At 43.7% G+C, this 109973-nt stretch overlaps 2 protein-coding genes across 5 annotated transcripts; one reads left to right on the top strand and one right to left on the bottom strand.

Annotated features, from left to right (window-relative positions):
* Window positions 1-15687: 15687 nt before the first annotated feature.
* On the top strand, window positions 15688-81591 carry HOMER2 (homer scaffold protein 2). Of its 2 annotated transcripts, XM_049812557.1 has the most exons (9): window positions 15688-15930; window positions 40948-41104; window positions 58556-58687; window positions 65575-65667; window positions 66992-67131; window positions 68682-68838; window positions 72289-72399; window positions 75240-75320; window positions 76751-81591. In XM_049812557.1, exons 1-9 carry the CDS (start codon window positions 15836-15838, stop codon window positions 76937-76939), a joined length of 1155 nt encoding a protein of 384 aa, XP_049668514.1. In that variant the 5' UTR covers window positions 15688-15835; the 3' UTR covers window positions 76940-81591. The 2 variants fall into 2 exon arrangements, with proteins under 2 accessions (XP_049668514.1, XP_049668515.1); XM_049812558.1 differs by lacking the exons at window positions 15688-15930; window positions 40948-41104 and adding an exon at window positions 42565-42654.
* Window positions 81592-94007: 12416 nt separating this feature from the next.
* WHAMM (WASP homolog associated with actin, golgi membranes and microtubules) lies at window positions 94008-109717 on the bottom strand. 3 transcript variants are annotated; one of them, XR_007507508.1, is made up of 11 exons: window positions 109116-109717; window positions 105505-105678; window positions 103952-104102; window positions 103256-103425; window positions 102387-102552; window positions 101236-101423; window positions 99717-99803; window positions 99536-99631; window positions 98655-99156; window positions 97299-97502; window positions 95262-95373 (listed from the first exon to the last, which is right to left on the bottom strand). XR_007507508.1 is itself a non-coding variant. In XM_049812544.1 (10 exons), exons 1-10 carry the CDS (start codon window positions 109653-109655, stop codon window positions 95087-95089), a joined length of 2361 nt encoding a protein of 786 aa, XP_049668501.1. In that variant the 5' UTR covers window positions 109656-109716; the 3' UTR covers window positions 94008-95086. The 3 variants fall into 3 exon arrangements, 1 of the variants encoding a protein (XP_049668501.1); XR_007507509.1 differs by having other exon boundaries at window positions 95288-95373; window positions 96997-97502; XM_049812544.1 differs by lacking the exon at window positions 97299-97502 and having other exon boundaries at window positions 94008-95373; window positions 109116-109716.
* Between the last annotated feature and the right edge of the window lie 256 nt (window positions 109718-109973).

Genomic DNA, 109973 nt, shown 5'->3' with positions numbered 1-109973 from the left:
ACTTCACAAATTACAGTTTTGCTAAGGTGCTCTCATCAGCATATTCCGCATAGAAAAACACTTGCAGGGAATGGCTAAATCAGAGTGGTACATAATTATATATATATATATATATCATATATATTTATATGTGATGCTTGTGCGTTGGATCTTTTTTCATGACATGTCTTTATGCCTGCTATGGGTTATAACATCATGAAGGAGATCATGATCCAGGTGGCAATACCCTAAGATTTCTCATAGATGTTATACTGAAGTTCAAACTGCATGTAAAAAACCCAAAGTGACAGGTGATTTTTAAAGGAATAAAGGCACTCCGAAGTGAATATTGTCACCGAGTAGGACTTTCAACACCCACTAAATGCCTCGCGTAGCACATAGCTACATAGTAGGTGCCCAAGTACTTAAAAGGTCTAGCTCCAAGTGTTGTCAAGGCTGAGGACTTGATAATCCACTCTAGCAATCTTTCTGCTCACTTCAAGGCTCTCTGGGTAATTAATGTGTTGGTTTTGTACAAACACAATCTCATAATCAGCATCTCTGAAGTCTACTGTAGTGTGATAAAGCCTCAAAGGGTTTGCTTTTTTTTTTCTGGGAATTTCATTATGTTAAATAATGTACTGTTAGATGAAGTCTTATCTTCTAAGTTTTAAACTAAGAGTTGTTCCTTTTAGCCTATTGGAAATTAATGGAGCTTTTGTAGAGGGATCTTCCTGACTGAACAAAGGAATATACACTAAAACTAGCAAAATCTTGTTTGCCTTGAAACAATGGAAAATGATGGTTCTTTTTATAATTATTTAGTCTTCATAACTCTTACTGTTCTGTCACAAGACTTTGTATTTGATGTTTTACATAAATCCGCAGCTTCTGGACTCATGTGTTTTCATTATACTCAACTTTCATTTGAAAATGAATTTCTAGCCCTTGTTATTAATGGTCACTTCTTGGGAAAAGAAGTAAGTCTGCTGTACATGATAACCAGCCTGTACCAACAAGCAAAAGGAAAACATTACTCAAGTTTTATTTGTTTAAAATCTTGGGTGGTTTTTTTTTTTTCAATTTCCCATTTCTTTATTACCAGTTTCGTTGCTTTATCTCAGTAGAGGTTGACAGCTGTGGCATTTTTAATGAAAAGTCAGCATGTATCTCGGTAGCAGGAGAAAGGGAGAACTACATATTTTGTGCATTTCTATATCTTTAAACATGAGGGATCCTTTTACTTCAATGTTAATATCTACCTTGAGAAATCAACTAAGGAACTAACAAACCTTGTAATTGGGGCCTGTCTGATCAAGGGAATATTAATCTATAAAAGAATAAGCAGAGAAACCTCCATAGATTGTTATGGCTCCTGCTGGTTTTTTTTAATAATGAAAAAACGTATCAGATAATATTTTAGTGAAAATGTATTTATCTTCAAAACTCTGATTTTTTTCTTAGCTTGCTGAACCTGCTCAGTGATTTCCTGTCAGCCAATTTTCCTCTCCCCTCATTCGTTTTTTTCAGTGTCTCAGTTACAGTGTAACTGAAAGCCTAGTTTGTTTGTACAACGCAACCCCATTTCCCCAGATAATTTATTCAAGGAAATGGTGATGTCTGGCACTGCTAGAGAGAACAAGACTTTGTGTTCTGGCTAACGGCAGGTACAAAGGGCGAGCGTGGAAGCCTTGTTATTGATTACAGGCTAAAGGAAAGCTGTGTTTCTGTGGGCACAAGAGGCTGTAAGACCACCAGGGGACATCTGAGTAACTAATGACTGCAAAGTATTTGCTAGATCATTCATTGGACCGACAGATAGGTAAGCAGAGGTAGTCTTTAGCCGATCTGCAGAGATGTCGGGAGTTGTGCTCTTCCTCTAGGACCTCCTGTGCTCCAAAGATCAGTTCTCATCGCGGGGTATTTATTATTCCTTTGGCTGGAAAGGATTATTGCCTAGATGAAGCTCACTTAAATAACAAGAAAGACGGAGATGTAACAGCTGTTACTGACAAATGCCTCTGAAGCCCGTGCAGTTATTCTGTCAGATCTCTGCCTTGCCTTTGCCATTATATTGTACAATATTGCCAAGCTTCAGAGTGTCTTTCGCACACTTCCATATGGTATTGTAAAGTGAAGTCCATAAAGGAACAGACTGCACTGTTTCTACCAACTTCACTACACTTAATACAAGAAATGTTTCCTTCCCGTAACAACGACCTTTAAAGGTTAACTGCCTAAAAACCCAACATTGTCCTTTTTTAAAAAGGGGAAAATGCAATTCCTGGTGCTTGATTGTGTTACAGAATACCAGTTTTGGTGCTGTGGGGCCCAATTCCTTTGCATTAAGCTTACAACAGTGTAACACTTAATTAGAAGGAATTTATTCCTAATTTATGCCAGTATGAAAGAAGGCATTTAATTTTCCTCAGAGCTATTTCTGTTATCAGTCTTGTAAAACTCACAGTCATATAAAATGATATTTCTAGCGTATTGTTCTTAAAATTAGTGCAGAGGTGGTGTTACCTGACTGTCATTTATAAATATCTATATACACATATACAAATTAAAAATCACTACATTCTAGCTGCCTTCTTTTATTTTCACCTTTTAAACTGACTAAGCCAGCTGTGCCCTTTGGGGTCTATAAGAATGAATCATTTTTATTATTTTTGCTCTCTTAGACAGTAATTACAGAGTAGTATGCTGTCTCTGTTTTTTAATATTATGGTGCCATTTTAATCCATGGTGCAACACCATTAACTTCAGCAGAGTTACACTAGAAATGAATTTGTCCCCAGGAGGCTTTTCCAAATGTTCAGTTCTTTCCTTGTGATTACCCAGAGGAACGGAGAAGAAGAAGGCAAGACAGAGGGCCCTTTGACAGGAGGAATGTAGTTCAAAGCAAAGTCTTGTTTCTGCCATTCACGGTGCTCCATATGTTTCTCATTTGGGGTAGAGGTGGGTTGGACCCCGTGGAGGCACACATGCTGTGGCTGAAGGGCAGGCAGGAGTTTCTACATAGCACATCTGGTGCACAGGTTACATTCTTTCCTAGACGTAGGTACTGTACAAATGGGGAAAAAAAAAAAAAAAGAAGAAAAAAAAGTGGGAAGAATATTCAGATAGTTAAAGTGTACTTCTGTGGAACTGCTTAAAAGTCAGAAAATGGAGTAGCCAAATGCTAAGATATCAAACTCATCATAATCATCAGGCTGTCTAAACTCCAACTCAGACACTTTTTAGATGTCAAGTAATCCTGGAAGTGGGGATGTATGAATCAGTGCTACCATGGATTGCCTATTGTTAAGATAGTTGCAAAATATAAAGGAGGTACTTGCAGAAGTTTCTAGGACAAGATTTTATTCATACTCAATTTTCTTTTATAGTTGGATATCTCATTTTCGTTTAGTCTTGTGTCCGTACCGTCTCAAACATTCAAATCGGCTGCAGTATGGAAACACCAACTCGTAAGTTAGACACAAATTAGTAGCACCCAGCTGAGTTGAGAAGGGGAATTTAGAGAATTTCCTCTTTGCTGTCAGGGAGCAGGGAGGAACGGGGAGCCGACAGCACGGCCGGTGGGGTAGGGGGCCCATCCCACAGCCCCCGAGCGGGGCTGGCGGGGACGGCAGCTGAGAGCTCAGAGGGCCAGACGAGTTCGTGGGGACGAGACAAGTCCAAGGCAAGTCAGAGTTTCAGTCTGTGGGTCACTGCCCAGATCAACAGGGTCCACGGCCAGGCACGGCACGGCCGGATCTGGAGCCCGGCACGGGCGCAGCAGCACTGGGCAGGGACCAAGGGCCCAGGGCTGAGCTTACATGAGCCCCTGTGCCCCGGGGCAGGGGTGTGGGGGAGGCCCCAGGGGGGCTGGTCCTGGCAATTAAGGCCTGTCAGTGCATTCAGGGCCCTGACGTGCACATCTGGTAACAATTTCTGTTATGCTTAAATCAGAAACTCAGATCCTTGCAAAACCTAGGGTCTGGCAGAAGGAAGTGGTTATGCCTTTTTAGCAAACATCTAGAGTTTCTCCTGGGCTGGATAGTTTATGCAGTTTGCATGTTGCACGCCAGTCAGTTGCCTCGGATACAAAGTCAAATATTCAACCTCTAAAGAGGATACCTAGGTCTCCCATTTTACTGCAGGAGTCTCTCCTCTCTGGATGCTGACATTCCCCAGGCACTGGAGCATCGCCCTGAGGCTCCTTGTGTGGGACCCCTGTGTCCTCTCTGAGGCCCAGGTTTGAAACCTGCCCTTTCCGCCAGCCCTGCAGACAGATGTGCAAAGAAGCCCCGCTCACGCCCGTCCTCCTGCTTCTGTGTGTCAAAGCCGCTGCAGATGTGTAAGCACGTGTTCACGTTCTTCTAAAGGCAACGAAATACAACAGCATTTCAGTGTTTTGTTCCCTCTCTCAAGACTCAGGTCAGTGGAACTGGTCTAAGTAATGCTCCCTCCATTACATACTCAACATGGCTCTCCCCAGATGGCTTTACCAAGAAGCTGTTGGTCTGCACAGAAATTTGTCTCCCTTCTTTCTCTTCTCTTTGAAGGTAAGGAGAGTTCCTGAATGTTCTCTGCACTTCCTCTTAAGCTTAAGGGCCATTAGAGAAAGCAAGGGCTGAAGTATAGGCCCATGTTGTTCTACTTCAAGTCTGGAGTGTCATCTTAATCTAAAGTAATTTTTTAAAAATCGTAAACCAGAATTTTCCAGAGATACCAATCTGTACTGAGACCACACAGTGCTAAAGTGAAGTAAGGTATAAGTGAATTAGCTGAGCTGCAGAGAAGCCTGCAGGATTTTGCAAAGCTGGACTGACCAGTCTGCTCCCTGTTCTGACATTGCCTCGCTACTGGTGTGCGCTCCCCTGTGCATCGCTGCATTGCCCCTTGCCCTATGCAAAATCTGGAAACTCTCTGGGCAGAGACTATCTTTTCATTTTTATGTTTGTGCTGTGCTGGGGCTGGTCCTTGTCTGGTGGTCTAGGTCACCACTACTCCTAGCAGTAATAACTCCCCCTCCTGTTACTAAGTTAGGACTGGTGATCTTTTCTTCCAGCAGACAAGGGTTCCTAATCTTTCAGGAGATCATGCGGTGGCTACCACCCCTCTGTGTCCCCTCCTGCCCTCCCCGAGACCTCTGCCTTGGGTGTCAAGGCACGGCGTCCTCGCCTGCCCTGGCACTACTGTAACTCCTTCCCCACCTTTGCCCAGGACTCCTGCGGCAGTTTCCTTTCCTGGCACATTTCTACAGTGCCGCTGTTCCCATGGCCCTGGTCAGCCTCCCAGTTTCAGGTCTCTCTTCACTGCTTTCTTGAGTTGTGGCTGTTTCTTTCCCATTCCTGCACCGCCTGCAGAAGCCGTGCTGTGGTGGCAACCAGCTGCTTAGTGTGCTAGTGTTCAGTTGAACGCTGCTTTCTAACGTTGGTTGGGAACCAGTACGGAAGAACAGGCTGATTACTTAACAGCCTAAACTTAAAAAAATTTAGAGATGTTATCTTGGAAAATGCAAAGTTCTGATGGAGTCTCATTAAAAACAAGCTCAGAAAATCTCACACGTAGATGAAAACCACACAATAATTTTTGGCGGTACATTGAAAGTCATTGTTTCATATTACGCTATGGCTGCTCACTGTAAGAATAATACAGTTATTTTCTTGGTCTTAAATGCTGGTGTGGGGGTATCACAAACTTCCTGAGTAAAAACTTTAATTAAAAAGCAGACGTTAATCTCCAAGCAGTAGCATCTGCAGCATATTGCAAGATAAGACTTCGCCAACCTGCAAAACTAAGCAAGATTCTAATTAAATCAGGGGAAAAAAATTATGAACTAGATATACATTTTATTTAAGGATGGCAGTTACATAAGATATCAAAGATCTCATGGTTGCTATCTGATGGGAAATGTTGCTGCCAGATCTCTCAGACTATTTCCAGGGAAAGAGATCCTTGTTCCACTGGTTCCAAGTACTGTTGTGATTTTGTCTCCAGCAGGGTCAGGACTTCACTATGGCTCTCCGTTTGACTGGGAAGTCACGTCGGTCCTGTTGAAAGCTGCAGATGATCCAGTAATGAAGTGATGTGTCAGAATGGTATGAGGAAACACCACACTGCGTCTGCTGCCATCTTTCCAGTGTGGCACAAAGTCCTGACTATTTATGGTTATTAAAAGTCCCAGTGCACCTTTTGAAAAGTAAGGCTCTTAATCCCTGTGTGCTGGCCAAAATCTATTTTCAGTGATACCACTCTGGCTATCAGCATTTCCTGTATTGTTCCAGATGGAGATAGTGTTGGCCATTGCATCCTGTTCCAAACCGCGTGCTGGGCTCCTCTCTGTTTTGGAACAGCTGATATTTTCCAGAAACAACCATGCTGCAGTGGTGTGTGAAGTGATCTCTATATATCCCTCACTTGTCTCACAGGAATGGAATGAGGATTAATCAATTATGACCGAATCATGATCCCATTGAAGTCAAAAGAAGGGTTTTTTCCATTGGCATCATGGGGGCCAGGGTGGGCTTCTGTGTGGATATTATTGTTTTGAGGTACCTGCACGTAAAAACAAATGAAAATGCAAAGCATTACTTTGTTGAAGGTGTCTGTGGAGTGAGAATTCCTTTAGCTGGAAAGGAAAATGCATTTTAAAGGCTGTTTCCTCAAGAGTCTAGTTACTTGTCACAATAGGCGTTACTGCGCATGAGGAAATCCTGGTTCGTTGAATGTGGCTTTAAGCATGTGGTGTTGGTCGACTGGCATTCGTGGCTTTGCATGTCCTATGCATCCAAAACATGCTTTGTTACACTTTCAGGGCTGGTTCCTGCTCTTTTCCCAGTGCAGCTGATGGTGTGGAATTGTATCTCAGAAGCCATGTTCTTAAAACCATCAATTATTCAGCTTTAAATATTGGAAGAAAGTTGAATACTGAGTGACAATAGCTGCAGGTTATTCTCATTGACCAAATGTTAATTCTTGTAGGCAAACAAACAGAGAATCTAAAAAAAGAGCAATTCTGGCTAGATTTCTAAGAGACTGCAGAATATTTCCTGCTTAGATCTTCTGTCACATGCCACTTAGGATGTCGCGTTTCAAACTGTAAATCAATTTACAAGTTGGACAAGTGATATCACTGAGAAACATTTTTGCAGGACTGCCTAACTTCTTCCGTGCAAATATAATAATAGTACATCTCTCGTGCAAATATAGTAAAGAGTGGTCATGGACTATTTTGGGAAAAGCATACTCACCAGAAGGACATAGAGACACTATTCAGTCAGCCACTGAGGAGCAGAAGAACAGTAATAAATATTATTAAAGGCAGGTATGGATGAAGATTAACCTATTCCTGCAGGAAAACCATCAAATTAAACTTAGAAAAATGTTGGTTCATTAACAACATAAATCATGTGCTCTTCTGCAAATGAACAGTAAATAAAAAATAGAGGATATATGTCATCCATACTTTACAGTGTTGACTTCTTTTTCTCAAGTATGTAGAAAAGGTTTTGATGTGTGTATATTAATTTCTCTATTGGTTAAAGATAAATTTAAAGCAAAACATAGCTCAAAGCTTTTCTGGAAATAAGTGTTCTGCTCTGTCTTCCACCAAGTCCCATGGAGTTAAACTGAATTCTGTAACTGAGTGCTTGGTGTAATCTCCCATGGTAGTGCACTGTGATCCTTCCCCTGGCTCCAAAGCCCTGACTGAACTATGGCTGAAAAACTTCATATGATATTAATGCATGGCTGCGGCTGCCTGCCATCCTTTCGGTACTTCGTCAAAACCCAGGTAAGCACTCTGGATCTAGAGAGCGCTCCTCCAGGTGCTTGAGCTGCAAACATGTCCCTAAAATGTTTGGGGATTTTTTTTGATATTTGCAAATGATTAAAAATTTTGCTCTGATTTTTCAAAAAATATGGATTTTGTACACCCCTTAAGGACAATGACATTTCCCCAGAAAAGTGGAATCTGTGTTTACCATTAGATATGAGCACTTTTATAACTTCTGTTAACTAGAGTTATTCAAGATTGGATTTAAGAGTGTTGACAGTAAATACTTTCTGAGAAGCAAAATATGGAGCTGAAAAAATCTGATTGTGTTTGTTTAACTGATTGGTAGTGTTTATGTATTTTGTCATCCGAGTACTGTTGTGGAAGAAAGTTATATTAGGTAAAATCAGGAATGCAGAAGCTCCCCTTGAGCTAGTTTGGTCTAGGGAAGACATGCGGCCCAAATTGCCACCCAGTATATTCTTTTAAAATGCATTTTCTCATCAAAGTATTCCTGGCATCTTTGTGGGAGCTGTATTCTCGTTGTTCTTTTGTCAAATAACTATTTTTTACTTTTCCAGATTTTAATTGTTAGTGTAGTAAAAAGAGAACAACTTCTGCATGATTTGTGGCTTTCTGGCTTCCCTTTTATTATTGATTAATTATTGTAGTTTAGCAGGACCTAGACGTAAGGACTGGTATAAGTCAAGGTCTTTAACTTTATTTGAAAATGGTATAAATTAAGTCCAGGAGGGGGTTTTGGTTTTGTTTTTCTCTAATGCATTTTGGAAGCATAAAAATATTAGTCTACTTCTTACATGCATCTTAAATGCTTTCCATAGGACATTCTGCAGGGTAAAAAAACTCAACACTTTTTTCAGAGAATGGTGCAAAATATAGCTTTTGTGGTGACAAACAATTTCTGTCACAAATGAAAGTTATCCCTCTCTGTGAAAGACACCCATAGCTGGTCACTTCCAACTTCATATCTCTGAGCCAGGTCTGGCTTCCCTGAACTCGAGATATTTTCCACAACTGGAGGAGAGAAATCTTGTGCTGTGGTACCACTCGTGCCCTCATGAGCTTTGGGGTGCTCACCACTATACCTCAACCATCAGTTTTTGTAAATAGGCTTGAAATCCCATGTAGCTTCATTCCCACCTGGCACGTTGTCTGTACTGCTCAGTCCTTTGAGAAATTCATCCAGGGGAAGGATCCACATACCTCTGCCCACAAAGAAACAGATAAGCCTTTATCAAGCCATTGGGCATTCCTGTAAATGAATCAGACCTCCTGTGTACCCAGGGAAATATCTTCCTTTTCCAGTAAGGCAAGCAAGGACCTGATTAAGGCACAAAGTCCACCCATGAGTAAGTGCTAAAGGAACACAAAGAATGAGGTATTTTGCACCAGTCTGAAGTACGAATTCCTACAAGCAGTCAAGGCAAGCAGTTCTGGAGAACTAAAACGCTCTGAAAGGTCTGGCCCCAGCCTCTCTTCCTCTGTCCTATTTGATATGGCAATAGTGTTTTTCTGGGAGAGTAAGGGTGGGGATGCAGTGGGGAGTGACCCTTCAGGGAGGGAGCTGGGGGATGGAGACCTGCCTGCTGGCACGTCCAGGACCCTGGGAGAAGGGCAAAGGGGAGGCAGAGTGTCTTGGAGCAGGACAGGCTGCAAAAAGAAAAAACCACGTTTCTCGCTACAGCCCCTAGGAACAGGCCACATTGCCTTCTCATCCCCTCCCCTGGCTCCCACTGCTCTGCCCTCCCTTTCCTTCTGCCATCCCCGTCCCCTGTCCCCACACGTCCCTGATCACACACTGAAAATGTACCCCCTGCTGCAGAAAGTCACGTGTGGGGCAGCAAAATTCGGTTTCGCTTACGCCTCTTGAGCTGGCTCTGGTTTCATGGGCAGGATTAGTTTTACACATGATGCAGGACCACAGCAGAGTCCCAGGCTCAGCAACGGTCCCGCGGCCCCGCAGCCCCCTTGGAGGCCAGACACCCTTTCTGCTGCAGGAGAGCCCGCTGCAGTGATTCTGGGGGGGTCTTCCCCACCTCCCCTCTTCCCTATCCCCCCACCCCTGTGGCAGCATGACCCCCTCACCCGGCTCACCGACCCACACCCACACCAGACATTGTTCGTGCACCGTAGAGCCCGACACAGCCAGTATAGCGGAATGGGCTAATTAAAAAGGCAGCATTTAAAATGCCAGTCCGTGGTTGTTTGGAAATGTAATCCAACTTCGGTATTATTTTCGAGCTTAGATTTTTGAATCCAAAATTCCATGTGACGGAAGAGATGGGTATTTAAACAGATGTCTGCAATTTCTTTAAAAAATAGAGATTGAGTTACAGATGGTAGAAAGGACCTGAGAATTAAAAACTCCTGAGCTACAAGAAAATTTACATGTGAGCAAAATGATTTGCTGAAATGAATGGTTGTGCCATTCTGCATGTTTGAAAATTAAGCTTCTTTCACAAAAAAAAGTGAGTATCTTTTCCCTTCTGTATTATCTGCTTCTCTACTAGTAGCCTTGGCCGTCACCATCATCATCACAGCCAAGCTGCAATATGAGGCTCCTGTTTCTAACAGACAAGGCATATAGTTCTTTCCTTCTCCTATCTCTTGTACAATTTGGCCTGCCAGGACCAAAAATTTTGATGTGGATTAGTTTAAAAGAAAAGTAATCTACCCCATCTGCATAACCGGTGCCTGATTGCTCTAACTTCCATTTTATAAATCACAAATAAATGGAATTCTGTGATGTAAACCTGGAAGGAAACCAGAGTCATCACCTGTACTTGCAGATGAAATGGAATTTTTTTCTTCTTCTTTTGGGGATTTAAAAAGAAAATGACCAAAATAAAGTTTGAAGGAAAAAAGCTGGTAACTTCTAAAGTGACATATGAAATGCAAAGCGCTGCATATTGGAAGGGAAAAACTGAACACATTTGGTACAGTTTTGAGGAGCAATTCAGGATTCAGCTCATCAGCTGTGAGACCTGTGCATTGCTGTCAGTGACTTTATCAAGATCTCCACTCACGCATATGTGCTCAAAATAAAACAGTATTAGGATGTATATGAAACAAGTACATAGACTCAAATACAAGCTGTAAGACTTTTACATGCAGTGCTCCTCATCTGCTCTGCAGAGTCCCAGTCTTCCCATGCAAATCAGCATGATTTCAGAGAAGAGCAGCAAGACCCACTAGGTGCAGAAAAAAGCTGTCATGTGAAGAGTGACCAGCCTTGTTTACTTTACAGTGGAGTGGACATAATCAAAGTGTCTGGGAGTATCTGTTTTTCTCTGTCTTACCTTGTAAGTACAAAGAAATAGGTCTGTTAAGGGGACGAGGCTTGCTCCACGTATGGGACCACCTTTACAAATGTTCAGGTTCAGTGTGCACTCCTGGATGTGTCCCAGGCTGGATGGATTTCTAGTAGACCGAAGTATGGAGGACGCCTAGAGGATCTGTCCCAAATTGTTTATTAATGCTGACAGATGCTCTCTGTCAGAATTATTAGAAATTCATCTGCCTCTTACAATTTTGCAGCCTTCAACACTGTGCTGGATATGCATATTCAGGGCTAGGAGACCTGTGGTGGCTGGTAGGGCATTATTCTGGTTTTGCTGGCCTCCTTTATATGTCTATGTCTTTTCCCTCTAAAATCTTATTTAATATTCTTTTTTGTTAGCTGTGTATTTGTCTTCATTGAGAAGGCAGCGTATACCACAGTGTGATGACGAGACCTCTTTGCATTTACATAAAAATCTGCTTTGAACTGATATTTGCATATTTCACAGGACAACTTTTTGAAAGTGAGGTAGAAACTGCTTGTGTACCTTCTATTACTCCACTTAGACAGGAGCTTCCTGGCACTAAGTAATTATACATGTAAGAATAAACTGCAAAGAACAGTAAAAGTATGTTCAACCTGCTCTTTTAAAGATGATTGACAAAATGCTTTTAAACGGTCTTCTCCTTTTTTACTTTTAAAGACACAGAAAGTAGTCCTACATGATTGTTCTGGGATTATTTTGGTTTATTTCTGGAGGAGAGTGGAGGGGGAAACTGCTTTTACCTTAGAAATCACATGTCTTGCTGGAGGACTTGTTGAAGGGCTCAGATGTTTATCATGAGCTCTGACATTTTAATTGAAAGGACAAGAGTGTTGATTTTTTTAAACAAATAGATCCTTTGTCCAAATTGTTTATTAGTTATTGGATTAAGTAGGTTTTAACAATGAAAGTAGTAAATCACAGCATTTTCAACAGTCTGACTTAAAATCTATTCTTTTCTCAGTTGCTCATCTTTAAAATTTTATATCCAGTGATATTATAATTACATTAATTCTCCATTTGTCAGGGGATTTTGAAAACTAATTCTCTGTTTCAAATTTAAAAATCAAGAATTCCCCAAAGCTTTTTTTGTTAAACTCCTGGATAACATTTAAAGCTTGAAAAAGGTTGGTTATTTATCAAAGAAAAAAAAAAAAAAGAAAGAAAAGAAGGGAAATGGCACAGTTCAGTTGGAGTAAAATAATGCAAATTTCATCAGTCTAGCTGGAAAAAAGAAAATCACTGTATTGAGTATTTTATTTAATACTATCTGCCATGGGAAATAGGGAGAAGACTGTCTTGAAGTATAATAGTTGAAAAAGACTAAACAGCAGGTTTTCTGAAACAAAATTATAGCTAAAATAAAATAAAGTGGCAAAAGCTGACAATAGTGAAAGCCAAACAAAAGGAGAGAACAGAAACAGAGAGAGAGGGAAAGAGACGGGTGAGCTCTTTGCTTTTCAGAATGCAGACTGGGTACATACCCCTGATTGCTAGATCAGTTTTCTGAAAAGATTATTTACCCTGTATCTAGGTATCAAAAAATTATATCTTTAGGAGGCCCGCGGGAATAGGAGAAAATTCTCATCTAAAGAAGTTACATCCATTTACAGAATGTGGATATTTTGATTGCTCAGCTTGAATCATGGCGAGGGTTCCTGTGCCTTCAGTATTTTGAGCCTTCCTAACCGTGCCACAGTAATAAGAGCACACTTGTGAATACTAAATGAGGACTGAATTACCATCATGCACACATCCCGCACCGGAGCCAAATCGGAAGTGAAATATCATGTCATGTATGAAAGCTTCAGAACTATTAATTTTGATAGCATATTTATAGTTCTCATTTACAGGGACCTCAAAATACTTTAAGAAAACGGAATACTAAATTTTACTAAAATAATGTAAATCAATGGGAATTATACATGAATTAGGACTCTTTGTGATGGTGGAGGGGTTCGACATGGAACTGTCTGTAGGGCAATCTCTTCATTCAATATTGATAATGTTAAACGGTTTCCATGAGATCTGGGCCTCATGGGACTTCTACCATTGACTTAGACTGAGGACAGGACTTCATCCTCTTTTTTGCAGAGATAAGAGAACAACAACAGTGTGCCACACTTCAGAAGGAGGAATATCACATCCATTTGGAAGAACAGAGGGAATTTCGGACAAAGGGAGCACACTTACAGAAACCCAAATTTAAGCAGAAAACTGGGTTAACTTGCTGTCTGCCAGACCAAATGTCTCAGGGTCCTTGAGAAATGGGACCACAACCCTGTCTCTCCCAGAAGACACTTCTGAAAAGAGCATAAATCAAATGGGAAGACCTTACGAACAAAAGCAATATACAGAATTTTTTATTATGCGAATTTCACAGACAATTATGCTTCCATAAGCTTAAGCTTTTTTTTATAATTGGGGATAAAAATACACTCCTGAATGCAAGATTGAAAAAGATTAAAACATTAGAAAATGCTAAGGCAACTGCAGTTCCAATTTCCAATTTTCATCTTATCATGACACATGTAGTAAGTGCATTACCCCATTTTGATCCAATTCCATTAGATATTTGTAAGTCACATACAGCACTGGTTCATAAAACACAGCTTTTGGATACTCACTGAAACGAGCTAATTAATCAGGGAGGAGTAAGACAACTCCTCTGTGATGAATGCAGTATGTAATTTAACTAAATGAAGTAAATGGTGTAAAACCAGTGAGATAAAATCGTCCGATTTATGGTGGGAGTTTTTTCCACAAGATTGGTAGGCTGCTATTTTTTCCCCTCAGAGAACGCTACCCCTCGCTGTTTCCCCAAGAAGAGACGAATGGTCATATCAAAGCAATATTCAAGGCTGCAGACCATCGTGAACAGGAAAGGATGGTCACTTTTGCCATGACTATCCCGGAGGAAACAGAACCTCTCCTTCAGCTGGCAGAACGGGACACGGCAGTTCCATAGACATCAGTGATTAGGTAAGGAGTTAAGTCTCCTTCAACAACCACACAGCAACCATCTGACCATGGTAAAGAGAGCAGATACGTTGGAGTGGTATCATCCCACAGCCTTTTGAAAATGTCTATGTAATTCACCCTGCTTTTTTTTTTCCCCATGGCATAGACTTTATTTGAGTGTATAGAATTGAAATTCCTTTTTGGTGTTCCAGACATCAGGAAATAGTTGTCTGTCAGAGCGGGAGACGCTTTCATTGTCCATAGCAGGAAGGCGTTAGGTTGCTGGTTAAGTTTTCCTTTGAGGGTTTCCATGAGGTCCCCAGGTAATACTGGGGACAACCCCAGTTATTACACACAAAGGTAAAGCAAGCCTTTCCCACAACTTCTAAACTTTCTTTGAAAGAAAGGATAAATCAGTGTGAGATAAAAAAAAAAAAAAAAAAAAAAAAGGTGAAAATAATCACTCTTGATGGCTGGGTATTAATTATAACTTTGTGTGGGAGAAGTTAAAATCCTCTCTTACGTGTGAACTGGGCGTCTTTTCCCCACAAAAGAATAACTGTGTCTGCGTAGCACAGTCCTACGAATACCCAAACGAGCAGGCCCGTGGCTTTTCTATGGATTTGTGTCCTGTGATTGCCTGTCAGAGGTCAGTGTCACCCTCGTGGCTGGGCAGCCGTAATAGCGCTCTTCCACACGGGTGCAACGTTGCCTTCCACGGAAAGGAATCGTCCCTCTTTATTTTCGTGAAACCTACAGGGAAATGCCAGCTTTGGGACCACGTCTGGCACAGACTGGGGGCGCTGAGAGTCAGTCCTCCTGATGCAATTTGCACTTCTGGGTTGAGCGGCAGGGTGGGTGGTGGCTGGATGCGAGACCCAGATGATGGGGGCTGTGGGGCTGAGCCTGCCAGGCCCCGTTGCCCAGATGGGGCTGAAATTGCCCAGCGGCTCTAAAGCTCCTTGGGATGGGGGGAAGCACGCACAAACGGTCTTCATTTCCCTGGGAAAACGGGCTCTAAAGCGCGGAGGAGAGGCGGGGAGGGCTTGAGAGCGGGAGAGCGTCGCCTGCTCGTGTTCCGCCAGACAGCCCTCGGCGGCGACATCGCCCCGGGCTCGGCAGGGCGGCCCCGGGATCCGCTCTCGGACCGCAGCCGTGCCCGCGCCGCGGAGACGGGGCTGTCGGCGGGGCGCGCTCCCGCTGCGGGACAAGCCGGGCTGGGGACAGCCGGTCCCGGGAGAGCCGGTCGCGAAGCGGCCGATCTCCCGGGGAATCCGGTCCGGGCAGGAGCATGTCCGGGGCCACCGGTCCGGGCTGCGCCCCCCGCGCCGTCGGGGCTGCACGGCAGCGGCAGCGGGCGGGGCCGCTCGGGGGGCGCCCCCACAACTTCACCCGAAGTTTTCTCGCCGCCTCCCCCCCCCGCCCCGCCCCGCGATGCTGAAGCCTTCCGCCGGGGCTTCCCGGTCCCCCACGCGGGGCACGAACGGCCGCAGGGCGACTTTCGCCGCCGCCTCTTGCCGGGGCCCGGGGCGGGGAGCGGAGGGGCCCCGGGGGCGCGCCCGTCCCGCCCCGCCCCGCCCCGCCCCGCCGCCCCCGCGCTGCCTCCTGGCAGGGCGGCGGGTGCCGCGGGAGGCTGCTCGGTGCCGCCGCCGCCCGGGAGGGAGGTTATGTAAGGGGGGAGGGAGGCGGCGGCGGGAGGAGGAGGAGGAGGAGGAGGAGCAGGACGCCTCGCCGCCGCCGTGCAGCCGCAGCCAGCCGGGGCCGGTGCCGGGGCCGGGGCGGCCGCATGTGCGAAGTGGGGACGCGGCCGCCGCTGGCCGCCGAGCGCGGGGAGCCGCCCGGGGGTGCCGCCGCCGCCGCCGAAAGGTGCCGAGACATGGGGTGAGTCCGCCGGGCCCCGGCCACGTGTGGGCGCCGACCCCCGCGTGGGCGCCGCGTCCCGCCCCGGCCCCGCGTGGGCACCGCCTCCGCCCCGACCCCCCCGCCCCGGCCCCGCGCCCCGACCCACGCGTGGGCGCCGCCTCCCGCCCCGGCCCCGGCCCCGCCGCAGGTGCGCCCGGCCGCCGCGAAGCGCTGCGCTGGGAGAGCCCGGCCGCCCTGCGAGCGCTCCCCAAACCCGGCGTTTTATAACGTAATTAATCATTTACCGCCCGCTCGGCGCGGCGGCGGGGAGGCTCCCGCCCGAGCCACCGGCGGAGCGGGCAGGCAGCGGAGGAAGAACACCCCGGGCGCCTTACCGGTGGCAAAATCCCCGCTGGAATGAGCGGGGAGGAGCTGGGGGCGTCGCGGCCCGGGGGAGGCTGATGCGGGGCCGGGGGTCCGGTCCCTCGCGGGGAAGCGGCGGGATGTGCGCGCCGGTGTGAGCCGCGAGTTCATTGTCAGATGTTCCGTGCTCTGGTTCAGCGAGAGCGCTCGGCTGCTGGAGGCACACAATAAACTTGCCTGAACTGTGCCAGTTGTTCGCTAATTTCTGTAAATATTCACCCCGCCGCCCCCCCCCCCCCCCCCCGCCGTGCTGTGTTTTTTTTAACATGCCAGAAGTCTCTGCTAACATGTGATGGCCTCTTGGGGAATTCATCTTGGTCTTTCCAAAAATCAGTCCTGCATTTTTCCTATCCTCTAACTTTAATGAGGGGACAAAAGCCAAATGCTGGCATTAGAGCGGTTTGTGAACTAAGTGTCAGGAAACAGAGGCTACGGTTGTGCTTTTGTCTTGAACTATATATAGGTTTGAGATCCTCTCGACCAGAATGTCTTGGGGGATTCCAAACCCACACATTTAATTTGCTTTATTTTTATCCTATTATGTTCTCTTACACCTTTTCTCTTCCTTGCTTCTCCTCAGCCCCCTGTGGCAAGGAATCATTCTCCAGTTTCTGAGCTTCCTCATGCTGCTTCCAACTATGCATACTCACACTATAGATTTGTTTATTATTCTTGAAGTTACATAATTTGAGACAACGTGGATAAATAATGAATTAAAATGCCACGCATGTGTCCGAATTTGATACCCAGGAGTACTGAGTAGAAGTACAGGGGCAGAGGGAGGAATAAGAGCTAAGTATCTCCCTGTGTTTCGCTTCGGGATTACGAGGGGCTCGTCTGCTTCTTAATTGTGTGAAGTTCCACTGGAAAGTAAACCAGAACCTGTCCTTGGGGTTGGAGAAAGAAGCATCAAAACCTGGCTGGAGCAGCGCTGCCCCGCTGAGCCCAGGATGGTCAGAAACATCCATCCAAGGGAAAGTTGCCTCTGTCATTTTACCTGGGCATCTCTAAAGGCAAATATTTTTGTTAATATTTTTAACCGTTTCCACACTGGTAGATCAGTTTAGCTGAAAAGCTTAGCTGTGGCTTGAAGAGAACTGAGGGGAAGGTCGCAGTGGTCCCCCACCCCCTTCTGGAAGTCAGTCGTAGCTCTGGGCTTGACGTGGTCCTGCTCTGCCTCCAGAGCTGCTCAAGCTGCGAAGCACTTGAAGGCTTTTTTTTGAGTGCTCTGCTTGTGCTCGTGTCTGTGCTGCTACCTACATATGCTGTGTTGGGTCATGCAGACTTCTACAGGTGTGAGACACGTTCACCGGTCTCATTCAATATCCTGATTTAATGTGTTTCACCTCAAGTTATTTCAGTCTTATGCCAGTGCACGTGAGATCAAACTCCCAGCGTCATTCATTCCCAGGGTTTCGGCGTGGGTGGTATACGCTCGTACACTCTGTACAGAGTGCAGACAAGGTGGTTTTGGATATATGTTTTGCCAGTGTCTCGCTTCCCATTCACCTTTCTGACAGAGAACTTGGTAGTATGTTTGTGACAGTGTTGTTGCAGCCATGGCTTAGCACGTGTGACACAGGAGCAACGCCCCCAGGTTCCTCCCTGTTCCATCTCTGCTGGCAAATCCTTCACCTCTGCATGCTCCAGCTTTTCCTTCTGTGAAATGGCCACCTCTGTACTTACCTGTCTTTGTGAAGCAGGTTGTGGTCAGAGTACAGAGCTCAGTCTTTCTTACTTGAAAGAATATATTTTGTCCCAGGCCTTCCAGTGGGATTTGCTTCCTGGGCACGTTTTTTGTGTCGCGTATGGGGCACGTTCTCACAGAAATTGTGACAATAACTTGATGCTTAGCTCTTAAAATATTTTTTTTCCTTTTTTTTTTTTCTTTTTTTTCCTGGGGGTGACCATTGCTAATGATTGATTTAAATGCCGCCTATGGATTTGGCAGTGACTGATGGTGCTATGAAACCTGATATAGCTACTTGAGCTCAGTAAAGCTATTTAAATTGCTTATTAGCTGTGAACTGAGCTATTTAAACTGTTGTTTTAGTTCAGCTTACTAGGCAGCAAGGTAGTGTAAAGTTTTACAAAAGTAGCTTACATGTTTAATAAAAATTAATGCCTGTAATTCAGGGGATGTGAAAACAATGCTGTAAAAAAAAAAAAAGAAGTGTCCAGACAGAAAAAAAAAAATCTGCTCCAGTGCCCGTTAAAGTCAATGTGAAGGTTCCTGCTGGCTGAAAACCATTGTCTTTGGGTCAACGCACTGTTAAGGATCTTGCTGGATGAATATTTACTTTAAAGGGAACAAATCTTTTCCTAAATCACCACTTTCGTCCACCCAGCCTATCTGATAACTGCTGTTATCTCAATAGTCTCAGAGCTTGAACTTTAGCTATTTGAAAACCATAATGTAACACATTTCCAGCTGTAGAAATCTTTGAAAATACCACCTGATTTGTCTCTTGGCGTTGCAAGCCAAGGGCTAACACAACCAAGAAAGTGGCTCGCTTGTCTGTGGCTCTGATTTTAGTGAGCTGTACCTACTCATCTAATAGCTGTGGTCTGATTCAATTTGACCTCAATTTAAGCAGTCTAAGCTAACTTTCCAGTTATAAAAAAGCTTCGGGTTAAGTTACTAGATGATTTAAGGAGGTATTGGATAGCTGCTTCATCTGTGCTTAAATTCTTCTACTATTTTCATTTCTTTAGTATTGCCTTATCTCTGTTACAAAATATTTCTTGTTATGAGGCATGTGACAAGTATCCAGTTTGGATTAGACCTGTAAATCACTTCACTGCTCCTGAAGCTGTTATTTATATTATCTGTTGGATTAAAACTCAACTAATTTAAATACCCTCTAGCAATAAAATTGAATTTAAAATCTGTTTTATAAATCATATCCAAATGAAAATCAGGCCTCTGAGTGTTAGAAATTATTGCAGAAAGCTGTACAACAATCTAGTAGTGTGTGCTATACAGGTTAATAATGAACCAGCTCATAGCACACACTTCTCTTGGCTGATATGAGATGGCTTCTCTGTGCTGCTTCCACAGGGGCTAATGTGGTATGCTAGTCCTATCTGGCTGGGATCCATCCATACCTCCCCCAGGTGGGCTCTGGGCCCACGCCTTCCTCCAGGAAGGTGGAAAAAGGTGAGTTTTCAAGGCTGGATCAAGCAATGAAGTAACATCATCTTAAGGAGACTGGACTCATGAACAAAACTCTGCCCCTCCTGTAATATTTTCATGAAAAGGTGCAGTTGGGGGCCTATATTTCTGAGAGCAGTCATATGTAATGTTTTTATTATGCAGTGACATTTAAGAGAATCAGGGATGTCTGTCTTGCACTCTTGCCTTCTGCTGTTGGCAATAGTAACATCCATCGGCCAACATACGGCTTTATTTGGGGAGTAGAAGGCAAACAAATGGGAGCACGAGGAAAGAAGAAGGTGAAGAAAGCAGATGATGTGATGAAGCTAGTGTTATAGGAAGACATTAATTTTGGATGGTGTTCAAGCTGGCCTTTCCCGGTACCAGCAGTACTTTAGATACCATGGTGATAAGCTTCGCCTAAGAAGCTCCATAGCGGGGAATTGCATGTTGAGGAGGAAATTCACCTTGGCTGTCGTCCAGCTCCCGCTGAAATCCACGGGAGTCTCGCGCCGGCTCCCTCCAAAGTTTGGCCGAGCCATCTGTCCATGAGGGAAGGGGACATCCTGGGATGCCAGGAGTGGTGGGCAGATAATGGCACCCAGCTTTCGCTGCAAAGCCACTGCCCCTCAAAGCAGGGCTGGTACGAACATACGCCCAAACGCAGCTGGGTTGGTACTGTGAGCTCAGGGACTCTTTTTTGAGGTTTTAAGGTTAGCAGCTTCAGTTCAGTTCCTAGCACAGCTTGGGGGGGGGGGGGGGGGCAGTGTATGTCAGGCATCATCCAACTGGTGATGGTGTTGGTGTTCAAAGAAAGGGACTGAGATTTGATAGATGCTGAGGCTGTTAATCTCATGATTTTTTGAAGCAGCTGGCTGGGGATGCTTGATTCTTCACAGCCTTGGTTCCTTATGTAGGTATTCCCATTTTGCAGAGTGGATATAAACGGCTGCTGTTCTGATTTGGAGAATTTGGTGTCTCTGTGTACAGATAGATACAGGTGTCTGTACAAAACCCAGTGGAAAAGTCAGGTCCAGAGAACTTTGAGTTCTGGAGTAGTATGTTAGGTTCACTGAAATGGATGGAAAACTCTGTTGGCCTCAACAGTATGTATAAAATTTGCTATATGTAGTTCCTTTCTTATATTTAACACAATTTAAGTAAGGTTAGAGAGGGAGGGAGCTTGGTGGGGTGGGAGGAAGAGAAAAAAAAGAGCAAATAGCTAGATCGTCATAAGGATTTGTGTATGCTTAGGATTTTGGTGTGATTGCATTCAAGTGAGTGAACAAACTTGTAATGTTGGAGTGTTTCATCCAAGTCTACCATCAGGTAAGAGACCTTGTCGCCTCTCACACAATTATGAGAGGAGATCATAACAGTGCAGATAGATGCGCGTAACTGAATTTGGGCAAAAATATCCTGTGTGAATAAGCGTCAAGGAAAACCTGGGATTGGGGGAAATTACAAAACAAGCTAATAAAAGAGTAGCAGAAAGAAATGATGGAGTGATTGGCATGAAAGGCACAGTGGGTTATGAAAAAGATCATAGGGTCTGCTAGAGATAAATTCAGCAAATTACAATAGGAAAAATCTGCCAATACCACAACTAGTTTGAGTGCCCTGGTGCAAATTTCACCAAAATTCGCTCACGCAGACAATGCTGTAGAAGGAGTGAACAGAAAGGAAACTTAATGCTAAGAGAGTGATCATAGTCTAGTTGCTCTCAGCTACTAACCTAATTAATTACCACTGTTAATTTGATTATCACTTGAGAAAAAACTTAAAAATAAAATATCCTCCACAAAGTTGGGATGTCCCTCAAGCCCTTCTTTCTTTTTGAAAAGAGGATGGTGAGTAGGTCTCCTGATAACAAAGACATCATTTGAAATGTTAAAATGAATTATTTGATGTTCAGTTCCTTTAAACTGACAGTAGTTTTAACTGATTCAAGATCTGACAAAGTGTCTTAAACTGTTCAAGGATATTCCCAGCATGACTGAAACAGGCAGAGAGGAGCAACGAGTTTGCTGAGAACTCGAGAGCAAGGGCATCAGCCTGGTTTTGCATCTAGATTTTCTGCAGTGCTGTGTATTCATTTGGCTCTATTAATCCAGTGCCTACAATAAATAGCCTCACCCATGAACATATATTCAAGGACGGGTAAGCATTTTGAATCAGCTGTTGGTTGTCCTGTTGACTTTGTGATAGGGTGTGTGCAGAGTGGGAAGGTCCTTGGTCCTGAAGGCTGCTACACAGTCACATCTCGCATCTCTGCCTGCTTTCACCGTGAATGCTGTCCATCATGTCTGTGCACTTTTGTGCACTGCAAATACAGTGTGCGACTTGTTTATACGGTGTTTTTGTTGTGGCTCTTTAGGGTGTAAATGTGCTTAGGGGAACATATTTCAACTATGTTTCTCTGATAATTAAGCTACAAACTGTAAATAGCTGAAAATCCTGTTATTAAATCTCAGAATGTGACAAGGGCACTGTCTTCAAACGAAGACAGAAAGCATTTAAGCTTGTGCATTAAAGAAGGACTTTTAATGGCAAGAGCAATTAGGTAGGGAATAGACCATTAGTATCAGGGAAGGTTACTGCTGTGCCATAGCCACGCATCATTCAGCACAGGTTAGAGATGGTGTGAGTAGGGGTTGTGTAATACATACTCATGCAAAATGTACAAGATGAGACTGGATGATGCAGTTGATCTTTGATTGTATTTTTGATGACACATCCTAGCTGCTCTCTGCCTGTTTGTAAGAGAAATCTGCCCGCTGCTGCTGGCTTGGATGCTCTGTGCTTAGCTCATGTGTGACATGAGTAGCTGGCTGCTTACTCCTCATTGACGCAGCTACTATTAGAGGCTATTGGACCCTCTTGCATCACTTGGAAATGCTTCGTAATGGTAATTTTGCCACTGGGGTCAGGATTAAAATGAAGATAATATTTTAAATAATTGATGCTCAAGGCATTTTAGGATTTGTTTAAAAAAAAAGAAAAAAAAAAAAAGGATATTGCTGGATGACATCACCAAGCGGGACAGCCTGCTTAATGACTCATAGGGGAGCAGGAGGCTCTGCTGTGTAGGTGTTTCAGGATTTGTGGGCTTCATGTTGAAGGCTGGCAAGGCTGGGAGCTTTAGCTGCACAACAACTGTGGCTTTATCATGGAGAAGAGCGAGCAGATTTGACACAGGGGAAAGAGGGCCTGGCAATGGAGGTGTGAGCAGAAGTGACTGCTGGTTACTGTTCAAAGCTTGTTCACTTCAGTGGCAACGCATCCTCCTTTCCTGCCTCCCTTACGCACTAGTCTGATTTTATTTATTTGACGTGGCTTATCAAAATGCAAGATTGTAAGAATTTCTGAAGTGACAACGTGTTTTCTTTCTGTCTGGAAGTTTCACTGCAGCCTACAGGATTTAGAAATGCAAACCCTGCTGCAATTCAAAAAGAAATTTTCTGTAGAAGTTGCACTTTTCTGCCTACGCATCAAGGGGCCTCAGAGAGCCCTCTGGAGCTGCTAGGTGTTGTTCCCCGTTAGCATTTGCATTACAGTAATAGAAGTCCTGCAACTGCATTCTTATCAGGCGAGGTTTCGTACATCAATGCAGCAAGACAGCAAAGGCCTCTATGGAAAATGTTTAAAAACATGTAGCCAGCTTGTACAATATTTTTTCCTAGAGCTGCTTCTAGTTGTACTGAGGATCCTTCCTTGTGGACTGTGAAATGGTGTGTGTCCTGGTTTCAGCTGGGATAGAGTTAACTGTCTTCCTAGTAGCTGGTACAGTGCTGTGTTTTGGGTTCAGTATGCGAAGAATGTTGATAACACTGATGTTTTCAGTTGTTGCTCAGTATTGTTTAGACTAAAGTCAAGGATTTTTCAGCTTCTCATGCCCAGCCAGGGCATAAGAAGTTGGCACAGGACACAGCCGGGGCAGCTGACCCAAACTGGCCAACGGTGTATTCCATACCATGGGACGTCCCATCTAGTTTAGGAACTGGTAAGTGAGGGGGCAGTGAATCGCCACTCGGGGACTGGCGGGGTGTCGGTCGGCGGGTGGTGAGCTATTGCCCTGCGCATCATTTGTACATTCCAATCCTTTTATTACTACTGTTGTCATTTTATTAGTGTTATCATTATCATTATTAGTTTCTTCTCTTCTGTTCTATTAAACCGTTCTTATCTCAACCCAGGAGTTTTGCTTTTTTTTTTCTCCCGATTTCCTCCCCCATCCCACTGGATGGGGGGGAGTGAGTGAGCGGCTGCGTGGTGCTTGGTTGCTGGCTGGGGTTAAACCACGACATGTGTATGAGTACTTACTGTATAAATACTTGTTGTTTGCCTCTGCGTAACACTTTGCAGTAGATTCTCCTCAGATATGGAACACTGTATTTTTTTTGGGGGGGGGTGGGGGGGATTAAATCTTGCATGGCTCTGAAGGCAAATGTTAATTTTATTATGTGGAGGTGTGAGCATCTTATTTTCAGTATTCATTACTTTTTCATCCCTGGAAGAAGGACAGGTAGTGTAGCCAGAGCTGGGAGTATTCAGCAAGGCTTTTCCTTTTGAAAACATAGTACTTCAAGATGCACACTGTCTCTCCTTCATATTAATTGCGTTGCAGTGACTGACTCAAGTTCTTTGCTTTTGGTGAGTTGCTCTGTAAACTGTAACAGCAACGCTTTGTTGTTACCTTTGTTTCATTCCCTGGTTTTATCAAGCTTTTGTATTCTGGCTTCCCGCTATAAATCTGTTGCACACATCTAAAATGTCTCCCTGCAGTTGTTTAAGTGGGAACATGTGATCTTTTTTGTGATACTGAAAATTGTCAATGAGAGCTTTGAAAAAAACGGGAGAAATTCTCTGAGATGAGATGTGCAAAATGTTCCCAACTAGCACTCAGGGCTGCACTGGGGCTCTGGGCTGCTTGGAGGATGCGTGGGAAACGTGGGGAGAGTCTGACACTTTTGTTATTGTTTATTTCAGAGATGGTGATGTCTAAAGACAAGGCAGGAGCTCTCTTCTGGTAGGTAGTTCAGATGCCGGTGCAAAGATGGCAACAGCGTAGTTGTCCCCCTGTCTCTGCCTTGGCATCGCCCCATCTCTAACCAGGATGTACCTATGTACGGACCCACCAGGTAGAGCCCCCACCTCTTACACCTTCACATTGTCCAAACCCCTGGTAGCCCCAAAGCCGAAATACTCTTCCCTGACCTGCCAGGAGGTTTCTGCCCAGACAGGGCAGCCTGGAGGTGCTCACGGGCACGACATACACCCAAGAGCACAACCGTTGCCCTTGAGTATACAAGGAGGACATAAAAGCGTCTTTGGACTCTATTTATGTGCATGTGTAATCCAATGATTGCCATAATAATCCCCTCTCCTCCAGCTGGGATAGGTAGAATTTTTTTCTTCTATGAAACAATAAAGGAGATCTAGTTGCCTAACACTTTATAGCACACAGGTGAATGAGATATCGCTCTTTTCATGATTATTTTATTTTGTGTTTGACAGCTTAGTCCGTTACAGGAGATAGCTAATTTTCTGTTGCCTGTTGTTTATAGAGGTGGTCTTTCTAAACTTGTATTTAAGGTATCTTCTAAAAATGCTAATATGTAAAAAGGAGTCTAATTTGGTTTAAGGTCCTTTTCAAGAGGAACGGAAACTGGCTTGACTGAGAACAGGGATTTGGCACTTCGCTATGCCCACCCAAATTCAATGAAATTCAATTAAAAGCTTGAGTCTCTAATCTCAGTTACAATGAAACACAATAGCTGCGGAGCCAGGGTCGGATCCCGTGTTCCAGAAAGGGAGCTGTTGGTTTGAGAGGTATTTGGGGGGCAGATGGGGAGGCTGCTTACCACCTCCCAGGCGGATCCAGAAGTGTGTGTGAGTCCATGCTTCTTGGGGAAGTTTCCTTTCCCCTCTGTGCCTTTTCCACCTTCCTTTGTGCTTTGGAGCAGGTGAATGGGTGTTTGTGCATAATGTGAAATTCCACTTTGTCTTTTGAGAGATCTGAAGGACAAATAACATCTTTAAAGTTTCCGTGTGATCCTCAAAGTCGTTCCCTGGACAGAAAGTTCTGAGCATCTGTTTTTTGAGACCTTCAAAATTGTATATTATGGAAGATGCATCAGCTTTCAAGGACTTAGTCGTATGCAGCCTGATGCTCCCAGCAATCTCTCTCTCTCCCTGCTTTGCCTCCCCAGAATTCTCTGCAAAGCCTGTGGTTTTGCAGAGGGCTGTAGGGAGGGCTTCCTTCTTCAGCTGGACCGAGCTCCTTGTGAAGCCTAGGGTAAACAGCTCTCCTGTGGTTGTGGTTACCTGCTTTTCCCTCTACAGAGAAGGCCTCTTGTGACTTTTTTAGTCTTGGAGCAGTAATCCTGCATACGTATTGTTCAGATTTTTGCAAAAACTTTTCTCCATTGAGTTAGAAATTAGCATTTCAAATTCTATGGGGGAGAAGTTGCCAAAGTCTTTATATTTTAAGCGTAGAGTTTGGAACAGAATCAAAATATCTAATCCACTTTGCATTCCCTGCTTGGTCTTTCCTCCCTGCCTTATGAATTGGCATCCTTGTCCTTAGGAGGTAGAGCAATATTGTGGAACTCTGTGAGGCTTCTCCCGTGAAATATCAAAGTAACATTGTATTGATTTGCAACACACTTTCCAATAACTGTTAAATTAGCATGAGTGACATGAGGTTGTACTGGAAAGAGCTTATGCTTGTCAACTGCTTTACAGGATGACCTCTGAATTATTGGCCAGAAGAGAAAATAGACACACGACCGCTGGGAACGATTTGGGATGGTTCAGTGCTGCCTGTTATTCCTTAAAAGAACAGCTTATTTCCATGAGTTAAACAGGGTGCTCCAAACCTTGCACCTTGGATCTATGTTACTTTTCCTCCCTTTCTTATCTTTTTCTGTCGCCTTTTGGCACTCCTCCTTCCCTTGCGGTGACGTTGGAGCTGCCGCGGCTCCCTGCGGGGAGGGCAGCCTGGCCGGTGCCCGGGGCGGCAGCAGCTCCGAGCCTGGGTCAAAGCGTTGGCTGGGGAGGCACATGGAAAAACACGGGGCTAGTCTGGGTTGTCTAGGGAGAAATGGGCAACTGAAATGCTCTTTTGCTGCCTTTCAGGGGTAGTGAAGCTTCCTAAAAGAAAACTGTGTTTGGAGAGATCTGTAATAGAGGCCTTACAAGTCAGATGGATTTAATTCTTAGGGTGCTAAAGTGTGAATGTGCAAAAAGCATAGTAAGAATTTCTCACCAGTTGGCACCTTATCCTCAGTGGCTGAGTACTTGATCCATTCTGCATACTAACACCAGGCACTAATTTTAGATCACAGGGACTACGAAGAGTGCAGTTTCTAGCTCTTGGCTTGTTATAATTTACTTATGGCGAATAGGGGAAACTGTGCACAAACTTTTTCCTCCCCCAGCAAGGGAGGTGTCTGCTTCCACTAGCAAAGAATCTCCTACAATGAGAGTGCGCTCAAAACAAATTACTGAGGAATACAAGGCATGATTTTTAATCCTATTTTAAAACAGATAAATCTTGATAATTTTGTTCTGAAAATGAAGCAAAAAAAAATCATTTAAATTGTATAATAGAAGTTATTCTAGCATAAAAATCTGATAGAACGTACAAGCTGATTTTGCTCACATTTGTTTGATATAAATAAGCAGTAACTTAGAGCAGAAGAGGATCGGGTCTCCTGCATATACTCTTCCATTGTTTTGAAGGGTGAATTCACTGCTGCATAAATCTCATAAAAGGTTCGAAGCCCACAGTAAAAGTATTAGTAAAGGACACAGCCATAAGCAGGTTGCGTCATCTGGGATGTGTATCAGCCTGACGTATTATCCATCGAGTGCTTTGTTTGCGTTTGGTAAATACAATGAGCTACCAGCTTTGTGCTGAAGTAGCACTGCAGAACTTATCCAGTCGGCAGTGAGCAGGATGAGCCTCTGATCGCCATCCAGCCAGTTTGTTTTGTTTCACAGGATTGCTGGAGCATAGTTCTGTCCTCTCGCAGTTGATTCCTCTTTCAAGAGCAGACATAGGGACAGCTAAATGTATATACTGCATGTATAGTCCTACTCCAGACCCTACTGTCCATGGTTTGGGCAGTCCTCCACTGTATTTGCATGTGCCAGGTCTGGGTATGTGGCTACCTTTAAAAATAGGACAATAACTTTAGTGTGTTTGCAACCAGAGAGCAGAGAAGGATTTAGAAAAAAAATACCAGAAAAAGAAAGTATATGTATGTAGAGACCAGTGACGAGTGGTGTTCCTCAGGGGTTGGTATAGGGACCAGTGCTGTTTAACATCTTTGTTGGCAGCAGGGACAGCGGGATTGAGCGCACCCTGCAAGTTTGCTGATGACACCGAGCTGTGTGGTGCGGTCGACACGCTTGAGGGAAGGGATGCCATCCAGAGGGACCTTGACAGGCTGGAGAGGTGGGCCCGGGCGAACCTCATGAAGTTCAACAAGGCCAAGTGCAAGGTCCTGCACATGGGTCAGGGCAATCCCAAGCACAAATACAGGCTGGGCAGTGAGTGGATTGAGAGCAGCCCTGCAGAGAGGGACTTGGGAGTGTTGGTTGACAAGAAGGTCAACATGACCCGGCAATGTGCACTTGCAGCCCAGAAAGCCAACCGTATCCTGGGCTGCATCAAAAAAAAAGCATAACTAGCAGGTCAAGGGAGGTGATTCTCCCCCTTTACTCCGTTCTTGTGAGACCGCACCTGGAGTACTGCGTTCAGCTCTGGGGCCCCCAACATAAGAAGGACATGGACCTGTTGGGGCGAGTCCAGAGGAGGGCCACGAAGATGATCAGAGGGCTGGAGCACCTCTGCTATGAAAACAGGCTGAGCGAGTTGGGGCTGTTCAGCCTGGAGAAGAGAAGGCTCTGGGGAGACTTTATAGCAGCCTTCCAGTACCTAGAGGGGGCCTACAGCAAAGCCAGAGAGGGACTTTTTACAAGGGCAGGCAGTGATAGGACAAGGGGTAATGGCTGTAAACTGAAAGAGGGAAGATTTAGATTAAATGTAAGGAAGAAGCTCTTCACTGTGGGGGTGGTGAGGCACTGGAACAGGTTGCCCAGAGAGGTTGGGGATGCCCCATCCCTGGAAGTGTTCAAGGCCAGGTTGGATGGGGCTTTGAGCAACCTGTTCTGGTGGAAGGTGTCCCTGCCCATGGCAGGGGGGTTGGAACTAGATGATCTTTAAGGCCCTTTCCAACCCAACCCATTCCATGATTCTATCAGTGCTGCCAACTCATAGGGTAGCCAGCATATCAAGCAGCAAATAGTGGCAACTAAATAAGGGCAACGCAGAATAGCTAACACAAGGCATGTTATCCCCTGGCTATCACAACAGTGCTGTACTCCAGCTGAGGACCCACTACACAGCCGGTTTCATCAATAACTGTGTGATACCCGCAGGCCCTCGAGCCTGCACCGAATGGGAATCCTGGGAGAGAGCCCAGCCCCAGCGTGCTGGCCCACCCGAGCCCATCATTTTTATCCCAGTTCATGGAAAAATTATTTTAGATCATCTCATCGCTTTAAACATTTTGGTAAGTGTTAATATACTTTCAGCGCAGTGGAAATAATCACCATATGGCTGTAAGATTTGCCATCTGTCTAGAAATGCTGAAATACAATTAGTCCATGTAGTCCATTTATCAATCTATAAGTGACAATATTCACAGTCCTGGCAACTTTGGCTGCTGACAGAATCAGCACTTGTATAGGCCTACCTGTCTGGCCTTATTACAATCAATATATAAATGAGATGGAAAAAATCCCATCATTCAGCTGTGTCCTTCACCCTTGACAGAAAGAAAAAAAAAAAAAAAGGGTCTATATTGGTGTAAATGAGACTGAGGAAATTTTATGCCTTAATTTTTGTAGCACTAATTGGATTTTTATGTCTAGTAGACCTTATTTCATAAGGCAAAGCCAGATTTACTTGCAGTCTTTCCATCAAGAAATACCAGCAGGACAGAGTATGTCACAGGGGAAAAAATTATTATTAAATCCTTTCCTGTTGTATTAACTTCCAAGGCACAAAAAGCTAAATGTTAGAAACATGAGAAATGTGATCATTAGCATCATACAGGTAAGATTTTATTTTTCTAAGGTTTCTTGTTTGACTTCAGAAGTGATAAGGTGGCTTTTCAGCAGAGTGAATATTTTTTTTAAAAAAAAGGTCAAGGCCTTTTTATTTCAAAATTACTAATGTTCTGACACTGTAAGGGGTCTGACTTTTGACCGCTCCTGCAAAGCTAGCCCTGGCTAGCGGGTGTCCTAGCCTGACTGCTCACGAATGTTACTGCCTTAAAATTTGGGTTAGATTTGTAATGGCTAATGCATATCCAGAAAATAACTTGAACTTTTTATTTGGTTTTGCATATTACCTGGACTCATCTTGCATAATAAGTTTATAACAAGAATGTGTGCTGTTTTGTTTATTCTACAGCCAGCCCACACTAATTTTTAAGACTCTGAGTCTGACATGAGTGTCAGATGCTGACATGAGTGTCATTTTTTTTGCATATTTGCATTATAGCCTGTAGTTATGGACCCTGCATTGCATGAAAAATGCTGATACTTGAAATTTAATCTTCCCATAGCCCACAACTCGTATAACCTGTACCTCGCATAACCCACAAAGTTGGAGGTATTGGCATGCAGAAATCGGAAGTGCCAAGGGAGCAGAACTGTGGGGAACCGAAATAGGTGACTGTTGAGGTTCAGGAATTTCTGGGATAAGTTTCTCCCAATATTACCTGCAAATATGCACAGTTTGCGGTATTAGCAAGTTGTAGGGGTTTAGTTTTGTGTTTTTACTGGTATGGGGGGTTTTGTGGCAAGGGGAGTAAAGTTTTTTTTTGTTTGTTTTATAGATACTGTGTTTCTCATGAATAACCTGTTGCTTAAGTTTTTCAGATTTAGTAGTTTTTCTCTCTTGAAGCTCAGGAGATTACCAGAGGATCTTCACTTTTGCACTGGGGTTGCTGACAGCTTTTTATACCAACAAATAAATGTACATATCTGAGATCTGTACTGTAAATCTGATGGCAACAGATGGTGTTATATTTTTAAAGATTAAAGTGAATAATGTTAACTTCTAAATGTTTGAAATTTCCTTTGTATTTTTAACTTGAAGCAGAAGAAATGTGTCATTCCATGATCTTACTGGCTGCTAGTAAATACATTAGTTTCAAGAACCGTGTCCCCCAGTTCCTTAGAGAGGTGCTGCGTGTGTGCTAGCAGCAACCAGAATACTCTGTTGATTCTATTAGTCTATTAAAATAGCCAGAAAATGGAAATCTGCTTTTTTCCAGATAGTCTAATTTAAACTGCGTTGAGTGGGGAATGGCACTGGCTTTAGCCATGCTCATTTGTGCCCAACACCTTGCCCTTTCCCAGCTGCAGCTGTGGGGTTCCTGGCTGCAAGCATGGGGTATATGCTTGTGTGGGAACCTCTCTTTGCTGTTTTTAACACACTGTCTTTGGTGCTCTTCACTACATTTGGTGATTTTTTTTATTATTATTATTTTTTTGTCTTCTACATGGTTTGCTCTAGAAGGAGGCTGGTAGCAACAAATCTATTTAAACATGGCAGTGCTGTTGCCAGCCCAGTGCTGTTCTCAGCATGGGCAAGTTGATACATGTACCAAAACCCCAGTGCGGGCATTGGTTTGCATCTTTCTAATCTCTTACAGAGTAAATTGCTTATTCTTTAATTGCTTTTAATTTTTACATGCTTAAGTTTCATTAAAGGCATGCATCCTTGTATTAAACCATCTGTTGGCACCCTTTTCCTTGCAGTCTATTAAAGCACTCAGACCTGAGTGTTTTATTAGTCCAGGTGCTCTGGCAGCATCTCCGGTCACAGCGTGTACCGGCACAGGGCGTGCACCGTGCCCTGCCTGAGTTGCCTGCAGGTGGTGGGGGCCACTGGGACAAGCAAAGCCCTATCGTTTGCTTCTGACATTATGGTTGGTAGAATTCCTTATTTGATCCTTTAGGCAGTAGATCAAAAAGAGTTATACAACTTGTTCTTTAAATTGAACTCATTGGCTTTTTTTCCCCCTAGTGTAAGTGGAAGAAAAGCCTCAGGGGAGAGCATTTGAATAGGGCATGGGAAAGCATATTGATAATTACATGCATGGATTAGTGCACAAAAGTACTCCACTCCAAGGATCCACTTAGTTCTGTGGCATTTGAAATAATGGAGTGTTTAATCATATTATTTTCCAATATTGAGGCTTTGATTATGCTACTGATTAAAATCAACTTTTCAGATTCCTTTGTGCAGAGATAACCTCATCTGCCATGCAAATTCTTATAGCATGGGAGGAGAAAAAGTCCTAAACATAAAGATGCTGCCCTGGTGGTATCAGTGGGTTTTACCTGCACAAACATACACGTGGTCTTTCACTTCTATCTTCTGTTTGTAGGTACAATGTATTTTGATCATATATCCTCTGATATTTAATCTTTTCATTTTTTAAATAAACACCGAATAGCACACGCAACCTCAAAGTATCCCCAGCCTCCTGCCACACAGAAGATGAGGATTAATAGTAAGATAAAGACTCCACTAGCATGCTAAAGGATTCTCCTGCTGGTTTACAAATGCAAAATAAATTACTCTCTTCCTCCAAAATTGTCTATGTTATTTTCTCTTCTTTGATCACTTCTTACCAATGCTAACTCTAGATGCGTGTGGTGTCTGAGGTAGGCTGAGGAGGCCCGGGAGGGACCGGGGCTGCTGGCACTTCATCTCCCCCAGCAAGGGCAGCGCTTGTGGGGCGATGAGGGCTCTGAGGAGCACGGCCTCTTGGTTTTGGATGGCGCTCGAGGAGCGCGGCGCCGTTCAGATCTGTATACTGGGTCCTTATTTCTCCTATGCAAAACAAACCAGCCAACCCCCGTGGTGCTTCACCTGTGCATGAGAAAATTCACGGTGGCACAGAGCCGTGGTTTTGCCGGGGTTCGGTCGGGCCGCTCTGACGGCAGCGGAGGCCCGCCTGTGCCCTGTGGGGGTGAGCTGAGCCTTCCCTGGGCTGGCTCAGCCCTGCGCAGCCCACCGTAACAACGATCTCCTCTGGGGTCCCTCCTGCCCAGGCCTCCCAGTGCTGCAGCAGAGGGTCTTGCCGAGAGCTTTCCAGAGCAGCTCCTGACGTGTAAAATGCTGCGTGGGGTGTGTTTTGGTGCTTGCACCCAGGCCTGTGCGCCAGAGCCCCCGAGCTGTAAGAAAGGCCGTGTTTCCTGGGCCCAGGGCCGCCGGCGAGGCGCGGAGGGAGGCCGCTCTCCCTCTCGGGCAGACTGGAGCTCCCTGCTCCAAGACGTACACTTTCAATTTATAAGGGCAATCTCTTGCTGAAATATTACAATGCAAATATTGTGCCACAGAGGAGGCTGTGCTAAAAGCATTAACTCTACTGGAGCTGGGGCGAACCCAGAGGATGTAATTTTTAACCGATTCAAAGACATAGGAAGGCTTTGGGGGTCTGTTTATGTGCTGATGCGGCCTCGTTTGTCGACTAGGGTAGGAGGGGTGCCAGGGGTAAACAGAGTGCAAGTGGTTTTTTCAGTTTAATAGGGTTTGAATTTATGCCTATGCAAATGAGAGGCCATGTAAACATTACCGAGGGCGCAAATTTATGGATCCTCTTTCGCTGTCTTCTCAGGAAATATCTCTGAAATAATCAGAGTAACACAACCAGTTTTACACACACACATGCCTCGACTTGTTTTTTTTTCTAATAAATAACCTTACCTGTGGAGGAATAGTTCAGGGTCCTCTCAGTTCCTGTCACTTGTGTATGAGTGTTTATTCACAGTGTCTCTAAAGCTTAATAGCCGTCTGGAGATAGCCCAAAAATAAAGTGTGAAGTTTTTCACTGCCTAAGTTATAAGCCTTTTAATTTGTACATTGACTTCATAAGGGCATAATGGTATTGTGAGACCTCACAGATGTTACAATGATTTTCATACTGAGAGCTTTTGTCCTCAAGATTGATTCTTTTGGACTTATTCAGCTGCAAATCAAAAATTAATTTAATTAATGTCTGTGCTTGTAACAGAAAATTCCTCTTTAGCTAGCTAGGTTTTTTTCTTATTTTTTTTCTGTATAAGTAACTGGAACCATTATGTTTCCTACACATGAGAGAAGCACTTTTGCTAATTATATTCTGTCTGTTGAAATAATAATGCCTGTAAAAGAAGAGAGCCAAAAAGTGGATTTTTTGCATGAATTTCATATATTTCTGCAGGTGAGTTGATATCAAATCTAGTATAAAGTGGCCACCAGAGAATCATGACTGTGGTTATATGAATGAGTTGCACGACCTTGCCCTCGATTAGCACTGCTGCCAAATTCAGCACTTCTTTTCAACCTCATTGTGAGGAGGTTGGTCTGCCTACAAAATAGGAATTTCAGCAGATGAAAGACTGAAAAGAAGGGCTTTGAGTAAATTATATTTCAAAAATAGCTGTTTCTTGTTTTCTCTCTTTTAGGGATGGCGTTATTTCTGTCCTGCTGGTCTGGGTTTTTCAGAAGTTGTTCCCTGTACCCTTCTATGTGCCCACAGTTCCACCCTGCAGCAGGGAACACCGTGCGGGAGTGCAGGGCTTGGCTAGCAGAGTACCGACAAATGCAGTGTAATGGGTGCCTGCCTATTTATTTTTTTTACAGAGAGAAAAAAGAAGAGCAAAAACCGACTGCAGTTGTCCCCTGCTAGCCCAGCCTATCGCTCTGGGCCAGTTCTCCTAACCCTCGTGTACAACAGATAGTAAGGCTTCCCTCTTCTCTCTGCGCTCACCCTTCCTGCCCTGTATTGGTCAGGGTTGCTTCTTGATCCTTCCAAGTAATTTTTGCTGTGAAAGTACCTGCGTGAGGAGGACCGTTTGCACTGCAGGACAAAGGGGAGCAGCCCACGCCTGTGGAGCCAAGCAGCTCTGGGCAGACCCGCATCTAGCCACCAGTGCTTGGCTGCAGGTGGGTGGTTTGCAGGGCTGGCATCCTGTCCCACCTTCTTCCACATCGTGTAGGAGCAGTTGTTAAAACCACCGATAGCTTCTCTGTGGTGTGTAAAGACTGTTAATTTTTACAATAGTCTCTTTTGTTGCGTGGTGAGTATTAAGCTGTTGATTTAGCCTTTTAAATTCACGCAGTCAAAAACTTCCCTGGGTAGAGGATGTGGTATAAAACTGCCCTGCAATGATAGCGATAGCAAAGCTACAGAGAGGAAATGAGGCGATTTAATTTTATTTCCGGCCTTGCTACTGGCTCTGTTATCCTGCAATGCCATCTCACTCTCGATGGCTGTTTCCTCAGGTGTAAAATGGAGCCATTACCCACCTGCTTGCTTCATGCTATGAGTTTTGCACTCTTGCAAGTTGGAACAGGCTCTTCACTTTTGCTGGTTGTGTACATTGGCAGCCGATGCCAGAACCTGCCTGTTGCAGCTGATGAGAACTGAATGATCTGGATTAATTAGCATATGCCAGTCTGGGAAGGGAGCAAGCTGCCTGCTTTCATAATGCCGGTTTGCTGCTACCACATCTGTAAAAGGCGCAGGTTTAGCATTCGCCTCTCCCCAGCTCTGCGTATTGCCCATGCTGAATGGGCCCAGCCTGCCATCCTGCTCCCTGACCCCAGCCATGAACTGGGCAGCGACGGACATTGAGGTTACAGTATCTCAGGGAATTGGGCTGAGGCAGCTAAATTTGCTTTGTTTGTGGCAAATGTAAGGGGGATGCACTTGTCTTGACTGGAGTGCATGCGGTTAGGTGAGGAGGTGTCCTCCAGCTTCATACTTGGTCATCACTGAGAAGCTAATTCATGTGGTTTTCTACTTTCCCCAAAGATTTGATCCAAGGTGGTATAAGCCTTCAATATGTAGAGGTAACAGGCTGGAGGATAGCAGACTCTCTCTTTTGCTTTGAGCAAAGATTAATTTGGTGTATGAACTGAGGAGGAACTGTAACTTCTCCCCACAGCAGTTACGTCCTTCATCAGAGGTCTGCCTTTACTTGGATTTTGGTGTTTCGGGGAGAGGGCTTGGTTGTTTTTTAAAGTTTGAGATGTGCATGTGTGAACAAGTGAGTAGAGTTATGGGTAAATGAAACAGTATTTTCACAGGTAATTTTTAGGCATCACTACTTGCCAGGACTTTCATTGAGATGAGTATTTCAAATAGAAGAAAAATCTCCATTCATGAACTCGGGGGCCATCATGCAACAGTAGAATCTAGAAAGGCAAGGCAGCAGCAGCCTGGCAGGGCAGCTGCAGACCCCAAGGCATGGGACCCCCGGTGCCGGCACTGCTGCCAGCTGAAGGGGGACATTTGGTGACTTCTGGGATCCTGGAGGAGTGACTGGAGAGCTTGCTGCTTTCAAGGGGCAGGATATATTTATTTGGGGTTTTTTTGGGACCAAAGGACCAAAGGCGTGAGTTTGCCTCGCTAACGCGCTCTTAGCCTTTGGAGCTGTGCTTGCATTTTTGGGAAGTCAGAGGCACACACAGGTAGTGCTCCATGGCTTCGGGAGCAGGCATCGTTGCCCTCCTGCTTTTGCAGAGGAGGTGAAGGCAGCTGTCAGGTGGCCCGCTGGGAGAGCCGTGAGTGCACAGCTGGCCACGCCTGGGGAGGGGAGGCGTGGGTGGGAACAGCACTTCTCTTTTTAGCAACGTTGCTTATTTTTGAATTATCATGAATAAATACAAACGGCACTCTGAACTACATTACATGTGAAGATATACATAAAAGATTAATTCTTTTTGTTGCACTGTCAGACAGCAGTAGCGACACTCAATCCAAACAACTATTGACACCAAGTTTATCATGTTGCATTTAGCAAATAAGATTTTTGTATCATGACCAGTGATGGGGGGGTATGTCACAATGTAGGTTTTTGTGTTCATGCCTACTCTTCTTCCTTCTTGAAAGATTCTCATTATCTAATACTTGTTATAGCAAATCACTGTAGATCTGCTGGCGCTGTCAGGCAGTATAAACCTCAGCGCGTGCATGACGCTGGCCTATAGCAGGAAGCACCACATACCAAAAACTCTATGCTGACGCGCTGTCTGCAGGCATGTGATTCCTCCACCAAATGGCAGCTATATGAGGACATGCTCTCTTAAAAAAAATGTATTTTTTTCCAGTTGGTAAATTAGGCATTTAATGCAAAGCTGTCTAGTACTAGTGTGGGGAGAGAACAAATAATCCTGTCCTGTAAACTAGGAATCCTTATCCCAGAAATTTTATGTGATCTGTTAATGGAAGTTTTAGCAAAACATGCAAATAGTGGTTTTGCCTCTGGTGGAGTACAAGAGCTCCTGTCACAAATAGGTTTGATGTTCCAGACCCTACAACAAGTAAAGGAGCTGCTTTGTTCTATTTACTGCTCGGTCAGCGTATCCACCTGATGTGCACTGGACACGTTGCACGTTTACAAAAACTTGGGTGCTGATCCTGCAGGCACCCACATGAGTCACTGTGGTGGTGTATTTACTACCAAAAAGATTGCTCCAATACAGAAGTGTTCATCTCATCAGTGCCTTGTTGGGAGCCGGAGCTGGCTCCACGTGGCCCTGCACGTGGTTGGGGTCCAGGGTCAGGGGCTTGCAGCTAGCTACACACTTGTAAAATTTAGCATTGTTGTATATTAACCAGAAAGTGATACTGTATCTCACACAGCTGTGGGTCCAGTTAGTTAGCTCCAGAGTCTTGGGGTTTGCTTTTTAAATTCTTCAGAAAAAGTTTATGACATATTTCTACATTAATGGAGAATGATTGTTTTTTACTTGAGATTTGTCTCATATGACACAAGGATGGAAATTAAAAGTCAACTAAAATGCACAAAACCATGACTTGAAAATTGCAATCATATTTATAATACATGCTGGCCATATTTAATAATAAAAAAAACTTATCAAAGTGCATTTTCTGTCTTAATCTGCATTATTAAACAAAGAACTTAGGTATAATTTAGGTCTCCATTTGCTACTTTTCCAGCAGCTTTACTCTAAACAGTGGATGTTACTGTCAAATTGATTTTTAAACAGATTTTTTTTTTAAGAGTATTTAATCAATCATTAATAACTTTGGTTAAAATTCATGACATTTTAAACATTCATAAATTCTCTTTGTCTTCTGATTCATGAGTCCGCAGCCTGGCTGGCAGCACCACTGCTCCCTGCCTCCCTGGGCAAACTGGCAGTTTCATGTAACCACCAGCTTACAGTGGCTCAAACGATGCAGGATGCGCTGCGGGAATTTAAAGTTAGCATTGCGGTTGTTTTAAGCATAAAACTCGATAAATCTCTGATAAAATGAAAAGGAAAGAAACCCTGGGAAACTAAGTCATTCCTCTATCGGTAAAGTGCTTTCTTGAAAGTCAAAAGTTGCAAGTGAGTAATGCAGAATAATCCTTCTCAATTTGGAGCTCTGTAAGGCTGTGGTAAGTGTTTTAAAAGTGTCTAATTGAGATTTTCATTTGAAAAGTGAGTGCCACAGTTTTATAGTTGCCTGCTTGTGCTTCACTGGTCAAAGGAGTTTGGGATGCAATGAAGGAGGGTATTTCTCCCCCCATTATAAAGCTGCACCACTGGAGTTTGTCAACGCTGTTGGCTTTGCTGACCCGCCGTGGTGTGCGGGAAATCGTGGTGGCACCAGCTCCCAGTGCCAGCGGTGCCGGCTCATGGGCCCTGCTAGAGGTTGTGTCCTGGAGGGCTTCGTCGGCTCCAGGGGGTCAAAAATTAGTCCTGGGGCTTTGCTGCCTTGTAGAGGCACCTACAGCAGAAAGGTCAAAGGCATACATGGAGAGCAACCAACTAGCCCTTCCAAATTGGAGTCTCAGTGGAAGTTCCAACAGCTCGCTCACCTTGGATGAGTTAAAATGCTTAAACTTACACGTTGCATTTCCTTTTTTTTAATAATTTATCAACTAGGACACTATCACTGTGAGCGATAGGGCTGCTCTTTGCATCCAGGAAGACAAAATGCACTTTTGGGGGGTTTACTAATCATAAGGATTAGAAACATAGTCTTTACTTTTTAATAAAAGCCTCACATGAACGGATAGATGGCTGTCTCAAGTCCTGAGCTTCATTATCCATTAATTTATCCACTTGGGTGCATGTATACAGCTCCTGTTGACAACAGTAGCTGCTACAAGACTCCTGCAAAAATGGAGATAGATAGCTTTTTCCTGTCATTCTACTTTTATTATCTCCAGATTTACTTTATATGCTTACTGCTCCTGCTGCAGAGAGGCCAGGTATAGTTTTAACAGTGTTTTCTGGTATTGTTAAGATGAGTTAACAAAGTTAAAGTTGTTTGTGGAATGGGTTTGCATGAAGGAAACTTCTGAAAGTTTAGACTGCAATATATAGGTCATATTACCATTAGCAAGAACAGTTATTAGTAGAATCCACTAAAAATGTAGAGCTAAGTAAAATGTGAAATAGATTCAAAATTATTCTTCACTCGGGAAAGTATATATTTTTAGAGTAAAAGAGTAAGCAGCTTGGGGGAAACTTCCCTTCCCTGCATTCCTTATGGCAAACAAACTCCATGACCTTTGTGGGCGTTATGCTGGTAATCCTGTGTAATGGATGATGGAAATATTTAAAAAATGTTACAGGGACCTGCCCCTTCTTTCCTCCCAGCTGAGGATGGTATCGATTTTAGTGTGTGAAATGAGAGTCAGGTTCTGTGACCTACTGGTAAGGAAGAGCTGAAGCAAATGTTACTCTTTCACAGCTGTAACATGACAGTCCCATTGTAATTTCAGTTTATCTCATACAAGTATTTTACAGGGTTCAGCACAGCTGTCCATCCAGCAACCTGCCTGGCAGCCCCTGGAAAACTGTAAAACTTTGCGTATGTCTTGCAAGGAGAAAACCATTGTTTCGTTTTCTCCCTCCTGAGGCCTTGCTGGACTTTGCAAGCTCACTCCATTCTAGAGTTAAATCGCTTCATCTGTTTGATATTTGTAAATTTAATCCCTTGATTTTAATTTAACTGCAACAGTCAAGATCATGTGTGATGTTTGATACAGCTCCTATATACAGTACCTGAAGTTGTTCTGTTCTAAAAATGCCCTGGTGGATATACAAGGAGCTGAAGATTATAGAAATCTTAATAAAAAACATAGTTCCAAAACTATGGGACTGAGAATAATAGAATTATTTATACGAATAGGAAAGAATAGCATATGACAGCAAGAGATCTCTCTGGCCTTTCACCTACCTCTTTTCACTTGCTTTGTGCAAAATTCAGCCTGGCAGCCTTTTCAGTTTCCATGTGGTAAACATTTTTGGGCGGTAACTCTATTGTAGTACAATTGCTTTTGAATCCTGTCATAATTCTGCCAAGTGTAACTATTCATGATATAATATTTTGTATGCGATAAGAATATATTGAGAGGTACACTTAAATATAGACTGTTACATGCTGTAGCATTTAAGAACTAAAAGCATAAAAACGTATATAAAAGCACAGTAGAGCTTGATATACAGTTCACTTATATTTCTAAATTTGGATTAAAGGTATAGTTGGAAGTGAATTTAGTTTTATGGCTTTTAAGAAAGTCTTAATTATGATCTGCAACCTAAATGACTTTGTGCGTATCATGTTTTGTTCTTTCGGTCCTGCATCTTCTCTGCTTTTAGATGTGATTTGCACTGTCACGTGTTGAATATTAAACAAAACTCCTCCACTGTGTGCACAATTTTCTTGATGAGAAAAAACATCTGAGGGGGGCTGGTGTTTAGGAATGGGGTGTCAGGGGCAGTACGTCATCCACTGAGAGCTGAACTGAAAGGCAGTATATATCAACACAGGGTTTTCGTTCTGTTTCTTTCCCCCCTCACTCCCCAGGATGATTGACTGGATTTGCATCTGATGAAATTTTCATACACATCCACAGAACAGTGGGATTCTAAGGACAGAGATTAATATTTCAGTAATTATGGTGTGCCTGTAGGTCGCTGGAGTCCTTGGTGTATCTGCAGAGGAACCCTGATTGTAGGTAGTGGTTCACAGGAATGTGCAGCAGCAGGAAATCCAGCCGTGGGGGGCTTGTTGTTGCTTTTGGCAAAATATGTGGATGGGGAAAGGAAGAATGCATGTGAGTGTCCTTTCCTGGAAATAAATGTTTTGAGGAAAGTCAGGTACCGAGTTAGTATATGGGGAGAAATAAGCCGATGCTTCCTGGGCTACGGCAGTAACTTTAGGGTGCTGAATGTCACTTAGCGATGCCAAGGAGAGGTACCCAGGGCTGGATTGTGGCTCGGCAGTGTCACTGCTCTGCCCTTTCACTTGGGGGATTGCCAGGCGCTCTCTGTCGTGTGCTTTCAACATGCCTGGTCAAGGCTGGGCTTCTGGGACATTTCATCTTCCGCAGACTCATGCATCCATTTCTCCTGTCCCTCCCTATTCCAGAGAACAGCCCATCTTCACCACCAGAGCCCATGTCTTCCAAATTGACCCCAGCACGAAGAAGAACTGGGTTCCCGCAAGCAAGCAGGCTGTAACTGTTTCCTACTTCTATGACAGCACGAGAAACAGCTATCGGATTATCAGTGTGGATGGAGCCAAGGTAGGAGGCTGATGGTACCCTGGTGTGTTTACTGTGCGGAGAGGATCGTGACTGTCAGCCTGGGCTGAAGATAGACATAGATGAGCCGCATTAAGCACTTAAGGTCATAAATACTCACTTGTTTTATATAAATCCATAACGGACACTTGTAGGGATAATTGGAAAGACACAGGGCACCTTAAAAGTGATTTTGCCAAACTTAATTGATTTTATCTCTGACTGGTTTGACTTCATGATCTTAATGAGCCAAGAGCTTTAAGTGTCCAAACTGAGTCTGTAGCACAGTATCTAAAACCACCACCTGTGTTACGTAGATAAGGCTGAGGCCTTTTTGGTAAGAAAATGTTCTTTTTAAAGGGAATGAGGAGACAGATTCGTGCAGACTAGAGCTTTTAATGTAAATGCCAACTGCATATTCACTTTTGCCTGGTTGAACTATTTACAGGTTAGCACTTGACTTTCTTCAGCTTTCACACTGGAGTTCATCAGCCTTAGGTGACAAATTAGGCATGAAGACTTCCCTCCCACCCCCTCTTTTTTTCTTACTTTGTTTTGCATTTTTTTTGCATTACCAGATAGTGTGCTGAAGTATTTCCTGTAAGAATCCCAATCGGTCGGATTGAATGGATTGCTCAGACAATGGGTTTTATTACATACTAGATTGATCCCTCTGATTAGTCCCTCCAAAGTAACTTGTAAGGTGACCACTTTCCCCTAGCAGACCCCAGTCAGAGGTATAAGTTAAAACATTTCACTCATGTGCAAAAATCATCAGTCATTTCTGCCAAAGCACAAACCACGGAGTAACGAGACAAGTTTACAGCCTGTTTATCTGTGTTCCTGTTTGGATGAGGGTGTTAAAATATCACTGTCCTGAAAGAGAGAGATCACAGAAATCATCCCTTAATAAAGCTTTTCTATTCGTCATGCCTATTTCACATAAGTGTTTCTCCAAACATCTCCTGTTCTGTATTTGATTATATACTGGCTCATAAATCAGCCATACTGCCTGCTGAAATTGATGGTAATGTGTCATTGACATTGGTACCGCATTAATATATCACCATCCTTATGCTGTTTGTGCTGGTGTGTTCATTTCCAGAAACGCCAGCTAACTGCCCCAGCTGCCTTGGTTTGCAGTTGGCGTGCACAACCCCTGCAACTTGCTGGGGAAAGCTGAGCCCCCCAAAATTTGCTTACACCCCACGGATACTCCTGCTCCTGCTTGGGCAAAGCTGGTGCTGGTGGTAGTGGGCTTTACAAACCCAGGCAAGCGTGACTTCCAAGCCAAAACTGCTGTGCTCTCAGCAGTGGGTTGCTTCATTTGTGGATGTGCATGCATGCATTAAGACCAATTAATGAAAAGAAAGTAATTACTGTATGTGGCAGGGGGAAGCTGCAGGGGCAGCGTATGCCCACAGCCAGAGGTCCTGCCCAGAACTGCAAAGTGTGTGCTGAGAACAAGATGGGCATCCAAGCTTTGCATTGTAATCTGCCCAAAAGACATTCAGAAGGAACGACCCTCCTGGTTTAGCATGTCCCAGAAGAAGGTGAGCTTTCCATGATTAAAATTCTCCCCTGGGGCTTCCCGAGCAAGAATCAATTGCTGGCCACATGAATTATTCCTCTTGTATTGAACCTTTGCTGATGAAGGAACAGGTTGAGAGGAGGTGCTGCCTTCACGCTCACCTCTGGAGAGTCCCCAGTTACCCTGCCTGTCTGCTTTCAGAGTTCTGATTTGGAAAAAGGAGGGTGTTTATACCCAAATAAATTAGAAGTTGCTTTTCTCCCTCAAACAGCTATTGCTTAGTATTTTGACCTACTTTTCTAGCCAAAAATGAAACTGGGTAGGACTGTGAGGAAGAATATAGGCAAAAATGAAACGGGGTAGGACTGTGAGGAAGAATATAGACAGCACTGGTTCGTGTTGTCCTGCATTCTGTACATCTCACTTATTAGAATAAGGTCTTCCGTGTGTTGGCAAATACCAGATGGATTAGCATCACGGCATCACTGCAGGCAGAAGTTATCTCTGTTTTAAAGACAAAAAAGCTGAAGCTCAAGTAAATTAAGGGACTTGGTCCTAGAAGGAAAGTGGTGACGAAGAACATGTTTCTCATAACTCTCCATCCTTGTCTGAGCTGTAAAGGGGCTGTTCTAACAGTTTATTTTAGACAAACTTATACAATGCACATTGGCTTGCAGAGAAATCTCACTTAAATCCAACCTCTGTGCAGCTGTTGGATTAATTCTGGGTTTTTTTTAACCTTATGTTGACATTGCATAGTAACAATAAAAATATTTTAAAGTGATCAGGAATACAGGGCACTTCACTTAACTGTTCTTCGTTACTCGGTTGGATAAGCTTTATTTTACTTTTAGCATTCAATGTATGGCTCTGGGCAGCGTGTTGAATTGCAAGTATGCAGAGTAGCATAGGGCTGCTGAAACCCATTAGTGCTGCTAATGAACATGGGGCGGGCTGCGTAATGTCAACCTGATGAGTATTTATTTTCCTCCTGATGCACCACCAACCGATGGACAGTGATTCTCGCAGGAGTGGCTTCCTCAGGCTGCTACTGCTGTCCCCAAAGGTCTGGACCCTCTGCAGTCCCCTGTCCTTCAGCCCCACGCCCTCTTCTCCCAGCAGGCGTAGCCTGTCCCCTTCTCCTTCTCTGGTCCTGTCCCTCGTCCCCAAACCCCCGGGGCGCAGGAGGGTGGGGAGGGGTGCCGCAGGGCAGAGGGCAGTGGGAGGATTTAGGAGCAGGCTGAAGGAGGGGGTGAGGGGAACCGCTGAGCCCGTGTGTTTAAATGCATAAATATTGGGAACTCATTTTGTGAGCGCGGCTGGCAGGGGAGTTGCCTGGCTCTGCTGCCTGGCACAGTAGGACGCTGCCTTCGGGTCCTTACCTGTTTGCCAAGTGGTGGGCAAGGACAGAAGGGCCCGGCTGGTACACACAGAGGTGGTGAAGATGGACATTGCAGCGAAGAGGAAAATGGGATGGAAAGGGAATAGGGTAAAGGTAGGGAGCAGAGTGAGGTCAAGGGAGCCTAGCTCTTCCCTTTCAGAGGGAGGCTCCTGCTGAAAAGCAGGAGTCCGATATGGTGGAGGGCAGCCAGGCGAGAGCGTACGCCTTCCAGGTGCCAGGTTTCTTCCAGATCCTCCCAGCCCAGCAACAGAAAACCCTCCTGAAATGCCTGGGGAGTCAAGCACTGAAAAGTGGAGACCCTAGATTCAAACCAACTTGCACCGCTTTAATTCCTCATGTTTGCAAAGCTAGAAGAGAACAGGTATCATAATTCCTGCGTCTTGCACAGAAAAACAGGTGCTGGGGACAGTAGCTTACAATTTATAGCAAAAGATTTCATGGATACCATGCAAGTATGCACTGGATGATCTTAACCAAGATACCATTACCAGACAAGGGAATAGATTAGTATATCTTTTAATGACATTATAATTGACTTGTATGTTGTCAAGAAAGTAATTTCATCGTGATGTTTTAAGAAGTTTCTAGCCAGAGGCTGTTTAAACTGCAGCGTAATGAATGCTGGAGGAAATGATACAGTAAAATGCAAGGGCACACACTGATTCAGAGTTAATGAGGCAGCCAAGAGACTTCACCATATGAAAGTGCCCAGCATTATGGGCAAAAGTCAACCCTGTAGAAAAATGACAAAATATGGTGATGATGCAGGGAGAACATGAACTCGTAAATGCCTGGTTGCTGTGTAGTGTGTGGGGAAAGCCACACACAGGGCTCCTCATTAAAAGTGACCTACATTACTCTGCCTTTTAGAGGTGAAAAGAAAGTTTGAAAGCATGAAAATTACTCAGGCCGATATCTTCCGTCATCCTCTGGAATAATGCATGGTAGTGCCCTGGTTGATGGGCTTGTTTATTTTTTTATAAATCAGAAATATGTGTTATCCAAACAATATAGACAATGGGGAAAGGATGAGAAACTTGTTTCTGTGTAGAATTTGAGAAGGAAATATAATCCCTCAGAAACAAGCTTCTGTCCTCATTTTCAAATATTCAGATGTTATATTTCCACAGAACCTGTGATTGCAGCAGCATCTTTTTTTATCTTTTGACAAATAAGTTATTAGTAAGGAATATAAAGCTATCTTAAAAATTAATAGCCAGCAATAATGTGTATAGTGAGACATTCTGAGACGGCAAAGAAAAGTGACACAGCAGGAGTCATCTCAGGTGCCAGTCCTAAGTTGCCTCTGTGAGATGCTTAAACGGATGATTAGAAAAAATTAAAATCAAGGTTAAAAAGATGAATAGATTGCAAGAGTAATTTTGGTAAATACATGATACAAAGACTTTGTGTTTCAGAGAAAAAAAATTGTTGGCTGACACTCATTCCCAGTTGCTAGATCATTTAAAAGAGTTTATTAACTAACAATTACCTTGAATATTGAGGGTCAGCAGCTAAGTTGGGCATAAGTGTGTGAAAGTATTGAAGAGAGAACCAGAAAAATTGCTGTGCTGGGAAAGCAAAATCAGTGGGTCTATTTCTGAAGTAAATTACAATTAGTAAGGATAAGAATATGGGCCATTTTTTGCCAATCAGTATTTACATAATGTTCCCCAAGTGAATACAGTATGTTATATAGTATGATGAAGCTGTTTGATTAAGTAAGTGGCATATATGCCCTTATAATGGGATCTATCAGTGAGTGTCACAGCAAGAACAGATAGTATGATTTCCAGAGCACAATGCAGCTGGCAGGGACAGAGCCCCAGCAGCATGTGGTAGCAGATGTTTAGGGAGGTAAGAAGGGGTGATGTGCAAATCTGCTAATATTTGATGTATTTCTGGCTTTCTCAGTTCCTATACCAGTCCTAATTGCTACCTAATTTAATAGCTGCCCACCTTTTTATGACCATGCTTTTTTTGTTCTCACGACTAGAACCAGGCGTCCTCAGCACATGGAGAGGAAATTCGGAGTTCTTCCAGAGCTGTGTTCAGAGGCTCAAAACAAATCATTTTCTTTGCCCATGGAAATGGAATTATTTTAAGACAGAATTGTTAAAAATATCGTAGAGTATTTTGCCAAAAGGTGACTCTTAGATTCAAGAAGCTTTCCTTTCAGAGGAAAAAAATTGCAGGGTATGGTAACATGGATGAAATTCCTTCATCTGGCTAGTTCTTTATGTTCTTTTTTTTTCTCTCATTGATGTAAATTCAGCCACTGAACCAATAGCAACTCCTTCTCAGGGAAACCTACCAAGTAATTCAGACATTACAAAACTTTTGGCACTGAATTAAAAAAGGCTTCTGGCAATGCGTACATACCTTGCCAGGGGCCTGCGTTGGTGTGGCAGCATTTAACTGTGCGTCTAAGACCTCATGGATCTGATTTGTGGTAACGTGTAGCAGAAATGATCACAGCATCGCCTTCCCTCTTGGCATTCAGAGTATCAGTGTGTGTTCGCCTGACCCTGTGCTCAATAAATGAGGTGATGTACCATGTTTTATATTTTTTAAATACCGAAATCTTTTAAAATACCTATGTTTTTTAACTCCCTAGATTTTCACGTTTAATAGTTTTGTAGTGAAATGATCAGAGGATGTTTTACAGCCTTGGGTAGCCAAAGATAAAGGGATGTAAAAGTACATGTAAAGTGACCTTACGAAGTGGTGTGTTGCCTTTTCTTTTAATGTGTATAGAGAAATCCTGACTTAAATGCTAGGATTTTGAAAGGTGGGGGTGAGCATATATGTGTGTTTTGTCAAAAGGATGAACATTCTTTTATTTCCAGTTTTACCTGCCCTAGTTTTATTTATGGCCACTGCTTGTTGGGAGTGCTGTGTGCGTCCCAGAGGAGCACCGTGCTGCTGGGGTCCGAGCTGGCTGCCCTGTGCCTGCTGAAGTGCCGAGAGGCCAACTCCTTGCCCTGAAGATTATTTGGCTGACGGCAGCACTGGCAGGACTATGATTTCCAGAGAGCCCCTGCTGGTAAAATCTGATTATATTAACAGAAAATATTTTTTATTCCAGCTTCTCAAAGCTTTTTTCACCGATGGTTAACTGAGATGGATATTTCTTTCTTTTTTCAAAACTTTTTCTGCCATGCTGTTTTTTGCCCTTCATGCCCTTTCTTCCAGGTTGGGTGGGAAATCTCGTCTTTCCTGGTCATCCCAGAAAGAGTGCCAGCCATAAAACAGGGCTGTCAGGGCAGCATGAGCTCAATATTACTCATACTTCTGACACTGAGAACCAACACAAAAAGGACCTTTCCTCAAAAAGGCAGTGTATGACACTTGTTACTGTTTGAAGAGCCCAAAAGACATATCCCAGCTTAAGGGTGTTGCCTCATTAGGGTAAGCTGCTGGAAAGGTGACCAGGTTTTGACCTCTGGAGGTCTGAGTTGGCTGATCCAGTATTTCTGCATTCTTGTCCATACCTGTCCACAAAAGACACCTTCATATGCCATAAGAAAAGATTTCCAATACTGGTCTGACTGATTACTGTAATACAGAAATTTAAGCATATTTGATAGACTACTTCTTCTCTTTACCATAGTATGTTAAGTATTTCATGAACTATTGGAGCAGATCTCAACATGTTTATTAGCACTGGAGATGATGCCGGAGCCATAAAAGAGTAATTCCAACAAATTGAACTAATTAGCCCCCCACACACATAAAAGGAAGAATATCTTTTGAAATACAAAACCATGGTATAAAATATAATTTTAATGCATAATCCTATCTTCCAGTGTGCATAGTTTGTGTGTATGTTGTAATAAACATCTCATTGCCTTTATGCTAGCGAGATGAATATTAAGTAAAAACATTAGTTGTGGTTTTATGATCTGTACATATACGCATCATATAATAGATAAGTACTTTACTGTTGAGGCAGAGTAACTATAATATCATCAGCGTATATATACTGTGAATCCATACTAGAGCCTTTAAAGTAATTTGATGCCACTTAGTCACTCTCGTCAGCTGAGTTTGCTTCGTAAGGTGGCTGCAGTGTGGACTTTTCCCAGTTCAGATTTCCCAGTCCCTGCTGGAGAATGATGCTCATCTGCCGCAGACATGTTCTAGTACCCATTGTGCTAAACAAAGTACTTCGTAAAAGATGCCTGAAGAGTCTCTAGCTGCTTTTTGCAGTCCCTTTTGGGCTTGTCATTGCTGTAAATAATGAAGCTGGATCAGGCTGCTCTCCGAGAGGCAGCTGCTCCTTTTGTAGAGAAGTTGTCTTTCATTTTCTATGATGAGTAGATTAAGAGCAGGAGAACATTTGTCCTGCCCTGAGACACAGCACGCCAGTCTAACCTAAGCTGGAACCCCTCTCTCATTCAGACAGTGAAACAACTTGCAGTAAATAATCAATATTTTTAATAGCTATTTCCTGATTTCATTTAAAGGTGTTAGAGCTGTGGTGATGCAACTTCGGGGGTTTTTAGCATCGCTTTGAAGGATTGGGGGGGGAACCCTCAGTTTAAGGAAAACTTGCTGTCAGTGGGTGATGCTGAGGCAGAGGCTGCTGCTCTGGTAAAGGCTGGGGTGCGGGTGCCCTGCAGCCAGGGTGCGGGTGTAGCGGCAGGAGGGCGTCTGCATGGGCTGGCAGGTCGGGCACCTCAAAGGTGCAGCGTGTGCCCAAAGTGTTATGCGCCAAAGGGGTCCCGTGGAGTCATACATCATTCAGCCTGGGGAGTATCAAAGGGAAGTGTGAATGTTGGCGTTAATGGGAGTTAAAGCAGGACAGATGCAAACAGAAAATGAAATGCACATTTTAAAATGAGGATCGGTATCTATGTAGGCTGAGCGCACCGAGGTGTGCACCAGATCCTTCTGCTACATAGAACAGGACTTCACATTCCTCTCAAAGGCAACTTTGAAATAAGAGTGAATGAAATTAAGGAAAATAACAGTCCCCGATGATCTTAAAATATTTGTGTTGTCTATGTTTGTGGTGTACTAGGGTTGAGTGAAGTTACTTGAGTTTTTGTTTCCCTCTAGATGTTACACTAACTTGAGAACATTTTTCTCTGGAATTTGGTGATGAAGAAATGCAGCATAAAGGAGTAGCAGAGCTGTCAGCCAAGGATGAGACTACCCACTTGCATCATCCTTTATTTGCTTAAGGTGATATCAAGTATTCAGAAATTCAGGCTGAGGGGAGGTGCAGGATTTAATAATTGGTAGGATAGTACATTGCCTGGAGTTGTGTCTGCAGGAGAATTTTCAACAGTTGCCAAGACTGGTTTAGATACGTAGAGTTAGTAACATTGGGTGCACTTGTGTGGGCAGGTCCCTGAGTGTTCAGAGGATAAAATAAAAGTACTGTTAGGACTTAACTGCAGTGGTAATTTCAGAATTGCTAATACTGGTGGAGATGAGCTGGGAATGGAAGGAAAAACTAAAAATGTTTGCACAAACAGGACCTGGGACTTCAGGTGAAAGAGAGCTTGTCAAAAGCTGAGAAATGGAGCAGAGTAAATGCCAGGAAATTTGGTGGTTCCCTTGAGACTGCATCAACCAGAAATCATGATAATCTGCTCAGGATGTGTTTTGGTTTAAAAAAAAAATAATAGAAGTCTAGAGCTGTAGAACTTATATCACTTAAATATTTCTATGTTAATCTCTTTCCAAGTTATTAACTTTGAAATGTGAAAAATCCTCTGTTCATTGTCTGGATTATTTCTGGAAGTAAATCCTTCCAAAGCCGGTTAGTAAGCTTAGGAGAAAAGATAACAAAGTGCTGGCAACAGCTGTATCCTTGACAGAAGCACAGAAGCACATCTGCCACTGTTTGATCCTATCTGGCTCATTTTTCTGCTTGTATGTACAGTGTGTGCGTGTGTCACTGGCTCTGGAAAGACCACACACAACTGAATCCAGGAGATTGCAGAACCCTTTCCAGAAACGCAATTCGTTACTCTTTAAAAAGAAAGGGGGAAAAGGAAAAGATAAAAATCCATGCTAGAGGATTTCTTGCTGCACTGCTCAGCAGCCAGTAGGGAAACTTTGGTCTAGATCATTCCATTTTAAAACCTCTCCATAAAATTTCTCGGAAAAGCTCTGTAAAAGAAAATGTTTCAGCACGTAACTGCCTCACGCAGAGTTGCTTCTGATCACCACACTCGAGTATGAATGTGGCATCTGAATGTGCCAGAGAGGTTAATTAAACCACGTAATGTTATTGTAAAGAATCAAGCAAAGGATGGCTGGTTTACGTCATGGTCCTGGAACTTAGCAAAGCTTTTGAAGAATCTTGAACAAATTTTTTGTGAAAATAACCCATGCCTGTAGTTAGATGAAAATTGAGAAAAAATTCAAAGTTTTTAGTAACATCATCAACACAGGCACAACATGGTAGAGTTTACAGATGCTTTCCCTCATCTTTTTGGTTTCATTAGCTGATCAAAGCAAAACCTGTAGGATGAGACTGAAATAGGCAAATTTATAGATGGTAAAAACTTCCATACTTGCTCACCAGACTCCAGGGAGTGCAATGGCACTCAGCTTGCTTGTGGGTTTTGCACTGTGCTGCCGTTTTCTTCCAAAAGAAATTATAAGGGGGCTGAGGAACCTTGTGCCCGAAGGTGAGCTGAGCACATGCTCCATCCCCCTGAGATTTCCACAGCCTCCTCCCAGGGTATTAGGGACTTCCGTCAAGAATTGCAATAAATGCAGTATTGGTTAGCTGTTGGTTTCCTAATCTGAGACTTTTACTCCCTCTTTTTTGAAGTTCAGGTACTGAAACAAATAAAGAGTAATTCCTATAAGCTGTGCTTTGCGAAACTCTAAGGATTGCTTGTCCACTGAAACAGCTATGTAAATTATTTGTTCCCTTCTCTCCCCCTGCTGTAGTGCCAGAGGTATCTAATACTTGGAAATCCCTATTTGGAGAGTTAATGTATCAGACATGCTAATCAAGTCATGCCAGATGGAGTTTATAAATAAACTACACTGCATTGTGTATTCTTAAAATTTGAGCATCAAGCATAATTCAAGGCAATATTTTCCTAGTTTAAAAAAAAAAAAACAACAAACCACCCAAAACCCAGAAAACCTAAACATCACTTCTTTCTTGATTCTGGATTGTGAAGTCGCATCCAATGGCAGAGTGGTTGCTAGATGGAAAATGAGGAATAGTATAAATGACTGTCAACCATTAAATACTAGCTGAAATCCAAAGCTACTTGTCCCTGAGGAGTGAACAGGATGATCACATGAGCCCCAGCTAACCTCCACCTAGCTTTATTTTCTAACAGCAAAATAAGGGATGAGGCATTTCTGAGGATGCAGAAGGATTGCTATTTTATATTATTTCATAGGTACCTTGTATCTTCAGTTATGTCAGTGTATTCCTCCTAAGTGTTGCTAGACCTGATTGCCTTTGATTGTCATCTAACAGTGACCACTTCGAGGTGCTTTAGAAGATGCCGAGTAGATCCTGTCATCTCCCAAAAATAATGTACCTGCCCTTCTTGGCCATTCCTCACGCCAAGGAACAGTTTTTCCAGATTTCAGAGAGGAAGCAGTAAGCTATCCTATTGCTGACCGCTCCTTGGGGCGTCAGCACCAAGAGAGGTAGTAAAGAGTAGCGGAGTCGTTAACGATGCCCCGTGGCCATGCCATTTCTGACCTCTGCAAAGGGACCTTCAGGCTTAAGCGAAGCTGTTGTCATACAGCTTGAAGGTTGCAGAAAATGATCAGTGCTTAAATGATTCATATAGTGATCTGGTTATACTGTACACAAAGAGTATATGCTTTTACTAAATCCTCCAAAGAGTGAATGTGATACAACTATGTTTGGGGTTTTTTTTTCATTGTATCTATTTGTAGATAACACAACCTTTTCCCTCACCCCAAATTTAGTCACTAGGAAAAAATAGTCTCCACTGTATTCTTCTCCCTGTCTCTGATAAGTTAGAAGTCTTATTTCTCACGTGAAAACAACACACAAGCATCTTGGTTTATATATTTTGTAAAATGTTGCATGAAATTCCTGGGTAACAATTTGTTCCAGCATAGAGGGTTTGAAAATCCTTGCTGTAGGTTTTCTTCATGAAACAGCTGCTGGTGCTTTGAATCGTGTGGGTGGGTGGATGTGTGTGCTATGCCTAAAAGGAAAAAAAATATCTAGTCAGATGTCAAAGCAAAAATAGGAGATTTTAGAGATTTAGACTGGGTGGAGGAGGTGGGAAGCCAACTCTGCAGAGATGTTAATTACCTTAGGAAGAGAAAGAGTGCAATGGAGTAGGTGTAGCAGGAGATTTACTTAATAGAATTCACATAATCATGAACCCACTTTCCTTGCATTTAGACATGTTCTCAGTGAGGGCTTTACAACAGAAATATTTTACCAGAGGAAACCCAGTTATTAGTCTTTTTATTGGAGGGGGGGTGGGGAGGCTATTTTTACATCTCTTGTCATGAAGGAGGATAATAACTGTATGGTTTTTGTTGATTTGTTGGCTTTTGGGGTTAAAAATGAACCTCATCATTCATTGAATTACCCTGGGAATGTAAAGCGATGCAAGATTTTTAAAAAAAGCTACGTGCAACTGTAGAAATGGCCTTTTTCTCCGTAAAGCAAGCAGCAGCAGCACTTTACCCATAAGAGGCGAGTCTCCTCTCTGCAGAGGGAGCTCAGGTTGGGAAGTAAATGCTTTGGACTGCAGCAAGTCCTCTGCAGTTTGCAAGGTGTCCTGGCATCTTCCTCTTTGCAGAGTGCGGACGAATCACTGCAGTTCCCTTCCCCTTCCGCCTCCCACAGAAATACATGAGGTAGCTATGGAAGCTTTTGGAGTCCATTGATGGGTGAAATAGCCACTGTCCTGGTTAACTGTGTAGAACAGAAACTCTTGAAAAGCAGTGGCTGGCCCAGCTTACCAGCACTGTGGGGCTAAAATCATGGGTAACCAGAGCCAGAGTGTGGTAGCAGAGGTCCTGCCAACTGTTGCCTACCCTGTGCTCTGCCCGCCCCATCATGCACAAACGATGAAGCAGAGCAGGAGGAACAGCAAAATGGAGAAATCCAATGCTCTTCTTAACACAGGTTTACAGTACTCCCAGTCTAATTAATCGATACCCTCAGCCTGTCCCAGGTGAAGCACCGTGTACGTATCAGGCGCAGCAAATAAAGCGAAGCTAGAACAAGTGCCGTTGCTACTTTCAGTTTTCCCAGGCTTTTTTATTTTTAAAGACCTTCTACAAAGACTTAGCAGGAAGAGTGGGGAGAAAGATTTGATCACATCTGCTGGCCCTGATTTGTAAAACAACTCTAATAAATCCTCCTGCATTACAGGTTCACTGTTTTGGCCAAAGGCTGTTTTTTCTTTCATGCCCAAATTCTTACGCTGCTGTGAGCATGTCTTTGTGCTGCTCCTGCTTTACTCTGCTAGGTGGCCTCAGCAGGGGACTCTTTTTTTTTTCCCCTTTGATAGCACTGTCTTGATTAACAGTGTAGGTTGTATGTGTGCTGGCTTTGTAGGACTAGAAATGATCAGTTTATCACCAGTGACATATTGGTGAAAAGTTGTTACATCTAAGTCTAGAAGCTCTCAGCAGAGGTAGGAAGGATGGTAGGTAGCAAAGGATAGTGCAAATCATGGAAACATAGGTGGGTTAATGCCACAAGGGAGTTGCTGAGTTGCTGAACATTTGGGATAGAAGGAGAATTTCTCTGCAAATCCAACCCTGTCTCCTGATCTTCACATCCAGTGTCACAAGCCCTTGTGATTCATGTCGACTTGATGAGCTGGAAGAACCTGCTGAGCCTGTGATAGCTGTGGCCAGAGGATTAGCAGCTTCTTTCCCTCTTCAATTCTGTTTTTAGGCTGGGATACATCTTTACTGAAGATTAGCAGCCTGGTACATTGGGGAAATTAAATTTCACAAGGGCTGCAAACTGGAAAGCACATATTCAGAGGTGTGAAAATGAAATGGGGAGGTTTTAATGTAGTATCTTCTTAATGAGTAGATCCTATGGCTTCGAGTCTTGGGGCTTTTCTGGAGATGAGGTTACTTCAGAGTAACAGGTGATACGAATTTAAAGGGGATATTCCAGAGTAATTCCTTATCTGGCACTCTTGTCCCAGGATAAGGGGCCCTTTTCTCATTTAATTTAATGCAGTTCCAAAATATATTGGCTAATATATTCATTAGCTATTTCATAGCTGTTATTTTGGTCTTTTCCCATGTAGAGAAGCTTATGACAGGGCTGGATGAACTGGCTTATCATCCCCTTGGTGGGTGTCTCATCAGAGGAAGTGTCCTGGCCGGTTCCTGCCGGCACGTTGGCCCTCCTCCTTGGGGCTGTGCCGGTGGCTCTGCCAGATGCCCACTGTGATCGTTGCTCTCCTCCGCTTGGAGCTGAGCTTGCTCTCGTCTCTGCTTTTCCCTCTTGCAAATCTGGCAAGCTGGGGCCAATGCGACCAGGGCGTCTGCTGTGAGCTGAGCCGGCAAAGCCCCGTGTGCTGTTCCAGCTCCGCTCCCTCTGTACTCCAGCCAGCTGACATGCATGTTCACCTTACGTTAATGAAGCGGTGACATGGGAAAATCTGTTTTCCGGAGCCACACTGGCTTTTCCCCCTTAGTGCACTGTTGTGGTACAGGAGGTGTGCGAGGGGAACCCTTTAAATACTTGAAGCATCACCTAAAAGAAATGGCAGCTGTATATATGGGCACTGCGCATATGTTATGAGCAGCAGGAGCTGCCAATACATTTTTTTTTCCTTCTACGCACTCAGGTTGTCTTGTGACCTCTCCCTGCTTGATTTATTTGGCAGTTTCTCTCCGTGGGAAGGCAATGGGATGGGTGTGTTACAGCCTATGAATGTTCTGCTCTGTGCCAGCTTATTTGCATTCACTTTTATCTGATGAATATACCTGGTGTGTTTCTAAATGTCTGGAGTCGTTTCTGGTTGATGTAGCGCTACCTTGTACTGTGAACATTCTTCTGTGTCATGTTCAAATAAAAATTTAGATCTGTCAGGACTGTTTTTCTCCCAAAGGAAGTGAAATTAGTATGAGATTTTGTTTGGCTTATGTGGATGTATCCGGAATGTTCGCCATCTGATACGTTTGCATGTAGCTGAGAGCAAAGGCAGATTTTTTTTTTTATTTTTTTTTTTAACTGCATGTAGACAACTCAGTCAGTATGATGAATGAGTTTATTATTCTGTAAGGTGCTTATTATATTATGCTCCTCTTTGCCTTTATCTTTAGGGGGAAGTCTTTAACCACTTCAGGGATTGATTGCATTTGATTAGAGAGTAGTTTGTCTTTTGAATCCATTATCCTGGATGAAAGTCTGCAAGTCTATTCCGTTTTCTGATGCAGCCGAAATTGTGCCATGTGTGTATCATACGAATGTTGATCGAATGCACCGTTATTTCATAAGAGCCCCTCTGAATTGATGAGCGGCCTTTTCTCATAGAATTATAATGCTGGATTGCAGGTAGGGGTGGAAAAGAGCCTGTGGGCTCATCCTGCCCGCAGCAGCTTTCAAATAGTGCCATTTCCCTTCTGCGCCCTTCCTCTCAGCTCCTTCTTCCTTTGAAACTTGAAAATTCTGCTTCATCCTTTCATGAAAATAAGAAATTTTTCCTGGTTTGGTCACAAATGCTTCCCCTGTCTTCTGCCCCAGCTAGAGACCTTCTGCCCGGGAGATAGAGGAGTGGTGGGGAGTACTTTCCTTCTGGTCTCACATAACTGAGGGTGAGCCAGCTTTGGGAGGCGGGATAGGCTGGGTTACCTGGCAGGGGTGCTTGCAAGCCTCGCTTTTCATTGTTCTTTGAAATCATAACACCCTTTCTTTCTTCTAAACACAACCAACATGACTGTTCCCTGGCCAATGTAGTGTCTCTGCTCTGAAATGATGACCAGATTTACTTGGGAAGAGAATGTACAGGCTGATGTTCCCAAAGTTTAGTGTTACAGCGTCTTCCTGCAAGAGTGATGAGGTGATGGGGTGAGGATGGGGAGGAAGACCAGGTGGATACGTGCAATGTACCTGCAGCATCCAGCTCCTCTGAACTGTTTCCATGAGCTCTGATTTAATCTCCTAAGCTTCTACTTAGGTTTTCACTTCTCTGTGGGAACGCAGCATTTCTGAAGTGCCTGACTGACAGGGGAGGATTTAAGGAAAAAAAAAAGGCAGAGCCAGCTTCCAGGCAGTCTCACTAATTGCAGCTTATTATAAATTTAACAGATGAACTGTCAGTTTCTTGAAGGTGTGTGATCACCACCACCTTTTCTTCGATTCTGCGCTGGCTATAGAAAAAATTAACCTCTAAGGTGCTAAGCTAACATAGTGCATTTCATTGCTCAATAAGGTGTTCCTTGGTTTACAGTTTGCAGGCTTCCTTATTCCTTTTGTCACATCTTTGATAATATTGGCCTGTGGTCTAAAAGATATGTTTGGTGGGGTTTTTTCCCATCTTTGTATTTATTCAATGATTATTGTAGGAGGTATGCAAGAATTTTATCCTTCTCAGAGTCCGATTCCAGTGAGTGAAGCTTTTGCCTTTCAATAGAGTGGGTCATTTTATTAGCTGTTCCCCACAGATGTATAATTTGATAGGCAAAGTAGGACTGAAATAATACTTTTTATCACTCAAAATTTCTGGGTATTTCATAGCTTCTAAAATAAATTCTGTAACTTGAGAAGCTAAACATTTGTAAGTAGTTCATCTGTCTGATGTAAGATTTTTAAAGAAATATACATATAGCACTTTCTTTAAAGTTTTTGGAAAGCATCCTGATTTTCTGGGTTGGTGGTAGCTTTTCCTCCTGTTCTTGTGATTCGTTGTGTCATGCAATCCTTGTATCATCATAGACCCTTTGCATTGTCAAAACCCTACATAAAATCTCTGCTTCTCTTTTAATTTAAATGTCTGAATCATGCTTAGATTTTATGTTGGCTGTGTTTCTGTTGTGTGACTGAGCTGGAGGAAGGCACGCCTGGGCAGCTTTGCTTAGACCTCTGCCTGTCAACCAGCCGTTCAAAGAGATGTTTTGACCCTGAAAGCTGATGTCTGTATGGTGTGTGCTGGCCAGCACTGGCTGCAGAGTCACCTCTCCCTCTTTCTTGCCCTGTTTATTCCCATGCAAAAAACAATTTCAGGGGTACCAGCCACCTGGCCCACCTCTGGTTTGATCCTTTTGGTGAACTTTCAGCGGCAGGAAATGGAGGAAAATCATATGTCTATTTGAAAGTGATGATGCAAAAAGAGGGAACGACTGAAGCTGAGCAATTTCTAAGAAAGCAAATAAAAGCATCAGCAGAGAGGTCAGAAGCTAGGGAGGGGACAGAGGCAAGTAAAGATCTTTCTCTGGTAAATTTAATTCACACTTTTTGCTAGATGTAAACAATAGCTTAGGAGAAACACTGCTCGGAATACATAGTAAATGATGTTGCCAGGATACTTCCTGATCATGTTAATTAAACTGTCCCACAGATTTGGCTTAATTACTGCATAATTTGCATATTGGAAATGATGGTACGCCTTACTAAAGAAAGCTATTCTGTTAGGAGAAAAAACATTGTACTTGAATTAATTTCCAGGGGAAGGAGTCTCTAGACTCATATAATGACGTATCTGGAAAATAAAGTTAAGATTTTTGATAACGAATTTACATATATCTCATTCCCTTTTGCAAGATTACATTTTATGCTTGTTCCACTAAGTTCCTCAGAGACCTCATCGCAACAGCCTTCCTCTTGTTGGCTATTTCTTTAATTACAAGAACAACTGTTGCTTTCAAGGTTGCTGGTGGTGAAACAGGTATTAGTTGACTTGTGTAAAGTGGCAGAATATTTGTCTTGAGGCCCACATTTGATACTGCATTTGTGGTGGTGGTGGTGACGCACTTCACCACCCTTCCAAGTTAAACTCACTATTAAGCTATTAGTTTCTCCTTGTCTTGTTTTGTGTTGTTTGGGTTTTTTTTTTTAAATTTCTGACATGACTCTGGCATCTTACTTGTGGAGGCCCTAGGCCAAATGGAGAAATGCAGAACTATCTCTTTGCTCTTCCAGTCTGAGGGCAGGTGTTGCTGGTGGACACTCTGCTTGGCGGCCTCGGGCCATCCTGGGTGCCTGGCGGGATGGTGGAAGTAGCCATGTGCCTTTGTAATGCTGAAAAAAGAGGATTTTGCATCTTCATTTCTGCCAGGATAATTTTATAGCTCCTGCCCCTGCTGTTGCTTTGAGTTCAGTGATGTTCCTGCAGCCGTGTTTAAATGCAGGACTGTGATAGTTCTTTGGAAAAAGAAGAGAAAACGTCAAAATTCCTGCATGAAGTAAGACAAGATAGAAACTGTTTTGTATTGGGAAAAATCTTCTGAATACAGCAATTTCCCAATTTAGACTGCTCATTGCTTTGGATGATATTGTTGCTAGGATATGCATTTCCAATGTGGCTTCTACTTTTTAATTATTTTTTGATCTGCTTTTAAACAGGTGATCATAAACAGCACAATCACACCTAATATGACCTTCACTAAAACATCGCAGAAGTTTGGCCAGTGGGCGGACAGCAGAGCAAATACTGTGTTTGGTTTGGGCTTTCCCTCCGAGCAGCAGCTGACAAAGGTAACAGGGCTCACTGAATTTCTGCAAAGGCTGTCTTGTTTCTTGTTAATTTAGAGTTGCATATTCCCATCCAGCCACTTCTGAGCTGCATGCTTCTGCAAGTCCTCTTCACCCATGCAAGCTGCCCATCTCCTGTAATTACCCAATGTCTGTATATACAGAAGCAGGCAGTATTGCAAACGGTAGTCAAAACTACAACTTAAATCTGACTGCTGACGATGGTACTAGTGCGGTGATCTCGATGGTATCATGCCCAACATGGCTGAAAGCATTTGTGTTTTCAGATATTTACAGAAACAACCTGAACTCTGCAGTATTTTTTGGCATCTCCCTGGCCTATGTGCTCATTTCAGCTGACAGTGGCACCGACAGCAAAGGGAACCACTGATATGCCAGGACTGTTGACATTAGGGCTGCCTAATGTGTCTGAAGGAAGAGAGTTGCTGTCCCAGCCTCAGAAATGTGCATTTTGATGGCCTGCTGCCACTGGTAGCTAACCAAGGTAAAGGAGTTGCCAGCCCCCCAGGGCTTGCTGGTGCCCTGGTTTTGCAGATACCACTGCTGGTGGGGCCGTGCTTTCAGGGGGCTCGGTAAACCGATCTGGGTTGAGATAATATTGCATTTTTGGCATTTCAGCTCAGTGGTGTGATTTGCAGAGCTGACCTAAAGCTTCTTTATCACAGACCTGAGGAGGTGGCAGTGAGCAGTGGCAGGGACGGGGGATGAGTAGCCGGGGAGGTCTGATGCCGGGTTTGCTGGCAGAGCTGCCAGAGAGCAAACTTGCTCAGAGAGCAAACTTGGCCGTGGGTTTGGTATTAATGCAACACTTCCCTGGACCAGGGACTGACTGCAACAGCAGGCTTGTAAAGCCTAGAGCTGCCTCTTGTAATGAATAACCAGCAGTTTAAAATACGTCCTCTGTCATTAGACTAGTGGTCTTGTCAAGTGCCCATCAAGCAGCTGAGATGTTTGTTTGTTCATGTAGTAAAAAAACCCCTACTTATCTAACACATAGTTGACACCTGAAGCATGGCTACTTGGCACTGGGTTTTGTCAGTTAAAATTGTGTCCTTGGGCATGGCACAGAGTCTCTCGTGTTGCTGTCCTCTTGTGAGCTTTGATAAGAAAAGAGTCAGGAGAACAAGATGTTTCTTGTAGTGTCTAAAATAGCAATGGCAGACCATTGCAACAGAAGGAGGACTTTTCCATCAACTGGGTTGTTATAGGAATTTATTTTACTAAGTTTGCTTTACTGAGTTTTTACAATTTCCAGAGAACTGCATTTTTTGCAAGTATTTCTTAAAGGTAAAGCATATTTTACCTTTCATGTTAAATTATTTTTTGATTTGGGATGTCCATAAAGGTACCATGGCAATAATCTGCTCTTCTAGGATGCTAAGGCCACCCAATCAATCACATGTAAAACTGTTTTTTAAAAATGAGGCGCTGGTGATGGTTATGTTTTATGATGCTTACTCAAGTGTAGAGGACTGCTCATTTCACTTACGCATATTCTCCACTCCTGCGGCAGAGCTGCTCATAGTAAGTAGTATGGGAATATGGGAGGATTAAGGTGGACCTAGGGCAATGGTTTGTTTTGAGTAACAGATAAGCATGATACAATGCAACCTTTGGACACCAAATAAAAGAATTAGCACCGTTGGATAGTAATTTTTAATCCCGGATTACTGAGGTCACACCGCTGCAACGTGACAGGTGACCCCACAGTACGTCAGTGCTGACTGGGGTTAAACATGCACCATGCGCCGCATGGAGCAGGTGGTGCTGAGGCTGGCTCAGGAGACAAGAGGTATAACAAGGCACAAGGTACATTTGGAGGTCCTTGCACCCTCATCAGAGAGATTTTACCATATTCTCCAAAACTGTCCAAACACGTACTTTGAATAAATTTAATGCTGGTATCAGAAAGCAGCTCTTTAATGTTCGTGTGGCCAGACTACAGCCAACGTGAAAAACATGTTATGTGGGCACAGGGGCCTCCGCATCAGCTGTGTTTCTCTCCAGATCAGTTTGCACATCTGTTTGCACTGCAAGATCTGCTGAAGAACCCACTGCTGATAATACAGCCTTCTACTTGCAGGAAAAGCTTTCCAAAGCAGCAGACTTTTTTCTGGTCAGAATATCAAAGGGGAGCTTAAGGAGAGCACTTCTGAAAATGGTTCGAGATGATCTGCTTAAAAAAAACCCAACTGACAGTTATCTAGCTGGAAAATGTAAGAAAACCTTCTATTACCACCACGCAAAGCAATGGGATGAAGATATCCCTTGTCATCCATGCTCCTCAGTTTAATTATTGAACCCTTAGTAAGAAAGATCAGAGGTGGCACAGAAATTACAGATGTGTAAGTGTATTGGGAACAGTAAAATCAAGTTTCATTTTATGTTAATATCATTATACTCTTATAAAAGATATAAATTAAAGCTTGCCAGTTTTATTGGAAATAACTGAAGCTTTTAGTCAGGAATTTGAAGAACACACTAAAACCCACTAAAGCAGAGATCGATTGCCCTGGCTTAAAATAAATAAATAAATAAATAAAGCTGAAAAATATCTGCTGAAAGCAATGAATAATAATGAGACAGGAGAAGAGGTTAGCACAACTGAAAACATCTGCATTTTTAAGTATATCGGTTGGCCTAATAAAAGGTAATGCCTCCTTCTAATGCCCTGCTTCTCTTGAGATACTTAAGCATTAATGCATACCTATAGGGAAAACCAGTTCAAATTAAACATGAGCCATTAATGAAAACTGCATTCAGTGACCTAGTAACCTAATTACCATTCACAGTGATTGGGAGAATCCCAGGGCTTAAAGTTGATGTCCTACTCAGGGTCCTTCTCCCCTCTTGCAGGACTCATGACCTTCCTTCCCCCCCTTCCTACCCCGTGCCTCAGAAAGGTCTCAAGACATTATTCAAACATTGCTACAGCCAAATCGAAACAGGAATCAAAGGAGAATTAATGGTGTGCCAGGGTGTGATGAAGAGGCAGGGCTGGTGCTGTAAAGGTAGTGACGTATTTTGCACATGAAGCAGTTAAATAAAATGTCTGCTATCATTCAGGATGCTTCCACACAGACATGCTGTCTGAGGAGCTGTAGGTAGTCAAGGGCATAGGGACAACGATTTATACAGGTGAGAAACCCAGTACGCCCAGACTTTGCACATCATAAAGCAACTGCATCCAGCATCTGGGAAGCACTGGACTTTATTTCTATGCATCCGTGCACACATTATGAGTGCTATATTTGCCAGGTGCTGTGTTGCAGGGGAGAAAGCTTGGAGCAGAGCCCCCAGCACACAACGCAGCCGCCCCTGGCCCAACCAGCATCGCATCCGTGCTGGCAGCGCACTGGCGGTACTAGAGCAAATTACCACTTTCTGGAGTAACAGTCTTGTTTGCTGCTGATCTGCCCAGTACTAAGGGCTTATCCATAGAAAACCGTGGGCAAAACAACGTGTGCGTCATGGGTCACGGCACGGCGGTGCTCCCCAACGGGAACGTTGCATCACCCAGCCTTCGGCGAACCAAGAGGGTGATGAAATATTTATGAGACTGCTTTGGGTGGGAGCAGCTGTTTCATCTGATAGTGGTACAATTTGTCAGTAGGAGACGTAAAATGTAGTGCCAGATCAGGAGCTTAAAATTTACACATAGAAAATAATGCTTTTTGATGTATAAAATGCTAAGGTCTATTTAAATATATATATATTTCTCCAGGTGACAAGCTGGCTGCAGAGAATTCGTGCAATGCACAGGAGCATCCTTGAGTCCCCATTAAATTTCACTGGCCAAGACTTGTAATCAAACAGTGCTTGTGGGCTGCAGCAGCCTTAGACTAAAAGGCTTCACAAGTGTTGGTAGCAGCGAATCTTTTCCATATTGCAGCTTAGTCTCACAGCTTCCTGGGGCATGGGAAGACACGTCATATAAACCATGATGGGCTATTGAAGTGGTGTTTAGTTGGCGTTTCTCCTACTCCAGTCTTTATATTGCTAATTTTGGGGAACTTTGTCTGCCTGAGGACGAGGGTGGAGGAAATGGGAGCTGAAGGGAGTAAAGATGGAAGGAGAAGGAGCATGATGATTTTTTGGGGTGGTTTTGGGTATTTATACATGCATTGGCCCTCAAGACCACATTTACCAAGTTTTCATTTACTAAACAGAAGATTATTTCATCTTTTTAACTAGCACTCCCTATTGTTGAAATGTTTTGATATCTCAAAGTCAACTTAGATCCTGGAGGTGGCATATGATTTTGTAGTATCCATTATTTGTGAGTTATTTATGTTTGGGACAAAAGAAATCAAGTACTAGAGAGAAAGCATCTCTCTAATTTCTGCCAGTGATTAGACACTGTGGCCATGCCATCACTCTCAGAGATGGCCTCGGGATCTGGGTAGCTTCAGAAACGCCTGGTCTGCTGCTGTAGCAATTAGCGTTGGTAATGCTACACAAGTCTGGGCTGTCACCACCATGTTGCTGCGCTCAGAAGAGTAATCAAGTGAAAGGCTTTAATTTCATAACAAGCCAAGTGATCCTCCGTAGCTTTCAAAAATAGACTGTTAATAAAATCTAGCAGGTATTAATTAGCTAAGAATGAAAAAGAAGTGGCAGCAGAACACTACGGACTGACTGTTTCCAAGTGTATGGCGTAAACAAAAACCAGAGACAGTCTTTCACCACCGTTACACCGTTACAGCTGTCTTAACGTTTGTAACAGCAACAAGAATGAAGGGTAATATTTTGACTCTTAAAGCAGAAGATCTGTCACTGAGATGGTGACAGGTTCAGTTATTTGTGTTTGTTTCTAAAAGCAAATGTGTTAAATACATATGTTGGTAAACTAGAGACATGACTGAAATCTATTGTGCAATGAGATCATTATTGGTTTTATAAAGAAGATTAGCTTTTGCCAGTCGTATACAATTTTTTATTATGGAAATGTGGAAAAATGCCCTTTTCTTCTCAGTTCACAATTTTTCACAGCAGTCTCCTGTGTGGTTTATGAAGATAGCTGCAAAAAAAAAATAATTGATAGATCACTTCCAATTCTTTTTGTCTTTTCATATTTCATATAGTCCATGAAGAACCTTCATAAATTTTTCATACTTGCCCATAAAGATTTATTGTAAAAGAGAGACTCAAAACAGCCCTTTACTATTTGCAAGAAACCCAAGTGTAGAACTTACTGTTGGTACAATATTTTAGAAATAATCAGTTTCTTATAGCTGTTTTGTCACAGCAGGAGGTACATTTTGTGTAAAGCTGGAGTTAAATCACTTAAGGCGAAAATGTAATGTAGTTATTCCTAATGATCTTTATAGTGCTACAAAGGTAATCAAGTCATTTGTGTGTGTGTAGTGACTGCACATGTCATCAGATAGCAACTACTGCCATCCAAGAGCACGTACTTTGCATACGCAATTTCAGCTGTTGTATAGACAACAGCTGGATTCGAGAGTTCAATCTTCATTCATAAGCATCGTCACAATTCATAGTCCACGCCTGAAATTTCACCCAGCTTTGAGAATGTGCTCATCCATCTGATTTAAGAATCATGTATGTGTGTTTGGTGGAAATTTCCATTTGTGTGTTATACAAAACACAGGTGCCTCCACATATAAATCCAGATTTCTCTTACACCAGTTGGAGACGATTTATCAGTCTTTACAGTCCCAGTATTTTACTGAGAGAGGGCATGCTAAATACCTGCTGTAAATCTGAAAGTTAGAAGATTAATAAGTGGATAATGATTCTTCCCACTCCTTGACTATAAAATGTGATGGGTTTTTCATGCTTTTATTTACAGTTTTGTCATAAGTGTTCTGAATTATCCAAGGATATAATGGCAATCCTCTCATTCACAAACTGTGCAATAAAAAACATCTGTTTATATTTTTACTTTTAATATGTCTTTCCTTTCTAGCATTTCAAGTTTCTCAAAACGCAGGCAAGCAAGACCAAGCTGCTTTAGCAGAAAGACAGAGTTATCCATTCTTATAGTGGATACATCTTAATTAAAAAAATAAATTATGTATTATGCCTTTTCTTCTATCTTTGCAATCCTTCTTTTAAAACTTGAAACACTGTTTAAAGTGTTTAAAGCCCTGCAACCCTGACTGGATGTGATAATACTCGTATTTCAAAAGTGCCAGACTAGCTTAGGAGTAGCTGTCCTACAGCAACTTGTAGAGATTGGGATCATTATTTTTCATCTTTATCTTTCCTTTCCCCTGGCTCCCTCAGTTTGATATAACCATCTTACAGGAAGCATTCCAGCCTTTCCCTGAAGTCTTCTACATTTATTTTTGCCAGTAATAAGAAAATTAGACCAGAAAAGCTCTTTTTTTCATATGGCTCCATCATACATTCTGAGCTACCTTCTTCTCATTTTTTCTATATCTTGATAATCCCTTGCTTGCATTCTGCAGATGAGCTCATTTGCATTCTTTAATTTAATTGACTGGCTCTTAGGAATAGAAGCCATTGATAATTTTTTTATCCAAACATATGTCTTTTATGCTTTCAACTTTAATAGACTGTCAACACCAAGTAAGACAGAGGAGGGGGAGGAAATAAACAAAACCAACTCAAACCAGGAGACACTAATAGCTCCTTTTTCTCCATGGGTTTTTACTGTGATTGGCCAGAACTACAGAGATGTCCCTCTTTTAGAAACACCCCCGTTCCTTTTGAAAGAACCTCCCTGCCAAAGACTTTAAATGTTTTTTCTTGCCAAAATTTTTAAATTATCAAAATCAGTTGTTCAGTTTTGGAGACCTATGAACCATATAAAGACAGTAATCTGAACAGTTTAATAGATGATATATCATTTTAATAAATATCTTTCATGCTTTTTCCAGTTTGCAGAGAAATTCCAAGAAGTAAAAGAAGCTGCCAAACTAGCGAGAGACAGATCTCAAGAGAAAATTGAGACCTCAAGCAATCATTCCCAGGTTTGTAATTTAGCTTTAATACCTGTACGTATACAGGATAAATAATTTGAAGTTAAATTTTCTAATGGACTGTACCAGCTTCCGGCAGCAAGCTTAAACTATATAAAATGAAGATTGCTGAAGGTAATTGTCAGCTGCTGGACATTAGCATTGTCAGAGGAATATTTTTCATCCATCCATGCTCTTTGCCTTCATTTAAATCTAATTTTTTTCAGCAGTTCTTGAGCTGTTATATAATAACAGGGAAGGCTATACATCTCTTGATTTGTACTGTTACACATAGTTTGGGTCACTGGAAAGTAAGCCGGTGTAGTGCTTCAGCAGACAGTAAATGAGATTCATTGGGGTACTTCTTTTTGTCATCTGCCTAAAATACTTTTGTAGGAGTTTGGTTTGCCAATGGAGAGAGTGACTTTGTGGCCGCAGTGTTTCATTGCCTAGGTGTGACTACGGACAGCTGTGGTGTGGGAACAGAGACAGTGCTTTAGTGAGTCGTTGGAAGAAGCTTGTTTTGGATATTTGCACAGTACGCTTTTCTAGGCAGCACACCCTGATATAGCCAAGTGCCTCTCTGTCCAGGGAGATCTGGGTTTCTTACAAAATGAAGAAGTTGAATGTTGTCCCAACCTCTCCGTATGTTTGACTGTAATTTCCTATGGATTGCGTTAGGTAAGAATGAACCCTGTTCAGTGGGTGTTCTTGGCCTGGGCTAATGTTCGGAGGAAAGTTAGATGAATTTTGATAAGAGAGGAATTCAGATGCATGATCAGAAAAAAGCTGCTGAATGCTCTTAGTCTTGCAACTAACCCCTTTTGTGGGGTTCACAAATATCGGTCTGAGAGGCTGACTTTGGATACTCATTTTTTAAAGACTTTCGTCATGGCCTTTATGGTTCACTTTGTTCTCTGTTGGTGATCAGCACCAAGCAGTGTATGAATGGCATCTCTCTGGAGGAGCAGTATCTTCTTTTTTTTATTTTTGGTTCGGATTTTGTGTGCTTCCAGGTGCGCTGTATTGTTTCATTATCTTGAAAAAACCTAAACAACCTTTAGAAAACATAAGCCTTGTCCGTTAAAACACTTTAAAAAAATTTTTTGGACACTTTAAACTTCCATTTTGTGTATGATTATAATTTTTTCATTCTTTTTAAACAGACCAGCTTTGCAGCCAAGATGTAAAGAGTATGTGGTTGCTACCACTGTTCTGCCAGCTCAGCATACGTAGCCTAGGTCTCAGCAGGGAGGTGTGGGATCAAGATTACAAAGAAATTGGTGTTGTGGTGTTGCAGGAGATATCCAGTGTTCATTTCTGTGTTGTGCTGCAGGAATCTGGACGTGAAACACCATCTTCCACTCGAGCATCTAGTGTGAACGGGACAGATGATGAGAAGGCATCACACAGTGGTCCTGCTGAGGCACACCTCAAGTCTGAGAATGATAAATTAAAAATTGCTCTAGCCCAAAGGTGAAGTTCCTTTAATACCTGAAATGCACTGGAATAGCATGCTGTAATTATCTGATGGCTAATGAAATTATTCAAATGTAACTGCATTAATTTAAAATGATGCAGCAGAATGGGTGAATGAGCAGATTTTAGCAAGTACCTTCTGGTATCCAGTTGAGAGATATTTACCATGTAGGTTTTTTCCTGGTGTAGTTCATGATGAAGTAAGATCTCTTTTATTCTGCTGATGCCAACTCTTATAACCACCTTCGTTTGTGAAGTTTTAGAGCTACAGAAATAACATTAAAGCCATGGGGGAGCAATTGCTACTGATAACATGTGAAACCAATCTCTCTTCCTCTTTGAGTTTGCTACATTTACTTTGATGAAAATAGATATGGATATTTAAAATTATAAAAGGGAATGAACTCAACCATGAAAAGTTGAAGTGAGAAATATAATTTCACTGGGCTGCTTTGAAGTCTTAGGGGGATGTTTCTAAAGCTGTGGACAATGCCCCTTGAAGTCACATTTTTTGCTATGATAAATTATTTGAAAATGCTGAGAAGAGTAATTTGCAGCCTTAGTGAAAATACAGGCGCTGGAATATGCAAAGTTACAACATTAAAATAGAATAATTCTCTACTGGGATCTTGCCTTGTCTGCCTCTTGCATGTGAATGTATCTGTGAATGGAAAGAAAATCCAACAGGATCAAGCCACTCTTAAAAAGCTATTTAAAAAATAAGGCAGCAGCACCATAAGCAGTGTTACCCAGTGAGCAATTCTAAGGTTGCATATATTGTATTTGAAGTACATCATCTCTCTTTATTGACATTTCAATAGCGTAACCTATTTCAAATCATAACGTTTGCTCATTCCTCCTGCTGAAGACACCTCCACAGGCAAGTAGCAACAAGCACGTAGGGAGTTTCAAAGCCTTCCTTCCATTCACTCTCTAATCTTGGGCTCTACGCTGCCGCTTGAAGCTTTGGGGAATGAGTAGTTTCATTCTTCAGCATTATGTAACACTTTTATATTGAAGGCTGAGCATTAAAAAAAAAATCAACTGTAGATGGTGTCAGCCCCCTGGCATCTTCTGTTCGGAAATATCGTACCATCTGCAAATGTGTAGAGTCGCTCTGCTGCACGGGTCCCACGTCCGCAGGCCCGCACTGCAGCGGGTGCTCAGCGAGGCACAGCCCCGCAGCTCTGCAGGTGAGCGCAGGCCGTGCGCAGTGCCGGAGTAAAACCCCTGTCTGCAGATGGTGGGGATCCGAGCTGTCAGCTTAACCCTACAGCCTGCTTTGACAGCAGGACTTTTGTTCCAGACACACAGGTCACCGTCGCTGGAGTTGATAGATCCCTTTGTTTTGGCAGAGACAGTCAAATTAAGGCTTACGTTCTCCTTGGCCGGGCAATAGCTAAAGGCAATTACGTACATCTGAGTATTCCAGATCTTATAACAACAAATTATTGGTAAACGCACCCCATGAGTTTGCAGTCAGGTAAAGAATAATGAGCTGCAGGATTATAAGGTGAAGCCACCTAATGGTGCCCTGTTTTTCTCAGTTCATCCAATGTGAAGAAGTGGGAGACGGAGCTGCAGACACTGCGAGAGAGCAACGCCCGGCTGACCACGGCGCTGCAGGAGTCCGCAGCCAGCATCGAGCACTGGAAGAAGCAGTTCTCAGCCTGCAAGGAGGAAAACGACCAGCTCAGGAGCAAGGTAGCAGAGCGTACGCACAGGAGAGCCGTCTCTTCCAGCCTGCTCCTCCCGCCATTGCTCTTTCTCTTGGGTTTCTGCTGCTTTATCTTTGATTTTATCTTTGAAAGGGAGGTGGACGGGGAGAGGGGGTTAAGGCAGCCGCTTCCCTCTGCACACAGCGGGCAGGGAAGTTCAAAGGGCCGCGGATCAGCGGGAGGACTGGTGCTGCCACATCACGTGAAGCTCCCTGCCTCTTGATTTGGGAGACTTGGTGTCAGCAGGGGTTGCTGGCTGCAGTGGTGAAGCGGAAAGGTTTTAAAAGCGGGATTACTATTGCGTATCTCTTTCAAAGCTCACTTAAACACTGCCAAATGATGACTGAGCAGAAGGCGCGGCTATGGCCTGGTTATCCACAGGAAACCAAGCTGGGAACCGCTCAGTATTAGAAGCAAATCCCAAGGGTGGGCAGGGGAATGAGGACATGAGTTATGCCCTCAGCACTGCGGGCTGTGAGCTGGGGGGTCCTCTGGTGCTATTGGCGGGCGCATCTCATCCAGAAACCTGCCAAGAGACATTGTCAAAAGCCTTTTCCCCTCCGTTACTGAGCACAGCGTTTCTCAGTAGCGTAAGACTGAGGGTGAGTAGTCACTACAGCGGAGAACAATTCAGAAGTTTAAATTTTTAAAGCCTCGGGTTAGAGTAGTCATTTGTACTGTCCCTCAAGTAATACTGTGCTGTCTGTTACAGCCCCACATGGGGTTGGCACCGACCTGGGCACGGGGAGCCTGGTTTCCGTGAGCACTGCTTGCAGGGATAATTTCACTCTATTCATTTTAAATGTCTTTGGAAAAGCTGTATACTTTTCCTGCTCACTTAGATGGAATACTGGGACATTTGGAGTAGAGATCAGATTGTATCAGTCTAGATTGGTTTTGTGTGGCAAGGTTTTGGTAGCGGGGGGGGGGGTGGGGGGTGGGGGTGGGTGTGTGTTACAGGGGTGGCTTCTGTAAGAAGCTGCTGGAAGCTTCCCCTGTGTTTGAGAGAGAGAGAGCCCATACCAGCCGGCTCTAAGACGGACCCGCTGCTGGCCAAGGCCGAGCCCATCAGCGGTAGTGGTAACGCCTCTGTGATAATATTTTTAAGAAGGAAAAAAAAAGTTGGGACGGAGAAAAACAGCGGCTGGAGTGAGGAGTGAGAACATGTAAGAGAAACAAGCCTGCAGACACCAAGGTCAGTGCAGAAGGAGGGGGAGGAGATGCTCCAGGCGCCAGAGCAGAGATTCCCCTGCAGCCCGTGGTGAAGACCCTGGTGAGGCAGGCTGTCCCCCTGCAGCCCAGGGAGGTCCATGGTGGAGCAGATTTCCACCTGCAGCCCGGGGAGGACCCCATGCTGGAGCAGGTGGGTTCCCGAAGGAGGCTGTGACCCTGTGGGAAGCCCGCGCTGGAGCAGGTTCCTGGCAGGACCTGCGGATCTGTGGAGAGAGGAGCCCACGGAGCAGGTTTTCTGGCAGGACTTGTGACCCCGTGGGGGACCCACGCTGGAGCAGTGTGCTCCTGAAGGACTGCACACCGTGGAAAGGACCCACGCTGGAGCAGTTCATGAAGAACTGCAGCCCGTGGGAAGGACCCACATTGGAGGAGTTCGTGGAGGACTGTCTCCCGTGGGTAGGACCCCACGCTGGAGCAGGGGAAGAGTGTGATGAGCCCTCGCCCTGAGGAGGATGAAGCAGCAGAAAATAACGTGTGATGACCATAAACCCCATCCCTGTCCCCCTGTGCCGCTGGGGGGGTTTGGTGGTGAAATCCAGGAGTGAAGTTGTACCCGGGAAGAAAGGAGGGGTGGTGGGAAGGTGTTCTGCGATTTCGTTTTATTTCTCATTACCTTGCTCTGGTTGATTTATAATAAATTGAGTTAATTTTCCCAAATTGAGTCTGTTTTGCCCGTGACGGTAATTAGTGAATGATCTCTCCTGTCCTTATCTCGACCCGCAAGCTCTTTGTTGTATTTTTCTCTCCTCTGTCCAGCTGAGGATGGGGTAGTGATAGAAACGGCTTTGGTGGGCACCTGGTGTTCAGTCAGGGTCAACCCATCACACAGTCTCATGAGGATTTTTTTTTGGTTTAGTGTTTGCTTTCAAAGAGGGAAAGAATTTTGTATCTTTTTGTATGTCAGTAGGCTGCAAATAGTATTTCAGCGTTGGAGGTGGCCTGGCTTGTCTGTCAGCACTGAAGATCTACATGGAGCAAGCTTTTTCCCAAGGCAGATACTGTCTATCTATTCGCGTGTATTTTAGGTGTGCACAACGATAATTCAGAGATCAAACCAGAGCTGTATTAACTGATGTTACATTAACAAACTGGTATTAGTTGTTATATGATTTGGGTTCCTATATCCAGTCTCTGTTGGATAGGGGAGAAGTGAGAGACTGGAACAGTATGTGTTAAGAAAATATCATCATTTGCAGTGTAATTTTTTACTTTTCTATACAGTTGCAGAGAAAAGTTGTTCTCATTAACTGATGAAACATGCCACATCTCAGCAGCTGTAGCCTCGATATGAAGAGATTATCAAAACACTGCCTTACTACAGCTGCAAAGTCATCATATTGGTGACTAGCCAGCCTGTGCAGCAACACAGTCTCTATAATGTGCTGCTTTTTTCTATACAGAGAGGTTTTCTGAGCTTTTCCCCCAGGTATGTTCCTTGCTCGGTGCTCAGGCTGCACCACTGCAGCGCCCTGGGAAGTTCCTTCTCCTTTATTAATTGGGTCAGAATTTTTTGCATGTTGCTCTACCTTCAAACGAGGGAAGTTATAAACCCAAAGCAACACAAAGCTGAGAATTAAAGTACATACTTCAATGAGCTGGCCCGTCGGCCAGTGGGAAGTACATCTCCTGGGAGCTAAGTCCAGAGCTGGCAGGAGGAGGTATGGAGAGAGCAAAGCACATCCCTGGGCGAGATAACAAAGCAGCATATGTTGCTCTGAACTGGTTCTTCCCCCAAAGTTTTGATGTTTTGTACTCTAGCTAGAATAACAGCAACCCCTGAGGAGGCAAAGCTGGGAGCGCTGGAGAGATTTCTTCCCCTTGCTGCGTTAAGAAAACCCATGCCTTGTAGTCTTGTGTTGGTTTCACAGAAGCGAAGTGCAAATTTTATCCCCAGCTCCACTTATTTTAGCAGCTCAGTGTTTTGTGTATTCCCGAGTACTTATATGAGATACTCTGTGAGAGAGAATAAATACGGTCCCAGGGCTTCCTAGTGGATGTGTAAATTGGCTCTTTTTAAGGAAAGAAGTGATAATTTGGTTGCAGTGAATCAAGTGCTATGATCTAGGAAACAGATCCGTGACAAATTAAAGTTGTCCATGCTTCCCTCTGCTCAGTGGAGCAATGCCCATTTACATCAGCTGTGTTCTGCCCCAGCTCTTCAGAAATCTGAAAAATTTCACCTTATGTCTGACATTTCTTAAAGATTGAAGAACTGGAGGAACAGTGCAATGAAATAAATAAAGAGAAGGAAAGAAATGCGCAACTGAGTAGACGTCTCCAGGAACTGGAAACAGAACTTCAGGACAAAGAGCTGGTAAGTGCCCTGGCCACAGAAATGACATGCTTTACAGTTTGAGTGGGTCTGTCAGCTCCTCACTTGGGGTGTAGATTTATGGACTGGCTCACCTACAACCAGAAGCTTCCCAATCTCTCAGGGTGTTGCCTGTTTCTAGATTTTCCATGTACAGCTCCTTAGCAACAGTTCGATAGATTTCTTCAGTCTCAGTTTCATGATGTGTTATGCGCTGTGACAGCACACTTTAATTTGGCAGTGGTTAACAAACATGATACTTTTATGTATACAACACTTTACTCCTAATAGAAGAGCTGGAGTGGTGAAACGTGTTGGCCAAAGCCAGGCAGATGTGTGCTGAGAACAGTTTTTGTTTGCCAGTCCCCATGCCCTGAATTTCCATAGACATCAGGACCGTTATTCAAAAGACATCATTTACAAAATAACTTGGCATTTGTGTAGTAAGTCCTGTTTCTTTTTCTGGGCGGCTTGTAGTCTTCAGTTTTGCCATTTTACAGTCTCCCTCTGATCTCAGGACTAATGCCAAGAGTGAGAAATTCACATTCATTTAGAGTACCCCAGTTTGTCATTTTTGACATACAAGATGTTCATTTTTCTAAGGAGACAGATGTTGATGGCTTGGAGCCCCTGAACAGTGGGGAAAATAATGGGATCCTTGGTTTTTTCCTTCATTGCAGTGACCAAATGCTCTGTGCTGGCTGAAGAGAAAAAGCTGTCAGCAAGTGCAGTAAAGTTTGCCATGTGCCATTACAGCATCTCTGCTGGTACTCTTAAAAGCAGTGCCGTTAAGGGGTTTTAAGATGGCAGAAGGAAATAATTTAGGGAGATGGATTTTGATGCACTGTTATAAATATAATATGTTTTTCAGCCCCATATTTCAAAGGAATGCTTTCTTCCCAACTTTTCTATGGTAATAGCGTATACAATAACCCTTATTCTCTGCTAGTGTTTTCTTCAAGATTCACATTTTTATGGTACCATATGAGCCAGAAAATTGATTGGCACTAACTGGTTATCAAACTGCATACTTACATTAGCAGGTTCTTGATTAGGTCTAAACCACCCATAAGTAACCTTTTCATGGTCTGCAATTCAAACCAGCATGAAGCCTGCTCATGGTCATTGCTGTGTAAGAGGAGCTGCTGATATCCTCTTCATGTGGGAAATGAGGAGAGAGAAATGTAAAGACACAGAAATCAGGACAGACCTATCATCTAGTGAAATATTTATATATATTTATATATATCATATGCCATGTACTCTATATATTGTGTTTATATATACACACACTGTATTATACTATATATAGTAAGTATACAGTATAGTTGTTATATATATATAGTAAGTATATATAGTATATTTATATTTTGAGATGGGAGCTCCCAGGCATTCTTTGTATATATACAGATATATATGCATGGGAGCTCATATCGCAAAACAAAGGGTAAGTTACCATTTCTTTTCCTTATATCAGCAGCTGAGAAATTGCCTAGATATAGTTACTCTTACATTAGTTAAATTCTTCAGCGCAGTTCACAAAAAATCTGTAGTATTATATGATTTGTCTTCTTATATTAATGTAAACTAATGCTGAAAATGGAAGGAAATGATAAAAGCAATTAGAGTTGTCCTGGAACTACAGAATTTCTAAAAAAAAAAAAGAAAAAAAAAAAAGAAGAAGAATTTATGGACGTAATGGTGCTTTTGGCAAACCTTGGAAAACAGGAACATGCTCTCCAGAATACACTGGATTCTTGTGAAATTTGGGTGAGACTGGAAGCACTGAGTATTGATTTACCTAGAACAAGGGAATCAGGGAGACTTGAGGAAAAACATTATTTTCTGGTTCTGTGGAAAAGCTTGACTCATGGATACTGTTACACTTGTATAATGCTGTAAATTCATCTGTTAAGGAAGAAATGACCTTTCGTAGCCAAGAAATCTGCCTTTCAGATAGGACTGGTTTTGCTGTCCTGTATCAAGTGCAGCTCAGAGAGGATATACCCCTGCTTATTCTTGAGACTGTCACCTACATGGGCAGTTTCTGGAGGAGGATCTTGCACTCTCTTCAAGTCACAGTTTCTCTTGGATCTGGAAATGTGCTTTTCAGATGCTCTGGCAATCCTTCTGCAAAATGTACAGGCTTTCTTTGAGTCTTTCCCTACTACCCACATCGATGGTGTTCATTTGTGGTGTTAATATATTCAAGTTGTCTCAATTTCCATCAGAGACATGGACTCCTATCAAGTCACCTTGCTCTTTTCATGAACTCCTTTCAGCTAGTCCTCTCTATTTGGATAGTGACACCAGAACCAAATACAAATTTTGGGGAGGGGGGGGCGGTTCTCGGAGCTGTACAGTGGAGGAGAGACCATTACAGCTGTGCTTTGTAATGATGCCTCCATATATGCAGCTCGTAATGCCATTGGCCTTGTTTTGCTGCCATATATCACTGAAAATTTATGTCTAATTTGCTCTTTGCTACCATCTATAAATTGCTTGTGGCATTACAGCCCTTCAGTTTCTCTCTTATTGAATATATCTTTGCATAGGTATGTATTTGAGGTTAATATTTCATTAATATAATTAATGGCATTCATTCTAGAGACTGGATTACATTGTCTGTTTAGAAATACAAAGTAGAAAATGTAGTGAAAAAATGTATTCTAGTAGAAAATTAGCATGTGTTTTGGAATGCAGACATGCTGTTTTGATTATTTTACATCCAAATACTGTGCAGAATACAATAAAATATGCAAAGCCATTTCATATTCTCAAATTTTCATTACGTTTTAAGTTGAAGCTTGCACTATTTTTTTTTTTCTTTTGTGTTTTCAAAGGAACTGGAAGAGCTCCGAAAGCAAGGTGAAATTATACCACAGCTAATGTCAGAATGTGAATCTGTATCTCAACAATTACAGGTACAGTTTAGCAATGAAATTAATTTTTAAAAATTTGATACATTTACTTTCTTTCTCATAACTATATGCCTTTCTCTGTTCAAAATTCAGTGTTTGAATGCAAAAGAGCTCCAGTTTGTCAAAACCAAAAATGCTAATTACATGCAAAATACACCATGCTCTTCCCAGCACAGGAGTATTTAAATAGCTCTGCTTCTTTGCCTTCCTGTTTGCAGAAATTGGTTTGCCTGGGATTGTGTTGCATCTATCTCCTGCAGATTCCGGGCTATCCTGTATCCCGTGTTTCTGCTGCTCTGAGCTTGTGGGGCCGCACCGCAGCCGTGTGTGTCAAGCAGCACTCCAAGACCTGCGGCTAATTGCCGCAGTGGCACCAGAGAAGGCTTTTTGGAAAGTAACAGACGAGTGTAGCTGCACACCACCAGGGAAAAAAGTCCACCTGAGGATGCATTGACATGCTGCATCATTCCTTTCCAGCAACAAACGGCTCGCTGTGGCTTGGTTTTGCACATGTGGCTCCTCTGCTGGGAGGTGCTCGCTCAGAGTGGAGCCCTGCCCCAGGCGGCAGCTGGGCTTTGGGCATCACTTGTTAAAGTCCAGGCTTGTGTAAATGCAATAAATTAGTACATGAAAGGAGAACAAATATAAGCAGTCTCATCAATGAAATAAAATCCAGTCCATCAAATAAGCCACTGCTCTGACAATCTAAACAATCTAAAATAATTTAGAAGGCTGCTCAGGAGTGAGTGCAGGTGCTGAAAATGGTGAAGATACGAATTTTGTTTCATTCAGTATGGTAAAGTAGTATGTCATCTATGGCTCTTGGTGAGAATAAGCATGTGCTTACACACATGAAGCAGAGAACAATAGGCAGAAGAGCTATCGAGAGGGGAAAATAATGGAATGAACTGCAGCAAGGGTAGTGTTACGTGGTTGCCCCATTCCTTGCCTGAGTGCTCACGCAAAGTGGAACTTAAAAAAAAACAACAAACCAAAAACAGATCCAAAACTGCTGAATAAAGAAATATGATTCCTCAGGCAGTGTTTTCTAAGCTTGTTTTTCAAGGTTAAACCACCATAGATAATTCTGTATGTAATTGGTGGCACAGTGTCTAATTCTGCAACTGTAGCAATGACAGAAATATATGCACAGTGCATGATTTAAATCCAGCTGAATTTTAAGATATCAACCAAATGACAAAATCTGATGCAAAGCATCTTTTCCAGTTAATCTGTGTCCTTTCCTGCGTGGGCTTTCTTTCCTTTTAATCTGACTAGCACATGGCGCTCGCTCACAGAGATGCTTGCGTTAATCAGTTTGCAGAAGTCGAAGCAAACTTTTACAGCCCAGCTGTCACTTGTTGCTTTACCCCATTAAATGCTGTTCATCCTTCTTCTCTATGATTCATCTTATTGTCTCTTTTGTCTTTAAGGCTGCTGAGAAAAAGAACAACGATCTTGAAGAGAAAGTCAGAACACTAAGGACAGAAGTTGAAGAGAGCAAACACAGGCAGACCAACCTTAAAACTGAATTAAAGAATTTTTTAGATGTACTAGATGGGAAGATAGATGAATTACATGATTTCCGACAAGGACTGTCTAAACTTGGGGTTGACAATTAGATGGCAATAGATTTTTTTGTAATCTAGGGTCTGGATGTTTGATGTTTTGTTGATCCCAAACATGTGTTTTACAAAATATAACTAGAATGTTCCACTTGTTTGCATTGTTTTTGTACATAGAGGCTGAAAATTTGCTGTGGGGGTTTTTTCGGGGTTTGTTTGTTTGTTTGTTTATTTTCCAAACCAATCGTGCTGCTCACTGAATTCTGTTGAGATTAGAAACTTTCTATATTGCTGCTCCAGCTTCGTGCGGTTGGGAATAGGTAGAGGGCTCTGTCTCAGGAATCTGGAACTAGATCTACCTTAAAATGAATATGCAGTTAGTTGTTGCAGGGAAATTTATATCTTTCTTAAGGGCTGTTGCAACCATAGAAACAGAAAACAAGTCTTTTTCTTGTCCGGACTATCAGCACTCCTAGCAACATCCAGTTTTATTCCTTGGTGGAGCAGTGAGAAGATTAGCTGGAGTTCCTGCAGTTTGTAAAATGTGCCTGTGATGAGCTGCAGTCAAGTGAATCACTTCACACAGATACCAGTATCTTTAGGGACCATGTCAATCAATCAGGCCTGATTTACTGAAAAAAAATCCAGTGGATTTTAGATAACCTCCAATACAGGTTGCATGTGCTTGCCTGGACCCATATAGCACAAAGTCAACGCTGTAAAAATGAATTTCAGCTCTTCAAGTCACGCATCTTACCCAGTAGGTGAGGACAGTTTCTCTTGCTTGGCAAGATCATCTCTCTTTGGCCTTCAATTTTGAACCCGTATAGTTCCATCATTATATGCATCTCTGAAAAGTGCCCACCGGAGTCTTGGGACCAGATATTTATTTTAAAAAGCGATACGTTGCTGGTTTGTACACAGGGCACCTGCTCCTCTGTGCAGATTGATTGCTGTTGATTAACTTCTGCAGTAGTGAAGAAGATGTTGGTCTGAAAAGCAATATAAGGTTACTTGAAGACGTTGCTCAGAAGCAAGTTTCTGCCCAGGAGACTGGCAGGGTCATGACCACACGAAATCAAAATCCTTTCCTATGATTTCTGTATTCTCACCTCGTGTATCTTTGACAGTAGGGTAGGAATTAGTCACCAAGTCACCAAGACTGTCCAAAAAAAAACCCCAACCCAAAAGGCAGAAATGCTGTTGTGTTCTTGAACTGATTATTCAGCAGCTCTAAATATGTTTTGAGAAATGCAAGTCCATACACTGGGCTCCAGTGAGAAGGAAGTTCACTTCATCACAGACAGGGATGTAAAAAGGGCCAGAGAGGAGAATTCAGCCCAAGTTTTGCTCTTGCCCCCAGGACTGCTTTCAGCTTCTTTCTCTTCTTTCTCCATAACCTGGTTTGAGAGTCTGTTTGCATGGGATCTGAATTAATTCAGGAAAGAACTTCTGTTTATGTGACATTATTATTTGCTTAATTCAGGTGAAAGCTTGGTTAAGCACCATGTTAGTGCATTCCATCGGTGACTGATATAAAACGATAGTGCTTTTTTTATTATTTAGGGGCTTTTTTCCTTTCTTGGCACATCTCAGTTATAAAAGTGACCTTTGAAAGAAAGGTGGGCTATAGACAAAACATCGATTGAATACCTTTTGCACATGGGTGTATAATCCCCATGCTGGAGAGAGGTTCTGTCTGCAATTGTCCCTTGAATTTTCATTTAATCTGTCACTGTTGCGTTATCTTCACTGCCTATTTTTTAGACTGGACTTTGTGTATTTTTGCTTTACTCCTTTTAAGCAACGGATGGGAAGCTGGGACCTTTTGTAACGATTACGACCATTTAAGTCTCTTCAAGAAAAATTGCTGTAGGCTGTTGATATTTAAAAATAAAAATAAAAATCAGGTACATAGCGTGTAGGCGTGTGAAAATTAGACTTTGCCACCGTGGAAGAGTCAACAGTTGCATAATGTGGGGTTAGATCAGACTTCTCAAAATTGAAAATGACGTCAGAAACTGTGTGTGGTTGTGCACAAGTAATCTCCATTTTTAGTCTTTTTATTTGATAGCAAGTCAGATGATAGACACCATCGTTTAACAGGCAGCTCATCCTACTTCTCCTCTCCTCCCATGCTGCTTCAGAGTTCCCGAACTGCAGCCAGTCCCTGCTTCAGCTGGGAACCAGGAGATAACAGCTAAGAGCTGCAAGCAATACAGGTAGTCAGGGCCCTCCTCGTCACAGTGGTTTATGGCTTTCACACCGAGGACCCTGCTCCATCTTCTGGTTCCTTTTTCCTGTTGAGCAGTCTCAGGGCTTCCTTCTTGGTTTTAATATAAAATATGATTTTTAACATGATTCTGGGTAGAGGGATGCAAAAGACTCTGTGAACAAGTTATTTTATTGGGGTTAATCCAGATCTTTCTTTCTGCTTTAGTCAGGTCTATCTCAGATCCAGTTCATTAGGAATGTATTAAGCCACTCTTAAACTGCAAGAAAAGCGTTTCTATGGGATTGCATCGATTTAACAGATGGAGTTTAATGCCGGCGCATTAAACCAGTGCATAGCTCTGACACAGGCGGTTATTTCTGCATGCTTCATGCCCACCAGAGGAACAATGGGGATGTCCTTAGAGAAATCCCTGCCCTGTCTCTTCTGGTCTTGCCCAAAATGTATGCTTTCCTTATCTGCTATTGCTCTGATGTTGAGCTGTGAGGGATGCCTGTACACAGCTATATGCTGTGGGAGACTCCATCCTTCAAGCATCCAAGGTCTTGCTATAATTACTTTCTTTCTCTCTTTTTCCTTCCCAACAGCAGTAAGTTGAGAGCTTCTATGTATAATCACTTAAAAACCTCCTACAAACTCCGCCTCTTTTAACCTTTCCCTCTCCTTGTATTTTTCCTTTTCAAAAGCCAAAAGCACGCTAGAAGAGGCGGTGCGTGCTCTCAGGAGTGTTTGGACACCAGCTGCAGCTCCCCTCTCCGGCCTGGCCCCATCGCTGCCGCAGGACTGGATCCCCATGCGCCTGCTGAGCGGGGACCGTCGGTGTCACACACGGCTTGTTCCCTGACACTCTGTGGTGGCCCAGCAATAACCCCTGCGTGCTGAACTGTGAGCCCCACGCTGCTCCTCAGGGACTCGTCCTGGCGTCGAAATGCCTCCTCCCTGCTGGCGGGAGCACCAGGGCGGCCAGCCTTCCCCACCAAGATGCCCGCACCATCCTACGGATGGATGTGTTCCTCCTTTCGTGCGCGTTAGGGATGTAGCCCTTTGCTGCGGGCACCCCGAGGCAGCACTCAGCTGGCAGCCACCCGCTTAGGGATGGCCCCAAACACTGCCGGGACCAAAAAATGCTCATCCCTGCCCAAGAGAGGGTCTACAGAGCTTGGTTTTGTTTGTTATTTAAATACAGTCCTGGGCAAACCCTGGTTTTTCCCCATGCGATCAGCAATGAAGTAGGTCATCGCTCCATTTCCGTCGAGCCTGAGCGGAGGTGTTTTATATGAGGTTGTAGATCTCACCTTGGGCAACCGTGGGTTCCCTTTCTGGGCACAGGTTTCTCCCTCTAAGTGGTTGACGGCAGGATCTATCCTACCTCAGTTACATGGTCTTTCGTTAATGAAGGTCTTGTGCTTGGCACTTCCCGTGCCGATACCTGCCAGCCGCGCCGCCGCGGATCCCACCACGCTGCCCATCCTGCTCGTCCGGCCCTGGTGACGTTGACAAGCTGGTGGCTCTGGGAGGAAAAAAATCTGTGCTGGCCTCTTGTGACGCCAGGTTAGAGAGTGTCTTGCTGCCTTCTGGGCTTTCTAGTGAGATGCTCCTTTGAGCTGGTGTTAGAGCTGCTGAATAATGGGGGTGGGGTGTTTTTTGGGGTAGCCAAAATGAGAAATAAAGAGGTCTACTTCGTATCAGCACAGAACATAAAAATATTCAGTGACATAAAAATACATGGAGAGAATGATTTTCAAGGGGAAAGAATGTTCCTTTGGATGTGTTATTTCACATTTTGGAAAATGACCTTAGCCTCAACTTTGGAATAAATTATTTCAAAATGAAAACTGAAACATTGTTTCACACCCCAAAATAAAATAGGTTAACCCTTTGCTTTTTTCCTATATTTGACTGAATCATTATTTGCTGATTTTGCCTCAACTTCACAAGTAGTTTTGTTTGGCCTAAAAGTGCATTTTCAGCAAAATTAGTACTTTCCAGTGTTCTTCTGTCTACATCTAATTGATGTCTCATTTACTAAGTGAGCTGACTGGAAGAAAACTGTTTTTTCTGTAAGAAATTCAGTGCCACCTCTCACTTTCTATATCCTAGCATTCAAAAGATGTGCTTTTTAAAAATATTTTTACACAGGGTACATCTGTGCCCGGAAAACAAATGTTCTTTAGACAATGCCTTTTTTTTGAGACAAACACTTTGTTTTCTGTGAGTGATTTAGGGTGAACACTTTTTTAAAGCTGCTCAGTGAATAAAGGAGAGTGGGAGGGGTTTCTGCTCTTCCTCCTTGCTGTCCCTACCGCTGCCATCACTTTCGAAGAGCATCAGCAAAGGCATTTGTGGTGCTAAGGCGAGCGCTCACCCTGTACTCATCCTGGGTTTGCTTGGTGGCTCGTCAGGCATGGGGAGACCATGTCCTCCTCTCAGCAGGGCACAAGTTGCCCACAGGCTTCTGCACTCTTCTTTACACTGTTTAATTTTATATTTTTTTTTTCCCCCAAGCCTTCATTTTCTCCCTTACTAATTTCTTGCCACCTTTGGCGCTTCATAAGTGACTGAAGAAAAATTCCCCATTACTGCCATTGCCTCATAGTGGTGGGAGCTACAAGACTGGGCTCTTCAATTAGGCTCTTCTGGATAGTTATCTCTGCAAAACCCTTCAAAGCATCAGTGGCTTGTAAGGAATATAGTGCTGTCTTCCTGAGCCTATGGATTAACAAAGATAAAACTGCTATCAGGATTAAATGCCCTGCTCGGCTTAGTGTGTGACTGATGTTAAATCCGAAGGGAAGGGGTGTAAGGGGGAATCAGCAGCAGCAGCAGCTAATTTTGATGATCGTTTCAGCAGAAGCTTTGGTGAAGTCTGCGCTCTGCCCACAAGCTGTGGATGTGCCAAAGGTCTAGGATGGCTGCACTGATCCGTCAGCTCACCCGCCTTTGTCCGGGCAGTTCTGGGCTTGTCAAGCCCGTAGATATCAAAAAGTCCTCAGCATATCACAAAGGTGGCAATGTGAGGGTTGGAAGGCGAATGTCCACACACGCACACAGAGCTGAGCAGCACGAGAGCACTGCAGCAACGGTGGGCTGGCAGGGTCTGGTTGTGGGCATGATTTAGCAACAGTAAGACACAGAGCTACCCTAAGGTAATTTTTCTTTCCCCGGATCATGTTGAACAAGCACCTGTGTGTCAAGCAAAGCAATACGTAGCCACAAGACATTTAATCCAGACGCACCTCCAGACGGAGAGCCCCGGCTGGCTGACACAGCCTGGCTGGGGATGCCGCCCCTGGAGTCCTCGCCCCCGGGAGCTCGGCGGTGCTTTAGGCACAGTATTAGAATATAAACTTGAGAGTTACATGAAGTTTGCATGTCTTAAATACCATTCTTTGTGGTAAATGATAAGGTACCTGAAGTGAAATACAGGGTCAGGAGGTGAAAGATAAATGTGACGAAGGTGCTTCCCAAATGAGGGCTCTCCTGCAGGCTGCAGGCAGAGGTGGTCCTGGCCAGGAGGGCTTTGCTTGAATCCCTGGGGGATGTTGGATGTCTAACCTGTTTGACTTTCTACTGTGTTTTGTCTTAGCTCTTCTTTTTTTTTTTTTTTTTATTTTTTTTTTATAACAGATATTCTAAACGTAACAGTCTTCAGATGAAGGTGCCTATACCTCCAAAAATTTTATATGCATGTTTTGAAATAGATTTCTTTTTCCTTTCTGGTCATTTAGTTACCTAATAATAATGCTACATACAAGAAAGGCACTTGACAAAAATCTGTCTGCTGTTGTATTTTTGTTTGGGTTGGTTTGGGGTTTTTTTTTAACACTGGTCAGCAATAATTATTTTAGCCATATACTAGCTAAAAAGACTGATAATGTAAGATTTGTGAACTAAGCTTCTAAGTTTGCAGTACACTGATCAACTTGGGTATGTGAAGAGGGAGCTATGCTCAATAAAAGAGTATTTTGCAGCATTTAGATATTTTCATTTAATTGCCTAATAGTGATCATGAACATAATACTCTATAAAACTCATCATGAATGACAAACAAAGCACATCATTTTTAACATGAATATATCCCTTGTAGTTGAAAGTTCTGAGAGTGTTTTAGTGTGGTCTGCTATACCAAAATATTTAGATTATTATGGGATTTTAGTACTAAAGATAAACATACACCCTGTTTTTACTGTTTCAAGTAAAGTTTAGTGAATGAATGACAATTTGTCGATATACAACTGTGGGAAAACACTGCAGTGCTCTAAATGTATATTTTTATTTGGGTTTATTATATTTAGTATACGGTTTAATGAAAACTGAAGTGTTTACTACAGTTGGATTGTTGTAAAAACATCTTACCTCGTCATTTTGTCTGCTGTGAAAAAGTACTTTCCTCCTCTTCTTTTCTTTTCTTGGTTTTTTTTCCAAATTGACCATAGACAGTCAATGTTAACATTTAGACTCCTAGTAGCAGTAAATGCTGGGTTTTATATATATATAAAAGGAAAATTTGATTTTTTTCTTTATGAACTTATTATATAACTTTGTGATTTTTATCTGATTTTATTGTAACATAAAGTTGTTTTATGTAAAAATATATAGTTTAAGTAAAATCTCTTGTCTCTCTGTCTTCATTGACTTTGGAAAGTGAGCATCCTTGTGGCTGCGAATCTGAACTCAAGGTAAAGCTGTCCTTTGATAAGAACGTGGTTTTGATCTATACCTGTGGTATAGTGCCTTAGATTAGATAATCTTAACTCTTTTTCAGGAGGTGGAGCTTTAAAATGTTTGTCTTGCTTCACTTTATACGGTTAGTACATCCGGAGGGGAGTGCAGGATTGGGGCAGGTACATACATAACTGAACTGGAAAACTAGTATCTAGAAATATTTTGGTGTGAAATTTTGGACTTACTGCATGCTGAGCAAGGCCTGTCACTAGGAGAAGGCTTTTTGCCACCCTGTTTAGGGAATGCTCAGGACCAAAAACCCTCTTGTGATTCCTGCAATTGATGTAGCAGCCCCTGGAGGCAGCTGGAGCTGGTATTTTCTCTGGAGGAACTACCTAGGACTCAGAAGTAACCCTCTGTGTTGAAACTAGAGATGTTTTGACACCAGTCTATCATCTCCTGCATCAGCAAATAGCGGTTAATAAGAACCCTCTCAGAAGAGACTGTTTCCCAAGGTCCCTGCTGGTGTCCAGCCACACAGTCGCCAATCAACAGCGCATCCCTGGTAGGCGACGACGCTGAAGTCCATCTACAGACGGTACGAAATGATGTTCTCAGCACCATCGTATTCGTCGTACAGAAGCAGGGTTTGCTGTCTTTGCGCCAAACCAGGCTTCCCCAAAGGAAGTAAGAAGGTTTGAAGACTGTTACACGGCTGAGGCTCGTTGTGCCTTTGTTACTCTGGGCTACAAGGCTGCAAATGTCAGCTTCGGGGTGAGCGAGAAACACGTCTGCCACTGACCTTTCATCAGAGCTCTTCTACCGTCAATAGCTCTGACAAGCAGTTCGGCAAATTCTGGCAGTCCCTGAATAACCAGTAGCTATAAAGGCAGCTTATATGTACTTTAGTAAAATGCAAGTAATGGTCGCTAATTCTTAGCAAAAAAAGCATTTATCTATTTGGATTTGCATAATTATAAAGCTTAGTATAACAGCAGTACCTGTGTGTACATCCCATCACCTACAGTTATCAGAAACGAGCCTCATTCTCCTGTTACCGAACAAGCTGATGATCCCGCAGTATGCATTTCCATTTATTAGCGTTAGCAGCCCTCTCCAGTCATGCATGGGGAAGTGCCTCGTGCCACCAGTCATGTAGAGGTGCCTGTTCAGTACAGGCTCGTCTGACACTTCTGTAGGCTAATCACCTCATTAAGTCCAGGATATATTTTTAGCATCGAGAAAGTCACCGGTCTGTGTGAACGGCTGTTCCTCACCAGCTGTTCATAACCCAGGTGACCAGCGTTTCCAAAAGAATCAGCCTGGTCCGGGAGCCGCGATGAGTGATGCTGCTGACAGGGAAATCTGCTGCTGCCTGTCTGTGATCCCTTAATTTTCACGTTTGAGTGGATTCATATCAGAAAGCTGTAGGGAGCCTCCTCAATGGGGTGTGTACTTCTGCAGGTACCCATTAAACAGCGTTTTACCTAGCTGCGTGATACTGAGCTGTGCTGTGCCACCTTGGGATGTCTGATGAAAATATGAGCTAAAGTGAGATAAAGTTTAAGTTTAATGTTTGACACCGAAGCAGACAAACGACCCTATAATATGTACTCCTTTTGGTTAGCTTGTATTCCTTCAACAGCGTAGGAAAAGCTAGGCCCCGATTTTCTTCCTTTTGGAGGGAAAAAACCCCACCACACCACCATGGGGGAGGCCTGCATAAAAGCAGTATAGTGGGTGAGCTCCCTGAGCAGGAGCAGGCTTGCTCTCTCTGTAACACGTGTAACTGGTGACAGGGCTGAACTTACATAAAATTCAACGTTATTCTGTCCCACGCACTCCAAATGCTTTTAATGTTCCGCTCTTTTCATCTAAAGGCATGTCTGCACCAACAAGGGAAGGAAAAAGAATATGTTAATTATATATTATTCTCTTAACTGTCTCCCCACTTCCTAGAAGACTTGAGCATTTATACACAAATCCACTGATACATACAGAAACGTGCGTACATTTTCTTTGGTTTCTTTTTACCTCCTAAAAACTATCCAAAAGCTTGTAAATCATTTTTAATGACTTACAACATTAAATATCCTTTACACAATCAGCATTGCCAGCCAGAGCAGAACAGCAGCATCAGTGAGTCTAACACATACCAGGCTAACCTTCTCCCGTGAACAACTGAAATGTGTATGTTAGGTATAAAAATATGGCAGTAGCAGCTGAAAAAGTAAAGTCAGGCAATGAATGTAGCTCAGACTCTGACGTGCAGCAGTGGTGCAGCCGTGCTTCGGCCACTGAACTGACTGGAGCAAAGTCCAACCAGCCTTCAAAAGTGGGAAAAAAATACCCTGCCAGGTGCACTGCCAGGTTTGATTTCAGTGAGCAATGCTAAAAAACGGCCGTCCAAAGACTCATAAAGTAGCTCTGCAAAAGCCGTGCCAGTAACCCTCAACGCAACTTTCCGTTTTATCATTTAACACGCGTCAGAGTAGCGCCGCCATGTAGCTGTCCCAGGCTGTGAAGATCTGAGACCTGGTGAATTTTAAAAGCTTGGCTAACCTTTGCAAGGCAAACATCTCCGATCTTATTGCAATAACGCATGGCTGGGAACATTTGACAGATCATGGCAGCCGAGTGGTACTTAACTCTGGCCTCTGCCTGATAATTTTTCAGAGACAGATCTCCGTCCTGTGAAATTCCCTTTGGGTCTTAACACTTTCCTTGGAAATTGAATATGTTTCAATAACTTTTCGGAACAGTTAGATCTTCTCAGAAGCACCGTCTGAAATTAAATGATCTCTAGAGGGAAAACTGCAGGCTTTCATTTGGGTTGAAAATAAGAGATCTTTGTGTCTCAATATGGGGCCCAGCTTCTGGCTTTAAGGCTGGTACCCCAAGCGTACAGGCACAGCAGTTAGACACATTTTACCGAATCAGTCCTCCTCTAGCAGAGCTTTGGGGACCTACTGTTCTCCACCGTAAAGTGCAACTCTTCATAAACACGTACATCCCTGTGTTGATGTGCAACGGTGGTTTGTATCCAGGATCCCAGAGCTAAGCCCCACGCAGCTTTCTGGGACCGTGCTTCCACGCGTGGCTGGATGCTGCAGTCTGAGTGAGTCTGAATGCCCTGAACAACGTTTCTTGACAACGGTTTGCATCTAATTAGTCAAATTTATGAGCAGATACATCTATTGGTACATGAAGCACATTGATTTGAGTATTTTTGTTTTCCTTTCATGTCCTCTTCATTCATTAGTACTGGCAGTCCATGAAAAAGAAATCTGTGGCTGCTGTAATCAAAAGAGATTGAGCTCTTGCTTTTCTCCCAACATTCCATCATTGAATATGATTTGTTGCATGTGCCCTGGATTGTGCTTAATGTGTGCTGGCTGGAGGGAATTCAGATGTTCACGGAATTATAAATAATACCAGCATAGGCAACCTTTTTGCATTATCATGTCACACTGAAGTGTATCAGTTTTCAAAGCTATTTTCTTTTAGGCTTTTGCTATTTATTTCGTTGCTACCATTAGCTGTGGTTTTCATTTTTCTGTGGATGTAGGTTTGCACTGTTCATTAGCCTGGAGATGAATGATGCAAAATGAGATTCTGGAGTTCCCTGAAGAGCAAAGAACCTAGGAAAGAAACAAAGTATTTATATCTTTCAAATCCCACCTATCTATAGCAGAGTTGGGTGCATTTGTAAAGATAATCCCTGGCCCTGAGACCTGAGAAATTGCAGTGATTCACTTTCCCCTTAGGCTGCAGAGGTCCCACCGTCATCAGCACAGTCATTTCAGTGGGAGGGGAATGGCTTTAGGACAGGGATGAGAGATACAAGAATGCTGTTTAAAAAACAAGAAGGAAAAGAAGCATGGATGCATTGCACTGCAGCCTAGCTCTTCTAAATCATGGGGTTTAATATTTTGTATGCCTTATTGGTTCAAATGAAAAACAGCCAGGGTCTGTATCCTGGTCCCTCTGTAAGGCGAGATGCAGCATCCCTTGGCAACCCACAGCTGCAGCTGCCCTACCTTTGTATCTTGTAACTGGGTACTGGAGACAGAAGGTGAAACCCCTGACCTGCAGAGGGTTTTGAACAAACTCTGGACAATTTTCTTCAGGTATGGTTGCTGTAACGGATTTGATTTTTTTTTTATACTTTCTGGATAAACCAGCATTGCTGATCACAGTTAGCTCTTCTTTAGAAAAGAAATATAAAGACGTGGATAGGCTATTATTGACGTACAACTCCTTGTTTCCCTGTGTGAGAAATACATACAAAAGCCAACACTAGCACTGATGGGAGTGTGCAAACAAGGACGAGGAGCACAGAGTTTCAGCAGATTAATTTGGGCTGCCCTTGTCTTGCGGACTGGCTTATTTTGTGCAAAATGTGGAGCAGTACTGGCATGCCTCATCCAGAAGCCTCCTTTGGGTCACGCCAGGTGACTGCGGTGGATGCCGGCAGGCTCAGCAGACCCATGTCACAGGAACACATTGCTCGTCATTAGATGCCTGCTTCACCTCTGGTCCAGATGTCTCCTTGCCCATTTAAAGCTCATTATAGATATACAGATGACTGCAGCCTTGCTAGACTGTCATTTGCATCGCCCTGGGGAATACTGCCGCTGTTGCTGGCAGTCATCCCACAGGGATGGAGGCTGGTCCACAGAGGCAGCCCCGTTTCTGCCGCTGAGTACGGCATGGGGAAACCCTGCCCTTAGGGGAGCAGGCAGCTGCCTTGCGTGCAGGCAGAAGCACCAGCGCTCACTGGTGAGCAATGCCAGGAAGGACCAGGAGCATCTCACACACACAGGCTGCGTCTCCCCGGCATGCAGCCCTTTTCCACGCAGCAGATGCTTCCCGGAGCATCTACATGGGCAAAGTGCTCCTTTCGGCACAGCAGACAAGATGCACTTCTGCTTCAGCACTCTGTGTGCCTGTGCGCTCATGCACACTTTGTGGTATTTTTATTCCAAAATAGTGGGCCTGCCGGCTCGAGAGGAAGGGGACGGAGCAGATCGCTCTGTGTAGGCTGGGGGAAGCGTAGGCACTTGATCCTATTTTGCCGTCACTTCTGCTTCTCAGGAAGAGACTGTGGGAAGGGCAGTGACTCACTTGGTGATGAATAGTGATTCGAGCACATCTCCAGGAGTGGGACAGATTCATTTTGTCACCCCCAGTGTCTGCACTGCCCACTGCCTGGGTGCCGAGACGCACAGATACCATGCTGCTGGTGTCGGAGCTGGCTACCTTTCAACCCCTTCTCGGTAAGAAGAGGATGGAAATAGGGCGCGGAGCAGAGGCTGCTGCTGGCTCCCAGAGAAATACCTTTTGGTTATGCAGAGACGCCAATGGGATGGTGTTTAGACTATTGCCTTGAGACAGAAGGGAGCTGCAAATGTCTTTATGACGCTAAGAGTGATTACCCGACTCTTTCAAGTGGGGCTAAACCCAGGCGGACGCTGCGTTTCCTCCCCAAGCTGCAGCCTGGCCAGCATTTCCCCACACTGCTCGCCCTTTGGCTACTAGCAGGGTAGCAGTGTATGTTGCTGTGGGGTGGGGGACGCATGTGCTCCCTTTCCGTTGGGATGCCCTTGTTCAGGGCTGGCCCTGAGCTGCAGCCCCACAACCCCACTGAGCTGCAGGCAGCTGCCCAGGGAGGCTGCTTTTCGCCCCTGTCCCCTGAGCTGGCTTGCTGGGGATCTGGGGCAGGAGGGGGATCGCGTGGAAAATGAGCGACTGTAGTTTTGCTAAATATATATTCTGAGCAGTTTGTGTCTCATTCTTACTGCCAGAGCAATGATGTGCTAAAGACGGCTTGTTTTACAAAGCATTTTCACAAGTAGCTGAGCTGTTAATGTCACTGCTACCTGAGCAGATTTAATTGTGCTGCTGCTTGCTTTCAGCTTAGTATGACATGCTGAGAATGAAAATCACATACCTTTTTGCCAGGAAAAAAATGTCATGTTCTGGAGCAGTTTTGAGTGTGTGTTTCCCCCAGGGATGCATTCACATATTGTTCTGAGCTGCTTTTGCTGCCAAGGTTTGCTGCAGCATTTATTAAGAGATGCCTTCAACACCATTCACTTTTTATGATCCCCACAGGTTTAATTGAAACGCTGTGTCCCTCTTTCCTACAAATATCACGTTATTATGGCATGTAGTGTGCAGATGTGCTCTCGGATGCAAACAGGAAGTTTTGGAATTAAAACCATGCTTGTCAAGAGAGAGCACGCATAGCCTTAAACCTCATTTTCTCCAAAGGGTGCACACTCTCATCTATTAACCTCTTCTTTGTAGAGGAGGACTGAAAAAAGCAGCTTTTTGTTAGTCATAATTAATGCCTTCATACCGATCCTCTTTGTCCCTCTTGCTCCTGATGTCCTGGCGTACATATGCACCTTTCTTATTTTAAGGGATAAAAGAAGGGAGTGGAAGTAATCAAAGGACGGATCGTGGGCGCTGGCTTGCAAACCTTCCCAAGCACCGCTTCAAGCCGAGGCACGTTCGATAGTCCCCGTAGTCCCACAGGGTTTCTGTGGCCTGTTGGACACGAGGGGCAGCAGGAGGCTGGTGGTGGCTGCACAGCAGCGGTGGCACCACTGGGGTTTCAGCCCTGGCCCGGGTGGGCTGGCAGGGCGGCAAGCAGCACTCTCACCTCGCCTGGGACAAGAGACACCCCTGTGCCGGCTCCTCTGCAAGGGGCAGAGGAGAAAAGGCCCTGTAAAGACCAGGTTAAACCTTGATTTTTGGTAGAAACAGAAATTTAGTGGTGTATTCTTCTCGGTTTTAACAGGAAGGCAGAGAAAGGCAAATGCCTGCAGCATTTGGGCACAGTGAGGCTTGCACAGGCGAGCAGGCTGCTCGTGCAGCACGCCTGCCTCTTTCAACCGTGCGTCTTGGAAAACAGCCAGGGAGAAGGAGGAGCATGTGCTTTGAATGGAGATAGGCTTTGGAGTTTTTAACGCAATTTGATATAAGGTGAAGTACTTTTATAGCGTGTTTACAGCTCTCTGTATATAGAAATGCCTGCAGTTCCCATGCACTGGTGGTGAGGACCAGGCATCTCCCAGCTCCAGGCACATTCCCCGTCCCTTGTGCAAACAGCAGTAACTCCATGACCTGCTGATGGGGTGAGTTGTTGCCTGTTGCTGAGAAACCCAGAGGGGAGGACAGGATATCTTTGTGCAAGCATGTTATATAAATCAGGATCAATTTCCAAACATTATTAAATTAATTCAAAGACTCTCTTTGGATGTGCATGAGTGAAGTCACTTACTTGCTCAAGCCCCTGTAAAATCAGTCTGGATCACTTCGGGGTGTTCACACTCCGACTTGATTTTCTTGATTTATTACCATTTTGCAGGGAAAAAAAAGTCAGTATCCAGCTCGTGAGTCAGGCCTGTGTGCTGAACTGGGGCGTTAGTTATAGAGCAGCTTCATAAATCCCAAAAAGTGTCACATCAACAGAAATGCTGACAAATCCATAGCTGTACTGGCATTACCAGCTATGGCCACGGTGCTCCACACACCAGGTAACACTGCCGCGACTCCTCTCTTGCTGTGATCAAAGCGCCGGGATTTCAAAGTGAAATTCTTCTAGTCAGACCAAGTAGTCTTTGAATGCATTAACTTTAAACCTCCCTAGAAATACCGGCAGCTGCTGTCTGGACTGCCCACATCATAGTTAGAGAGATCACAAGCCACGACGGCAATACTGATTTATAGAAATTGATCTCTTTACTTCATTACCAGGCTTTCCAGCAAATCTGTGCGTTATTAACTCTTTAAAGCCAGACAACTATTTTTTCAGTTTAAACAAATCAACCTCTGCAGCTGGACAGTCAGGGCAGACTATTTCCACTGAGGGATTAATTTACTAGCCCAGGGTGAGATAATTTAAGAAGGGTATTAAAAGTCAAAAAGCTGTCACAGCAGTTTTGCAGGTTAATACTAATCTAGTCCAGTAGAGCTGGTCACCACAGAGCCAGCCTGCCGCTCCAGTTTCTCCCATTTTGTCTATCAGCCCTTGCACGTTGCTGAAAGCACGTGGCACCAGCAGCTGCCCTGAACCTGCTGGAGCATGCCAAGGTGGGAAGGCGACTGCTGAAGCCTGAGTTCAAATCCAGATTAAGGCCTCTCTCCTCTTGACGCTTGCGGGTGGCTTCTCTTGAGTGTCCCATCAACCTGGGGAAAATCAGCCTCAGGGCACCAGGGCCATTTCCTACCCACTATTCCTTCCACAGCCCAGTGCTGGCTGCACAGGACAGGTCATAGTCACAGAGAGCCAGAAGAGAAACCTGAGGGTGATTCGGTAAGGTTTTTTTCAGTTGTCTTAGATTCGGGCATCTCTCAGGAAACAAGCTGTGGCATCCCCCGTGGAGCAAACTGCACCTCCAAGCAGTACAACGATGAGCTCGCATGCATCCTCTGGCCACAGGCTGCAAACCTCTCCCTGCCGCAGCGAGCCGGCAATACCAACACCACCTCGGGGCGGATTTGTCTAACCTGCTTTTAAAGATTTCCAGTGACAGAAACTCCACCGCCTTCCCAGGCAATCTGTCCCTGCACCTCTCTGCTCTCACTGTTTCTTAGAAAGGTTTCCCTACTGTTACCCTGAACCCTTCCAGCTATAATTTAAGCCCCTTCTCTCCCTGTGAACACACAGAACAAATTGCTCCGCTCCTCTTTGCAGCAGGCTCTCGTGAGTTTGAGAACTGCTCTCACCTTCTCTTCTTTAGGCTAATGCCAGTGCTTTTGGTGTTTTCCCTGGTCACGTTTCTGACGTCCAGGAGCGTTGGTGCTCCAGCAGCTGCCTCTCGCCAGGAGCTGCGCCCATGGGCATGGATGAGACCCACCGCCGGCTCCCGGAGTCACAGCTATGCAAGGGCTGCTCTGCATCCTGGGAGCCCTGTTCGCATCAGGGCACATCTCTGCTGAGAGGCATCCTTTAAATTTTTGTAGTGAACCAGGCGGTGAGGATATTTGATAGAGGTGAAATCTTCCACACCAACCAGAAAATTGCTGTGGCACGTTTTCCACAGAGCAGGCCTGTTGGCCATACAGCAAATGAAGCGGACTTCAGAAAACAGGTGGTTTCAGATGGTTTCTGAGTGGGCTTTTAAGGACATTTTTCAGCCTGGGATGTAGAGAGCTCTGTTGAACACCTGAGATCAGCCGCCAGCTGAGCTTCAGGCACAGTTACGAAAGAAAACTCTAGGTAGGGGAAATCACTGTCCAGTGTCACTGCCTCTCCCGGGTAAAATTGCTGCTGTTAGACACACAAAAGCTGCAAGATTTGTTGGAGAAATTGCAACTCGCTTATTCTCTGCATACTTTAAACGGCTGCATTTAACTTCCTAGCACTGTAGCTGAGAATTCAACCATAGTAATAAAACAGCAAAAGGCTCTACCCAGGACTCTGAGCTGCCATTTGGCAGGAGGGACCAGCCTCTGCGCCCTTTGGCTCAGCTTTAAATAACCGCACCACTAAAGGGCACAGCCTGTGCGAGGGCAGCTCTCAGCCCCAGCACCAGCCCCCTCCACCCTCCCCGTGCCGCTCCCCAAGCCTGGCCAACCACCTCCTCTGCCCAGGGTATCCTTGGGGAAGACACCTCCACTCGAAGATTTTGTCCTCAGTGCCAGTCTACGGGAAGCATTCAGCGGTTGATATGCTGAAGTCTGAGTGTGCAATAAATTTGCCCCTGCTCCCCCCGCAAGTTCAGCATGGCCCTTGTGCCCAGGTCGAGCTCAGGGGTCAGCAGGGTGGTGCGCACCCATTGTGGCATCATGCCCGCCAGCTCCCCTCTGCAGATATCACATCAGAAGCGTTGAGTAAGAACTGACCTGGGCTGCTGCTGCCGTTGCCGCTTTTATCTCTGGTTTGATGGCAGTGGACAAAAAAAAAAAAAAGGTCAGTTTTTTCTGACTTCCAAATAGCAGTAGGTGCTGAAGCAGTGAAAAACGAACCCACAGCTGCTGCTTTCTTCTCGCATGAAAACTGTTGCACACATATTTACTGTGCTGATTAAACAGATCTGCTACTCTACAGTAAAGCAGGAAATTAAAGCAACATATTTGCAATTTTGTTACCAAATTAAAATTCATAAATATTTCAGAAAATAAGAGCATTTACATATACCGTACCGTTAGTGAGAGAGTGCAGTTGCTGTATGGCTGCTACTTGCTATCAAAAAACAGAGTACCATGGTGTAAGTACTGCTTACTTCACAGCAGTATCCTAAGATAACAGCACATTGAATCCACTTCTTCTGTCAGGATATATTTTTATTAAGGGTCAGTATAAACTCCAAAAGAAACTTTGAATCATTTTTGTCACTATCTACCCAAAATAGAAAGTCTCTAAACTGACTGTAGCTGAATTTTTAAATAGCCAGGTTCCAGGCACAATGCAAATATCTGCCATTTATAAGGCTATCTCAGGTAATTTAAATTCATGAGCATAGCTATAAACATGTATTGATGGTCTCAGTGGAGAAATGCAGCTCTGTATTACAGGGCTAGATCCCAGACAATATTATATACAATATTTTGGCTCACTCTTTCATGCCAACAGTCCATTGTAAATGTAGATGTATGGAAAACATTTAGCATCTAAAAATTCTCTATATTTAAGCTTCCAGCTAAAAAGTAAACTTTTCAGTAATTACTACAGTAGTGTTTATTTCAAACTCGATACTAATTTTCCCAGTCAGCATTATCGAGCCCATTCATAAATGCACACTTTATAACATAATGATAAATGGAGTATCCATGTAGTTATTTGAGAGTGAGCTGTATCAGACAAGCAAAATGTTAGACTTTTCCGGACAATGGAGGTAGGAATGAGAGGCTCCAGATTATGCTAAGTTTTCTGGTCTGCCCCTATAACCACGGATTTGGTTCTACTTTTATCTGACAAAATAGATTTTCAGTTAGTTTTTCACTCCTTAAACCTTGTTGTGATAGCATTATCTACTGCGTAGTAACAACCTAAATAATGTATGTTTCAATCCAGCATTTTAGCTGTCTTCAGATGCGGTGAAAACTCTACACAGTTGAGCCAGAAATACCTATTAATGCAAGCATAATTGGGAGTATGATTTCTCATGCAAAAATAAGAATCTGCAGCTCCTACAGAAAATCAACAGGATTCTTTTACTTTACAAGACATTTTGGACTATGAGAACAACACACACAAGCACACTGTTCTTTCATTTTGAAAGGGACAGTCTTCTACAATGTGCAAAATGAGACACACTGGTGCAGTCGGTAAGTCTGTTACTTTGAATCTGTTAGCTGTCCCATTCTCCATTATTCTGATCATTGTTCTCCTCTTCTTCGGAATCAGCAGACACTTTCTTAATTCTCTGGATGACTGCCTTAATGCTTCTCTCTAGCTCATTAGTGGATCCTTTACTGACATCTTTCTCAGTATCTCGATTCACTTTTCTTAGTTTAACTCCTTGCCTTATGGCAGAGAGGAGGTTGTCTTTTACAGAGGCATACGGATTTGGCTGTTCCACTTTGCGAAGATGAACTTCACCACGTTTTAGTGAAGCCAAAACCTCATCCATGGAACCTGCAACAGATAAATCTATTGTTACCAGAAGAAAGAACAAGACAATCACACTTAGAGGTATAAACCCCCACCCAAGTGTTCAGGGTTCTTCCTCTCATCTTTGCTAGAGACAGAAAAAAGAACGGTCTGTTCTGCCACAGACTCTTTCAAGCTTCTGCAACAGCAGGCTCTGGAACTGCTTTTAGAAAGCAGTTAAAGCTATTATATCTTGAATTGAGAATCCAGTGCCTGTTCCAACATTATACAAGGTTGTGCTCCAAGGAAGAAATTATACACAAAGGAGGATGCTTCTTTTTCATTACAAGTTTATGGACTTTCAAAAAAAACTTCACTGAACCAAAAAATCTCTTGTATTCTGTATTAGAAACAATCTACCATTCCTCCTAGCTTGCTCAAATGCCTGCTGAGACTGTCAATTACATTTTTGCTCAGCCAAGAGAAAAATGAAAGGATTTGAGTAGAAGGGATTGAAACTGCACCACTGAAGTCAGTAGGAGCCAGATCAGGCCCTAAGCAGGCAGGCAGGCAGCTCTTTTCTCTACAGACTTAAAAAATAATTCCCGTTTTACAACATGATTTAAATCTCAGGCGTGTATTTCTGAACTTCAGACCATAAAGGACACCATACTGAGAGAGCTTCCAGTAGTTCTCTTGAGACACACTGTAATTTGCCTTTTACTCCTTCTGTTGGATTCTTTGTTGCTAGCTTCAGACTGTAGGACAGGGAGGCAGTTTCCCTGGACAGCAGTCGACTCCTACAGCCATAGGTCCAGACCATCTGTGCCTCACAGCTGGAAGTATTTTTGCCATGCGCAGTGCACATAAGGTTATGTGATTAACATCAAGCACTAGAAATGTAACATTTTGCTAAATCCTGTGGTACCTTCAGAGACTGAGATGTCAGAAAAGGATAAAACAAAGATCCACCAAGTCGTCTTACAAAGCCTTCAAGTAAGAAAGTCTTAAGTCTATTAATCAAATGGGCTGCCTGATAAAAGACTAGAATCATAGAACCATTTAGGTTGGAAAAGACGTTTTAAGATCATCGAGTCCAACTGTCGACCATGCCCACACTAAACGATGTCCTGAAGTGCCTTGTCTACGCACTTTTTGAATACCTCCAGCAATGGTGACTCAACCACTTCCCTGGGCAGCCTGTTCCAATGCCTGAAAACCCTTTCAGTAAAGAAATTTTTCCTAATGTCCAATCTAAACCTCCCCTGCCGCAACTTCAGGCCGTTTCCTCTCGTCCTATCTCCAGCCACCTGACAGACGACACCAGCACCCGCCTTGCTACAACCTCCTTTCAGGTAGTTGTAGAGAGCGATAAGGTCTCCCCTCAGCCTCCTTTTCTCCAGACTAAATATTCCTCTCATCCTATCTCCAGCCACCTGACAGACAACACCAGCACCCGCCTCGCTACAACCCCCTTTCAGGTAGTTGTAGAGAGTGATAAGGTCTCCCCTCAGCCTCCTTTTCCCCAGACTAAACAACCCCAGTTCCCTCAGCCACTCCGCTCTAGTCAGACTAACAAATTATAAGAAGAGTTCCCCTTGGAAAGTATGTTGACACATTCAGAATATGAACCTCTCCTGGCTTTTCACAGGAGAAACCAAAACCAACCTGTTTACGTAGCTGTTTCAGTAAGTTCCTGTGGCAGTATCTTATCAATTACTATTACAGCAATTAACATGTTGGTTTTCTTCATGAAATAGGTGTAAACAACAAACTGGTTCTCTCCAATAAACAAAAAAGGATTTTACTTATCCAAAAATAATGAAAGGACATCAATGTTAGGCTGTGAATGGTAGTAACTATTAGCTACTAGCAAGGCTGTTCCAGTAGCTATCAGACTACTTGGTGTACAACTCCTGTTGCTAATCAAAGCTACTTAAGAGTATCTATGGTAGAGTCATCCCACGGACCTCCTAGACTGAAGTCCGCACGCTGATCCACTGGAAGCACAGTAGTTCGCCATGGTAACTCAACTGCGTCTCAGCCCATCAGCTGCTTGTACTTCCCCACACCTTGGAAGAACTGAAAATGCTGAACTTTCCTTGGTATTTCTGCCTGTGGTTTGCCTCTTAACTGAGAGGATACAAAGGCTGCTTAGATGTATTGTGAACAGTCTGAAAAGGAAAAGGAATGTAGCACATTTAGAGACATGCTTCATTCTAGCATCAGCTCCACTATGAAAAATGACAATAAAAAATTGCTGCCTTCCAACTTAGATCAATCTCCCTGACATAGTCAAAGTATCTGCTTGCTTTAGAGACAAAAATAAGCCTGTTAGCAGGATGTAACCAGTGAAGCCTTGGCAGGCTGCTGAGCTCTATTCTCATTCAAACTACTGTTTCAATTGCAGAGTTCAGCCTTCAATTACACCTGCATGATCTTGCTAACAAAGCAGAGGTGTAACAGAGCAGAATTTTTGCCCTAGGAATGTTAGTATGCCAAAGCTATCCATCTGCCTTTCAAATCCTGGTTGAATTCTGCATGAATTCTCTTAAGAAACCTTTATTTAGTAACCAAGCAAATTGTAAGTGGACACAGGCTGTGCATACCTTAGAAACACAAGCAGCCCAACTACTAGCTCCGTAGTACATAAATCACAAACACTGAAGTGTAGCCTTAGTACAACCACAAATCTACCCACAGTGGTCTTCTGACTGGACAGGTGATTAATTCTCAACCAAAATACCACATTCAGTTCAAAAGTTACAAAACTGTGGCAAGAACAAACCTGGTAATAAAAGTTGCTTCTCACCAAACAACATGAATAAACTCCCTCTCCTTGGAATTTCTTCTGACACATTCCTACCTATTACAGCAGTGGGATTTTTAGAGTCATGAGAAATGCAGGTCCTGAATTAAGATCTCCGCAGACCTAGTAGTGCTGTGATTAAGCACGGCTTAAACTAACTTGTAAGGCCGTACTTAATAAATGTAGGATTCCAGCAGAGATTCAAGTTCAAATGTCCTAAAAGATTGACCTGGCCCAACTGACAGCACTTCACCAAAATTGCCAACTCACACACTCTGAGCATCAGGACCCTGTGAAGTGTATCAAATGGGATACAACAAAACACTGTTACTCATTTAACATCCTGAGTTATGGTCAGTGTTATTGTATGTGGTTTCTTACTTGAAAGCTTACTAAGCTTTCCAAGAGCTTCATTCTCTTGAGCAAGGCTGCACACTATTCCTGTCTGGAACCAGAGGGAGGGAGAACAGAAAAACACAGGAAACAAAAACCCACCAGTTGATGTCAGCCTTCTTACCTATGTAATTATTTATAACCTTCCTGGATGAGTCATCCTGTTTGTGCAGTGCAGAGCTTTCTGTGGGGCTATCGGAGCTAAGGGGAAGTGGCTTATCCTCTGCTGCCAATGTTGTCTTTAACTGAAGAGGTAAGGGAGGAGGTGGGGGAGGAGGAGGTGGGGGAGGAGGAGGTGGGGGAGGAGAGGGTAAAGGAGGAGGGGGTGGAGGAGGTGGTGGTGGTGAGGGTGGAGAGACCATCAGTGCCTCGCTATGCTTTTGTTGCTCTGTGTCACCATCAGTAACAAAAACCTGGACAGGGATATCTGCTGGGGTATTCTGATGTGAAGTTTTTAATTCTTTGGCTTCTACTAGCAGTATGCTCTTTGGCTGCTCTGGAGCTGCCCTTGCTCTCGACGAAGGTAGCGGGGACAGTACTGCAACCTGCTGAGTGATGTTTCGTGGCATCTTGGGACTGAGATGCTGGGGATGAGATGTTTTCACAACAACATGAGCTGGACACTTCTGAAAAACAAATCATAAGGCAGGAGGTCACCTCTCCATTGGACTGGCCAAAATATCAACCCCAGAGACAAAAAGCCACAGAGTACAGACCTGTCCCATTCACCCATTCAAGCAGAAAATTCAACCCTGAACAGATTTAGATGAATATGAAGGTATTTCTTTCAAAGCCATTTCCTCACTTGTATTCTTTGCAACAGGTCCTGCACCTGGAAACTATATCCTTAGTGGATTTAATCCTCTTGACTCATTACACACAATCCTATTTTAGGCTATCCGAATGGTTGTCTCTGATTTGGACCATGGTCACATTTGAGCTACGGCTACTTTCTGACATTGTGTTTTGACACCATTTAGAACTACTGTAGTTCACAGTACTTGCCTCCCTGAATGTTTTCAGCCTCTCCAGTGTTTTCTGACGTTCCTGGCTTATCCAAGCTTTTTTCTTTTTTTCCTCCTCTTTTTGCTTGTCTCTTTTCTGCATTAAAACACAAGTAAGTAAAGCCTCAGTATGTGAAAACAAGCAGCTGCCAGATCCTCCAAGGCTGCTATTCAGTACTCACTATCTGTATGCTGTGATGCTGCTGGAAGCGTTTTTTGCTCTCTTCTGCTTGTTGCAGTCTCTGCCGATGGCTTGCTTCACATTGATCCTGGTAGAACAGCAAAATTCATGCAATGGTTAGTTCACATTTACTGTGCACCATCTGTGCCATTAACTCGTGTACACAAGCCACTAAACAGTGACTAAGGCTGAGTCAAAGAAGGATGACTAAGCTCAACTAGTGGCAGATGTGAGACCCTGAAGGTGAAGTCTGTGGGACTCCTTCATGGATCTTTTGTTCTCCTAATTAGTGATAGGGTTATTCATGCTGCAGAGGAAATACACCCAGATCTGAACCAATCCCTCTGTCTTACACTTAGGTTAAAAAAAGAAGAGAAGAAAGGAGGAAAAAAAAAAAAAAAAAGGCAGAAACAAGCTCTGAAGAAATGTCACCCAGGGACCAACTGGAGAAGGGTTGCAAAGGCATGAGGAAGAGGGCAAGAGGGAAGCTAGCAGGGCATAACAAAAATATAAGGCTACTTTCCCTCTGTCCCTTATTTGCCATAGCTCCCAAGTACAAAAGCCAGGGAAGCAAAGGTATGGAAAGCACAATGAATGTCTAACGGGGTACCTTCTGTTAGTAACAAAGTGCCACAGAAAAGCTGCAGGCTTCAATATTTTCTCTGGGAGTCGCTATTTATCACTGTACAGAGGGGGATTATCCACATGGCTGGGTAAGCATTTGCAAATCATCTAGCATTTGGCTTTAGTGTTACATAACCAACAGACAGCAATTAAGTGAATGAAAACAGAAGCAAAGGAAGTGTCTGCCGAGGAAGCAGTTGAAAGCAAGAGACAATGATGGCTCACAAAACATTTCCAATGTCATTCCCATTTTGTCCAGGCTAATGAGGGGTAAAAGGCCAGACAGGCTGGAGCTTAAACTCTGCTCTCTGCCCCATCAGGATTGTGCAGGTGTAAGGTAAGCTCAGCTCACTGGGAAGGTTCATGAGAGTCAACTGTGATCTCACTTGTGTCTTCCTAGTGTTCTACTCTGCATCAGAAACAAAGGAAAAAACTGCCCTTTGCACAGAACTGAGAGGCTGGAGAGAGAATTGCAGCAGTTAAATTTTCCCCTCCCATTCAAAGGTAAAGTACCACTGTGTGGGTTGTCCTGTCGCTGCAGCTTCCTTCTTTGCAGGCCAGGTTTCCTCCTGTACTGCAGCTGCTTTGTAAAAGGCTGCCAGGGCAAAGCTCCAGCTGGCCACAGTAGTGCTCTGGTAAGGTTTAGCTGGTAGGGGAACAACTCCTGGGTCACCTATGTAAGTTTGTGATCTCTTAATAAGCTAGACAGGCACTTGCACCACAAAGTGGAGTGTAAAGCTGGCTCAAAATCACATCTGCCCCTCTGGAGGCCTTGACACTGAGTCATCTTGTATCATCTTGTACGCTCCACCCAAAGCTTCCAGTTGTTTCCTGTCCATCCCTCGTGAGTCAAGACATCAGCTAAATAAAATGCACCTCTCCAGGACTGCATTTACTTTTTTGTTCCTGAGGTAGGCTCTTCTCGCACAGACAGTTCCACGCTTTGTCTCCAACTGCTTAGTCTTCTGCCTCAGCATCGTCATTTCTGACAAGTTAGCGTAATCTTGTCCCATTGTCTGTTCAATGACCTTGAGCTCCTCAGGATTTTCACATGTATCATAGTAAACAACTTCATCCTGTTTCTCTAAAAAGGCATTTGGCATTTTTTTAAAAACCCAAAAATTGCCACAGTTATTTAAACATTTAAAGAACTAATGACATTTTAAAAGCCATTGAAGGCAGTGAGTTAGTTATTAGAAGTGTAGTGCTCCAGAGCCAAGCCTGGTCCTTCAAAGTCCTAGGCAAACATGTCATGTTACTCACAGGGGTGCTTTGCAGGATCAAATTTATGCTGTTAGCATTTGTTGTTATTTAGCTTCCTCTTTCAAATGTCTTTCTGTGCTTTAACTCCTACCTTCACCAAGTGGAGTTTTCCTGGAAAACTGAAGACTGTTCCGATCCACACTGGGTGACTTATTTTACTATTTACCAGGTTTTAATTACGCAACAAGCAGGAACAATGTTTACTTCACAATGTACAAGGTAATAGAGAATTCATAAGCACAAATAAACATAAACAAGACTGGTATCTAATTTGGTCATAAATATGTTACAAAGAGACACTTAAACTGGAATACAGCAGTAATCAAGTACCATCTAGCTATAATCACCTCTTTTTGTCATTACAGGATGTATTTTGTAATTTCTACATGTTAAATTACAACAGATTTGTGATGAATTTCAGAACCCATTTCAGCAGGTCATGATATCCACAGTTTCTATGCATAGATCTTGTAACTACAAGAGCAGTTAAGTATTTTCAATATAAGTTATTCCATATGCTAAACCAGTGCATGCACATATCACAGCTCCCACGAAAATGAGCTACCACTGTGGCTTTTTCTAAACTTGTGTTATCAAATTAGTGTCTAATTAATCAGAAGACAAAACATCAGATGGTGCCACATCATCAGTGTTTTCCAATGATGCTTTCTACTATTGAGACCTGAGCAGTGATAATCATCCTTTTTTTTTTTTAAGTGAAAACAAAGAAGGCTATATCACTCCTGTGTTTTGACTATGTGCTTAAATATTTTTTTATTCTTACCTTTAATCTGTCTCCTTAAAGTGTCCAACTGTACAATAAGCAGCATCTCTTCATGTTTCAGTACTTCAAGCTGTACATTATATAATTCCAGCTGCGTTTCGTAATACTGTATTTCCAGCTCCTCCACTACAGTTAAGTTCTCTTCTTGTTCACTGAGATTCTCCATCTGTATAGCCCCAAATAGAAAATAAAAAGCATTAATAACAAAATATGCACACATGAAACATGCATGGATGCACAAATACCTGTACAGAGCTTGGCCTAACTGGCAGCTGCTTAGGTGCTTTGGTATGGAAACAACAGAACATTAGAAATGACTTGGAGCAGAAACTCAGAGAAGCAGAAAGCCTTATTAACCTAAAGTGTAATTTTACCATAAGTCTACCAGGAAACACTTCATTATAATCCGCACAAATAATGCTGCTCCTGAAAACAATTATATATGGTGCAATACACTACTCTTGGAAAATAAATATCAGGTACGCCCAGCAGCAGTTAGATGGCATCAAATCGAGAAGATCAGAAGATTAAAATTAAGTAAGTATCTTTATTTTGCAGCGTCCTCTGAAAATAATATCTGGTCTTTATCTCCCTAAAACTAACAATTTCAAACACTGATATCACAAATGCTAACACGATACTTGAACTGTAAAAGCATGTACCTTAACCTTTGCTAAGTGTCCTCATATGTGCAGGAGCAATTTTAAAAAAATGGAGACATGCATTTTTCCACAGCTTAAAACAATGTTGAAAACCCAAGCTGTTTCATAGACAAAGACTTTGAAAGTCTACTCCCATGACCACTTCGGTAGGTTTTGATCAGACCTTCACAAAACAGTGACAGAAAAGGAGGCTTTGCAAGGTCTTACATTCTTCTGAAAGCCAGCTCTCTTCTGTTTCAGGCACAACTCTCTTGCCCTCAGATGCTGAAGGGTTTCTTTAGCTAACATGCATTTCAGGTTGTCTAGTCGTGGCAAAGCTGATGCCCAGGTGGTTTTACCAAATCTTTCCTGATCTTGTTCCATCTGTTTGTGCATTGCTGCAGATTAAAACATTGCAATAACATATGAGAAATGCAGTGTACTAATAGCCCTTGTGTGTTTCTACTATAGCTGCAGTACTAAAAATGCTGATACTATTAAACAATTTCTGAAGCTTCTTTAGAAATTACAAGACTAAAAGGTTGAATTTATGATTTTATCTATGTAAGCAAAATACTTCAGCGTACCATAGAAACATGCCTTAACAGTTACACAGCAATCTACTCAGTTAACATGCTGAAATCCTTGAGGCTTGCATATTAAGCATTAAAAGCGTGCATGGTTTTTGTTCAGAGGTTTGCAGCTGTCTCAGGCCTTGATAACGCCTGTGTGCAATCCAAATGCACGTTGTAAACCGAACTGGTGAAAAGATATAAATCTTAGTGAATAAAATGCTTTTCTTAAGCTGGACACTCATCCTAACCTCAGGGTCTGCAGAGAGAGACCAGCAAAGGTGATAAGAAGAGCTCTCAGTCCCCTAAGTCAAGTATTTACACAACCTTTTGTGTAAATCATTCTGATTACCTGCCAGAGCCTTTACAGTTTCCTTGAAGTAGTTCACAGTGATATCCTGAATGGAGCATACAGCATTCTCAGCTCGCTTAGTCCATTCTTCGGCATCTTTCTGCAAAGCTGCTACTCTTTTAGGCCCCAAATTATCATACTGCAAAGATTTCTGCAAGGAGACAAAATTTTCAGTTACCAACTGGTTACCACAGTGGTGCAGCCTAATTATACTATGCTTAGAGATGTTCCAAGCAAGGCAGAGCACAGTGGCAAACATGATCTTCCCCTCACCTCTCACAAAGTGAATTACTACTCATGCCTATGTATTGCCTTGCTCCTCATTCTCTAGACTAACTCAGAACCTTTGTTCCCCAATCATGACTTCATGCTTAACTTCAGATTAATTTATTTCTTAAAATATTTTTAAACTATCATCTTAAAAATAACATCCAACACAAGTGTTTTTAGTTGTTACTAAAAGTAACTCAAAACCACTCTTCCACATGCAATGTTCTCTTCTATTTTTCCCCACGCGTTGACAGCACGTTGCACTGTCAGGTTCTCCAGTTTGGCAGTTCTTTCACACAAGAACAGTGATACAGAAAAGAAATGTAAGAGAGTATTTTCAAGTCCACAAAGTGTACATGGGTACAAGACTAGTATTCCAATGTTTTTTTTAAAGAATTAGATTGCAAATGAGCCTAAATATCCCTTAAGAGTGGTTTTTTTATACAGAAACAAACTTTGTTTCATCCATTCTACTTTTCACTTTAATTTTCAGTACAGCATACTGGATATTTTATCTTCAGAGATTTAGACCTTCAGTATCCAAGCACCTCAGTCTAAATTTAAAACTGTTCTGCTCTTTTCGAGAACATTAACAGCTCACTTTAATTTTAACATACTATTTAAGGCAAAATCAAAATAGTAAATGGTTGTCTTTTCCAGGGCATCATAACTTTCAGCATGTGCTTCCAGTTTAAGATGCACATAAAATCAAATGACTGCAGTGACAACTGACATGTTTTAATCTGTACTTCTAGTAGGTTGTAGCACCAACAGAAAACTGCTTTGTGTCGTAAGGTCTCCTCTGCCTTCTGTTCCACCACCACAACTGACTTAATCTGGTGCATCAATATTGCTGGGGGATGGCATTCTCAACGTCACAAACTAATCCCACAGAAGGTGTATTGTGGTTTAACCCCAGGACAAGGTGGCACAACAAAGGCTACTTGGATCTCTGTAAATTCAGCCTACCAGAGACCAGAGAGTAAACCCCAGATAGGTGGAGCCTGGGGATGTTTTAATTCCTCGTAACAGAGGGAAGTGTGACACTGGTGGGAAGAAAGCTGCAGTTCTGTTCAAGCCAATACCATGGACTCCGAGATCCTCTGAGAGTGGTTCTACCCTAACTCTGAATTTCTCAGTCACGTCTGGTGGCTTGGCAGGGGAAAAAAAAGTAGGTACAGATAGAAGTAGGGAATATTAAGTGATTTGAGTCTAAACTGCTCCAAAAGCAGCTGATGCCCTACTACATAACTTGGCCTTTCACTTTGTAAAGACAGACCTACCAGGATTTCCAGTTTGTACAGTGTTGCCAGCTCTCGCATATCTCTAAAGGGCTGCAGTAAATACTGGTAGAATTGTGTTGCCATGGTGACCAAATCCTGATAAGCTTCGTCTTCTTCTTCATAAACCTTCATCAAAGCCACCATTGTGTCAGCATTTTTATGCTGCTGAAGAACCTAGTGGGAGAAAAGGTAAATCAGACTTAGCTGCTTTGCATTTGTGTGTGCTGACTGCTGACAAGCTTTGGTGGAAAGGACCTGCCATTTGTCATTCGATGAACAGGCAAGACTTCCCACTACACAGGAGGTGTACGTCAGGCATTCATCAGCCACCCCTAGCTGGAAACGTCTTTAACACCACACTGTTAAAAGCACTAATTGCTGCATATTGCATTGGGAGACTGCAAGGAGTATCATGCCTAGGGCTTTCACCACAGAAATTCTAATGGCTGTGTGCAGATGACTTGGTTGCTGCTTTTTATAAACACAAATGGGAAGCTGGGGAAGTCTGTGTACTGTAAGGGCAAGTAAAGTATCCTTAAACTAGCTTTTGTGTTGCTTCCACAATTACTAAATGCCTGCTAATATGAAATGAGTTTCTGGATCCAGAATTTCTGACTTCGGGCATAGAAAAATCAGATTACCATTTAAGAATTCAGAAACAGATTTCTACTCCTGATATACGTTGCAGTTAAATTTCTTTAACATTTTTATAATTTATAATAGTTTATTCTAATCTCAGTTCCAGTGATATTACACTTTGTAACGGGTAATTCTTCCATGGAACAACCACCTTTCTGACACATTAGTCTTTATTTAAGGTCTTCATTTGCTTCTATGACAAAATACAAAGTTGGAAACTTCCCCTCAACTGCATTTGTTTACTGGCATCAATCAAAGCTTCAAAGATTTTTCTTTGACAGCAGCTAGCAGAGACCATGGTGTGCTCTATGTGCCAGGATAGAGTGAGCCAGCTGAGAGAACACAGCTAAGTTCCACTGAGAAATACAGACCTTCCTGGAAGGATAGTGTTTGCTCTACAGCTCTCTAAGGAGGGATGGGAATAGTGGGTATTTGGTGCTACAATGAGAAAAAGCATTAGAAATACAAGCTTGATTGTGTTGCAACTGAAAAGCACTGAAATTAAACCATCACCTTTGCTCTTGCCAGCTGAGTCTGGGTAAGACAGCAGGAGCAAAGTTCCCAGCTGTGGAGACATTTCCCCAGGGAAAAAACTGTGGAAGTCAGCTCAAGAGCATTTCCCACCCATCCTCCCTCCAGGCCTGGCACAGGCAGAACAGAGGAACAAGAGGATCTGAACTGCAACATTTCTGATAATCCCAGAAGTCCTGCAGCCCCTTAGGCTTCCCCAGGAGCTCATGGTAGCTCACAGTCCTAGGGCCCACCTGCAGCAATTTAACAGTCTGCTTTCCCCCCCACCCCCCACTATTGAAGCCAAATAGAAACACAATCGTTCACTTTCTGGTTCCCGTATTCAAAGCAAGTAGTGAGGGTCATGCTGCTCCTGAAGGATGTTTATAGTGAGCAGAGGGCAAGTACTAGTGAAATTTTAAAGTCAACTCATGAGACAATTACTCACTACAAGGGTTTGTTGGTTTTTTTTTTTTTTAAGGGGGGAGGGACACAGGGGATTGGGGAATGACAACATTTTGTCTGTTTTAAAGTAAAATACTTGCTTTTAGACAATCTGATATTCTTTTCATAGAATTCTGGTTTGCCATTAGCCCAACTGACTCCTCTGGTTGTTTTAACAGTATTGCTGTTTGGTTTTAACTTTGTCTTTGAACACACATGCAAAAAAAGTATTCACACAATACTACTCTTCTCCATCTTGTACTGGTTATCTTCTGCATTCTTCAAAATTAATTTCCTGGCCCAAAGGATGAAGTATTTGAGAAGGACATGGATGTCAAAAGGGAAGGATGCTCTACTTAAGGCTAGTTTAGTGCCAGAAGAGGTAAGTTTCATTTCTTGAATCTTGTGTAACTTGGTCTAGACTGCATATAATGAATTTATGTCCCTGTCAGGCCTGCAAATACAACACTCTATAGCATATTTAGCCTTACTTATCTAAAACAGAGCTGGAAATCACAGAATAACTGGCACCAAGTTACATTTGTGCTGCTTGCAAACGAGCACAGTGGCTAGAATGCATTTCTAACTGGGCCATGAACAGTTATAGTCAGTTACAGAAACCATAGCTTTTGTACACAACACTGCACATGAAGTTCATGTAAACTAAAGTTGTCTTTTTGAAAAACTGTGTCTTTCTGCAACAGTAATGTTACAGCTGTTAAATACTGAAACAGGAAACAGAAGGCTAAAGCCAACTGTCTTAACTTTCCTCCAAAGCATGATTGTTTTCATAAAATACCTTTCAGCTTGCTTTGCCAGGAAATAGACTGCAGATACTGCCAGAAAACTGTAACAGCAACACACTGGAGAGCTTGAAGTATCTGTATCTCTTGTTTTAACAGACTAATGCCCTGATTGCAACCATGTTACTAGATACCATCCTTTAAATTCATGCTTACTACAAGGGGGAAAACCAAAAAAAAAAATAAAAATCCAAGAACGCATATACAGCAAGAAGAAACTTACGGTACTAAAGGGAGAAAGGGCTAACTAACATCATCGTTGGCTCACACAATCATTAGGCCAGAATTTGACACTTAAAAACACAGCACAACTTCTCTGACTACAAAACACCCATTTGGCACAGGTCCTTGGCTAAGTTTGGTTTTGTTTTGTTTTTTTTTTAAAAAAAAAAAAGGTGAGAATCCCCCAGTTACAGGCATTACTGCAAACGAGCAGTCTGAGACCTTTACAGGGAGGTTAGAAAATTAGAGCATAATTGTACTCTCCCTTTCTGTTACCATTCTAGCCATTGCACAACACTGCAGGATATTTATAGCAATGTGTTTTTGTAGGAGCGCTTGCAGCTTCAGTAAGCGCCCCAATGTCGTGTACTGGCTGCCCACCCAGAGCTGGCTTATTCCCCACTTTATTAAATGACACTTAGAAAGACTGATGGCATCCAGAACTTGAGAAAACTAGTTGACTTGGGGGTTTCCAGACAACCAAAAAAGTGTTTGCGTAAGCACTCATCTGAACGCAGGACGATACTACGAGCAAGAGGATATTAGTGACTTGGTCACCCCTGCTCACGTTACCCAAACGTGAGCCTGACCCGAGTGACTGAAGCTCTTGTGGCTGAAGCTGCCAGCCTCATGCGTGCAACTCTAAAGCTGAGGCTCAGGCAGGTGCACCTGCGAGCCGAGCGGCAGCACAAGACAGCGAAGGCGGTCCTGCGCCGAGGGAAACCTTTTTCTGCCCGCAGGGAGAGCGGGGGGTGGCCCTGCAGCAGCCCCACGCCCCGCAGGCACAGCCGCGGGCCGCTGCGCTCCCTCAGGCGAGCGGGGCCCGGGCCAGGCCAGAGGCGCCCGCTGGCCCCCTCGGCCGGGCGGGCGCAGGCCGCCGGCCGCCGCTGGTCCCCTCGGCCGGGCTGGCGCAGGCCGCCGCTGGTCCCCTCAGGCCCCGCGGGGCGGCCCCTCCGGTCCCCCCCGCCCCCGCCCGGCCCCCGGGGCCCGTACCCGCCGCAGGGCCTCCTTGGCCCGGGCCAGGTGGCCGCGCAGGGCCCTCCCGCGCAGCTCGTGGAGGCTCTCGAAGTACTCGTCGTCGCGGTGGCGGTCGGCGGCGAAGAGGGCGTCCAGCACCACGCGGCCACCGCAGAGCTCCAGGGCCCAGCCCAGGTAGCGCTCCAGCTCCCGGCACAGCTCCTGCACCTCGGCCTCGCCCGGTGCCGCGCCGCCGGGGAACAGCACGGCCCAAAGCCCCCCGCCGCCGGAGGCGCCGGGCAGCGCGGGCGGCAGCGCGGGGAAGGCGGGCTCCAGGCGCGGACAGACGGCCGCCAGCTGCCGGTGGACGCCGCGCAGGGCCGGCGCCGAGAAGAGGCCGGCCCAGCTCTGCGGGGCCTGCGCCGCCGCCTCCGCCCGGCCGTGGCAGGTCACGGCGAACGCGCCGTCCACGCCGTTCCAGGCCACGAGGAAGCGGAGCCGCGGCGGCTGAGGCTCGGCGAAGGCGGTGTCGCGCACGGCCACCCACCCCTCCAGGCTGTCGGGCTGCGGCTCCATGATGATGATGGCGGCAGCCCCCGCGCCCGCGGAGCGAAACAGAAACCAGGAGCCTTAAAGGCGCCGCGCGCACCCGGCTACGGGGCGGGGCCCTCGCCGCGCGTCACCCGCAGCTCGCGGACCCATTGGCGGGCGTCGCCGGGGGGGGGGGGCAAGGCGGGGCCGACGTCGGGGGGCGGGGCGGGCGGCCCTCACACAGCTGGCACGAAAATAAGGTGTGACATGATGTGAGTGGGAAGTGAGGTCCGCGCAGCGCGCCCGTAGAGACTCCGAGTGTGGGGGGAAAAAAAAAAAAAAAAAAAAAAGATTATTTTTGTC

The sequence above is a fragment of the Accipiter gentilis genome, chromosome 10 (assembly GCF_929443795.1).
Source record: "Accipiter gentilis chromosome 10, bAccGen1.1, whole genome shotgun sequence".
NCBI classification, from domain to species: Eukaryota; Metazoa; Chordata; class Aves; order Accipitriformes; family Accipitridae; genus Astur; species Astur gentilis.
The sequence above is the reverse complement of the archived record's forward strand: the minus strand, read 5'-3'. Positions and strand labels throughout refer to the sequence as shown.

Bases quoted from the DNA above. Each gene is read 5' to 3' on its own strand.
- HOMER2 (XM_049812557.1), top strand. From the start codon at position 15,836: ATGTGCGAAGTGGGGACGCGGCCGCCGCTGGCCGCCGAGCGCGGGGAG. The intron at 65,668-66,991 runs GTTTGTAATTTA...GTTGTGCTGCAG, and splicing joins CCTCAAGCAATCATTCCCAG to GAATCTGGACGTGAAACACC. The intron at 68,839-72,288 runs GTAGCAGAGCGT...CATTTCTTAAAG, and splicing joins ACGACCAGCTCAGGAGCAAG to ATTGAAGAACTGGAGGAACA.
- WHAMM (XM_049812544.1), bottom strand. From the start codon at position 109,655: ATGGAGCCGCAGCCCGACAGCCTGGAGGGGTGGGTGGCCGTGCGCGAC. The intron at 99,157-99,535 runs GCAAGTACTGTG...TTTGTTTTTCAG, and splicing joins GGCTGAAAACATTCAGGGAG to AAGTGTCCAGCTCATGTTGT. The intron at 95,374-98,654 runs GTAAGAAGGCTG...TATCTGTTGCAG, and splicing joins GGTTATAAATAATTACATAG to GTTCCATGGATGAGGTTTTG.